General features: G+C 38.4%; 1 protein-coding gene across 1 annotated transcript; it reads right to left on the reverse strand.

Annotated features, from left to right (window-relative positions):
• Nucleotides 1-42842: 42842 nt before the first annotated feature.
• Nucleotides 42843-110133, reverse strand: GPATCH2L (G-patch domain containing 2 like). Its single transcript, XM_043987881.1, is given in 11 exon segments — nucleotides 42843-47243; nucleotides 58398-58492; nucleotides 80278-80363; nucleotides 81773-81866; nucleotides 81868-81921; nucleotides 83000-83067; nucleotides 85531-85610; nucleotides 93343-93519; nucleotides 96540-96604; nucleotides 106479-107150; nucleotides 110010-110133. Coding segments are annotated over 10 exon segments (1551 nt in total). The 5' UTR covers nucleotides 107141-107150; nucleotides 110010-110133; the 3' UTR covers nucleotides 42843-47073.
• Nucleotides 110134-144179: the final 34046 nt, after the last annotated feature.

The following is a 144179-nucleotide window of genomic DNA, read 5'->3' on the forward strand; positions in this document are numbered from 1 at the left end:
CATGGTGAAACATATAAGTCCAGCGGCGAGTTTAGTGTTTAAGCTAGTTATGTGAGTAACAACCTCTCCCATTTTTTCTTTTCTTTCTTTCTTTCTTTTTTTTTTTTTTTGGTGAGGCAACAGGGGTTAAGTGACTTGCCCAGGGTCACACAGCTAGAAAGTGTCTGAGGCCAGATTTGAACTCAGAAAAATGAGTCTTCCTGACACGAGGCCCAGCATTCTATCCACACTTCACCACCTAGCTGTGTGCATGACACGTAGTAGACATTTAATATATGTTAGCCTCAACTTGACTTATGGGTTAATGCCAGATACAGAGTCTATGTGTGGCCAAAGTAGAGTGAAGATGGGGGCAGCTAGGTGGCGCAGTGGATAAAGAACCAGCCTGGATTTTCAGGAGGACCTGAGTTGAAATCCAGCCTCAGACACTTGACACTTACTAGCTGTGTGACCTTGGGCAAGTCACTTAACCCTCATTGCCCTGCCCCAAAACAAAACAGAGTGAAGATGGAAGTAAGGAGTTTAGGAGGGTTGTGAAGTAGGAGGCTGAGATCCTCAAGAGGATATCACACTTTAAGTTGAAATTTCCAAACATGAAGGCAAGGCAAAAGTAGAGAAGACTATTAGTCAAGTACAAACTGCTTGAGAAAGAAGGGAATAAAAAGTCAGTAAGTAATGGGGGAAAAGTGATAAAGATAGATAGAGTAGGGCAGCTAGATGGAGCAGTGGATAGAGCACCGGCCCTGGAGTCAGGAGTACCTGAGTTCAAATCCAGCCTCAGACACTTAACACTTACTAGCTGTGTGACCCTGGGCAAGTCACTTAACCACAATTGCCTCACTAAAAAAAAAAAAAAAAAAAAAAAAGATAGATGGAGTAAACTTCAAAGGAAAAGAGATTGTAGTGGGATATTGGCAAAAGGAGAGTCAAAGTGGGCATGAGGAGCAAGGAGTATGCCTCCTCCTCCTCCTCCTCGACCTGTATCTCAAGGGCATGGAACACACAACCAATATTGAAGAAGGGACCAGATATGATGTCTTCTGGGAAGAACCGAATCCCCACTACCACAAGAAGATGAAGAGAGTATTCAAGGTCACCATCTCAAACTCAATAAATCAAAAACTAAACTCATCTTTCCCCAAAAAAACTTCTCTCTCCTCCTACTTTTCTTTTTTTTGTTTGTTTGTTTTGGTTTGGTTTTGGTTTTGGTTTTTTTTGCGGGGCAATGGGGGTTAAGTGACTTGCCCAGGGTCACACAGCTAGTAAGTGTCAAGTGTCTGAGGCTGGATTTGAACTCAGGTACTCCTGAATCCAGGGCCGGTGCTTTATCCACTGTGCCACCTAGCCGCCCCTCTCCTCCTACTTTTCATATTTTGGTTGATGGTCCCCACCATGTTTGACCTTTCCAATTAATTGCAGATTGCCATTGATACTATCTCAGTAAACTCTGACATGGGGGAGCTAGGGGTATAGGCCCTGTGTAGGAACACAGCATAGACATCCTTGCCATAATGTGGCAGCTAGAGGTTTATATCCCAAAGACATCCCCAAAAAGAGAAAAAGACCTATTTGTACAAAAATATTTCTAGCAGCTCTTTTTGTGGTGGCTAAGAATTGGAAATCAAAGGAATGACAATCAATTGGGGAATGGCTAAACAAACTGTGATATATGATGGTGATGGAATATTATCATGCTATAAGAAATGACAAGCAGGGTGACTTCAGAAAGGCTTGGAAAGACATGTATGGGGGCAGCTAGATGACGCAGTGAATAGAGCACCGGCCCTGGAGTCAGGAGGACCTGAGTTCAAATCCGGCCTCAGACACTTAACACTTACTGGCTATATGACGCTGGGCAAGTCACTTAACCCCAATTGCCTCACCAAAAAAAAAAAAAAAGGAAAGACATGTATGAAATGATACCAAGAGAACATTGTGCACAAAGGCAGTAATATTGTTTGATGAAAAACTAAATGACTTGACTATTTTCAACATTACAATGATTCAAGACAATCCTAAAGGACTACTGATGAAATATACTATCCACCTCCAAAGAAAGAACTGATATTGATGGAACAGACTGAAACATGTTATTTTTTACTTTCTTTTATTTTTTTCTTTGAATCAAGTTTTCTTGTACAAAATGACAAATATGGTAATGTTTTACATAATCATACATGTATAGCCCATATCTGATCGTTTGCTGCCTCAGGGAGGGAGAAGAGGAGGGAGGAAAAGAGGGATAAAATTGGAACCCCAAACTATAAATAAAAAATTTTATTACAAATTTTTAAAAATTAAATTAAATTTAAAAATTAAAAATAATAATATAGCAGCTAGAGTACCAGGACTGGAGTCAGGAAAACTGATCTTCCTGAGTTCAAATCCTTCCTCAGATACTTAGCAATTGTGTTATCCTGCACAAGTCATTTAACCCTGTTTGCCTCAGTTTTCTCATCTATATAATAACAAACCACTCCAGTATCTTTGCCAAGAAAACCCCAAAATGGGGTCTCAAAGAGTCAGACAGACTGAAAAATGACTGAACAGCAAGAAAACTCTGATATCCCCCTCTTCCTATTGCCATTAAAACCACATTTATCTATACCCACATCTTTTCTTACCTATTATAATAGTCTCCTAAGTAGTGATCTTAACACCTCTAGCCTATGCCTTTTCCAACTTATCTTCCACATCTATGCCAAACTTTTCTCTCTGATGCATTGATCCCATTATGCTACTCAAAGGAACTCAACAAATTGCTTACCAAATATACTATAATCTACTGATCCTGGCATTCAAAGCTCTCCACAATTGGATTCCAATCCACTTTTTCACATTATCTCATACTCCTTCCCTTTAGGTATTCTCACCCTTGCACTTATTTCATTGTTCCTCATGCCATAGTTATTTCTGTACATAACAACCACCCCCCCTCAACCCCCACCATGAGAATGCAAACTCCTTGAGAATAGTCGGATATGTCTATATTTTTTTGTTCCCAATGCTAACACAGTGTCTTGCCTGTAGGAGGTATTTGATGTTTTTCAAATTAAATAAAATTGAATGAGGAGACATATTTTATGTTCCACTATAGTTGGCATAATAGAGAGCACCAAATTTGGAGTTAGGAAGACCTGAGTTCAAATCTGACTTCAGACACTTACTAGATGTGTGATCCTAGGCAAGTTACTTAATCTTTGTCTGTCTCAGTTTCCTTATGATAATAATAACTCCTACATCCCAGCACTGTTGTGAGGATCCAGTGAGATGATATATGTAAAGCATCTTTCAAGCTACATAAATACCAGCTATTTATTATTATTATTTTTTAAGTGAGGCAATTGTGGTTAAGTGACTTGCCCAGGGTCACACAGCTAGTAAGTGTTAAGTGTCTGAGGCCGGATTTGAACTCAGGTACTCCTGACTCCAGGGCCAGTGCTCTATCCACTGTGCCACCTAGCTGCCCCCAGCTATTTATTATTAATTTGGAGAAAGTCAATCTTAATAGGTACAGAGGCAATTTGGTGGCTTTCTGTATTGACAACTCCTTTGGGAAGTAGAAAACCAGGTTGCAAATAGAGAATTATTGGTGAAGGGAAAATGGCAAGATCAGAGAAAGAGAATGTCAAGGTGGGGAAGAAGTAGCCAGGTATTAGGACCCTTATTATTGCTTCTTCTTCCTCCTTTGCTTTTTGAAGAGGACCAATGGCATCCCAGGGCGATGCCTTGACTTTCATGTGAATTGGATTTAAGTGAGGCAGAGCTGCACAAAGTTTTCAGCCTCACTCTTCCAGAGTCCTAGAAATCCAGTGGCAAGACAAAAGTCAGGAGGACTGGTGATGGCCCAGGATGCAGTAAATGACCTTGGCATTTTTGATGTCTGACCAAGCTCTAAGCACTCCATTTCACTTGCTTCAGCCACCTTCATGGCCTTTGGGACAAATTGTTCTCATCTACCCAGTCCCCCTGGAGTAAATCTTAACATGCTTGGGATTGACAACCCCCTATCTCAACAACAGATTTGAGGTCTAGAGGTTACCCTCAAGCCTGTTAAACCTGTCTGCCAAGAATGTTTTTTCAGGGTGTGGCCACTGCATGTGCTATATCTTCTTGGAGTCACAAGCGAGAGATGGGTAGCAGGTGGACACCAAAGGAGGATGAGCAACCCTGAAAAGGGCTCGGCAAGCCCTCAAACCAGAGGTGCCAGTCTTCCTTGAATACCCCATATACCCCAGGGTTTTTTAAAATAGTTGAGTGGTGTAGGATAGTGCCCAAAGTCTAGGTTGGAGATAGAACATGAAGGAATTTCAGTTCCAGGCTAAGGAGTTCATACTAAAGTCAGCAAACAGTGAGGAGACTCAAAGTGGTTTTGATCAAGGAAGGTAAGTGAGTAGAGGTTTGTTTTAGGGATTTTATCATGATGGAGAGATTAAAGGCAAGAGGGACAGCTGGGAGGCTATTGGGAGTCTGAGCAAGAAATAATAAAATCTAGGGGCAGCTAGGTGGCGCAGTGGATAAAGCACCACCCCTGGATTCAGGAGGACCTGAGTTCAAATTCAGCCTCAGACACTTGACACTTACTAGCTGTGTGACCCTGGGCAAGTCACTTAACCCTCATTGCCCCACCCGAAAATAATAATAAAATACTGAATTAGGAGGTGGTAGTGAGGATGGGAGAAGGAGGAGTAAAGTCTATTGATATTTCAGAAATAGAATTCACTAGAATTCAGTCACTGAATCTTGTGATGGGTAAGGAAGAGGGATGCATCCAGGGATATGCTATAGCTAGTTCAAGCTGGCTCTCGAGAGTCAATAAATTTCCAATGTGAGCATTAACACCTGGGAAATTGGCAAATGTTAAAATCTGGACTCAATTTATTATTTTGTTCATTGTCCAGACTTAAGAAAGTAATGGAGAAAATATTAATGATGCAGATTAAATTTTAAAATATGCCATGTTGGGAGCAGCTAGGTGGTGCGGTGGCTAAAGCACCTGCCCTGGATTCAGGAGGACCTGAGTTCAAATCTGTCTTCAGACACTGGACACTTACTAGCTGTGTGACCTTGGGCAAGTCATTTAACCCTCATTGTTCCACCCCCCAAAAAATATGCCATGTATACATTTTTTCCAGGACATCTTGTTGTTTCTAGAGCATCACTGAATGAATCAAAATGATACCAAAGTTTTGAGTGTGGCTACTTGATGCCATTAAAAGAAAATAGACAAGTTAAAAGGAAGGAAGAGCTATTCCTATTAGTTTAGTTGAAGACTGCTTAAGTTTGATGTCCCAAAAGGACATGGGGATAGAGATGTCTAGCTGGAAATTTCTGATTAGAACTTGGGAGAGAGATCATAGAAAGAGATGGAGAAATGTAAACTGTCCACATGGTGCCAATGGAGAAATATAGAAAGAGAAGAGCATATGTTCATTATATATACCCACATGAGATTTTCTCTGTGTGTGTGTGATTTTATACAAAAAAAACCCCACCATCCCAACATACATCCTAAATTTCTAGTTAGTTACTGTCATATTTGGCTATTATTACTTTCTTTGGGGGGGGGAGGATGAGGCAATTGGGGTTAAGTGACTTGCCCAGGGTCACACAGCTTGTAAGTGTCAAGTGTCTGAGGCAGGATTTGAACTCAGGTACTCCTGACTCCAGGGCCAATGCTCCATCCACTGCGCCACCTAGCTGCCCCTATTATTACTTTCTAAAATGTTTTTCCTTGAATCCAAATCTAGATTAATTTTGCCCCCTTTTCTCCAGCTTACCCCCCTCTGAAATGATCATTTTCTTTATGATTCCCCAGCCCAAACATAAGCTGAATCTGGCTGTAAGTATCAAGTTCCTTCATAGACTTCTTGGAGACCTTTGGGAGGAAAAAAGAGAAATATTCCAATGTGACAATGCCCATGTTAGGGGCACCCAAGTTGATAGCTGCCCTTCAAACCACTCTAGGCCCTGTCATAGTCATTCAGACTTTGGACCTGAAGGCATCTGGGTTAATGGTCCTGGAGTCAGGAAACCTGAAACCAATATGGCCTCAGACACTTATTAACTGTGTGACCCTGGGTAAGTCACTTAACCTCTGTCTGTCTCAGTTTCCTCAACTGTAAAAAGGTAAAATAATAGCACCTAGCTCCCAGGTTTGTTATGAGGTTTAATGAGATAATATTTGTAAAGCACAGTGCCCAGCACATAATAGGAGCTTAATAATTGGTTTTTTCCTTCCTTCCTCTTCATTTCATTCAGCTAACAAGCATTTATTTGAGAGGGAAATCATCACAGGATAATACATCAAACATTTTTATTGACACTCAAGTACTATTTGATTGGTTCATTTTGTACTACTCTGCTATTCATTGAAGAAATAAGCATTTTTCCAAATAGCAGAGGAAGTAATTATAACCACTGCAAAATCTGTGTAGGCTGGGGCAGCTAGGTGGCACAGTGGATAGAGCACCAGCCCTGGATTCAGGAGGACCTGGGTTCAAATCTAGCCTCAGACCCTTGACACTTACTAGCTGTGTGACCCTGGGCAAGTTACTTAACCCCAATTGCCTCACCAAAAAAAAAAATCTGTGTAGGCCAAACTAATTTTAGGGGGTTTTCCCCTTTAACAATTTAGGGGAGAAACTAACCTAGTTCATACAGCTTCAAGGTCTTTGATATAAGGTCTTTGAAACACCAACATTCTAAAGCATTTCCTATCCTCTAAAAATGAAAAGTGTCCAAGCATTAAAATAAGTGTGTGGAAAAGGTGACAACTTTAGAAACTTGGAGCTCATCAAGAACAAAGACATGAATGAAAGAAAACACATTTGACAGAATGACTGGAGAAATTAGGAAACCCAGGATAATACTGCAATGCTTACCCAAACTTTTAACCATCCAACACATTGTTTGCCAATAATCATCAAGGAGCATTCATGGGTTGATATATATGGAGCAAGAGAGACAAACAATCATTGAAGCCCTGGGGAGTGTATAGAATGAGCACCCTATACCAGGAAATAACTCAGTTTCTGTCCCCTGCTCTGGCTTCTCTTTAAAACTATATTATCCTCATTTAATAAAATATAATAAAAATAAAAGATAAATATATAAGAAATAAAATAACAAATAAATAAAAATGTAACAAGAATTTTTTTAAAAAAAGAATGGCTACAATGGGAAAATAAATCAGACTCCAGAGGTCAAGAACAGAAGTGCTCTCACCCAAGGGCCAGAATGTTCCTCTGGAGTTAGGTCCCTGACAGGTAAGGTGACAGACAACCCAAAATGAGATATCTGACACTCAGTCCAGACCAGGGCTCTTCTCCCTCAGGCAAGTTAGAGAACAAAAGAGAGCTTTCCATTGGCTGTTTTTCCTCCCCTCTCCCTCTGGCCTTATCTGTCCCCTGGGTTGGTGATAGAATTATGTCTACAGATTTCTTACTAAGAAGGAAGCAGCAAAAAAGAGCTCTCAACATCCAAAGGAACTAATTGACTTTGGTTACAATTGCCCAGTTTAAGCAGCACCAACAGATATATCTCCTGGAGAATTCTGAAGCAGCTGTACCAGTTCTTCAGGACTAAGGAGCCATTCTGAGATCTGAAGCAAAGAGAGGCCCGTTTGTCTCCACCTGAATTTAACCCAAGGGGAAGGGGGGCAGGTGAGTTATTTGCCAAACGGGAACTATGATACCTTGAAATAACAAATAAATTTAAAAGTTCTCTTCTTTTTCAACTTTGCGTTTTATACACATTTCATTAAAGGCAAAATAAAGAGAGAGGTGGTTAAGACATAGGAAGTATGCCCAGAAGTGATTTTTTTCTTTTGTATAGGACAACCAGGCTCAAATACTCCCAACAAAAGGAGAGGATAAAATGGGGTAGGGCCAAAGAGAAATTTTTTTAAAACCTCAATATCTTCCCAGAAACCCTAATTCAGAGAATAGGTTTTGGCAAGGTATCTCAGTATATTTTGGCTGAAAAACAGGAAAAAACCCCACCAGATTACCTTCCAGCTAACATGAAGTAATTAATTTCTTCTTCACCCCCAGAAGGTTATGTCATGATCCTCAGCAGGACAGAGAATATTACCATCATCCAGTGAGTGAGTCACAATTTGGGAGGCTTATATCATGTTGGTGTCTGAGTCCTGGAGGGAGAGCCTGTTTTTGACTCTATTAGGGCCTTCTTTTTCATGTGACTTTTATTGATGGAGATTACAAATGCCACAAATGTCTACTTAGACAAAGATTTCTCTGTTGGTTTCTCCTTAGTTGTTTTGTGGTGAAGAGGTGAGTAGAAATGGAAATGGGAGGTACTTTATCAAATGACAGGATTACTTTGCCTTCCTACATCCATGTTATATCCAGGCACCTTGGGGTGCTTTTCAGACTTCAGTTCAAAGATCCTACTCACTGAGGTGATTTCATAGCATTAGGGAAATGGAGGCACTGAAGAACAGTGTGATTTTTGCCTGGGATCACAAGAACTAAGTCTGTAAAGCAGCTAATTTTTTTTTAAGAGATGAAACTGATTCATTAACATAGCATCTCCCCATTGACACAATTAATGGTCAACTTTCAATCTTCCTTTGTGAATTCTCCACTTTGTAAAGATTTGGCTTCTTTCAAACTCAGGATGTGAAGTCCCACGGCATTCTGTGTGGGGATGGGAGGGAGTGGAAGGGGCTTTCATCCACTAGTACCTTGCTAGAGCCTTCCTTCCCAAATTACCTTATAGTTAACTATTTTCTATATAGTTGTATTCATTAAATTTATATTTAATATATATCGTATATGTATCTGTGTGTATATATTTGTATATATTTATTGTCTCCCTCATTAGAATATAAATTCTGTGTATGGGGATTGTTTCATTATTTGTGCTTGTATCCCAGCACCTGGAACAGGGGCTGTCACAGAGTAGGGGTTTGATAAGTACTTCATTAATTGGTTAAGTTGAGAGGAATGTGTTAGGAAAGAGACGGAAGTGACGGATTTGAAAATAGCTGTTTAGACAAGCATTTATCTGTGTACTTGGGGTTAAGTGAAAAATTAGAGTTTGTACATAAATAATTGGATGATATGCACTCAACTACTAGAAAACCAGAGGCAGCCATGGGGAAAATCAAGAGAAAAAGAAATGATCTTCCATATTTCTTTCACCATCTGCATGTCTCTATCTCTTTTAGTCCATTCTGTGTATTTTCACTGCCACCCAAAGTATGTGTTCATCAAGCTCTTCTCAATCCCTCTGTGATAACATAGCTATGTTCTCCTTAGGCCTGACGTGGCTTCCAAAGTACCCAGGTTGATAATTATCTAATAAAACAACTCCCTCACAAATATTTATAGAGCCTCCTAACAGGCATCCAGCTCCAGGCCTGGCGTCATGAAGAAATAAAATTAAACCAACCAAAGTATAAAACTTGGCCCTCCAGGTGCTTATAACGTAATGAGGAAGAAAAGGCCCATTGGAAGAATTAGGGAACAAGGAATAAAACGTATTGATTTTAAATGTTATAGGCATTCTGAGAAAGGAGAGATTAGTATAGGCCAGAGAAGTCAGAGAGGTTTCACAGAGTGGTGGTATTTAAACTGTACTTTTAGCAATGGATAGGATTTATATAGTGAAGGGAATTCTAAGTATATAGAATAGTGTGAACAAAGGCATCTATGTGAATGAGCGTGAGAGGTTTGCTATGTCACCCACAATGCCTCTCTAAAATAGCACAAGGGTTTTCGTTGGGGAGGATTAGAAATAAGGCTGATGGGGGCAGCTAGGTGGCACAGTGGATAAAACACTGGCCCTGGATTCAGGAGGACCTGAGTTCAAATCCGGCCTCAGATACTTGACACTAGCTGTGTGACCCTGGGCAAGTCACTTAACCGTCACTGCCCCCCCCCCCAAAAAAAAAAACAAAGAAATAAGGCTGATTAATAATATTTTATAGTATCGATTATTAATATTACATAACATTTCAATAGTGCTTTAAAGTTTGCAGAGTGGTTTATATATGTTATTTCATTTGATCCTCACAACTCTATGAAGTAGATGCTGTTATCTCCATGTTACAGATGAAGAAACTGAAACACAAAGAAGTTAAGTGACTTGTCCAGAGTCACACAAATAAGTAGATTACTTAGACAGGACTTGAACTCAAATCTTCCTGGCTACAAGTCCAGGAACCAACTTTTAGAGGACCAAAAAGGCCAGAGGAATTTGGATTTGATATCCACAATACAGATCCATCATGGGTTCTTGAATTAGGGAGTGATACATGATATATATTGAAGGAAGACAAATCTCACAGTGGTATTCAGTTAGAATGGAGTAAGAAGTAGAGTCAAGGAGACCAATTAGGCAGCCAAGAACTAAATTGATAAATAAATCTCAATTAATATTTTTTTTTGGTGAGGCAATTGGGGTTAAGTGACTTGCCTAGGGTCACACAGCTAGTAATTGTTAAGTGTCTGAGGTCGGATTTGAACTCAGGTACTCCTGAATCCAGGGCCAGTGCTCTATCCACTGTGCCACCTAGCTGCCCCTCAATTAATATTTTAATAGGGCAGCTGAGTGGTGCAATGAATAAAGTGCCAGGCCTAAAGTCAGGAAGACTCATCTTCCTGAGTTCAAATCTGGCCTCACACACTTACTAGCTGTGTGACCCTGGGAAAGTCACTTAACTCTGTTTGCCTCAGTTTCCTCATCTTTAAAATGAGTTGGAGAAGAAAATGGCAAACCACTCCAGTATCTTTGCCAAGAAAACCCCAAATAGGGTCACAAAGAGTCGGACACCACTGAAAAACAATAACAATATTTAATGGAAAATAATTAAGGAAGAAAAATTGCCCTACCCATCAGTCTCCTGAAAATAAGGTCCCTGCCTTCAGCCACACTGCCTCCTTCTTCCAACACCATTCTCTCAGTCAAGGAGGCTTTGATGAAAGCAGAGGGAGAAGGAATTATCAGTGCTATCATTATCTGCATTACTTTTTTTTTTTTTTTAGGTAAGGTAGCTGGGGTTAAGTGACTTGCCCAGGGTCACACAGCTAGTAAGTGTTAAGTGTCTGGGGCTGGATTTGAACTCAGGTCCTCCTGACTCCAGGGCCAGTGCTCTATCCACTGCGCCACCTAGCTGCCCCTTATCTGCATTCCTGTATTCCAGGAATTTAATCATTAATAACATTGCTTTAGGGTTTTGTTTTGTTTTTAATTTATAAACTGACACCAAATCCATGTGTCCTAACTGATAGAAAAAGAAATAAAGGTAAATAAATACTGTACTCTGGACTGTTACTATTTTCTTCACTGCCAGGGTGGCTTTTCTTACCCCTCGTCCTACTTGCCATCCAGCCCCAGTCTCTCTTCAGACCTCCCAAGAGGTCACTTCTTGATCTGCTGAGCCACCTACTGCTCAGATGACAATGTGATCAAGCAAACATTTATCTTTGTTACTGCCGCACGTGTCTGAGAAAAAAACAGCATCAAAGATCACGTCTGTTGGGATAACCTATTGATTTGTGTCACATTTCTCCCAATCTCCATTTTATTGTTGTTCAAGAAGGGGTCAGGCTAGGTCAAAAATAACTCTTTCCAATGGAAGCAACAGAATGAGGAATTCTAAAAGGAATTCTAAATTCTCTAAGGGGTGTTGGCAGGGGAAGTAATAGGAGATGAAAGAATCTCTACATCAAATGCAGACTGTAAGGATGGAAGGGCAGGGTGGAGTCTGTGAAATGACATCTTACAAAAAATCGTGAGGACACGCAGAATGCTGTTTGAAGTCAAATAACCCATAAAACAAGGATTAGAAATATTTCAGTTACCTATTTGTGGTAATTACTAATAATAACACTAGTAATAGGTAACATTTATATGGCAACTTAGTTTGTTAATAATAGAAGTATTATCTCATTTGATCCTTACAACAACCCTGGGAGGTAGGTGCTCATTTTTCTCATTTTAGAGATGAGGAGACCAAGACATACAGAGGTTAAGTGACTTGCCCACGGTCACACAGATAGTAAGTGTCTGAGGGTTGCATTTGAACTCAGATCTTCCTGACTCCATGCACAGTGTTCTAATTGGTCTCTCTGTTTCCAATCTCTGATCCAGCTTTGACCAAGCTGTCAAAAACATCTTAGGATTCAGGGCTGACCTATCTACTGGATTCCTGGATTGCAGGGACATCTTCCCCCAGAACCCACCCAGGACAACTGGGCAGGGAGAAGAGTGACTACCACCACCATGAGAGAGATGCTCCCAGCTGGTCTTTCCCCTTCATCAGGACTGCTTGACTGCTCACAGGGTTTGGAGTACCTGAGAGGCAACAACTCCAATCCTTCTGAAGAGATAGAAGACCTCCAGGCTTTACCATCTGCCCTCCTCCCACACTGCGATCCTAACTCCCTAGGTAACCTAAGGACCGCTGGAACCTGCCATGTTCCCCATGGTTGAACTAGCCTTTCCATATGCCCTGCTGCCCTGAGCTTTTTTTTTATGTTGTCTCCCCCAGTCAGAGTGTAGGCCCCATGAAAGCAGGAGATGTCTCTCTTATCCCCAGTACTTAGAACAGCACTTGGCACACAGTAAGCACTTACTAAATGTTTATTCATTCATTCATATCACTCCCCTCTTCAAAAACCTTCAGTAACTCCCTAATATCTATCATAAAATACACATTTTTCAGCCTTGCATTTAAAGCCCTCCACGATCTAGCTCCAACCTACCTTTCCAGCTATGTCTCACATTATTCCCCTTCATGCACTATATCCTCCAACCAAACTGGCTTGGTAATTAGTCCCTGAACTCAACATTCCATCTCCTGCTTCTATGAATTCACAATACCTGGAATGTATTTGTCTCCTCATAACCCCCTTGTCCAAAGCCTTGCTTCCCTCTAAGGTAGCTGGGGGGGCGGGGTGTAGTGGATAGAGTGCTGGGACTAGAGTCAGGAAAATTGGAGTTCAAATCCAGCTTACTCATGTATAAAAGGGGGATGGATCATAACAGCACCTATCTCAAACCTGTCAGTCAGTTTAGGGGATGTCTACTCCAAGGATGTCAATACTTCCCTTGGCAGAATAGGCAGATGAAAATCATTTGTTCCAATAGTCATGCTGGAAGCTGAAGCAGGCACTGCAGAGTGCTTAGAGATTTGATCAGACATTGAAGACCCCAAGGTCATCCCCTTCATCCTGGCTCATCACTAGTCATCTTGACTTTTGTCTTGCCACTAGACTTGGATAATTCTGGAAAAGAAAGTAAGGCTGACAACTGTGAGACTCTGCCTCGCTTTAATGCAATTCACATGCAAGACAAGACATTACCTGTCATGTCATTGGTCCTCCTGGAAAATGAAGGATGAACAACAACTTCCCAGAGTTGTTGGGAGGATCAAATGAAATGCTTTTTGTAAAGCACTTAGCACGGTACCTACTATACATACTAGGTCCTCTATAAATGCTAGATGCTATTATTGTTATTATTATTAATATTCAACTCAGGTGCTACCTCTTCTGTGAAGATATCTCTTACTCCTTGATTTGGTAATTGCCCTCAAATTAACTTGTGTTTACACATTTGAATGAAGAGACCCATTGCGGATTCTTGATGTGGGTTCTTGATGTAGGTTAGAATCCTCCCTAACTTCCAGTAGTACATAACCTCCTAGAAGGTGGGGCCTTATTTCATTAGGCTTAAAAGCCCCGGATTGAGAGTCAGAGGACCTTAATTTGAATGTCTGCTCCACCACTTACTATAACCTATGTGACTGGGGAAATCATTTAAACTATCTGGGCTTTGGGATCCTTGTCTGTAAAATTAAGGGGATTGGACTAAATGACCTGTAAGTTCCTTCCAAATTCTATAACTATAGTCCTATAATGTGATGACCACATGGCCATGTCATTTCCTAGCTCAAAAATGTTCAATGGCTCCCCTTTGACTATAGAGTACAAACTCCTTAGCGTGAAATTTTTAAGGCCTTCCACAGTCTGGCTTCCATCTACCCTTTCAGCTCTATTTCCTACTATTTCTCAGAAAGCTTATAATCTAGACAAAGTTAACTATTTGCCATTCCTTGAACTCTATATTACATCTCCCACCCACATACAATCACTTAAGTTACTTCCTAAATCTGGAATTCTCTTCCATGTCCCAAAGTCCTCCAGACAACCTTCCCTACCACCAGTTCTTAGTCTTCACTGTTACTTCAACTAAGGACTTTATAGTCTATAGGCAATGAATAACAATTAAAGTGATCATCAGATAACTTCATAGTACTTTCCTTGTACTTAGCTGTATACAGATTACATACCCTGATGAATTGTGATTCAGGATTAGTCCCAATTTATCCACCATTACTTTGGTCTTTCTCTTCCTTTGCTTTCCCTAGGTGTAAAATTATCCTCTAAATCATGAGACACCACTGATGCAATTCTCAAACCTAAGGAAAGCAAAGGAATGAGCAGACTGCAATGGTCTTCATAGAACCTCTGATAGATCTTATTAAAATACTCTAAAAATTCTCTGGAATAGAACAAAAAAATTGATTCTACAAGAATCAGATTTAGAGGGAATAGGGACTAAGCTTTTAAAAAGATCTATAGAATTTCCAATGACTATTTAGAATTTCTACTTAATAATGGCTAATATTAATATAGAACTTTAAAGGTTTTAACAGCTTTTCCCACAAATTGGCTAATTTGATCTTCATATCAAACTCTGAGAGGTAAAGGCTATTATTATTCCCATTTTACACATGAGGAAACTGAGGTAGACAGAGATTAAGTGACTTGGTCAGGGTCACACAGCTAAGTGTCTAAAGTAGGATCTGAACTCTTCTTCCAGACTCCAAGTCAAGCATTTTATCCCCTGGGAACCATCTACCCGCCTACTTAGTAATAATAATAAACATTGTGTGGAATGGAATGAAGCTGGTAAACATCAGATCTAGGAAGAACCTGACGGTAAGAAGCTCCATAAGAATCTTAGGTGATAAAGGGGAAATGGGCGAAAATTGTTAATTGAAAAGAATTTAATAAGGTAAGGAGCTTTTATCCCACTTTGCTCTGTGTAACCCTCTTCTCCCTGCCCCCATCCTTCATCCTGAGGTTGAGTCAAGCCCAAGAGAACAAATCAGGAGTGAAGCCTTCCTGAGGATGATCCATTCCAGAATGGTCCTGGGGAGCCACAACTGTCTCTTTCAGTTGGGTGTAAAATATGCCTAATCTCTCTAGGGCTTTTGGGGAACACTAAAGATTACGCAAGACTTTTTTTTTTTTGAGACAAGACTTCTTAAGGCTATTTTATACCATGGCAGAGTTCCTGGATCTTTTCTCCTTGTCCTGACTAGTGACTATGGGACTACATAGACTGGTCTCTAGAAACACAAGTGCAAGAGGGACATAGTTTGGTTTTGTTTGCATTCTATTTCCCATAAGATTGCAGGTGATTGAAGATTATTACCTGGTTAGACCTGCAGCCCCTAGAATGGCAATAACTTCAGAACAAGGGACAGCACCTCTCCGGTCCTCAGACAAAATAGTAAAAAGGAAGGAGGGAGGGAGGAGGAAAGGAGGGAGAAAGGAAGGAAAGAAGGGAGGGAGAGAAGAAGGGAAAGGGAAAGAAAGAAAAAGAAAGAAGAAAGGAAGGAAGGAAGGAAGGAAGGAAGGAAGGAAGGAAGGAAGGAAGGAAGGAAGGAAGGAAGGAAGGAAGGAAGGAAGGAAGGAAGGAAGGAAGGAAGGAAGGATCCAAATAAGGGGAAGCCTATGCAATTTCTAATATATAAACAAGAGGGAAGAATGCGAAACTGTGATGGTAATTGAGGCATCTCAATTTACTTTCCCTCTTACTCTTTATCTTACCTATTCACTTTCTAAAGGAAAAGGAGGATAAACAATCAAACTATAACAAAAATTGAAAATAATACCTATTATAAATGCTAATTCCAATCCTCACCCCTCTGTTGCATATAGAGCCCAACTCTTTCCTTGGGCAAACAGAAAACATTATCCTTTAGATCAGGGGTTCTTTGCCTTTTTGGTTTCAAGAATCTACTCTCAGAATAATACTTTTAAATACATAAAATACATAGGATTAAAAAGGAACCCAATATTTAAATAGTTATCAAAATATTTTTTAAAAAACAAATTCACAAATCCCTTGTAATTTATTTATAGACCACTCCCCCCCCCCTTTAAAAAATCCTTTGTTTAGATATTGTTGTGGTTATAAAGTCCAGGGAAAAGAAGGTACAAATTCTTTCAAGAGAGACTTCAAGGGTTAACCACGGCTATGGGTATTTATTTACAGGTTAAAGAGGCAAGATCTGATTGAAGGAAAAGTACGCCAACGAGTTGAACGGGAGCTAACAAGGAGCTCTCTCCAGCGACACTGCGGGCGATTACTCCCGAGCACCCAGCCATACCAAAATCAATAAACAATTTCAGTGAGGCCCAGGGAACTTTGCCACACTTAATAAAAGTCTCCAGTCACAGTTATGGCTTCATTTCACCTTAACATCTTCTTTAACTGTCCCTTCTTTTCAAGATCAATTAGAGGCTCATGCAAAGAGAATAAAGAAAAAAATATATACCCCCACACATACCCCTAAACAAACAAGGTCAAGACAAGTTTTGAACTCTCTCATATACACCTTCCTATTTAAAATGTCAAGTATGAGGTAACACAAGGGAATATGTAGGGACAGGAGGTGGGGACAGTGTGAAGTGGGGACAGTAAGTGACTTGCTCAAGCTTTCAAAAACAAATATGAGTTAACAAATATGTGGTCTGCTTATCCCATTTCTGGATTATCCGGGGCCTTTCTTGTCTATTAATTTCCATCCTGCTGTGTCCTTTGGACATTTCCCCACATATCAGCACCTCCACTTAAGGGTGGGGAGCAGAGAAGAATGGAAGTCAAACTGAAATCTGCCAATTTGTACTTCTTAGAAAATGGCTGGATACCATGGTCAAGGGGAGAGAAATACTTGATTTTATTGGTTAAGATGATTTTTTAAAATCTACATCTTTTATTTACCCTCATGTACATTGGAATCTTTATCTAATGATTGTGCTGGAGGGAAGTGGAGAATTGGTGCCTACTCTACTGTAAGACAGGTAGGTACTAACTATATGAGGATTTTTCAGCATATGTTATTCAGTAGAGATGAGATAACCCATGGTAAAATAAAATCTCTACAATATTTAGACATGTTTTTTTAAAAACAGTCCTATGATGTTCCATTTATCCTGGATAGCAAAGATAGAGATATATATGTGCATTTATATATGTATGTGTATATAGGTATGTGTGTATATGTATACATGTATCCACATACCCTTCCGTATTATGCCACCTCCTCTGCAAATTAGATGATTGGGAGTCTTTGTGAGATTAGTCAGAAAAGGGTTAACCTTTTTGGAGGTCTCCAACACTAATTAATTTATCGTTTTTCCTTAGATACAGAAAGACCTTAATTTAGAAAGGTCTAGGTCCTCCACTGCATCTTAGGCCATCTTCAGTTGTGTTGACTTTTGTCTTGTCACTGGATTTTGATGACTCTGGACAAGATCATGAGGCTCACAACTTTGTATAGTTCTGCTCACTTAAATCCAATTCACTCCCAAGTCAAGATATCACCCTCATGATGTCATCAGTTCTCTTCAAGAAAGAAGGGCAAACTGGGCAGCTAGGTGGTGCAGTAGATAAAGCACTGGCCCTGGATTCAGGAGGACCTGAGTTCAAATCCGGTTTCAGACACTTAACACTTACTGGGCACTTAACACTTACTAAGTGACCCTGGGCAAGTCACTTAACCCCAACTGCCTCACCAAAAAAAAAAAAAAAAAGAAAGAAGGGCAGACAGCAAGAACACCACCAGATTCCAAAGTATAAGTAAAAACAAGGAGAGCCTAATTGCATGAAATGTTAAAACAAATATTTCCTAACAAACAAATGCTTCAGGGACACATGATTTTATCCATGTAGGCACCCCACCCATGAAGAATACAACTGCTCCATGCTTTAGTAAATAGTTTAATGAGTTGTAATGCCTAATTAAATATGGTTTTATGTAAAAGGGTGTGGGGTGATGGCTCATCTGTCTAGAATAGGAGCTGGTGTTGTTTCTGAAGGTTGCTATAGAAGTTGGGGCCATCAAGTGGTGTAAAGGAAGGAATATATTAGGTGACATCTTTCTCTTTTTCCCTCAAAAGTATTCAATTCTGGAACAAGCTGTAGATGAAAAATCAACAGAAAACTCTTCTTCTCAACGTCTTACACAGTGGATGAGTAAACTTTGTTGACTCTCTATTTACTGGTTTCTTCTTTCAATCAATTGCACTGGCCACCTAGCTATTAGAATGATTTGTTAAGCAATTAAGAAAAAGGTGACATATTTTCCCAGGGACAACCGTTTTGGACCCTTTTTTGTCTCAAGGCTTGTTAGTACATCTAGGCATGACCTATTAGATTATAAACTCCTTATCGACAGAATTATACAGTGGGGAAAGTACTGGGTATAGTCCAAGAATCTGAGTTCAAATCCCTACTCTGACATTTACTATACCTATGTGACCTTGGATAAATTGCTTAAGCTCTCAGGGCCTCAGTAACCTTCTCTGTTAAATGAGGGAGCTGGACTAGATGATTTCCAAGTTCTTTTCAAGCTCTAAAGTTATCACATGAACATAGGAATTATGTCATTTTCTATTTATATTCCAAGTAATGGTATCTTATCAGCTACTCATTTTCATTCATTCCACATATTCAATTAATTGTCCATTCTTATCATTTCTACTTTCAAAGGTACCTTGTATAGGTACCCTTCTCTCCATTCATATAGTTCAGGTCCTCATAACCTTTCACTTGGGCAACTGCAATAGTCTTTTATTATTATTATTATTATTATTATTATTATTATTATTATTATTATTACTTATCTCCCAGCCTCAAGCCCTTTCACACTCTCCATTCTATCCTCCACTCAGCTGCCAAGGACATTTTTCTAAAGTACAAATAAAACCATGTTATCCTCCCCACCCCATTCCTGCTCAATGAGCTCCAGTAGCTTCCTTTTACCTCTATGATTAAATATAATGTTTAGTATTTAAACCTCTTCATAAAATGAACCCTTTCTCATACCCTTACTTCCCTACACACATGCTACAATCCAGCTACACTGGACTGTTTGTTGTTCCTCAAATCCAACACTCCATCTCCCATCTCTGTCTTTGGCTGTCCTGCATCCCTCCTTGTAGTTTCCATAGCTTTCTTCAAGACTCAATTCAAAACCCATCTTCTGGGGGCAGCTAGGTGGTGCAATGGATAAAGCATCAGCCCTGGATTCAGGAAGACCTGAGTTCAAATCCGATCTCAGACACTTGACACTTACTAGCTGTGTGACCTTGGGCAAGTCATTTAACCCTCATTGCCCTGTGCAAAAAAATTAAATAAATAAATACATCAAAACCCATCTTCTACAGGAGGCTTCTCCTAGTCCCCCAGATGCTAATGTCTTCCTCTTTTAGATTACAATCATCTACTCTGTTTATATTTCACCTGTACCTAGTCATGTATATGTTGTCTCCCCTTCCAGAATGTACACTTTTTGAGGGTAGGGTATATTTTTTGTTTCTTTGTATCCCCAGTGTTCTGCACAATGCCTGACTGTGGACTGATTAGCATGGTGTTATCATAGCTCAGTCATTTCAGTTGTGTCTGACTCTTTGTGACCCCATTTCAGGTTTTCTTGGCAAGGACACTGGAATGGTTTGCCATTTCCTTCTCCAACTCATTTTATAGATGAGGAAAGTGAGTCAAACAGGGTTAAGTGACTTACCCAGGGTCACACAGCTAGTAATTGTGTGAGGCCAGATTTGAACTCAGGAAGATGAGTCTTCCTGACTTCAGGCTCAACACTCTATCCACTGGCCACCTAGCTTCCCTAATAAATATTAGTTGGACTGAATTCAATGTATATTGAATTCTCACTTCCAAACAACTCATTTTTATGTCTAATCCTATCATTCCTTAACCATTCACCTTTTCCCACCATAGTTTAGCCTCTTATAAATAAGTTCATTTTGTTATTTTTTTTAGACAGTGCTTTCCTGAACACTATTTAGTTCTTCTGTGGGGGATTTATGGGGAGACATGGAAAAGCACATCACAAGATGAGAGGGCATGGAGGGGGGCCTATAATCTGCACTGCTGAAAGGGATGTCCCCATTAATGAAATCACCAAAGTCCCATAGCACTTTATTGAACAGAAAATGGCTTCTTTCTAAGATCTCCACTGGTAATACAGAATTTTGTTTTCTAGCTATGTATGTTTACTTCCTGCTCACTTGCCTTACAGTTGTTAAAAACATACATGTGAGCTATTTGTCAACTCCTGCTATTGCCCTAGCATTTCATAATACTAAAAATTAGAAACAGTCTGAAGATCCCCTAGGAGCCTACAGTGAAGTATCAGGATATGCTAACTACCCATATAAAGTCAATATCTTGGATTTGTAGACTTCTGTTCCAAAGATTAAGTCAGATATTGTGACAAGTCAATCAGAAAATCAGTCAAATATTTCCCTGGTTTTGGTGCCCTTCCATAGCTGTTGTGTATAATTATTTTATTTTATTTTTCCAAAAATCTGTGGTGACATGAGATCAAACCAACATATCAAATGATGTAATCTTTTTTTAATAACAAATGGGGGGGGGGAGAATGAGGGTTAAGTGACTCGTCCAGGGTCACACAGATAGTAAGTTTCAAGTGTCAGAGGCTGGATTTGAACTCAGGTCCTCCTGAATCCAGGGTCAGTACTTTATCCACTGCAACACCTAGCTGCCCTAAATGATGTAATCTTTACTGCAATGGTCACTGGGTAGAATTGGCTATGTATTTATTTTAAAATTTCTATTATATGATGAATAACTCCAATTTTTAAAAATTCACCAAATTAAGACTGTATCTTGCATGTCAACACAACTCAAACATGCTTATTCCCAAAAGGGCAAAGCCCATATCTAATTCTACATTACTGCTAGACTTTAAGTGGCATGCTATTTACAACTATAAGTAGTCATCAGAAGCAAAGAAACAAGAGGTAAAATAAATAAGAAGTCAAAAGAGGAAAATGATAATAGCAAAGCCTTGATACTGGCATAAGGCTTAGCTACTGAAGGTTAAGAAAAAAAAGAGTAGAGTCTGGAAGGTTAGCAAAGAGTATAGGCTAAAGAATAAGGATAGAGATAGGGTTAGGCAGTGGACCTGTAATTTAATTAATATAGGGAACTCCCAGGTGAGGAAACTTGTTCCACCAAGGCAGATCAGCCCCTTCTCTGCCACTCTCTATGAGAGTCAACTAGAGACCATAGCCTACACAGTTACACTGAGGTTAAGTGATTTGTCCATCATCACATAAACAGTGTATGTTAGAGGTAAGGCTTGAAGCCTAGTCTTCCTGCTTCCAAGGTCAGCTCCCTATCTATTTTTGTCATATTGTTTCTCAATCTGTGTGTGTGTGTGTGTGTGTGTGTGTGTGTGTATAGTGGTACATATATATATACACATATGTGTATATATATGTAATTTTTAATGAATATATTTATTAGAAAATAAATGGGGGGCAGCTAGGTGTCACAGTGGATAGAGCACCAGCCCTGGATTCAGAAGGACCTGAGTTCAAATCCAGCCTCAGACACTCGACACTTAGTAGCTGTGTGACCCTGGGCAAGTCACTTAAGCCCCATTGCCCCACAAAAAAGAATTAAAAATAAAAAATAAATGGGGGCAAACTGGCAATCAATGGATTTGAAGCCTTACTTTAGTTGTGGGAGATATGTGGACAGAGTGCTGGATTTGGATCCTGGAAGACCCAAGTTCAAATCTTGCTCCCCTTAGCTTTCTACCAGGTTTGGCTTCCTCATCTATAATTGGAGATAATAAATCCAGTTAACTCTCAGGGCACCTGTGAAGATCAAATGAGATAGCATGTATAAAGTTCACTGCAAATATTAAAGCACTATTAAATACTACCTATTATTGTTGTTATTATTATTAATATTATTAGTTAAGATGACAAGGACAACAATTTACCAAGGGATGAATAAAATACTCCAGTTCATTACAGAAATAACAAGAAGGTTTTGTGTAACACACAGGGCCTTAAAAATATTTAATTTGAACCATGCAATAAATAGATAAATTGACCTCCACTACAAATCAACCCCCGATTTTCTGAGGACCTTTTTATGAAATGACCTGTAAAGTAATTGCATGTACAAGCCATGGGGATGACTGCAGAACCTTTCTATAATAAAAGAGGATAAAAATATTCAAGAAAATGTGTCACATAAACATACATGCAAGTGGATCATCTCACCCTTGAGACTCAATTAAATATCCTCTTCCACAGCATCTTAAGCTGCTGCTTAGGTTTCCACATTGTTCCATTTGGTGCCTCAATCTCTTTGCCTACGAGCACCCTACCCTGGCTTTTCTCACCCAGCCCATATATTTGCAAACTCTGGAGAAAGGCATCTTGTAGTATTACCATCTTTTTAAGGTGCTAGAAAGCCCTGATTTAAATCTTATTCTGATGGTAGAGGGTCCTGCGGAGGAAAGGAAGGTTGAAACGATACCACTAGAGCCATAGTTTCAGTGGGAGATTTATTTAGAGCCACATCAATTTTTGTGTGTGTGTGCTGTATCTTTTTTTCCTGTGAGGTCAATCAAGGTTGAAGCAAGTTGCACCAGATATTTCAGAGATCCTCTGATAAAAATTCATTCTTTCATAATACTAGGGTACTTAGTTTTATGATAATTGTGGGACCTGCAGGCAGGTGGGGGGTAGAGAGATGGTATGTGGAAGAACTGGGTAAATGAAAATGAGATGATTTTTATAAAGCATCTCAAAATGGTGGAGGGCAGAATAAAAACAATTCAGACATTCAGGTTGATGGTAGCAAATGATTCTGAAAAAAACCAAATACTATGCCTTAATAATATCACCTAGTTCCTTTTTGTTGGGCTGTTTTAGTATCAAGAAGTCAGTTCTACTTTTTGAAGGTATGAATCCTTTAGTGATATTAAGGCCAACACTGTTGAAAGAGGAAAATGTCCCCTTTTCCATATTAACATTAAAAAATGTCAAAAAATAACTAGCACAGGAAATATAACCAATAGTATCTCCCAAACCAGACACCTTAAAAAGTTGTTAATGAGCCTACTAAATCATTTGATAGGCTATGTGTTATGACTTGTGACATGTGGTGATGGGTTGTGCTGAACTATTCTTTCATCTAATTCCCATGGGTGATCAATGACAAGTTTTGGCAAGAAAACTGGTCCATCTTGAGTATAGTCTTGACTATCATATCTGCGAACAGCTAATTGGCCTATGTGATGATTAAATCCATGACCTTGACATTGAGGGCATCATCAGCTATATGGGATCTAGGTCAAATTAGGAAGTAAAGGACATTCCACCACTGGTAACCATGTGCCACTGTGAAACCCTGTCCCAACTTCTTGCTCTTCTTTCACCCTATGGTCTGCCTATTACAGTGGCCAAAATGGGACCTTACATTAGGCAAAATACTCAAAACTATTGAACAAATTCACTAGTTTGATTTTAGAGGACAATATTAGGAAAAAGAAACTAAGCCTTAAGGTGCCAGTATTATCAACAAATTGTGAACAAGATCTGGTCTCTTGGACTTGCTGAATCTGCTATCTATTCACTCTAAGAGCTACCTAGTGGTACACACTTATAATCTCAGCTACTGGGAAATTTAGGCTGGGAAATCACTTGAGTTTGTGAGTTCTATACCGCAGTAGGCTAAGCAATATAGTATCCACATGAAGTTCAATATTAATATGGTGAGTACCCAGGCATGGGATGCCTCTAGGAGGGGCTGATTAGCCCAGGTCAGAAATAAAGCTCTCATGCAAACCAGTGGCTTATAAATAGCGCCTGCATTTCTAGGTCAAAATAGGAAGATCCAGTCTTTTAAAAAATGTTTAAATGTTTAAATGTTGCAAGATACATGGGCACCACCTCTCTCATAGTATGTCATCATTCAAGCCCTAAGAGTCATCATCTTTTAGACTCAAGCCCCACATTTTACATCATACGGGGTGATGTTCAAGTTAGATCATGATAAGCACAGAATATGCTCAGTATAGAATATGCAAAATTACTTACTTTAATAATTAAAGGATTCATCAATATGGACAGATACTCTCTTCTGACATGCTGGGCACAACTCCCTCCAGGTCTTTGTGGACAGTCTTCATGAGCTATTATAGCTGAAAACAAATTCATCACCTGGTGGCCAATTCTTTCTGATGAACCTCTCCAAGCTTAGCAAGACTGAGCCTGGGATGAGTAATCCATCACCAGGACTTTATGCTCATCTTTTCTGGCTCTGTAGAACCTGCCCCAGGTTGGGTTACATGAACATATCCTATGAGAATCCTGTGTTACCTTCAAACCAAGAGAAGGATTAGGACAGGCAGTGCTATAGGGAAACCACACAGCAAATTCTGAGAACTAATTAAATCAAAAGAAAGGAGACAAAGGAAGATAGAAATGTATCCAGCTGAGGACTCTTTTAGAGTTCATAAATAGAGCAAAAAGAATAAAGGGGGCAGGAGGTGCTGAGGGAAAACTACAATCTTAACCTACAAGGCCAGTCATATTCTTTTTGGTAACAAAATAGTATTTTTCAAGCGTTGTGATGTAATATAGATAGATAGATAGATAGATAGATAGATAGATAGATAGATAGATAGATTGATACATATATATATTATATCAATATATATACATATATATATTGATATAATATATATGTATATGCATATGACAGAACTACTGTAGGGAGCAGTAGTGTTTGAATTTTATGTCTAGAAAGTGAAGTAGCTTCTTGTGATAGAAAGCTCTGAAAAATCCTCATAGCTTTAGTGAGCTCAGGTCAAGGTTCTCTTTCACTTTGCATTAATGACTAAAATCTTATCCTGAATTGAGTTTAATTGAATCACTTTCAGTTCATTGTATTTTATCCCCAAAACTTAGTAAGTTGGGTCTTTTTTAAATAGGTGGAGAATTTGAGGCACAAAGCAGATTACCCAAGGTGCCAAAGGTATCTGGGTTGTGAGAGCCAAGAGCCAGGTAGCCCCACTCCTGTGGAATGAAATAAACTCAAGTTTCTCTGTCCACAAGGCCACGCAGTATATCTCATAGCATTATGTAATAAGCTGGCTAATTCATTAACACAAAAGTCAAGCACTACCTACTTCTACATCTGTCCCTGAAGGGGTTTGAAAAACCATTAGAAATATTAAATGATTTTTCACCAAGTTGAAAACCTAAACATTACGGAAAGATGTCCAGAGTTCAAAGTATCAGTGAGCAGACTACTGAGGAAATGACCTACCATTCTTAGGATCTCCCCTTGTTCCTCAGAGAGCAGCTGAGGCTGTGATGCTGCAAAACCTTCTTTTCTCTTCAACTCTGGTGGTGGCGTTGGGGTATGGGAAAACAGAGGAGGCAGGAGGTACAGTTATTTTAGTTGAGGGAAAAGAAACACTTCTCTAGGTGAAGTTCTAAGTAGAACAGCTAAAATAAATGAAATTAATGGGGGAGGAGAGAGGAAGAAAGTAATCTAGCTATTAACTCTTCTGATAAAACAGAAACCCTAAGAGTTGGAAGGGACCTTAGAGATTATCTGGTATAGCCACTTACCTCGTGGAGTCAGTCAGCCAATAAACATTTATTTATAGCCTATCAAATGGAAGCACTGTCCAAAGCACCAGGATACAAACAGAGGCAAAAGGCAGTCGCCTAACTTTAAGGAGTTCACAATCTAATGGGGATCTTCTTTACTTCTTACTAACTTAACAAACCACCCAGCCACAAAGGGTTGTGCTTGCCCACATGCTTTTCAGCATGATGGCTTTTTTTTTTTGGTAGGGCAATGAGGGTCAAGTGACTTGCCCAGGGTCCCAAAGCTAGTAGGTATCAAGTGTCTGAGGCTGGATTTGAACTCAGGTCCTCATGAATCCAGGGCCAGTGCTTTATGCACTGTGCCACCTAGCTGCTCCCCCTCAGCATGATGTTTTTAGCAGCATTATCAGATATCATCAAGAAGGACAAAAGTGGCATTAAGGTTATCTATGTCACTGACTAACTTACTTAACTTGAAAAGGCTGCAGACCAAAACTAAAGTGTTCAAAGATAATTGTGCACTAAATGCAGCCTCTAAGGCTGAGACGCAAGAGAGTATAGATTGATTCTCTGCCACTTGTGATCATTTTGGCCTGACAATCGACACCAAGAAAACAGGGCTTCTCTACCAACCACCATCCGCACCATCCATATTTACAAACATCTGTTACAGCAAATGGAGAAATTCTGGATGCTGGGAATAAGTTCAATTACCTTAGCAATATACTTTCCAAGGATATACACATAGATGGTCAAGTTGACACACCCACTGCCAGAGCCAGATCAGTGTTTGGGAGGCTCCAAAAGAAAGTGTGGGAGAGAAGAGATATTAGGCTGCCCACCAAACTGAAGGTCTTCAGAGCCATGGTGCTGACCTCACTGTTGTATGCCTGTAAAACCTGGATCATCTACCAGTGCTGTGTCAGGAAACTGGATAACTTCCATTTGAATTGTCTTAAGAAGATTCTGAAGATTACCTGGAAAGATAAGATATCAGACTCTGAAGCCCTTTTTCTAGCTGAACTGCCAAAAATTCAAACTCTACTCCAGAGAGTGCAACTCCAAAGGGCTGGCTATGTTGTTTGAGTGCCAGACATACATTTGTCTAAATGGTTATTTTACAGAGAACTCACAGAAGGCAAGTGTTTACATGGAGGTCAGAAGAAACAATACAAGATACTCTCAAGGTCTCTCTGAAGAACTTTGGAATCAGTTGTGAGACATGGAAGACTGGCAGAGGGCTGCCCAGCATGGCATGTCCACATCAAAGAAAGCTCTGTGCTGTGTGAACAAAGCAAAACTGCACTAACTCAAAAGAAATATGAGATACACAAATTTAGAGACATCGCCACTCCAAATGATATATATGGACTATTTGTGCCCGACCTGTAGTAGAGCCTTCCAAGCTCATTTTGGCCTGATCAATCACAGTTGGACATGCTGTAACTTAACCCTGACATAGTGATGTCATTTTGGTCCTCTATGAGAACAAAGGACAACAACCAACCAACCACTACCACTACTATTACTATTACCACCATCACTACTGTTGCTACTCTTACTACTCTTACTACTACCACCACTATTAGAACCACCACCACCACCACTACTACTACTACTACCTAGATAGCATTGACACAGCACTTTAAGCTTTGCAAAGCACTTTACATTATGTTAACTATATGTTAACTCATTTGATTAATTTATTTGCATTTGTTAATTCACTTTCTACTTGACAAGACAGCCAATTCTGGTGTTGGAAAACATCAACTTAGTTATAAAATTGAGGCAAAACCTATCTATTATTTCCACTCATTGGTCCTATTTCTGACCTCAGGAACTACCAGAAATGAGTTTAATCCTCCTTCTACATAATAGTTCTTGACCATTTTAAGACAGTTACTATGTCTGCCCTAATTATTCTTTTCACCAGGTTAAAGATACCCAGGTAACTTCAACCAATCCTTGTATGACATTTAAGTTTCCTCATGATCCTTTTTATTGCCTGTCTCTAGATGTCTAGATGTATTTCAATTTGCTTTTTTTTTTTTTTAAGGGGGAAGAGTAGGGAGGAGATACAAATGACTCCATGGATATAGGGAACTCCCAATGGGAATACTACATCCAACAATATAGATAAAAACTCTTCTACAATTTATAATCATAACAGAGTTGTTTGGGACACTGAAAGTTAAGTGACTTTCATACAGTCATATAGTTATTATGTATCAAACAGGACTTGAACCCAGGTCTTTCTGGCTCCAAGGCTGACCCTCTATCCATTACATAGTTTCACTCTAGTGTGTTATTGTCTCTCTTAAAACATGGTTGTCTACAACTGAATACATACACACACACACATATATATGCATATAAATATAGTCTGAATAATACTTTAGATTGATCTCTAATTTCAACCCAATGAAGGCTTTGAGAATCCTAATTCTGTCATTCTCAGATTTTTGTCCTCTGAAAATTTGGTAAACATTCCATCTTCATCCAAAAGATAAACTAGAAATGATACTAGGTATAGCCCTTTGGACCTTAGAGTTTTTCCTCTAAATTAACATTGTATCATTAATCATGCCCTTTTGGGTTATGGTCATTTAATCAGCTAAGAATATACTTAACTATATTATAATCCTCCTCACCTTTCCTCACATTGAACCCTATGATGAAATACTGTACCAAATAGCTTTCTGATATACAAATGTTTTGTCTTCAGCATTTTCCTGATCTATCAGTTTAACAACATATCCATAAAGAATGTGAGGTTGACTTGCCATAGTAAAATGTATACATTTATGCCAATTTGTAGAGATCACTGTTTTACTTATTAAGTGCTCATGAGCCATTTAAATATTTTAGAATTTTACAGGAGATAGATATCTGTTTCAACCAGTTGGTAATTCCTGGAACTCACTTTTTCCTTTTTTAAAATTGGAAATTTTCTCCACAATTTCTCAAAAATTTACTAACAGCAGTTATATAAATGTGTTTCTATATTTTTCTCATATTGTAGAATAGCATTTATCTAGATCAGGTAATTTGAACTCATAATTTAGAGAAGCCATGTTGTCTCTTCATATCTCCTCGTCTACCTTGGGTTTTAATTCCCTCTTAAACATATTGGTTATTCCTTTAATTTTGAAAATCATTTTCATAACTTTAGTGGACCTATTCTTTCTTATTTTTCTTGCTCTGTTTATGAGTGCTAAAAGAACCCTCACATGAAATTTCTTTGCATTCTTGTCTTCTGATTCTAATCAGTAATCAGTATGTATTGGGCTTGTCCAATCCAAACACCCCAACCCCCAAATAGCTTATCTGCTAGGGCACAGAGTATTAGCTACAGATGTCTTCCTTTTTTTTTTTTTTTTTTTTGGAGGATTTATGGGCAGAGTGGGACTATAGCTATAGCAAAAGAGACCTTGGTGACTCACATATATAGACATTCAACAAAATGTGTTGATTTGATTTTTCAAAAATTATCCAAGATGACGTACGCCATGGAATCAAGGCAAGGGAAGAAAGGTTCATTCCCTGAAGTCAGAATAGAATCCCTTAAATACTCTGCTTAAGGTTAGCTAACCTTGGAGAGACAAATTTTAGGCCTCAAGAAGAGCCCGTGGTGAAAGGGAGACCAAAGACAGAGAAAAGCTCCTGCTTGAAACATCTGTCCACTTCACCAACCAATAGTAGTATCAAAAAAAATTACCGTAAGCAGCTTCATCGTGACTGAAGCAACAACCTTGACCAGTCACTTCTGAGCCCACTTACATCCATAATGATACTGTCTCTCCACCTTTCCCTTCCCCCAACAAGCATGAAAGATGAGTGGCTTCATGGAACGAGTCCCCGAGCTGTGATGGGAATCCGTCTCGCTTCACTGCAAAAAATATATATATCCCAGTACAGCTGTGATGAATTCTTTCATTATTCATCTGCAATCTCACTGCTATTTCTTTCTCTTTCTCTCTCTTTTTTAAATGAAAATGAAAACAGATTAAATGACAAATGTTGAGAATAACTGGTTTTACATAGCTAGGCCAGGATACAGAAGACAGGAAGAAAGAAAGACACAGAGAAGAGACATTACAAGAGCTCAAAGGACCAAGGCAAAGATAAGAAAAAAATTCCGCATTGTAGGAAAGCTTGGAAGTTTTTTAATGTTGACATGATCTGCATGGTGATTGCATGGGGTCAGCTCAAGGCTGAGGAGTTTATTTCCTCCTTAAATGCTTCCATTTGGAACAATTTACAGCCCTCCAGATATTTGACTGAGAAAGCCTTTTGGATAGAAACTGTTCATCAACATTTCAGTAGCAGACATATTCATGAGGCCAAGGAGGAAAACATCAAGAATCACAGGATTGCATCTCTGAAGTCAAAGGGGGTTGGGTTTGGGTACTTAATAAAAAATGGGAAAGACTTACAGGGCAATTCTTAGTGAGAGGACAGATCTTATCTTTGAGAGTCTGAATAACATCCAACACATTATAGGCAAGCAAAGAAAGCATGATGATGTAGTACTGGGCAAAGCACTAGATTGGGAGGCAGGAGACAGGTTCTAGTCTTGGCTTTAGCTAAGTGACCTTGGGTAAGTCTCTTTGACTCCCTTAGGTCTTGGTTTGTACAAAGAATTCCCTTAATTATATTCATTTCATTGAATTGAATATATAAAAGAAGGGGTCTTCAGATGGTTTCTAAGGTTCTCTTCTAGTTCTGTGATTCTATTCTGTCATTCAGCTATAACTGTTTAAATAACACATTGATGAATAATCTGCTAAGACAGTAGTCATCCCTATGGTCTTTTTTCATGAAACTGAGCATCCCTGGGAAACAGATATTCACTTTATCTGATGTCCACTTAATCTGCAATCAACAAGTTTGAGGACTGAGAAAGCACAAAAATGTTTTTTCTCCAAAGTTACTAATTGTTATGGGGAAATTAGGTGGGGCTTGGGGTAGAGGTTCTTAGGAAATCCTCTTTAAAGAATTACATCCTCTTGCACAAAAATCCAATTAGAGTAAAATAATAGTTTATTTAGGTGCTAGAGAAAGGAAACCAAGAGTGAAGTCCTCAGACTTCTTCTCTTGGGGAGAAAGTATGGCCCGGAGGCATGGCTTTCTGAGATACCTTTCTCTTCAAGCAGGAGACCGGAAAATCCTTTTATAGAGGACTGATGGGAGTGATCATCTGACTGTGGAAAGTTACCTTATTGGGGGAGGACCATCTCCCACTGGTGGTGGCTGGGGGAAGTTGGGTGAGGGGCGGCTTAGATCTCTCAAGCCATCTCTGTCCTCCTCAAGCCACAAAGGCAGTAGTCACACCTAATCTTTTCTTCCCAAGGGGTAGGGGAGACTGGAATGAAGGATGGTGGTCCTGGAGCTAGCTCAATCACAATCCTGTGCCACTTATCTCTTTAGGTGTGTCTGTCCTTTGGTTTAGTTTCTCAAGGAGGTTCTTTTGATTTACCCCAGACTTCTGGGGTACCCCAGCCGATAACACTAATGTTCTCTTAGCTGCCAAACTAGAGAGAAACATTGACATATTTGAGAAAGTTCCTCCAAAAAGAGACAGAAGGTGCCCTGCACTCATGACACCCGTCCCCATCCATTCCACTATATGAAGGAACATGACAAGGCTTTTATTTCCAAGACAAATCTTCATTGATTATTCCCTGTTAATGCTTCCCTGTTGATGGAGGGAAGAGACTGGGGGGAAATGGCAGAATGTAATATCCGGACCCCTTGAGAAGAAAATCAATTTGATTTGGTTTTACATTTCAACTACGGATAACTTCTTCCCAGCTCCAACCAAGTCATAGCTTATCACTCCTACTTCCCCATCCCCCCAATCTCCAGTTTAGACACTTGCTCAGTCTTCTCTTCAAATCCATTTGGGTACAAGGGGTGAGGACAGAGTGTGGAGAGAGAGCAAAGGGACTTGGGCAAAAAAAGAGAATCTACATTTCATTCATGTTCTATTAGCAATTTAGAGCAACTAAACAGGCTAGAGGATACTTACCAGTTTAACATCATAAGGTAAGGATCTATCCAGTCAGCCAAAGAAATACTTATCTGACTTATTGCAAATGCATCCAGCAGACAGCTAATTTCAAAAGAATGACCTTGGAAAATTGACAACCTAGAAACCAAATAACTCCTGTCACAATCCAGAAGATACAAGCTCAAAGGAAGTGGCAAGGAACAGATCACATCATGCATAGTAAGAGTACATTGAATATATATATATATAGACCAGGTCAACAGATGTTTTGAAGGCACAATAAAAAACAAGTAAGCATAACCTTGAAACTCTCATTTCTGTTCTACTAGCTAAATTGGATTTTTAAAAAAGCAAACCAGTTTTGTGTTATAAGTAAACTAGTTTTTTTTTTTACTTCCATTTATAGGAAGCTACTTTAAGAAAGTAGCTTTTTCTAGTTAAGTTGTCCTTCAAAGTATTATCTAAATAACTAGAGGGGTGTTCAGGGAGGCTTTGCACCTCTGGTGTGAGGGCTTGCTGAGCCCTTTTCGGGGCTGCTCATGCACCTGGGATGTTTACTCAACCCTCATTGGTGGTTCCAAGAAGTTGTAGTATGCACAGTGGCCAAACCCTACCCAGTAGTAAAGTCATCTTGGCCAACAGCTAGAGCAGGTTGAGGGTAAAATCTGTGGGTGAGTGAGAGAGATGGCTACCCCAAGCATATGAAGACTCCCTCCCCGATTCCCAGCGGAATGGGCAGTTTGGAACAATTTGCTCCTACAACCATGAAGGCAGCTGAAGAAGGTCCTGTGGAGCTCTCCGAGCTTGGTAAGACCTTGAATACATCCCTGCATCCCAGGCCATTGCCAGTTGTCCTGACTTTTGTGTTGCTAGAAGACTTTGGTGAGTCTGAAAGAGAATGGATGATAACTTTGTGCAACTCTGCCTCACTTAAATCCAATTCAAGCATGAGTCAAGACATCACCCCATGATGTCATTAGTCCTCTTTGAAAATGAAGGACAGGCAGCTAGGTGGCGCAGTGGATAGAGCACCGGCCGTGGATTCAGGAGGACCTGAATTCAAATCCAGCCTCAGACACTTGATACTTAATGTGTGACCCTGGGAAAGCCACTTAACCCCAACTGCTTCACCAAAAAAAAAAAAAAGAACAATAATAAATACAGCAACTCATCTTGTGGCTCAAGCTTCTTTATTGGCCAGTAATCTTATGTGAGTGAGATGGCTGAGCCATACTTCCACTATCACAGGATTGGCAACATAATGCTAGTTAAATCATGGTTTCAAAACCCCACTTTTGTGACAAACTATTCTTTTCTCCCCATTTGTGTATCTCCCAAGGAAATAAATGCTCTAAGAATAATGAATAAAAATAACGAATTTTTTTTAGATTCTTGAAACTCACAGTAACAAAAAATTCCCATCATATATTCATTTTCCTGAAAAAAAAAACCCTTCCATTCTTCCATCCCTGCTAACTATAATCCTTCTGCCCTTTGTAGCTAAACTTCAAAAGGCTCCATTTTTTCCTCTCACTCTCTTCCTAACCCCTCCTAATCCAGTTTGAACTTATCATTACACCAAAACTACTCTTCCCCAAAGTTACAAATTATTTCAATTGCCAAGTCCAATGGACTTTGCTCAATCCTCATTCTCCTTGACCTCTCTGAAGCCTTTGACACTGTTGATCACTCTCTCCTCCATGATATTCTCTTCTCTCTAGGTTTTCAGAATACTACTCTCTCCTGGTTTTCCTTCCACCAATCTGACTACTATTCTGTCTCCTCCAGATCACACCCACTAGGATTCTGTCCTGAGTCCTCTTCTCTTCTTCCTCTATACTATTTTACTTCATGATCTCATCCATTCCCAGGGATTTAATTATCATCTGTAGGCTGATGATTTTCATATTTACTTTTCCTGCCCCAATCTCTCAGCTGATCTCCAATCTTGCATCCCCAACTGCTTTACATACATGTTGAACTGGATGTCCACTAGACATTTTAAACTGAATATGTCTAAAATTGAACTCATTTTATCTTTCCTCCAAAACCTCCTCCCACTCCTACTTTACCTATTGCTGTATAGGTTAACACCTTCCTCCAAGTTCTTCAGGCTCACAACCTGGGAGTCATACAACTCTTGGCTCAGGGCACTTCCCCTGGCTACTCCCCATGCCTAAAATTGTCGCTCCCATTCTATATGTCAGAATATGGATTATTCATGCCCAGCTTGTGGTAGAGTCTTCCAAGCTTGTATTGGTTCAATCACAGTACTCCTTGAGGGCAGGGACTGTCTTTTGCCTCTATTTGTATCCCCAGTCTTGAGCACAGTACCTGGCACATAGCAGGTGCTCAATAGATAGTTATTGATAGATTCATCTTGAATTTTCAACAAAATGAACAATCACAACCTTCAAACATCAAACTCCCTTAATCCAAAATAGATGTGCCATATTCCAACATCTGAATAATGTTTGAGTGAGATTAAAAAAAATTCTTTTGCCAATTGATTCACAGTATGATTCTGAAGGACACTTTTAATTCCTTGGGACTTTACTTTCTTTGGTTTAATAATGACACCTGTTAATATGTCACAGGAGATATTAGGTAAGATACCTATGGTGGGCTACTATGGCTCAGAAGACACAATGGATTCCTACAACACGGTTACCAGACATGAGGTTATAAAAGAGAAAAACAAGACTAAGACAGTTAAAGTGGATCTGGAGCATGAAATAGCAACAATAACAACAAAATGTTGTTGAAGTGATCCATAAAAAAGTTAGAAGCAATTTCCCTTACAGAAAAAAATGACCATGACACTAAAATGTAAATATATAAAATTTAAAATAACTTCATATTCTTTTTCATTCCCAAATAAGAATGTTAATGGTTGTATAACAACATGCTAAGCATGACACAGAATTTGAAGGGAAAATGGAAAACGGATTCTCCTTCCGTCCTTGGCCAAATCATACAGAATGCATCAATATCTTTTCATTGTTGTATCTCTGGTAAATTAGCACTGTACTGTAGCACATGGTGTTGAGTTGTTTCAGTCATGTCCAACTCTTAGTGAACCAAATTTGGGGTTTTCTTGGCAAAGCTACTGGAGTGGTTTACCATTTCCTTTTCCAGATTACTTTACAGATGATGAAACTGAGGCAAAAGGGTTAAGTGACTTGCCCAGGGTCACAAGGTGTCAGAGGCCAGATTTGAACTCAGGATGAATTTTCCTGATTCCAAGCCCAGTGTTCTACCCACCATATCACTGGCTGCCCTTAATACAAAGTAGACACAGTAAATGTTTGTTGAACTCAATTTATGTGATTTTAAGTCTGTTTTGCTTAAAGCTGTGATAAAAAGGCAAAAACCATACATAGATCCAAACCCCACATGGACCAGTTGGCATTATTCCGTTCAATAGTCATTGAATGCATTCATAACAGCAGCTTGACATCTTGGAAATATAAACTACAAAGCATATGTACTGAGTGGAAAAGTGGAAGGAACAAGACAAATTAATTTCCATTACTAAATGCAATTCGAAATGCATTCCTGACTAAAGGTAACATTTTTGTACCTGAAGGACAGCACAACATTGCACTTCACTGAGTATTACGTTCTTCACAAAAATAAGAAGGTGGAAATGCAGGAAACAATCTCGAAGTGATAAATTGCTAAAATTCTAAGAGTGACTACAGCTACAAATATTTCTATTTCCAGACTAATCCTCTTTCCTTCTATTTTAAATATGTATGAGTAGCATTTTTCACACAAGCTTAGTATCTTAGGAAAAGTGACCAAAAGATTATCTTTGAACTAGCTAAACAATTGCCGTGGAAAGCTAAACCAGAGATTCAGGAGACCTATGTTCTAGTTGTGATTCTCTTTCAAGTTGTGACTTTGGAAATATAACCTAAGTCTCTTTCTTCATATGTAAATTGTTCAACATTCAACATTCTTACCAATGACTTGAAGGCAGAGATGACATAATCCAGATCCCAACAAATCTCAAGTCTAGAATGATGGACCAAATCTAATCATATCATTTGTACAGGATGGGAGAAAAGTCAATATGGAAAAGGAATCAATAGCAAGACACCATAGGCACAGAGTAAATGTGATCCTAGGACTTAAGAAAAATAGAGGGCAGAAAAGGGAGATTATTTCCACTTTACCCTATCCCAATTAGAAAGCATTCAAATTACTGTGGTCAATGTAAAGTGTCTCATTTTAAATTGGACACTGACAGGGTCAATACTGTCAGGAGGATTGCACAGTAGATAGAACACTGACCGGACTTGGAATCAAGAAGACCTGAATTCAAATCTAGCCTCAGAAATCTACTAGCTCTGTGGCCCTGGGCAAGTCATTTAATTTTTCTTGGTCTTAAATTTCCTCATTTGCAAAATGAGGCAATTGGACTTAATGACCTATAAGGTCCCTTCTAGCTCTAAATCTAAATCTCTAAACTCTATGTCCAGAAAAAAAAAAAGATACTGAAGGAACTGCAACTATTTAGCATAGGAAAGACTTGGGGGTAACAGGATAGCTATCTTTGAGTATTTAACAAGCAACAAATGGAAGAACTTTTTTGCTTGGCTCCAGAAAGCAGGTGTAGAAAGGTAGATTTGAACATTTTTTAAAAAATTCTAATAATCCAAGCTATCCCAAAGTGGAATGAGGCTCTGACACAAGTTGTTCTCTATTACTGAGCATCTTCAAATAGAGGTCAGGCATCTACTCAGGGATGTAAGGGATTATTAGATGTTCCCCATTGACCTCAGAGGTTCCCTTCCAACTCAGATATGAAAATAAGGTGGTTAGGTTAAATTATCTCTAATGTTCCTTCCAGATCTGATACCCTGGGAGTCTATGGTCCTAAATTTGTTAAAGTTTCAGTCCTGGCTCCAAGAATCCCTCATCTAGTCCTAGCCAGAACAGGCTATATTCAGGGAGGGGACTTGTTTGGTAAAATGAAACAAAAAGACAGTAAAACAGTAACAAAAATCTCATCCTCCCTGCTAAAGACCAAACTGGCCTCTCATGTTGCAATAATATAAAGAAGTAAATTACTTCTAGTATCAGGGTTTCATGGATACTCAAATGAAATTGACAAGGCCTAAGGCACTCAAATCCTGGCTGGGTTTGACTCTAGAGCCTAATGAAACACTGACTAAAAATCTAATTGACCCTTGACTGATAATCTGCTATGGCTAAGCAAGACCATAATCATACTCAGGCAGGAAGGCATACTTGGTCAAGCAGGTATTTCTTCTTCCTCTACTGACAGTTACATATGAATTTGCAAGGAAGATACCTGGATAGCCAAAAGGTTCATGTAGCCCAGGATAAGATTTACTAGGTCTGGGGCTAAGCTGTGGAAAAAAGAGCTGCCTACCTTTGACATCATCAGGATATCTTTCATAATCACCTCTGATATTAAGTTCTTCCAAGGGAGCAGTTTACAGAGCAACAGAGACAAGGTATCAAACAGCCACAAAAACAAAAATCAGTGTAGAAAGTGCACAACGGACTGCAAGAACATTAACAAAATTGGACTTTCCAAAAGTGACAAATGAAATGAATAGGTTTATTATCTGCAGATGTTTTGTTTTTCTAAAAGACGTATGAGATTTTTTTTTCTAATGACCTATATGGAGAGTGTCAGAGTTTGTTTACAATCCAAATTTTGAAACTGATCAGCAGAAAAACAGTGCCTGTTTGGGGAATTCTGTGTCTGTTATTATCTGCAGAATTCTGGAAATTGAAATAATGTAAGGAATTGACTGCATAAGCAAAGGAAAAACATCTTCAGCCTATGGGGTGGTTTAGTTATATCACTCAGTTTTTAAGTTTATTTGGTTGTTGTTTTAAAAAAAAGCTCAAATATCTGAGGCAGCTTCATTAACTCTGAAGCATTTCTGGAAATTCACATCAGTATTTGTTAGAGGCATGGCATAATGGACAGAGGAAGTCTGAGGACCAGGAAGACCAAATACCCACTCTGACACATGCTGGCTGTGTGATCCTGGGCAAAGTTCCCTCTTACATGAAATTATAGGTCCAGTCCCCATTCTTACTTATGGGGATACAGCAGGAAAACTTTCACACTACACTGTTTTGAATTAGTTATCCAGTGTTCCTCAAGGTTGTTACTTTTTTTTTCAGGGCAATGAGGATTAAGTGACTTGCCCAGGGTCACCCAGCAAGTGTCTGAGGTTGGATTTGAACTCAGGTACTCCTGAATCAAGGGCCGGTGCTTTATCCACTGCAACACCTAGAGGTTGTTACATCTTATCACCGACTGGCCAAGCTTTCAATTATCATGAGGTCAGCTAGTAACAGTATAGCAACAAATTAAAATTGTCACTGTCTGGTGGTATAAAACTAACCATTCAGTTGGCCAGGTCACAATGGTATGAAGAACAGTAGTCAATTTTCCCTGTTTTATATGCCCCCAAATTATTTCCAAGGTGCTTTTAGTACAAATTCCTGCATTTGGTTTTAGAACTTAAATCCAAAGGGTCAAAGTACACATCCTGTACTAAACAATACATGGCTGTTCCATTATTGGAAAAAAATTTGAGATCGTGTTTTAAGATGGTAGATGGAGTCCAGGTGGAATCTGCCTCCCAAAGTATTTACTTGTCCACATATTGCTACTCTTAGTGCTCCATCTCTATTTAGGTCAATTAACTTCACATTGAAAAAAACATTATTCCTATCAATTCCTTGGATGAATGAAGTTATTTAATTTTAATTTAAAATGGAAGTAGTCTACAAAAAGGAAGACTACACTTTGCATGAGTTGTTTTGCTAAGATGTCTTCAATCACCAAGGAGATTGAGCAGGACCACTTTGGCCAAATATCCCAGCACAACCAATCACCACCATTAACAATTCATGTCATCAGATAATTTTGCAGCTAAGAGGAACTTTAGAGGTTACTTCAAGTCCCTCCTTTCACAGGAGGAAACTGAGGCTTGAAAAGGTTACATACCTTGGCATTAAGTGGCAAAGGTGAGACTTGAACTCTTTCTTGATTCTTGGTCTCTTGAGCCCCAGTCATGCTCTTTCTAATATACCATATTTACAACCTACAAAGTTTACTACATTTTGATTTCCTTGGCTTCAAAGGTACTACTATTGACTGTATGCTAGCCACTTTCAGACATGAAAAGGGCCCTTATATGAAGGTATTAATATGAAGAGATGTTTCCTTTCTTTTACAATGTTCACATGGGGAAAATATGAATGAATCCACTTTGGGGTATCAATGACAGAGAAATACACTTGAATCAAACAGCTGCCAAAAAACAACTTGGCAAGTGGGTTAAGGAATCCCAATCTGACACCTTGCTAGGAAAAATACCAGACCATATTTTATAATAGTGCTATCTTATATGGCCAATTTACCCATACTGAGTGAAAAGATAATGAAGAACTAATCTGAATGGCTTCACTTAAAAGTATGGAAACCACTGTTTCAACATTGTATGCGAAACAAAATAGAAACTCCAATAGTTCCAGTTTCTGCTATATTATTATTACTATTATATTATCAAAAAATAATAAATGTAGTCACAGTATTACCAATTATCAAGTATCAACACAAAACACATGGGCAGCAATGAAACACAGCATCTGTGGTGAAGCAGCTGATTGAAAGATGGAGATGCCATGATTAATTCTAGCATTGTTATTAAACTTAGTGCTGAAACATACAAAGAGAATTAATGCTGCCATTAACACAAATTATGATTTTTTTTAACCAAAAGAGCACTTACCTCATCTCAAAGTTTAAATAGTAATTTCATTAATTTTACCCAAGATTTGCTTAAACCTACTCTTTTGCCAGGAAACTCACATGAAGGAAAATCCAGTGACAATATTTCTCATATTCACTGAACTCCATACTCAGAAATCAGGTGCATATTCAGCAAAAGCTATCCCTCAGCTATCTCATCTCTCATGGGCCACATCTTCCCACCACAAAACAATTCTTGACATTTGAAATGTTAATATTTTGCTTCTTTGTATTTAGTTTTATAATTACTTATCTGTGTACATACTGTTCCCTTTCTCCCATGCCTCTACCATCCCACCCCAAAGTAGAATATAAGTTCTTTGTGGGCAGGAAGCTTGTCCTTTCCTGTATTAGACAATTCTAATGTCTAAAACAGTATCTGGCATAGAGAAGACATTAAATGTTTGATGAATTTAAAATGAGTATGTCTAGAAATACTGCTCCTGCTATCAACAATGGTAAAATCCAATGTTATCCCTTGCAGACTTCCCTAGGAATTACTTGGGTCAGTGAAGTATTTAATACAAAATGGAAGTCGTCTATAGAAATGCACAAAGAACTGAAACTCCTGCCAAAGGGGCTTAATGTTTGAGTGAGATTCGTTCAGGTAGATTCGGTCCCCCTCACCACATCCATTCCTCTTCCTTTCTTCTTGCATCAGATAAATGAACGTCAAGTTTTCCGTGCATTCTTTCACTTCCTTTCTCCATTTCAATAATTGAGACTTGTAGGTCACTCACGGTAAGTTAAGCCATATCTTTCATTATTTACTTCTCCTCTCCAACACTGTCCCTTCCCCCAATGCCCTTCCCTTCCCTCCTCCCCCACCAAAAGGCAAATACCAAACAAACACTGGGCTCCTAATTGACATGATTACATCACACATAGTTTTGCAAGGATAACACAGACCATTCTAAAGGACTCCTGAGTTCTGTCAATCCAAAGAGGTTTAAGAAAAGCCAAAGAGGGGCAGCTAGGTGGCACAGTGGATAGAGCACTGGCCCTGGAGTCAGGAAGACCTAAGTTCAAATCTGGCCTCAGACACTTGACACATACTAGCTGTGTGACCCTAGGCAAGTCACTTAACCCCAATTGCCTCACCCCCCCCAAAAAACAAACAAAACAAAACAAAAAGCCAAAGAAAATTTGAATATGGCTTTGGGATAGGCTTGGACATACTCCCTGAGAGAACTGGAATATTCATATTCTTGACCAGTTTCCTCAGTTCCAAGCCAATTCATACAAGTATATGAGAAGAACAATCAGAATTCTGCTCAAGACATGAAATTCAAAGCACCCTACTCTGGAATACTGAATGCATCAATGTGACTTGCAAAACATTAGCAAAATGATAGGGTATTTTAAGAACTTGGGGGTGGTTTAATATAGTCTTACTCCAAGTACTTGGGAAATAGGACTATTGGTCCCCCATCCATTATATAAACGTTGGCTAAATTTAAAAATGCTTAAAAGGGAAATATCTAAAAGTTGATCTTAATACTTAGTCTAAGCAACAGGTTATTACTAATTATTCATACATTTGTACACTGTCACATTTTGACACCCAAATAAACTTTTAACTCCCCTTTATTGAGGTGAGTCATACATATAGAACCACCTTTACTCCTCAGTCTGCTATTTAGGGCTACACAATCTGGCTATTAGACTTTGAGCTTTCACTCTATACCCCTTGATTCAGATAAATCATTCCCAGCTGCTCCCCAGTCTTGCCCATCCTCTCCAATCTCTGCATTCACACAGGTTATGGTCTACACTTGATCACCCTAGACAGATTTTCACCTGTTGTCATCTTTTTCTTAGGACCACCTCAGTTCTAATGCCTGCTATGAAGGCTTACTTATTCCCCCCAGCTGAAGTGATCTTTCCCTTATGTTTCTTACAGTAGTTGATCTGTTTGTCTTTCTGTTTGTATTGCTCTTATGTCACGGTTACCTGGGCATATCTTAATCCAGTAGACTGCAAAATTCTTTGAGGGCAGGGGCCACACCACTTTTCATTTCATTATATGCCCAACACTATTGTTATTGAATTGATAGCTCATTATCAAACCAGAAATACAAATAGTACTTCTAATTATGATTTGGTCTACACACACTTAAAAATTTTGAAATTATTCACCTAATTTGTCAGCAGAGATTGAGGTTTTTACTACTGTGAAAAAATTTCCATTTGAAACTGTTGGGAAAGGTGAAATTATCTACTTTGAAAAGTTTAATCTCTTAATCAAGACATAGTATGAATATAATTTTCTCCACATCCTTATTCTGTCTAGGAAGCACTTTACAGTGGATCACTCTAATCCTTAACGAGTGAGGAATAAAAGGAACAAAGAAAATCTGAAAAATTATCATAGCTTTTACCAAGACAAGTCCATGTAATTATTTACTCTCAGAAGAAAGTGTAGAGGTAGCACAGTGTTCTAGGTAACAGACACATCTAGAACAGATTAAATTTTAGCAAAGCTGGACCTCCATGCTTGAAGATAGAGCTTCCTCTTATGAAATATCTTCAGATTCTTATTCTTCACAACTGTTTTTAATCCTTTACTTCCAAAATAGTCATCTCATCAAGTGTCTACAAGATATTTCAGGGTTTTTTCTTTCTTTTTGGAACAAGATAATTCTTGTTTGATATTTCTCAGATTAGGCAATGACTCTGACAACCAGCTACCTTAGCAAGATAGTTCTAATTCTCGTCTTTGTTCGCTTTTCTTCTTTGATGCTTTCATTTGACTTTTATCTATTATGAACTCCTGGATGCAGACTACATCATCCCTATTTCATTAGGTCTTAGAGTTAACCCCCATTCATGTATCCCCTGATGTCCTCCCTTTCCACCATTGCTACTGAGTTTTCTAAAAGAATAAGGAATCAGGTAAGGGTTTTTGCTCCTACCACAAAGTACCTCTGGGTCAGGAACTACCAGAGTGGGGAAAGAGGACATGTTGATAGCAAAAAAACAGAAATAAAAACAAAATAAACAAAGCAAAAAACCTTTTTATAGTCCCCAAAAGCAGTGACTTGAGGTTAACTGATAACAACATTTAATTGATCCCTCTATGTTTCTCATGATTCCTGATAGAGTCATGGAACCTTAAGTTGGAAGGAACCTTTGAAGTCATCTTGAACAAAGCTTCTTAAACTGTGGGTCACAACCCCATATGGGGTCATATAACAATGTGGGGGTCATGAAAAATTTATCAACAGTAAAAGGTAATGTATACCTATTTTATATACCTATATACTTGGGCTTGCATAAAAATTTCTTGGGTGAAAAGGGGTCAAGAGTGGAAAAAGTTTAAGAAGCTCTGATCTAGTGCATAAAACCTTGCCCCTCCCCCCCCACACAAACACACATCCTCAAAGAGTCATAGAATTTGTTTGCTTGGTGTCTCCAGTGACAGAAAATGCATTACCTCATAAGGCAGTTCATTCCCTGAGGCAATGTCATCAAAACTGTATCCACCCTACCCTCATCATAGGTCTGCTAAGATGGACTAAATAAAAGAGCATGAAAATACTAAATCTATTTTTTTAAGATGCAGCTTTTACCCCCCAAAAGAACTTACTAGATATGTCTATAGCTCAGAACAAAGATTGGACAAACCAAAATGTAGAAACTATCTAAATAAAATCATTTTATGCCTAAAGCAATCTTCTGAAAAACAGGAAACAGCAAAATTTTGGCCACAACATCATCTGCCTGGTCTGTTGGTCTGTTTGGTTTTTGTTTTTTTTAACAACACTGGTTAGTTTATTTTTGTGATCATTGCAAATCCCTTTTTATCTTCATCCTGTAACTTTTAGAGACTCTTCTCTCATCTAGGAATTCCCACTTCTTAGTATGGATTCAGCTTTTATTCCCATAATGTAAAAACATAATTAGTTCATTGGGTTCAGCAACATCCAACATTGATAGTAAAATACTATATCCACTACTGGCATTTTAGTTCTAGTTAATGGTAAGGCTGGAATGTAAGGGATACCCCAAAGCAGCAGGCATTCATTTCAGACTAGGGTCATCTCTCCACTAGAATGGCTTAGGTGCAGTCTATTTTACCTTCCAAAAGAAAAATACTGACTATGACAATATTACATTTGATTTTCATATGCATTTAGATTTGCAACCAAATTCAAGGCTTAACACTTTTAAAAGATAACATAATTTTTTCTGCTTTTTCTTGGCATAATTGTGAGGAGAGTGACTGTCAATGTTACAACAAAGTTCTTTAAAATACTAGGATTAAAAAAACCTTATCAAAGTCTTCAGTTAGATGTAAACTTGAAAGTGAATGGTCCTATTAAAAGTGCAATGCTTAAGACTCTTGTCGATTTGGGAGCATATTATGAAAATATACCAAAAAGATAAGGTGTATGACAGGGCATGCAGCCAATTTGTATTTGCCAGATCTTTGAAATAAATATGAACTATGGGATTCAGCTTCAGTTATTACTTTTGTGCAAATCAAATATTTAGTAGGCTAAAGGTCTGGCTCAAGAGGCAGTGTCCCACACTATCCTAGGGCTTTCTGTTGATGACCTGATTTTAAAATATTGTGTTTTCCCAAAATTCTTTGTAGGATCTTGTGATTGATTTCTTTTATTTCTTTATATTTTTTTAGTGAGGCAATTGGGGTTAAGTGACTTGCCCAAGGTCACACAGCTAGTAAGTGTTAAGTGTCTGAGGCCAGATTTGAACTCAGGTCCTCCTGACTCCAGGGTTGGTGCTCTATCCACTGCGCCACCTAGCTGCCCCCGTGATTGATTTCTTAAAACTGTGACATAACAGGACAATGAATTTTTTAAAAACCAAAATATACTCAGGATCAATATCCTTTAGAAATCGATTTGTAGAGAATATGGAGAACAAAGCATCACAAAAAAAGACATTTGGTCAATATTCATAATTCCTTAAGCATGCAAATACAGCACCTAAGTCAAGGAGCACAATTTGCACCCCCATGTTGAAAAGCATTCATGTGCTTAATAGATAATCATTTTCCCAGGTACAAATTATTTTTCCAAATGGCATCTATTACAAGTACTCAAATGAACAGACAAGAGCACCCCCAAACCAAGCATTTTGGCATATCATTTCATTAATTTGGCTCTCAATCCGCAAATTGGGCTGGTCAATGGAAAGCTTCAGTATTATTAGCAGGGAATATAAGGCGTTGGAATGAAGAGAGGGAAACCCTACACACCATCCAAACAATACACTACAAAGTTGAGAGCAATCAGCATATAAGGCGCCTCTATATAACGGTAAGTACAAAGTAATCGGGGACGTGAGAAAGAAGAGACCACCCTCACTCAGCCTGTCTCTCAATTCCCTGTCCCCTGCATATACTGAAAAGTGGAGATTAATCAGAATATAATCAAGGACTAATTTGGTCTAGCGGCAATACATCTGGACCAAGAATTTAAAGACTTGAATTGAGTCTTAGGTTGGCTATGTGGCAAGTCACTTAAATGCACTGTGGTTCTTTGTGCCTCAGTGGGATGTTGTTAAAAGTAAATGAGATGATACATAGCCTTTAACTTCCAGCCAGAAAGGGGGCTATAATGATCAGTACAATTATTTACACCTCTATTACCTTGGCCAGTTGTTCTGCAGGTTAAAGCATAATGGCACTGATAATCAATGGGCATGGCTTAAACCTAATAATAGCTGGTAGACAGAGCACTTTGAAGTTTGGGAAGTGCTTCAATACATTATTATCTCATCTGATCCTCATAACAACTCTAGGAGGTATGGCAATTTTCACCACCATTTTACAGGCAAGGAAAGAGGCTTAGAAAGTTTCAGTGAGTTGCCAATAATCACACATTGCATAATCATCAGAGGCAGGATTCAAACCCAGGTGTTCCTAATTCTAAGTCCAGAACTCTATCAACTATACAAGGGAAAATAACATTCCATAGCCACAAACCCATCATTGACTAATGTATCATAGTTAACAAAAAGACCATAACCTATTAACAAACACAAAGTGTACACCCTATTGATAGTGAGTCAAGCGTGTCATCTACTTCATCTTCGTACCTGAACACAATGGACAACACATACTTCTATGGAGGAGAAAAGAAGCTGGGTCTTAAACCCTTCTCAAATATATAAAAGAATGTGATTTGAAAAGGGAGAGCAATAAGGGAGTTCCTTGATTACAATCTATTACTGGAAAAGCTTCTAGGCTTCAGGAAATGGGAGCACTTGTCTCCCTTCAACATCTACTTTAGTACAGAAAATAATTGGAGATATGAGAGGGAGTCCCTACAGAATGTACTGTGGGCAGTATGCATGTAAGAGATAGTCAGTTTACTGACTGTTTACTCTTTTACAATTTACTCTCACATGTTTTGCAGTATAAAGTACTCAAAAACTATTTAGTGAGTACCTTTAAGTTAATCAAGCCCCTTAAACAGGTGGCTCTAATGCTACTTTTGGAAATGGCAGCCTCCCTTCAGCACTTCCAATTACTTATCCTTCATAGTGACACAATTGCAACTAGCCTCAGGTATGTTTACAGGTTTTCACAATGCAGCTTCAAGTATGAAGGGAGACCACAGAGATTCTTACCAAAAAAGCAGATGGCCCAAAACAGTCGTTATGGCAACATATGAGCTTGAGGTTACTGGCTTGAGAGATCAATAACTCACATGATAAAAGGTCTGCTTAAGGAAGAGTTTGACTTGAGAAATGAATTTTTTAAAAAATATCTCACTAAATACCTTAGAGCTGATTTTTACCTCAGTTATCCTCATTTTGCCAATTTATACATGTTTGTGGGATTTCTTGCTTAAGAGAAGAACACAGGAGAGAGGGCAATGAATAGCATAATCATGAGCACTGTTAAGACATCTACCAGGACAGGACAAACTTTTTTTGAGGTCCAGGTTGCTGGCCCACATCTCTCCTAAGATCCAGAGTCAGTTGATGAGTCTTGGTGTTCTGAGACCAGCAAAAGACAAAATTTCAAAGTCCCAGCCTTGAAATCAGCCCCATGTTTTTGGTTTCCCACCTCCTGGACAAATATAATTTCATGCTAGCCTTAAACTCAGTTCTCACACTTGCCTGGAGCTAGTAGCAAAGTCAGCTCTTCTTTAAATGATATTGGCAGCCTTGCCACAAAACGAGATGCAAAAACAGTCACCAGTTTCACAACAACAAAGACAGACACCTGCAAAAAAGCAACAGCTCTGTAAAAGTAGCTGTAGATAGATGCTGGGACAGCAATGACAGATAAACATAATAAATACAGCATAGCTAGAATTTTTTTTAAAACTGCCCCAACATGTTAATACTTTTTAAAAAATGAATCATAGGCATGATTTTCCAATAAAGAGATCAAGCTGCTGTGGTTGAAGATAAGTGTGTTGAAGATGAAGAGATAGTACTTCCAAATGAGATAACAAGGACAGTACAATCCAAAGTCTAAAATGTTTTAACAAATCCAGCCAACACTTGGTGGTCAAAATGCCTCTCTAGCTGCATCCGGGGCTTTTTTCCTGCGGCGTTTTAAAAAAGGATGCTGGAGCTGACCCAGTGGTTTTCTCTGCAGCATAGGTCCGGACTGACCACTCAGAATGTGGGGATTTCTGGGCCTGAGATGATGGTGGCATTGCCTCTACTTCATCCATGTGAACAGGTAAAGCTGTTGGAATAAAAATAAGAAAGAAGCAAGGGGAAGGAGACAAGACAAAGAAAGGGAGATAGGAGAGGCAGGCAAAAGGAAAATAATACTCAAATTAAAATAATAAATAGTAAAACTTTCAAAGAAAAAACAAAATTCTACTAATCCCTAGAAACTCTAATATTTTGAATGGGCAGGCAATAGAAACCCATACTTGTATACTTTATTTACTTAGCATTAACAGAAAGGAAAGACTATAATGTTTAGTTAAGTATCCATATATCTGATTCTACCTATAATAAGTTAAAATGCACTTAAATGAATAAATTTAGTTGTGGGAATTCCTTTCTTTCTTTTTTTGGTGAGGCAATTGGGGTTAAGTGACTTGTCCAGGGTCACACAGCTAGTAAGTGTCAAGTATCTGAGGCCGGATTTGAACTCTGGTCCTCCTGACTCCAGGGCCAGTGCTCTATCCACTGCACCACCTAGCTGCCCCAGTTGTGGGAATTTCTCATATGAGTTTCTGACACAAAAGGAAAAAAGAAGTAAGAACATTAGCATCCAAACAGTAGTGCGGATCAAGTTGCCCATTACTATATAACAAGCAATATGCTCTACATCTCTAAAAATATAATAGATTCTGGGATGAAACCAAATTAACAATAGGGAAGAATGGAATTGTAAACAGTTTATACCTCATTGACATGTACTCCATTCCTTGAGAGGCACTGTGGCATATAGGGTAGAGTACCAGTTTTGGAGTCAGGAAGACCTTGGTTTAAAAATTACATACAATGTATGAACATGTCCAATTTACTCAACTTCTTGGTGCCCCCAGGCAACTCTCTAAAGTTAAGATGAGTTGCTGATCTCCATTAATACAGAGAGTCTATACCAGAAGTTCCCTACAGCTATGGAATAAGGATCACAGAATCATATATAGGTCTAGACCAAAAAAAAAAACCAAAACAAAAATTCTATGCATCAAAACTTGATAGATTATAACTGGTGGGAAGGAGAAGGAAAGTTAACATTCCAAATGGTATCTTAAGGATGAAGTATTTATTTCACATCCCAGAGATGTGAAAGTTTAAATCCATTTGGATTATCTCATAAGTGATACTCTCTAGAAACATTTGTTATCCCAATGCCCACTGAAGTTATTTGTTTGTTTTTCTGTTTATTTTTCTAATAATTTAGCCTGGAATCTACATTTCAGAATCAGTAGTCTACTATTTAAATGAAGATACCTGGACATCTATCTTTCAAACAGATAAAAGACTATTCTACCAACTTCTGAAATAAATTCAACTCAAGAAACCACCAATAATATCATGCTATAAGGTTTGCTATACATTTTACAAATATTACTCTCATTTGGCTCTCATAACAATCCTGTAAGGTAGGTAGTACAGTTATTATTATCTCCATTTTATGGACATGGCAAACAGACTTTGAGAAGATAAGTAACTTGCCAATCATCACATAGCTAGTAAGCATCCAAGGCAGGATTTCATCCCAGGTTGAGTACTCTATTTTCCATGCAATATGATAAACATTCATTTAGAACAGAGATTCTTAACCTTTTGGTGTCACAGATCCCTTCTCAGAATAATATTTTTAAATGCTTACTACAAAAATGTTTAAAATTACAACGGAAATCAAAGTATATTATAACATAGTTATTAAAATATTATTTTTAATAATGAGTTCTGGATCCCAGGTTAAAAACTCCTGACTGAAAAGTCAGCTCTGTACAAGGCCTTGCCCTCAGCTCTAGGAGTACAAGGATGAAAAACAACATGGTTCTTTCCCTCAACAAACTTACAAAGAAATAGGAGGGGATTAGGCATATACACAGGTAAGTATGATACAAAATAGAATGTGATGAAAGAAAAGAAAGATCTGGACAAAGTGCTTGAAGAAACCTAAAGAGGGAGACAGCTTTTGGTTGGAGATGGTGAGGATCAAGAATGGCTTCACAAAAATAATAGCTAAGCCAGTAATTGAAAGAAGGACTTCAGGGGGGCGGCTAGGTGGCACAGTGGATAAAGCACCGGCCCTGGATTCAGGAGTACCTGGGTTCAAATCCGGCCTCAGACACTTGACACTTACTAGCTGTGTGACCCTGGGCAAGTCACTTAACCCCCACTGCCCCCTCCCCCCCAAAAAAAGAAAGAAAGAAGGACTTCAGCAGTAAGTGGAGGTACTGGGTGCAGGCATGAGGATGGATGGGCCTGAATAAATGCACAGAAGCAGGAGAGAACAGGATGAGATTGCTTTAAACACAGATTTCAAAAATAGGATAGAGTAAAATAGCACTGCAAAGAAAGGTAGAAGGCAGATTGTGACAAACTTTAAATTGCCAAGTTCGGAAGTTTGTGTCTGAACCAAAAGGCAATAGGGAGTCATTGAAAGTTTCTGAATAAGGGAGTACAAGGATCAAGCTTATTTGGCAATTGCAAGAATGAGTGATGGGAAAAAGGAGACTGTGGTCTGAGAGATTACTTAATAAACAATTATAATATAGACTAGGCAAGAAGTGCGATAAAGAGCTTGAACCAGGCTTATAGTACTGAAAATAGAGGGGAAGGACAAATTTAAGAGATATTACATAGGCAGAATTTATAGGGTCTGGTAGCTCAGTAACTGTGGAGGATGAGGAAGAAGAAAGTAAATGAAGATGATGCTATGGTGTAGAACCTTGGTAACCCAGAATACAGTGGTGTCATTAACTGAAACAAGGAAGTTGGAAAGAGAATCAGCTTATAAAGTGGAAAAAAATTAATTCATTTTTGTATATGCTGATTTTGAGGTGCCAGTGGACAATACAGATAAAGATGTCTTAGCAATTAGGAGTATAGGACTGCAACTCAGGTGAGAAAAGCAATCTGGACACAGATTTAAGAAGCAGCTGCATTTAAAGAAATAATGCCTTTGGAGAAGATAGAAGTCCAAATTCCTGCTCCAATGCTTACTTACTCCAATCTTAACTTACTCTCTCCAAACCTCATTTCCTCATCTGTAAGATGGGGATAATAAATTTATTACTATTTCACAGGATTGTTGTGAGGATCAAATAAAAGGATTACATAAAGTGTTTTATAAACTTTAAACCACTATGTAAATGAATAGTATCTGTAGAAAGGTGATAAATGAAATAACAGGAGTGGATGAGTCTGATCAAAGAGAATAAGGGCAAGGGCAGAGGCTTGGGGTGGGGATAGGAATTAAAAGAAGAATTACCATCAAAGAAGACTGAGGAGAAACAAACAGGTAGGAAAGAAAACAAGGAGAGAGCAGTTAACTGAATAATTATGGGAGAAAGAACTCTTCAGGGAGGAATAGGTGGAGTGCCCTACAATGTCAAAATGCCACATAAGGGTCAAGGAAAATAACTAAGAAAATGCCACCATATCTGGCAAAGAAGTCACTGGAGAAAGGCTACTCCAATAATATGTTTAATGTGATTGTACATATATAACCTATATCGGATTGCTAGCTGTCTTGGGGAGGGGGGGAGGGAGGGAGAAAAAAATGAAACTAGAAATCTTATAAAAATAAATGTTGCAAACTATCTCTACATGTAACTGGAAAATAATAAAATATTTTCATGGGAAAAAAAGACTACTCCAATGCAGTAAAAGAAATGCAAATCAAAATAAGGTTGACTTTATAAGCAGTAAATTGGCAAAGATGATAAAAGATGGTGATAGTCAATGTTGACAGGATTGTAGAAACACAGGTACACTAATATGTTGTTAGTAGAGTCATGTCTGAATTGGCCCAAATATTCTGGACCATTCAAATGTCTATATCCTCTGATACAAAGATCTAATAGGTATATACCATAGGATCATCAATGACAAGAAAGAAAGGTTCCATATACACCAAAATATTCATAGTTGCACATTTTGTTGTAGCAAAGAACTGGAAACAAAGTAATGTCTATCAATTGGGTAATAGCTAAACAAGTTATGGCATATATGAATGTAATGAAATATTACTATGCATAAATAGAAAGAGCAAAAAAGGGGGGGGCTATGAAAAGAGCAAAAAATACATTTTAATTTTAGTGAGTATATTTGACCCTAGAAAGAAAACGAGAAAATGTCTCTCCCTCCTCTCTTCTTTGATAAAAGGGGATTCTGGGTGTGAAGCATGGAAGACGTGGTTGATGTGTTGGGTTAATTTTTCTAAACTGTTCTTCTCTTTTGCATTCTTTACGAGGGATGGCTTAACTGGGTAGGAAAAGGGAGAGAGATATATTCAGGAAATAAAAGGAGTGTAAAATAAAGATATTTATAATAATTAAAGATTCATTAAAAAAAGAAGTCATTGGTGATCTTTGTTGTTGGTGTTGTTATTGTTGTTGTTCTTCCATCATTTCAATCATGTCTGACTCTTTGTGACCTCTTTTGGGGTTTTCTCAGCAAAGATACTGGAGTGGTTTGCCATTTCCTTCTCCAGCTTATTTTACAGGTGAGGAAACTGAGGTCAGTAGGATTAAGTGACCCAGCCAGGGTCACACAGCTAGTGTCAGGCCAAATTTGAACCAAGGAAGATGAGTTCTTCCATCATTTCAATCATGTCTGACTCTTTGTGACCTCTTTTGGGGTTTTCTCAGCAAAGATACTGGAGTGGTTTGCCATTTCCTTCTCCAGCTTATTTTACAGGTGAGGAAACTGAGGTCAGTAGGATTAAGTGACCCAGCCAGGGTCACACAGCTAGTGTCAGGCCAAATTTGAACCAAGGAAGATGAGTCTTCCTGACTCCAGGCCCAGCAATCTATCCACTTAGCTACTTAGAATACCCTTGGGGACCTCGAAGATAGTAATATCAATAGAATGGTAGAGACAAAACCACACTGCAAGAATCTGAGGACAAAGTAAGTGATGATAAAGTAGTAGAGATATAAAGTACTCCTAGAAAGAAGTTCAATAATAGTTGGGATAAGGTAAGAAGATAGCTTGAGGGGTTAGCAGAGTCAAGAGAAGATTTTTCTTTAGTAAGACATTAACATCTTCCACAAATCGCTGAAAAAGCCAACAGTGAGAGATCAAAGATGAAGAACAGAAGACAAAATGATTGATGAAGCAAAGTCCAAGAGGAAGTGAACAGAGATGGTATCAAAGGCACGAATGGAGGGTTAGTCTTAGAATGGAAGAGAAACACCTCATCTTCTGATACTGGAGTGAAAGGAGGTGAAGATTGATGAATACATGGTAAGGTTTTCTGTTGTGAAAGAATGCAAATGAGGTCGCTCAAGATAATTACCTCAGTCTTTGTAGAAGAGGTGATCTGCTAAAAGTAGGGGGAAGAAGGTAGAAGGAAAGGGTAGGGCTGTGGAAAAATAAGATTTGGAACAGTTGCTATGGGAAGTGTAAGAAGACGTCGATAATAATAAAAATTGTTGTGCTATGGATAAGGACCAAGTTGAGATTAGACAAAAACAGTATCTGTAGTGAACCCAAATTAGCAATGGTTTCATGACTTTCTCTAGCAGTCAAAAATCACATCATCTCAAGGAAATAAGGTTGTATTTTCATCTGGGTTCCTTATTTGGCTTTTTGGCTAGCTGGTTTCAAATATACTTAGAAAATATTGCAATTTTTTTTATCCAGTAACAGCAGTTCTAACAGTTCATTCAACCAGAGACAGCAGATTTACTATACAATTCCAATTGTGACATATAAATTTGGAACATTCCCTAGGTGGCAAATCTAGGTGTGGTTCTATGCGCAGGTCACTTGAAATCACATGGGAAGTACAAAGTCTTTTCAAGTGAGATGATTTAAAGAGAAGAAAAAGAAGTTACTACCTTCTAAATGATTCTATGAACAGATCTTTTTCATGATCTCTCTTTCCTACCGCTAAAAATTGGTTAAGAAGGCTCACAACTCATTTCTGCTCTTTATTCACTACCCCTTTATTAACATCTTTAAATTCAGTCAATTTCAACTCAAAACTTTATACAGACAGGGGAGGGGAGGGGAAAACAGGGAAAGATTTGTGGCTGCATATTTAAGAAAGAAGCTGAATTCATCACAATGACAGGGGAGAGTGTTGGCAGAGATCTGAGCTATTTATTCTTTTAGGAAAATCCTATAAAGAATGACACGAGGAAGCCTCTATCTGCAGTCTTGTTCATCACACTGGTGAAGAGTCCGATAACAGATGTATGCAGTAGCGTGATTTAGTGCCGGGAGCTGGCCCCTGATGTGTATTAATACAGCGGCATAGCGGAACGCACCTCTCTTCATCACTCATTTCTATAAAAGAGGTGGAATCTGAGATGGCCCGATGTTAGGCAGAGCAAGCCCATTTGTTCTACTGACTGATGGTGCGGGCTTGGGCTGTGTCCTTCACCTCTATGGGGCACTCAGGTTGCAAAAAAACAAGAAAGAAAAGAAAAGAAAAAAAACTCGCTGAAGCAAGATCTGGTCAACAAGTAAGACAAGAGTAGCTAAGACTCAAAAAAGGAAAAGGTTTAAAATACATCTCATTTAATTCCTCTCTGTTTGGGTATTCTTCACCTTAGACAGGGACCTGAATTTTTAAAACTCTTCCTAACCATTCTTCTACAAAGGATAAAATGCTAAAAATAGAAAAGATGGATGGACGATTAAAAAAAAAGGGATGAAGTCGCAACAAAGATGAGAGAGGAGATGCTACAAGGCACTAGTTGCTAAAGGAATAGATCAATGTATGGGTGATCCTCCAGGGGAACTGGACAGATAGATACTAACTCTATTAGTCCTGTGATTAAGACTCTTCAATTGGCCAAGTATGGAACAATTTTACCAGTCAACTGAAATACAACAGAAGAATAGTAACAGAAGTAAATTTCTAAGTATGAAAAGCTTTAAAAAAGGGAAGTCATGTGAGAAAAGGAGGAGGGAGGGACAGAAGGAAGGAAGAAAGGAAAGAAGGAAGGAAAGTCCACATTTTTCTGAGGGCCACTCTCCTATCCACTATTTTTCTACTCTGTAACTTCATTTGTGAATCCCTTCTTCATGGTCTTCAGATAAACCTAGTAGCAAATGACATAATACGTTTAACATCACTAAGAAAGTGCTCCAGATAATTTTAATTTTGATAGATCCTGAAAGATTTGCCTCCTTTATTTTTCAAAAGCAATGCACACTTAATTGGAGTAAAATGACATTTAGGATTTTTTGGCTCTACATTTTTTTTCCAATTTTTTTCTCTTAATTCCAAGGAAACACAAAAATATGACAAATTTCCATTGTAAAATGCACATGACTGCACATTTTAAATCAGGGACTTTTTTGATGAGTAAGATATTACAGTTCTTCCATTAGGAAGTTTTCATTATAAATACTTGAAGGAACCATGATTTCACTGGAGAGGATACTTGTTTGACTAGAGTAGATCACATATACTTTTATGCCTTAGGAGAAGGTTTTTATGAGTTTCTCTGGCCAAAAAACAAAACAAAACAAAACAAAAAAAAACCCATGATCCTGAAAGCAAGTTTCTAGAGATAAGATCCCTTCCAAGTTAGGCTTATTATCTCTAATCTCATCACCATGCTGCTAACTCAAGCCTTGACTAACCAAGACTTCCCTCAGTCTCCTCTCCCCTCCAACTGGAGGATTCAGTACCAAATTCCTCAAAATGCCTACCTTTATAGCAGGAAGAAACTGGACTTTTGGGTCTGCATCTGTAGCTCGACCTGGTTTCAACTGCACAAAATAAAAGCCCCTTCCCCCCTTACTGGGTAGCCCCTGCTATCTCATCTCATCTCCCACCCTCTCCCTGAGCCTTCATCCACCTTACTGCCTTTTTTGTGTGTTTCTCTCTCCCCATCAGATTGTAAACTCTGATGGCAGGGACTGTCTTTTTATTCATGTATTCCCAGCACTTAGCACAGTGCCTGGTACATAGTAGATGCTTAACAAATGTTTACTGGATTGGACTGGATTGATTCACAGTCTAGATCTACCACTAACCACAAGTGTTCCATTTCCATGATTTTTAAAAATGACACTCCCTTATATCCAATCATAACCTATCATTCCATCTCCTCCTATGCCAAACCCCTCATAAACCTATCATCCATCCTCACAGAGACCTCCAATCCCCCTACCCCTCAGTATTTTCTCTGGCAATCACACTACTTTGGCTTCACTTTTCTCTATTACCAAGCTCAACCTTATAATTATTAACCAGTTCAACTCCACACTATCCTTTCAAATCCCTTGACCACTTCTCCCCTGTCATTTACTGTTCACACTTTACCAACCTCAACCCTGGATTATTCCCACTATCTACCTCCTCTACCCCTACACATGCACTGTGGAACAGAACTAGAGGAATTCTTGTAACCAAGTTGTAATTCTTGTAACCAAGTCCATTACAAATTTATGTTATCTAACATCAACTGGGTCATCACTGTTATAAAACAAAATTTACTCTTCCTAAATTGATTCTCTATGCCACTCCCAAAAAAGGCTATTTGAAACCTTCTCTCAAGTCTTCCACATACATCTTCACCTTCCCCTTCTCTCAACTGATGACCTTGTCTCATACTTCAAACAAAATTGAGGTCACTCACTCCCTCTTCTCCCCTCCTTTTCTCTTCATCCTGAAATCCCCTGACCATCTCCTACTGTCTCCTTTACTCTAGTCTCTGTTAAGGTGGTCCTTCTCATAAGATCAATCCCTTTATATGAACCCTTGATTACATCTACTTCCATCTTCTTTAGAAGACTGTGCCCTTAGTCATTCCTTCTCTCTAATCTTCAATCCCTTCCTATCTACTGATTTATTCTCTAATAGGCATTAGGGAAATGCCTTAGTCTCCCTATCCTCAAAACCTTTATTAGATCCTATTAATCAAGGCCCTTAATTTATTATTCTGTTTCTCTTGCCTTTCTAAGCTAAATTCCTAGAAAAAGCTGCCTACATGGATGGGATAGCTAAGTGGCACAGTGGAATAGACAAGGGCTTAGGACAGAGCCTTGAGATGCATCCATGGTTAAGGGCCGTGATGTGGATTATGCTCCATCAAAGGAGACTGAGAAGAAATCAAGACAAGCAGGAGGTGAGCCAAGAGAGAACAGTGTCACAAAAACCCAGAAGAGAAGGTATCCATGATAGGAGAGTAGTCAACATTGTTAAATGGTACCGTCAACAAGTATCTATAAAGCTCCTACTATGTGGTCAGCAATACGCAAAGCCCTGGGGGTACAAGGAAGGAGAGGAGGAAGGGAGGAAAGGAGGAAAGGATGGAGAAAAGTAGGGAGGGACAATCCTTCTTTTAAAGGATGAGGACTAAAGAATAATTACCAGGTTTGAAAGTCATCCTTTTAAACAAGGATTCTTTCTTTCTTTCTTCTTTGTCTGTATTCCCAGAGTGTAGTACATTGCTGGGTACATAGTAAGAGCTTTAATAGACACTTGTAGATTGAATGATTGACTGTAGCATTTTTTTGGGGGGTGAGGCAATTGGGGTTAAGTGACTTGCCCAGAGTCACACAGCTAGTAAGTGTGTCAAGTGTCTGAGGCCAGATTTGAACTCAGGTCCTCCTGAATCCAGGGCCGGTGCTCTATCCACTGTGCCACCTAGCTGCCCCCCCCCCTTTTTTTTTGGTGGACTGTAGCATTTTAAAATGTTGACCACCCTCCTCTCCTTGTGGATGCCTTCTCCTGGCTGGCTTTGTATGACACTGCTATCCCTTGGTTCCCCTCCTGCTTGTCTCGATTTTTCTCAGCCTCCTTTGATGGAGCAAAATCCAAATCACAGGCCTTAACTGTGGATGAAGCCCAAGGCTCTGTCCTTAGCCCTCTTCTAGTCTCCATCAATGCTCCCCTCACTTAGTGATGTCATCAGCTCCCATGAGTTCCCATGAAAAGATAACACCATTCATTTCTCTAGCCCCAGCCTCTCTCCTGGGCTTCAGTTCCACACTACCAACCAAGTTGTCTATTAGACAATCCAAACTAGACATCCCACACACATGCCAAACTCAACATGTGTAAAATGCTATCTTTCCCCCCCAAAAAACCCCTTAGCCCTCCTATATACATCCCTATTACTGTCCAGAGCACCAGCATTCTTCTTGTCTCTCAAATCCATAACCTCAGCATTATCCTGACTCCTATATCTTGACACCTTACATATCCGGTCAATTTATTTCCTCCTTCATGACATCTCTCACATATGACTTCTTTTCATTCCTCAGACAATCACAATATTATTAGTTCAAGCATTATTTGCTTGGGCAAGAATCGTCTCCTAACTGGTCTCTGTGACCCACAAGTCTTTCCCCAGTCCAATCTATCCTCCCCATAGTTACTAGTGTTTTTCTTTAAGTGTTGGCCTGACCACGTCACTCTCCTACTCAATAAACCCTAGGGACTCCCAATTGCTTTTAGGATTAAATATAAACTCCTCTGCTTGTCTTTCAAAGCCCTGTACAACCTGCTCCTAATGGACATTTCTGGCCTTATTAAATATGATTACCCTTCCTTCATTCTGTAGTTATTTTCAAATAAGCATTTTTGTTTTTCCTCACAAATGATACTGCATCTCCCACCCATGCCTGGGATGAACTTCCTTCCCCTCTGCCTCATAGAAACCTTTCATTACTTGAAGACTCAACTCAAGTTCCATATTCTAATCATAAAGTCTTTCCTGAATCTACCAGCGGCTAGTGTCCTCTCTCCCAAACCAGCCTGTACTCATTCTACATATACTTATATATGCACATGTTTTCTCCCCCAGTAAAATGTAAACTCCCTGTGGGCACAGATTATTCCACTATGGTCTCTGTATCCTCAACACTTAAAGTGCCTCAGAGTAGGCACTTAATAAGTGCTTGTTTATTGACTCATTCTTTAAATATGTATAAATGTAGGCTATTCCTAGAAGGTTGGTCCTCAGACTGCTGATATAAATCTATCAGCAGGCCCACAATGAAAACTTCCTGGGTAGGCAGGAACTGCAAAAGCTGATGTTCTACTGGCAAAATCTTTTGAGAAAGCCAGGTCATTTCCAGGCCTATGTAAAGCGTACTGCACATATTAAGCAAATAGTAAATGCACAGACCTTTAAGCTATCCCAATTGGTTAATCCCCCTACCCCAGCACAAATGTTTTGTCTATTACAGAACACAGTGGGAAGACTTTGGATCAGTTTCGATTTACCTGCAGTTGGGCTGGACAGAGATGCTGTGGTCATAGGTTTCCGTTTCCTCTTTATGTCCCTCGAACATGGTGGTCCCAAGTGTACATTTGCCTGTCTGCACATAAGAAAAAGAGATAAAGGCTCTACCAACTTAAAAATTAAAGCAGTTCGTATAATGCAAGATATTAAGTTCATTTACACTGGAAGCTTAACACTTGCTCCCATCATGTCACTCCCTGCTCAAAAATCTTCAGTGATTCCTTATTATCTCTAGGATAAATGCAAAGCCGTCAGCCTGGCATTTAAAGACCTCCTCAATTTGACTACCACCTTTCCCAATTTTTTTTTCATCTTATCCTCCTTTTACACAAAATTTAGCCAATCTAGTCTATTAACTGCTACCTAAATTCAGCACTCCATCTCCTACCCTGCAAGCCCTTGCACCGGTTGCCCTCCATGTCTAGAATGTGGTCCCTTGTCAACTTTGTCTCTTAGGGTTTTTAGCTTCCTTCAAGACTCAAGCTCAGGTACTCCTATGTGAATTCTTCCTTGATCTTCCCAAGCTGTTGCTGGGCTCTCTCTCCTTAAATTACTATGTATTTATTCATCCTCATTCATGCTATATCTCCTCAGTACCATATGTAAGCTTCTTTAGGGCAGCTACTATTTCATTTTCTTACCTTTACTACTGACCACCTATCACAAAATGTCTTGCCCACTGTTGGTGTTTAATAAATGCACGTTAATTATTTAAACTGAATCATGGAAAATAGAAAAATTTGAATAGTCCCTCTGCCAAATTTTTTTGGGGGGGTGAGACAATTGGGGTTAAGTGACTTGCTCAGGGTCACACAGCTAGTAAGTGTCAAGTGTCTGAGGCCAGATTTGAACTCAGGTCCTCCTGAATCCAGGGCCGGTGCTTTATCCACTGTGCCACCTAGCTGCCCCCCTCTGCCAATTTTAATCAAACTTTTGCCTAAGACCATCCAGAATTAATTAAAGGAAATCCATAATTTCACCAATAGTAGTAGATCCTTTACCACCTGACTTCAGAGCAGCAGGTATACAGTATTAATTTTGAAATATTGTTTGTGAATGATGATTTTAGGTATAAGAACTAAAGAGTCATGTTTTTAAATCATTGATGTTATCTATTCTCAAATGAATAAAACATTGAAAAGTTTAATGCCTATGTGAACATAGGCATTTGGATAATACTTTATTAGTAGTTAATTTTAACTCTCCTACCTCCAAATACACAGGTTTTTAATCCTATTATAGAACAGTAGTCAAATAATGTTATTTCTTTTTTTTTAAACTTTTAATTAAATTAAAAATATTAGTTGAGCCTGTGATTAATAGTGTCCAAATCAAGAGAGGTGATTTGGTAAGCCACATTTGGAATACTGTATTCAAATTCAAGTACTACACTTGATTAAGGACACTGACAACAAAAGGAGAGCAACCAGGATGATGGTGAGGTAACTAGAAAACATGACCCATTATGAAGGTAGAAGAAACTAGAGCTATTTAGCCTAAAGAGAGAAAGCCTCAGGATAGTGGGAAGAAGGGAAGGATAGAGGCAGATGATACTTGTCTTGAAGAATCCCAAAGACTGTCATATAGAAAAAGGTATAGACTTGTTCTGTTTGTCCCCAGAGAGCAACAGATAGAAAGGCAGATTTCAGTTCAATAAAAGGAAACATTTCTAGTTCAAAAATAGATTTCTTTTGAAGGAAGTAGGTTCCCCATAATTATAAGTCTTAAAGTGGAAACGGGATGAGCACTTGTGGATGGATACTGTAGAGATATGTATGGCTTAAACTAAGAGCCCTCTTCTGTGCCTTTAGCAGGTCTAATTAAGATAAAGAGTTCTGAGTCCAATCACAATGTCTCTGAACCCTCATTTAAGGAAATTGGTAATCTTTAGGCAGAGGTAGGGTGCTCTGCTTTAATTTACACTTACATATCTATATCTATCTCTAACTACTGGCTTCTCTGGAATTGAGGGGAAATTCATGTTACTGGACACATTTGAGTAACAAAACAGTAGATTATATTACACTGCCTATGCATAAACACTGGGAAGTTGGGGGGAAAACAGTCCCTTTCTTGGGACCTTCCTTTTCTTAGGTACACTGGTGGGAGTCTTCTGCAGTGAGATACCTGTAGGACTGATGGACTTCTCTTCTTACTATGCCCTCTCTCTATGATAGCTTGATCCTACCTTCCTTTTTACCACCAGCTGGTTGCTTCTGGGCTGCAAGTTGCTTCTGGGCTATAAGATCTCTGTATGACTCTACTCCTTTTTTTCTCTTTCAGACATTTGAAATCTCTATCTGGTTCGGAGAAAGTTCCAACCTTTTGTGCAAGTTCCTTATTCAAGGAATTGTACTGGCCCTGTTAACATTAGCTTTAATTGACCAATTCAAATAAGTGATCTTGCCAAATAAAGATTGAAATTGAATTTAATTTTTCATCTAAATTTGATAAAGCTACAGAGGTGGAAACCATATGGACCTTAGGAGACGTTATATTGTCTCGATTTAAAACAAGATTATTATAACAAAGTGTTACAGATGTAAATACAGAGATAATTTTGCTCAACACTGTGTGCTGACCAAAGGCATTTGCCATAACCCATACAAAGTCCAAATAGATGGATTTTCTACAGACAGTAAGGTCTTCCTTTGGCCAAAGGGGGGGAAATGGGAGGAAGGAGACCTAGGCCAAGGCCAGAATCAAGGTCTTTCCTTTCCCCCAAATAGTTCCTTCTCACACAGCAGTTGTCTAGAATGCTAAACTTGCTCCAAACTCAGGAATGATTCAGATTCTATAACTAGCTTGATAATTTATAAGATGATTTCTGGGGCCTGACTGAGCTTCCTGACACCTATCTACACACAAAACTCTAGTTTGAAAGAACTTTTGTAATTTAAAGTCTATTATTGAGAATGACTGGACATATTCTTTATTTTAAGTGGAGTAAGAGTGACTCGACCAAATTAATCAACTCTACTGTGATCAATTAGACAAAGAGGCTTTGATGATTATAGTTTGCATTCATGCTTGTTATTTGTACCTCAATAAAGGAACCTCAGAAAACAACTTCGTATAGTAAAATAATATTCCTCCAAAATCAGTGGATCTTGCCTATTTCCTTATTTCAATGCTAAAATTCTACTATGCAGAGTTTTAAGTATCTAAATGAAATATTTAAGAACTAAAAACAAGCTAATTTTTAAAAAGAGCATCAATATATTTATTAAACTAGACATAAAATACTTTATATAAATACATGGTTTCTGCCTTCCTAGAAGTTCTAAGTGCAAATTTATGTCTGTAAAGTAACTAGAAATAGAAATCATCTTCTTTACATGCATACAGAGTAATATCTAACTCCTATAGGGAATAAATAATATGGATTGGAGAATTTCCCATATAATAAAAGCTAATTTCTCTAAAAGGACAAAAAATTCTAAATCATATACATTCTGATGCAACTATTTCTAAACTATATTGTATACACCTTGCCTTGGTGAGTAAAGACAACAAATTTAACAAAATAGTAATGTAAAGAATTAATTGTTATTTAAGGTTTTTATGCCTTGGTGCACACTGGCCTGGGGATCCACAAACCACACGGTGCTCCATCCACTGGTTGTTGTCATTGCCATGGCGCTGGCACCTCACATCATCACCACTCGCCAACGCCTACATGGGCCTGGCAAAATTATAATAATTGGAAGCCTAGTGAGGGCAGTCATATGACTATCAGAGTGGCCATCCAAATGGCTGGGAGTTGTGTGGAGTGTGCGGGGAGGAAGGAAGTTTTTTTTTCTTTCCGGCATTCTGGCTGGAAGGCGACAGGAGCTCTGCTGTGTATTCTCAGCTGATTCCTGGGCGGTGTTATTTTTCAGGTTGTATAATTTCCCTTTCCCCAATTTATTTCCTTTCCCTTGATCCTACTGATCCTGTTTGTGGGGTTTTTTTTAAGTTCGTTCTTGTTAAAATAAATCCTGTTCAGGGCAGCTAGATGGTGCAGTGGATAGAGCACCAGCCCTAGAGTCAGGAGTACCTGAGTTCAAATCCAGCCTCAGACACTTAACACTTACTAGCTGTGTGACCCTGGGCAAGTCACTTAACCCCAACTGCCTCACTAAAAAATAAACAAACAAACAAACAAATAAATAAATCCTGTTCTGTTTTGAGGAAGGCTGCCGCTTAGCTCCCCAATTAAAACTTGGTCCCCACCTGGCATTGTATTAGCTTTTTGATGCATCACATTGCTGCTTCATACTGAACTTGCTGTCCACTAAACCCTTTTTCAGTTATCTTTTTCAAAGTAACTTATCTAAACATGCCATCTCATCTTACATTTGTGAAGCTGATTATTTTTTAATCAGCATATAAACATTTACATATCCCAATCCCCATATATTTTCATCTAAGATTTGGCCCAAAGTCCAATCTGCCAAGCTCTTTTTGGATTCTGAATCTGAAGAACAGAAGATTTACAGGCCACTGCCCCTCCCCCTGAATTATCCCTGAAAGAGCTGCACAAAAAAACTAAAGCAAGGGATAGTGGTGCCCCTCCACTCCAGAAGTAGAGCCACACTTTAGAGTTAAAAGTCAAGAAATAGGCTGGGAAAATAAGCAAAGAGCAGTAAAAGATCCTAACTACCAAAAGTTACTATGGTAACAGGGAAGATCAAAACACAAATTCAAAAGAAGATAACGAAGTCAAAAATGCCACATCAAAAGCTTCAAAGAAAAATATGAATTGGTCTCAGACCATGAAAAACTCAAAAAGAATTTGTAAAAATCAAGTAAGAGAAAAAACTAGAAGAAAAATTGAGAAGAGAAATGAGAGTGATGTTAGAAAATAATGAAAAAGGAGTCAACAGCTTAGTAAAGGAGGCATAAAAAAAATACTAAAGAAAATAACACCTTAAAAAACTGAATAGACCAGATGGTAAAAGAGGCGCAAAAATTCAATGAAGAGAAGAATGTCTTGAAAAGCAGAATTGGCCAAATGGAAAAAGATATAAAAAAATTACTGAAGACAAGAACTCTTTAAAAAGCAGAACTGGCCAAATGGAAAAGGAGGTACAAAAGTTTACTGAAGAAAATAATTCCTAAAGAATTAAAATTGAGGGGCAGGTAGGTGGTGCAGTGGATAGAGCACTGGCCCTGGAGTCAGGAGGACCTGAGTTCAAATCTGACCTCAGACACTTGACACTTACAAGTTGTGTGACCCTGGGCAAGTCACTTAACCCCAATTGCCTCACCAAAAAAAAAAAATTAATTTGAAAAAATTTTTAAAAAATAAAAATCAGGGGCGGCTAGGTGGCACAGTGGATAAAGCACCGGCCCTGGATTCAGGAGTACCTGAGTTCAAATCCGGCCTCGACACCCTTGACACTTACTAGCTGTGTGACACTGGGCAAGTCACTTAACCCAAAGAATCACATCTTGATCCCAAAATGAAAATTTCCAGGAATATTACAGCCAAATTCCAGAGCTCCCAGGTCAAAGAGAAAATATGCAAGCAGCCAAAAAGAAACAATTCAAATACTATGAAGCCACAGTCAGGATAACACAAGATTTAGCAGTTTCTAAATTAACGGACTGGAGGGATTGGAATATGATGTTCTGGAGGACAAAAGAACTAGGATTACAATAAAGTATAAAAAAGGTTGAATGTGAAAGAAACAAAGGATAAATCCTGACAAACTGTCATAAGAAAATGTGAGGAAGAAACTTTCAGAAGGGAAGAGGTAGAAAGGAGATTGGTGAAATTTGGGGAAACCTCCTACAGACCCTGACAACTGCTTGTTTCATAGGTGAATAAAGACATGAAGTTGGACCAGTGAATTCCCCAGGGAGGAGGCAAACCTCTCTGAAAGAAACTATTTGGACAATTAATTAGCAAAGTAAATTAGGCTACAAAAGCAATAAGTAAAATTCCTCATTTCAAATAACTGCTTTAGACAAACAGCTAAAATAAATCACAAGGTGAATGTTGCACATTATTAACAATTCGTTGAAAATGTAAACACACAGGTGAGCTATTAAAATTGCATTATTGTTTAGGAAAGTAGGCACCAGATGACTATGTCTCTGGGGCAGGTATGTACTTTTGGAAGAAAATATTTTGGACAAACCTGTTTATTTATAGTAACAATGCCAGCAAAGAATAACGGAAATAACTTTCTTTTTTAGATTAAGAATAAAAGATGTTTTAGTCACTTCTAATGATAAAAAGTACTATATATTTATTATGCCAAGTTACCTTGAGCATTGTTTTGCCACTGTTGTTTTTAAAGCCACTCATTTTGGAAAATTCATTAAAAGAATTCATATTTTATATCAGGATGAGGAGTTTAACATACCTTAGCTAAGAGATCTATAATTATAGTCACTATCATGAATAAACTTGTTGTTTCTGAGGACCACAATACACGGTCTTTACTGATTTATCTTCAACATCAATTAACATTTATTTCAGCACTAAGTAACAAACACTACAGATTTTTATTAACTCATACATAGAGAAAGATCTGGGTCTAAGACACTAGGAGCAAACAAGGAAGGATAGCTTTAACGATTAGAGAGGAACCACAATGGGCTGTAGAATAGAAAAATATCTTAACAGTATCAAGTTTCCACTAGTTTTACTCAAATTTGACTCACAAAGGTCTCTAACTAAAATCATGATAGTTCAATAAGCCTTTTCATGTTAGTGGACACCAAGTTCAGATCAGAGCATATGATGGACTTGATTCATGTTACCAACAGGATCTGAATGTTTTCAAATCTACAAAATATAGAACAATGGTACTTTTTTCAGTTATGTCGAACTCTTTATGACCCTTTTGGGGGTTTTCTTGGCAAAGATAATGGAATGGTTTGCCATTTCCTTCTCCAGCTCATTTTACAGTTGAGGAAACTGAGGCAAACAGGTTTAAGTGACTTGCCCAGGGTTCACACAGCTAATAAGTGTCTGAGGCTGGATTTGAACTCTGGTGCTCTATCCACTATACCACCTACATGCCCCCAGGTGTTTTTTTTTAAATAATGATATATCATCATCTCTCCAAGTAAGTAATGAGACTCTGACCAATTCAGAGCTGTTACCAGAGCTAACAGAAAACATGGAACCAAAGTGTCCCAGAAATAAATAGAAAGCTCAAACCCTTTTCAACTTTTTCACCTTTTGATCAAAGCCAATTAATAAATAAACAAGTTAAAGTCTGTTTAAGATCCTGAAATGTTGCCAACATATTACATATTTCTATTTCCTTGTTCAATACCTACCCTTTTATCATTTACTCCAATAAATAATTTAGTGAATGCACTACTTTTCATTTACATTCTTAGCTGAGTTTTTCAACAAATATTTCCTAAATGACCACTGTATAACTCTACACTCATGAACCTTACAGTTTAGTAGGAAATGAGGCATGTATATGACACATAAACTATTGTCTGTTATAAAATGATACATATTTAGCATTAAAAAGGTACAAACTATTTTGAGTTCAAAAGAGAGAAGGGTCAGTGGAAGCCAAGGAAATATTCTTAGAGGAAGTGTCATTTTAGTTGTGTTTTAAAGGATAAAGAGGAATTTAACAGGCAAAAATAGGGAAGACTATTTCAACTATAGAGCTGGTATTTATATGGCACTTTAAGATTTGTAAAGTGCTTTACATGTATAATCTCATTTGTTGACAGTGTAGAAGGAAGTCGGTTGTCAGGAAAGCAAAGGGCATGTTCAAGGCATGGTAAGTAGTCTAATTTAACTGAAGTCTAGCATACATGGACAGGAAGAGAATGAGATAAAGCTGTAACAAAAGTTTGATACTTACTAGGCTGGCAAAAAGGGGCTACAGGATACTTTTTTTTTTAAGCAGAGGAGGACTCAGACAGAAAGTGCAGTAGAAAAAAAGGCTAGACTTGGGTTTAATTATGAACTCTGTCACTGATTAGTGGTGACAATGAGGAGGTCCATTCCACTGCACTTCAATTCCTCATCTATAAATTGGGGATAATAGTACTTGTACTACTCTATGTCACATCAGCTGTTTAAAGAAATAATTTTGGAAGTTGTAAAGTTACATTTAATTGGAAGCTGTTTAGGGACATGACATGGTCTGTGTATAAGGAAGGTTATTTTAGTGACTGTACAGAGTACAGATGTAAGAAAGAAAACATAACCAGCAAGACCTGTGAGAAGGCTATTGCAGAAGAGAATCCCTAACAAGGAGAATGACTATATGACCTAACACAAGGAGAGTTTCATATTCAAGAGAGCTCACTCAGCATTCTTCTCCACCAGCCTTCACACATTACCCACCAGAACACATGTAAATAATGAACAGGGACCCCTGAAGCTGTGCCCCCAGGAGTTACCTAAGGCAAAGACACAGGCTGGCAACTTCCACATTCCCCAACTGGAGGAATCCTTCCCATCCTTGGAAAGTCTACTCATCAGCAAGAAAGGAGGGATCAGAAAGTGAAAAGTACAAAAAAAGATGAAACATCAAAAATTTCCAGAGAAAAAGTCTAAATAAAAGCCCAGCACACAAATAGACAAAACTGAGAAGATCCTAAAACCATCAGGAAAAATGAATAAAATCTCAAGGAGAATACAAAGATCTCTTAACAGATATTATTATATGAAGGAAGGTGATGCAACAGTGCCTGATAAAAGACTCCTGCAGCCTCCTCAGAGAAAATGGAACAAGAAGAAATTCAGAATGGTTCAAAAGGGTAATAGAATCTACAAAAGAAGAAATTAAAAACAAATATAGATGAGAATTTAGAGCTTTTTACTGGAGAATTTAAAAACACAACAGATTAGGAAAAAAGCATCCAGGATAGAGAACCTCTCTAAAGAAATGAAAGATTCTGATTTCTAATTCTGTCTTAAACATTTGCTTGTGTGACCCTGGGCAAGTCACTTAACCTGTTTTTGTTTCAGTTTCCTCATCTGCAAAATAAGACTAATAATAGTACCTAACTTCCAGACTTCTTGGGAAGATCAAATGAGACAGTAATTGTAATGTGCTTAGCACAGTGTTTTCAGTGTCCTTTTTTTTTTTTTTTGGGGGGGTGGTGGTAGTGAGGCAATTGGGGTTAAGTGACTTGCCTAGGGTCATACAGCTAATAAGTGTTAAGTGTCTGAGGTCAGATTTGAACTCAGGTCCTCCTGAACCCAGGGCCAGTTCTTTATCCACGGCACCACCTAGCTGCCCCGAGTAAGTGTTTAATAGATGCTAGCTCTTACTATTATAATTATTGTTATAATAAGTTATAAATAGCTATATGATCTAAATATAAAAGGCAACAGCCCAAAACACACAAAAAAATTAAGAGGTTTTTCTAACAAAAAACCAAAAAAAGAAATGAAAGATAAACAGATTTGGCATGCAAAAATATTAAAAGAAAATTTGAGAAAAGAAAATAGGCAATAATATTAAAAGAACATATGAATTCTATATAAGACTTTGAACACAGGATAAACAGAGCTAACTAAAGGATTATAGTTTTCCCAGAAGAACATGATAATACCAAAGAAAACTGTCTAGGACTTGTGAATACAGACAACAAATTGTTGATGGAAATATATAGCAGATAACCATGAGTAGAAGAAAAAAAGAAAAAGCCCTATCGTACAAATTCTAAGAAACACACTGGTTAAATTTAACAATGTCAGTAATAAACAAATTTTGCAAGCAACAAAGAGATTTTTAAATATGAAGGAAAGGAAGCTCAAATAACACAGGATTATTCCATAGCCACACGAAAAAAATCACATAATAAAATGGAATCATATATTCCAACAAGACATACCCTGCAAACCTGGGCTTAATCATCAATTTTAAAACAAAACAGAGGTCTTTATGGTACTCCTGCAAAAAGAAAAACAAAAGTAAGAAGAATATTCAGCTAGCAAAGACCTCAAGCAACTGGGATATAAGAAAGGTAAGTAAAGCTATAAAGAAAAAAGCAAGTAATGAAATCTCATATTTAGAGTTTTTTGGGGGAAAGGATTAAACAATATTAAACAATAGAATAAACAAAAGAATAAAGAGCGACCATCAAAGTATAAAAATGATACAATGAAGACTTAAGCAAAACTTAATATATCAGAAAAGAAGGGAAACAAACATCTGATGATTTTAATCCCATGACAGCTGCCCTTCTTCATAAGTTAATGAAGAAGTAGGGGATAGAGGGGAATGAGTGATATACCCTAAGTCCATAAGAAAATAGGGAAGAGATGGTGATTCCTCTTAGTCTCTCAGCAAGATGGAGTGCTGTGAATGAATAAGAGAAGCAGCAGAGGTATGAGACTGAGAATGGGAACTAGAAAGGAGCGTGGCACTGAGGAGCACTCCTCTCCCATGGGGATTAAGTATATGTCTGGAGTAAAAGATAGAGACTTCATTATGAGTTTAGTCTGGGGAAAGTGTGTGCATTAAGAAACAACTTTCGAGGCAGCAAGGTGGCACAGTGGATAAAGCACTGGCCCTGGATTCAGGAGGACCTGAGTTCAAATCCGGCCTCAGACACTTAACACTTACTAGCTGTGTGACCCTGGGCAAGTCACTTAACCCCAATTGCCTCACTAAAAAATTAAAAACAAACAAACAAAAAAAACAAAACCAAAAAAAAAAAAAACAACTTTCAAGGCAGCTAGGTGGCTCAGTGGATAAAGCACTGGCCCTAGATTCAGGAAGACCTGAATTCAAATCTGGCCTCAGACACTTGACACTTACTAGCTGTGTGACCCTGGGCAAGTCACTTAACCCCAACTGTCTCACTAAAAAAAAAAAAAGAAACAACTTTCTCAGAGACTACTGTGTCTTCATGGGTAGGTAGTACCCACCTCCAGGAGAAGGGATATGTAAGCTCCTAGGAAAATGGCACTCAGAATAGCCAGGGAAGGGGGGCAGGGTCTGAACTATAATTGATCGCACGGCCTTTGAGAAGAGACTGATCATGATGAGGGAAAGGAATGAGACTGACTCATATGATCTAAGACCTACACGATAATGATTCTATTCAAGAGTGATTCCCTTATGAACTCATACTGTTAAGAGTGAATCTTAGCAGATAAAAAGGGAGGCGAGATTTATATTTATATTCATAAAGGGAATAACACAGAAACAGGTTAGAAGAGGGAGCTCATTAACGACTGATCCTTTATAACATAGTAAGGTCTAGAAGTGCTATTCTCTCTTCATCCCTACTTCTTTTTATCATTTCCCTTGATAATCTAGGTCTTTTGTTTTTCCAAATGAATTTTGTTATTTTATCACGTTCTATACAGTAACCCCTTGGTAATTTGATTAGTATAGTATTAAAAGTGTAGATTAACTTTGTTATTACTGTCACTTTTATTATGATGGTACAGCCCAATCATAACACTGAATATTCGTACAGATATTTCTTAAAGGAATACTTTGATGGCAGCTGGGTGGCTTGGTGCCAGGCCTGGAATAAGGAAGACTCATCCTCCTGAGTTCAAATCTGGCCTCACACTTGCTGGCTGTGTGACCCTGGGCAAGTCACTTAACCCTGTGGCCTCAGTTTCCTCAGCTGCAAAATGAGCTGGAGAAGGAAATAGCAAACCTCTTCAGTATCTTTTCCAAGAAAACTCAAAAAGGAGTCAGGAAGAGTCAGGCACAACTGCAAAAAAACTAAACAAACTTAATAACTGAATCTATACAAGCCTTTTATGTGCATTAGTAGATTGGTTATCTGGAATGGGATTCCCCTTTCCATTATTGCTTCTTTTATTATTATTATTATTATTATTATTATTATTATTATTATTATTATTATTATTATATGGAAACACAGTTGATTTTTGAGGGTTTATATTGCAACCTGAAACTATGCTGTGGCTATTTTCTCAATTAGCATCTTTGCTGATTCCCAAGTCAAGTATATCATATCATCAACAAATAGGAATAACTTTATCTCCTCTTTACCTATCTTTATGCCTTTAATTTTTTCTCTCATCCTATTGCTCTTGTTAGCATTTCTAGAACTATATCAAATAACATGGAACAATGGGCATCCTTACTTTACTCTTTTATTTACCGGAAGAGTTTCTAATATGTCTTCATTGCATATGATGCTTTCTTTTGGTTTAGATAGGTGCTTTTTATGACATTAAAAAAAGGTTCCTTTGTAGGTTTTTTTTTTCCTGCATAAATGTGATATATTTCGTCAAAGGCTTTTTTTTGCATCTGTTGAAATAATCAAGTAGTTTTGAATGTTTTGGTTTTAAATATGATTAATTATGTTAATTATTTTCCTGATATAAATTCAACTTGGTTCTAATAAATGATTTCTTGGATAAACTACCACAGTTTTTTTTGACAGGATTTTGTTTAAAGTTTTTGAATCAATATTGGTTAATGATAGGTCTCCTTTTGTGTTTTATCCTTCCCTGGCTTAGGTATTAGGACTAAATTTGTCTCATAAAAGCATTCTGGTAAAATTCTTTATTTCTCAATTTTTGAGAAAAATGTATAAAGTACATAAAGTATAAAGTAATTGTTCTTTAAAAGTTTGATAGAATTTCTCCTATGATGATTTCTATCAGGACCAGGAGATTTTTTCCTTTTTATTGAACTATCAATTACATAGGAAAAACTCCTTATTTAATAAAAAAAATCTGAGAAAACTGGAAAGTAGTCTGGGAAAAATTAGGCTTAGATCAACACCTTAGACCATATTTGACAATATATTCTAAATGGATATAGAACTTTAACATTAAAGTTCATACTATTAAAAAAATTAGACAAAAAGCAAATCATATACCTCTCACAGCTATGGGTAGAAGATATAGTCTAAGCCAAACAGTTATTATATGAAATGAAAAGCTTTCTCACAGACAAAATTAAAGCACCTAGGATAAGAAGTGAAATATTTGAATGGGAAAATTTTTTTATTAAATGTGAAAGGTTTGGTGTCATATAATTCTCTCTCTCTCTCTCTCTCTCTCTCACACACACACACACACACACACACATACCACAACCGACTAATAACTATTGCCCAATACAAAAGTGGTCAAAGGATATGAACATTTCTCAAAAGAATTGCAAAGTACCCACAGCTACATGAAAAAATGCTCTAAATCACTAATGCAAATAATATAACCCTGAGGTTTTACCTTATAGCCTAAAAATTTACAAAAATATGGCAATATAGAGTGTTCTCACTTTAAATATGTTCTCATTACATAAATTAAACTTTGCATAATGAATTCTGAAAGAATTCTGTATTCCAAAAAATAAAAAAACCAACAAACTATATTAACTATACTGTACAGCACTGTGCTCCCTCTTCTCTCCATTCTTGTCCCTTGGCTCAACACTCTGTGGCCTTTTACCCTCACCCCCCAACAAAAGAAAAGTCCCTTTAAAAAACCACCTCCACATGAAAGCAGAAGAATGATACACAGAGAGTGCCACTGGTGGCAAGTCCATACTCAAGGACCACATATCTGTCCCTAGTCCCAACACATCTCCAGTTGTTTTCTATCTGTGTCTGTGACCATCCCCCTATGTCTGTCCCTGCATTCTCTTACTTTTAATTCTGGCAAGGCCCCCACATAGCTGGCCCTGTCTCCTGCATATTCCTTCTCCTGCTCTCACTTTTCTGTCTCTGACCCTGACATATCCTTGAACCATATGCCAGATCCCTCCCCTCTCCCAACTCCCCACATCCACAGGCAAATCTGCACATAAAAATGGCTTGACATACAGAGATCTATAGAATGATCCATTTACATAAAGCAAGAACTGTCTGTAGTCAATTTTGGAGGTGTTGTGGTGGAGCCATCAAATGGTATGACCATTTTGGAAAGCAAGTTAGAAGTATGCAAATGTCCATACCCTTTGAACTGGATGCATTTAGTAGGCTTAAAATCAAAAGAAGCCATCAATAAGAAGAAAGTCCCACTATCCACCAAAATACTTATAGCAGTACTTTTTTGAGATCCCAGCTACCAGGACAAGAACTCTAACAGAAATGAGGCACAGACCAACATCACACACTGTAAATCAAGTTAAGCTCAAAATGAGTAAATAATTTAGACATAAAGGATGACATCATAAGCAAATTAATAGAGCATGGAAGAAATTAACTATCAGATCTTTGGAGACGGGAAAAGTTCATGACCAAAAAAACCCAAAATGACTGTAACAAAATTATAATCTAGAAGAAAGACAAAAATGAAAAGACAGAACTGAACAAACTGTTCAAGAATTTGGAGGTGAAAGACTTAAAGAATCTTCCAATTGGGATCATGAAAAAATATACTTATTTCTCAGCACCACATAGTACCTTTACAAAAAGAGATCATTTACTGGGAAACAGAGGTTAAAATAAATGTAAAAATGCAAAAATACTAAATATCCTTTATATACCACAGCACAAATAAAGTAGTAATAAACACAGAGATCACAAGTAAAAGATACAGACCTAAATAAAAGCTTACTAATGATATCCTGAATAATAAACAGGTCCAAAAACAAATCACAAAAACTATTAGTAACCATGTAACAGAGAATGATAATGATGAGACAACCTGTCAAAATTTCTTGGATCAGCTAAAGCAATCCTCAGTGGAAAAATCATATTCCTGCAAACATAAAGTAATGAAAAAGGAAAAAAAATGAATGAATTGAATATGCAATTAAAAATAAGAAAATAAAGAAATTATGAATATTAGAGGAGAAATAAACTCAACTGGAAGAAATCATGCAACATGCTACTGAGCTAACTGGTACTTAACAAATTTATTTTATCTAACCTTAATTTCACCATGGTAATCCTTTAATTCTTCCTAATTAGTTCCTAATCCATTCACCACCATTCACCTAAACCTTCACTTACCCTCACACCAAATGGAACATTTAAACAATCCAAGAAACCTTGCCTCTTAATTTAATAAGAAAATTAAGACCCTTTGCCATGAGCTTCCTCTTCTCCATTTTCTCTTCACCACAAAACACTTTAATCATCACCCTTCATTCTCCTTCTTTACTACATTCTCTAATAACAAAGTGGCTTTCCTCCTTGCCAAGACTAACCCCTCCACATGTGCCCTTGATCCCATTTCTCCCTAGTCTTCTGCAGCAGATTGGTCCCTCAATGATCATCCCCACTTTTATATAATCTCCTTTTTTTTTTTTTTTGAGAGGCAATGGGGGTTAAATGACTTACCCAGGATCACACAGCTAGTAAGTGTTAAGTGTCTGAGGCTGGCTTTGAACTCAGGTCCTCCTAAATCCAGGGCTCTATCCACTGTGCCACCTGGCTGATGCTTTTTATCTAATCTTCAATCTCTTCCTATCTACAGATTTCTTCCCTTACCAATTCTCTCCCATTCTAAGGGGAAAAAAAACTCAATCTTTTACTGGATCCTACCATGCCCCTCAAGATAATATTTATGTATCTTTTCTCCCTTCCCTTCTCAATTCCCTAGAAAAAGTTTTTTGCACTGATTTCATTTTCTTTTACTCACTCTCCTCAATCCTTTACAATATGGATGAACTTGATCAAGTGAAACTTATCTCTACAAATTAAACTATCTCTTAAATGTCAAATATGACGTCTTTCTTCACTCCTCATCTTTCCTCATGTTTCTGCAGCATTTGATACTATTAACTACCCTCTTCCTCTGGGATTCTTCTCTCTTCCCTTGGTTTCTGTAATATTACTCTCTTCTGGTTCTCTTCCTATCCATGTGACTTCTCCTCAGTCTTTTTTGCTGACTCATCATCCATATCACACCCCTTAACTGTCTCTTACCCCAAAACACACCCGTGTGTGTACCTAAGGCTCTGCCATGGGCACTCTTCTAGTCCCCCTCTACACTCTGTCTCAGTAACCTCATTGGTTTCCATGTGTTTAGTTACCATCCCAAATCTTCATATCCAGATTCACATTCCAGGGCTATATCACCAGCTGCTCTTAGAAATTTCAAACTGATATTCTAAAGATTTTTCAAATTCAGTACACCCAAAATAGACCTCATTATCTTTCCATCAAAACCCACTGCTCTACTAAACTTCCCTATTTCTGAAGAGCACCTCCATCCTTCCCAGTATCCCAGATTCATAACCATGATGGTATTATCCTTGACTTTTCATTCTTCCTCACTCCATATACTTGATCAATTGCCAAATTTTATCCTTTCTATCTCCACAATGTCTCTCAAATCTGATCCTTTTTCCCTACTCATGCATCTAGCATCTTAATTCAAGCCTTCCTTGGGTCTTAACTACACTACTGAGACGGACTCCTAATTGATTGCACTGCCTTGAGATTCTCTAAATTCCAATCCATTCTTTACTTAGCTACCAAAGTGATTTTCCTTAAACACAAATCTGACCCATGTCACTCCACTACTCAATAAACAAGGGCTCCCCATTAACTCTAACTAAAATCAAGGATTAACTGTTGTTCAGTTTTTAAAGTCCTTCTCAACTTAGCTTCAACCAACTTTCTAACCTTTTCATACATTACTCCCCTGACTACAATCTATGATCCTGCCAAACTGGCCTTGTCTCTGTTCCTCACAAAGGGCACTACATCTACCATTTCCATGCCTCTGAATAGCTATCCCTAAAAGCTGGAATGTACTCCTTCTTTAACTCCACCTTAGAGAATACCTCATTTCCTTCAAGGTACAGTTCAAACAACCACCTTTTCCTGATCTTCCCAACAGTTAGTGCCCTACACCTCCCTAACTATCTTGTATTTGTATTATACATAGATAACATATGTACAGGTTGCCTCCCCCTATAAAATTTCTTTGAGAATACAAATTGTTTCGTTTTTGGCTTTATATTTCCTGTGCCTAACACACTGCCTGACATATTAAAGGGATAAAGTAGAATAAATGGTGCTGTGTGATTGAAAACAGAGAACTAAAAATTTAAATAATAAACAAAACTAAAAATTGGTTCTTGAAAAGTCTATGAAAGAACCCTTGTAGACAAGTATAACAAAACTGATAAACTTTTAGTTTAATTAAAAAGAGAGATGAAAATCAAATTAACAAACTTAAAAATAGGACAAAATCACAGCAAATAAAAAATTATGGGAGCCTACTATGTAAAGTTACATGACTAAAAAATGAAAAATTAGGGCAGCTAGGTGGCGCAATGGATAAAGTACTGGCCCTGGATTCAGGAGGACCTGAGTTCAAATTTGGCCTCAGATACTTGGCACTTACTAGCTGTGTGACCCTGGACAAGTCCCTTAACCCCAACTGCCCGCCAAATATATATATATATATATATATATATATATATATAAACTCAAAAAAGATACAGAACTTCAATAGTAATGGTCTTATTTTAAAAAGTGAAGATAACTAATTAGGTACCTTTCAGGCTAGGGGAGAATCCTTAACCAAATGCACAACAGAGGCAATCACAAAATATAAACAAGATAATTTCAATTATGAAAGTGAAAAGCTTTTGCATAAAAAAACTCACACCAAGAAGCATTTATTAAATGCTTACTATGTGTTCAGCACTGTTTTAAGTATTAGGTACAGAAAGAAAGGAAATGATAGACAATATTTCAAAGAGTTCACAGTCTAATGAGGGAGATAACAGGCAAACAACTATGTACAAACAAAATACATAGAGGATAAATGATATTGAAAAAAACAAACCGTAACTATAACAAACTGTTGTAATTCCAACAAGCTGAATCTATCAAACCCAACAAGTCTCACATGCAGGTGGGTCTCCTTTGTTTTAACCAACCAGTCATAATCTAGAGACTTTCTTTGTATCCCCAAGACCTAGCACATTACAAGTGTTTAAAAAATTGTAAAACTCATGTATTTATTAAGAACCTACAATGTGTTGGGCTCTATGCAAGGATAAGACAAAAATGAAAGAGTCCTAGCCCTCAATGATCTTACATTCCATCAAGAAGACTTCCTGAGGCATCGAGGTGGCACAGTGGATAAAGCACTGGCCCTGGATTCAGGAGGACCTGAGTTCAAATCTGAGCTCAGACACTTGGCACTTACTGTGTAACCCCGGGCAAGTCACTCATTGCTCCACAAAAAAAAAAAAAAAAGACTTCTAGAATCAGTCAGTCATCAGTTATGAAGAATATAAGAAATTAGTATTTGTGAGTGCAATTATGGTTTTGCTTTACTTCATACTCAATTTCCTGTAAGCTAGATATGTACAACTTAGTACATATCTCAAAAACACTTAAAAAGTAGAACCCTCATGGCATTATAACTGTTTTACTAACATGACCAAGCAAAATAATCTACAAAAAAAGGTTTAAAAATCATGTATCAGCATTTTTAGCACTGAAAAAATATGACCTTGCATGAACACAATAAGAAAAATATACCCAAGTTAAGACACAGCATTCATTATATTTCTTCTCACGTTTCACAAAGTTATTCTTAAAAAAAAAAAGTAATAGACATGTTCTAGGTCCTGCCAGCAGCCAATGGCCTAAAGTCAGTCAGTCAGTCATTGAAGATATAGAGCTCTTCACAAACCAATTAGGAAACAAGTTTCCAGGCACTGTGTGAGTTTACCAGGTCTGGCAGCTGGCTGTGAACAGAGGATTGAGGGAACTAAAGGAGGCAGCGTGGGGCAGCAGAAAGTGTACTGAACTTACACTGGAGGCCCTGAGCTGTAATTCCAACTCTGCTACTTCCTTCCCTGAACAAGTCACTTCACTTCCCTGGGCTTCAGGTACTTTATCTATGAACTGAAAGGACTAGATAAGATAATAATCTAAGGTCCTTTTCTGCTCTAGATGTATGATCCTGCAATTCAGCGAAAACTGGAAACATAAGGCTTCTTTGAGAGGAATACCAACCATGCCACCTTACAAAGGAGGAAGTTTGTCTACATAAGGTAAGAACTTTGTGATTTTGGGGCTAAGATGAATGGAAGAGTCAATAAAGGTTTGCTATACAATTTTCAGCAAACTTAAAAGGGCTACTGATCTGGATAAAACAATGGACCACTCACAAAGTAAGAAAAAAAATTAAGACTATCTCTTCTTCAACATAGAGAGATAGGTGGGTGATGGTCTTATTTTTTATTTTCCCAGGCAGGGTGGGACTATCCTTCTTTAATGCCATTATTCTTAAGCAAATACAGTCTAAGTATAATGATATTCTTTTCTCCAGTTTTCTTATTATACCCTTATGAAAAGGCTCTATTCAACATAAACCACCCAGAACTTCCATATTTAATAGAGATCTTCTAAACTCAAAATACCAATCATTGCATCTCCTACATGGATAATATCAAATACTTCCCCAATCCCTTTTTATTGGCACTGTAACCACTGTATAATGGTACAAGCAACTAAGAAGTTAAAGAGTCAACCAAAGACAGGCAACAAATTGAACTGAAAAAAAATATTCTCCTTTAGGCTTTAAATCAAATGTAAATTAATCTTTAATTCAAAGAACAAAAGGAAACAAGAATTCAAAATTACTATATGAAACATACCATCTCCTATAAGGAACTGTGATTACCTAAAAACACAAAGTATACTATACAGCTAACACCTGCTATAAAATGGACTTCCTTCATTGATCAAGACATGAAGCATATTTGTCACAGATAATGAAGCATCTATGGCACCAGGAGATAAGTGTACATCAAAGCACTTTCCCCATTTTTTTTTAAACCAAAATAAACTATAGATCTCTTAAAGAAAAAATCCACAGACCAAACCCTCTCCCAACCCATTTTCACCTGTTATTATTTTCAAGTGGTTTTACAATTATTTGACGTGATAAGGATATCAGTTTAAAATTTTTATTAATATGTTCATTAAGTCTTTCCTTTGAAACAAAATAGCAGACACTATCTTTTCAAAAATATTGACATTCCATTCCATGAACAACTTGAAGAATGCACAAAGATCATCAGTGATCCTTAAGCTACACTGTAGCTGTATAGCTACACGATGCTATCTGTTATGCAGATGTTGGAGAACCTTTACAGTTGTCAAATTTTTAGGAAATTGGAATTAAAGTTGTCCATGCAGGAACTGCCTCTGCTCAGCAGCCTGAAAGGAGGAAACCTTCATAGCCTAAGCATGATTATCAAATTCTTTGTGCTCTTAAAGGAGAGTAATTATAGGCATGTGAAAAAAGGGAAGCACTCCCTGAGGTACTCTTCCTTGCATTCCTCCCAAGAGGCACCAGGGCCATTAAAAATTCCAAGATGAAGAGGAAAACAGCCTGGGAACAGCCAGGAGGCAATACAGCAAATTAATACACCAACTGTCCTCAGGGAATGCTGTGATAAAACAGGAAACACTTCTCTCTTCGCAAAATAAAATTATACCACTAATGATAACACAGTCACCACACACACAAGAAAACCATTCTAATGATGGGTGTGAAATTCCCAATGCTGCCCAGATGCTTTGAATGAAATCTTTCCCCACTACATACAAAATGAGGCAGGGAAAAAAAGAGAAAGCTCTTTCCTAAGACCAGCTCTCCACAGTGCTAAGCATGTACCCAAAAAAATTCTCTTCCTCCTACACCTGAAGTCCACAGTCCCAATGACTGATACTGAATTCTGTCTCTCTGGCCACAAGAGCAGTTGGAAAAGTCCTTCAGTGGCTAGAAACCTCTTCCTTTAAAGACCCTATAGAGAAAAGGCATATACATTATTTCAGGAAAGTAAGAGATGGCCTGGAAGGTTCAATGTTTTATCAATAACATTTTCTAAAGGTTTCACAGAGGCCATGTGTGGTTATCAAATGATTAACAAAAAAGGAATGCTATTTAGGAGTGAGAGAAAAATAGAGATATCATCATCTATATTCACTCTCCTTAGCTTTCAGCCAATGCCAAATATATAAAGCAATATACAGTGTTTCTCTATAGTTTAATGTGCCCACGAGTACAGCCTAGACTTCTTCATGTTCCCAACTCCTAGCCACCAGTACTGACAGGCAAGAAACAGAAGATAATGATGTGACTAATGAGCTATACAGATAAAAAACACAAGCTGCTATGCAGCACAGCTTTTTTAAGAGAATAGGGAAGCCAAATAAAGGCACAGATACTAATTCAGCATTGTATAACCTTATTGGCAAAGCTAGGGTGACAACAAAACCATTCACTCCATTTTGCTTCTGTCATGGCATAGTACACTGGGTCTGTCTGAAGGATTTACTTAACATGTGATAAAAGCAATAGTCACCTAACTGAAAAAGCCCCAACCAAAAGTTCACATCGCCTTTTTAAACTGAGGATTTAAATCCAGAGTAAATGCTAAGAGAGAAGTGGTTTACACTAACTCAAGAGTTTTCATATTTTCTGTACAACTGTTTGTAATATTTTTCCTTTCAAAAAACTTTTCCCAACTCCCCCACTTGATTCTGCAGTATATCAGAGGCCTATGACTGGGGTCACAGCTTTATGGGGTAACAATGACTCTGCCCCTAAAGAGTTTATCTTTTCAAACACTGCCCAGCCAACCCTCTATCAAATTATTAAATGAGTAAATGCACAGACTTTTTGACATTAGATCAAACAGTATTTCACTAATTTTTAGCTATGCAAGGAATTGAATATATAATACATACACAATAAATATGTTTGAAATAAACAAGCAGTTTGACTAATAAGGTTCTCAGGTGTGTCAATTTGCATAGAATTAAGAGCTGACCTTAGACTGACTATCCAACTTCACCTTTATGGTGAAAAGAGAAGCATTCTCATCTAGTTCCTTAAGAGAACCTCTCTCTGGAGAGACAGTATTAATAATATTCTTTGCAGATGAGGCTTTTGACTGGAAGAAAATGAGAGGAGCCTCTCAACAAGAGTAGAAATATTACCTGGCAGAACAGTGTGCTGGTAAGCATCTTCGGTGGGAAGCATCAGCAAGAACATCCAAAGAATAGAGGGGACTAAGAGGATTGAACTGAAAGAACAAAAAGAAAATCATTTCAATAAGCCACACTTGAAAGACACAACCTGAACTTGAAAAGATAATCCCACCGTCAGAACACTTTTCTCTACTCTATGTCAACCATTTATGCCATTACAAAACTATTTAGTAAGGCTACATAATGCTCAACATTATGCTATAGTATTGTAGCATGACTAGCTCAATTCCCTCAGAGAATGAATATTTGTCTATTCTGTGAGTTCTCCAAAAATCTTTTAAAATATTGATGATATAGCATCTTCTGCAAAAGTACTATTAACTGGCAGTTTTGCCTATCAACATGGATTCCATTCAAATTCATTCTCAAGTAGACAAGTAAATTATTATTTCCTATCCTCCTAACTTAGAGAATCATTTTGATGATATTACATCTGCAATATAGTGTTCTGAAAATAGGACAGCCAGGGAATCAAAAAACCCAGCTTCTAGTCACAGCTGTGCTACTAACTTGGAGTGTGATTTTGGGCAAGCCTTGTTAACTTTTTGGCCCTTACAGTGGCCAAAAACTAACATGGAAATGCTGAAGAGTGCCAGATGTGAAGCTAAGAAGACCTCAGTTCAAATCCCTCTTCTGAAACTTATGAGTTCTAACAAGCAACAAAAACCAATACCTGTAGTACCTCCTTCACATGGTTGTTGTAAGGGTCAAAGGAGATAATGTATATAAAGTATTCTGTAATCTTGAAAGTTCTATATGCCAATTGCTATTATTATTACTATCCTAATTACTTCACAAGGTAAAAAGAGGGTGTTATACAAATGTCAAGTACTGTATGATACACTTACCATAAAGCAAGTTAATTACTACTTTTAACAATTCAAGAAAGCTGTATTGTTGCCTAGTTTCATCTTGGTTTTCAAAATCACTTTATCATCCTCCCCAAAAATACCCAGAACTAGAAGTATCTTTCAAAAAAAAAAAGTTACTTTCCATATTCTAAATATGAATACAATTCTATTATTAGTGCAACAATTTCACTAACATATCCAAATCCAATAGGGGCATTTGAAAATAAGGAAATCTTATTGATCAGCCTCCACAACTATATATTCTCTTCTGTAAGACTAATCACTAGAAGGAAAAAAACCCATAGAATTAAAAGCAGAAATGCTTCAGCCAGGAAAAATCTACATGCAGTTCATTCTATGATATCATTGTTGCCAGATCAAAACAAAGTAACTGATTACCATGTCACTTCTGATTTGAATCAGTGACTAAAAAATAAAGTAACTACCACAATATGAACACTGAAAAGAAAATTAGCCACAGCAACCTACAGCTGCCTTCTAAAACATAACATAATTCATTAAGAGTAAAATATCCATGCAACACAGAATGCTTAGAATAGCAAAGCAAAATGTATGGATAATGACTTCCTTACCTCATGCGAACAGGCAGGAATGTGGGGAAAATCAGAAGTCAACGTTTTGTTCTTTCTAAAGAAAAGGAAACCAAATGAGAAAATAAAGATGACAGAAGAGCCAACTTACCTGGTTGCGCTCTCTCTTCCCTGTTGATGGTAACCAGAAACTAAAGGGAGGGAAAGAACAAAAAGGGAAGAAAACAAAATACAAGAAGCAGGGAAAAGATAAAGAAAAAGAAAGCAAAAGATACAGGGAAAACAAATTAAGGAAATGAAAAGACGGAATTGGGGGAGAGAGGGAAAGAAATATTAAACATGTGCAAGCTTCACACTGGAAACAACTTTTCAAACGAAAAGCCTCCTAATGAAAAATCAAGTATGGGGCAACCTGCTAATGAACCCATTTGCTAAATTATGCAAATAAACTGCTGACCAACAACCTGATCCCCAAGTCAACAAGAGCTTAACCATAGATTATAAGCATCTTTGCCTACTATTATAGATTGAATAGCACCTATGTTGGATAAATAAATACATTCTATTGAAACTAGCTACCAAATAGCTTACCATGCTAAGAGGAAATACCAGAGACATTATATTGTGTGGAGCATAATTTACAGGATATGGATGTCATAAGATAGAAGAGAACATTCCTCCTACAACAAATAGTTTGCTCAAAACAGAGTTCCCTGGAGGACTTCACCACCAATAATTAGCACAAAAATTCTTTCTCTATAAATCTGTGTGCAATCTCTTCTGCTTAATATTAAACAAGATTCATTTTGGTAGCTTTCTCTCCTTTGCCATCTAGTATCTAGTTGGCTCTCAATATATATTTATCGAATATTTGCAAAGGTGAAGGTGATAGCTGAAGATAATTATCAGTTTTGTAGATTTATATTAAAGGAGAAAAACATTAAGGAGTTCAGAGTACAAAAAATTTAAGAGCAGCTGCCTTTTAATAGCAGATATGCCTAAAAAGCAAAACAAGGAAAAGTAGACTAGAAATGAAAAAACAGTTATACAGGATATAATGTCATATAGTTTAGTGTTCTAGATAGGACAAATGCTTTAAAGAACATTTCACTAAAATTCTAAAGTCTCTTTTATAATACTAAAATTCCAGTTTCTATGACAAATTTCTGGTGGCTATAAAAATTCCCCTTCCTTCCTCCCCCTACACAGAACAGGAAATTCTTGATCTTTTTCTTTCTCAGGGCTTAAATCAACCAACCAGGTACTTACTCTTTCTGACGTGGGTCACTAATTATGTGGCCTACTCTCTCAGTCCCTAAAGTGCTCATGCTGGTCTCCTAAAAAGACAGAAAAGTAAAATATGTCACCACTACAATAAACACTGACACACAGTGCAAAGCATAATTTTCTGTCAAACTTTTTGAAAAGCACCTCACTTTTTACGTCTATGGTTAGAATCAAAGTCAATGACATTAGTCAATAGTTGGGCCCAAAGGTTAACTTGTTTCCAATGGGCCTGATTTGCTTACTGATAAACTGTATGCTCCATAAGGTTAAGGGCTATCTTGTGAATCTTTGTATCCCTCCCAAATACGTAGAGCAGTGCTTAGAACATAGTGAGCATTCACGATATGAGCTGAATGAACTACTAAGGCCTCAGCTAAAATTAGTCACCACATATTGGTATCCTGCTAAACAAACCATTTTCTCCTCCCCCTCCTTCCCAAAAACCTGAAATGGGTCCTGTTTCTACAAACTGATCAGTCCTTAGCCTAAGCGTTTAACAACACAGGCCTCAGAGGCTAGTAATGTAAATGATCACAGAACCACCATCTTTGGAATATAGCGAAATGACAGGAAGAACTCACCCTTCACTCAACATGAACATCCATTACAGTATCTGTGAAGGCAAATGGACTAGGCTGTGTGCACATACTAATACATAACATGAATAAGAGTTGCACAAATATGTATAAATGTTAAGGCTGGGTAAGCACAAGTCAACTGTGCACAAAAGTCAAGAAATATATAAGCCTGTTGTGTGCACACAGTCTCTGGGCAAGTATTTTGTGTGTTCATCTATGTGGTGAATTAATCTAAGTATTAAGCTGCACATCTTAGCATAACAATTTGCTATAGAAAATTAATTTGAGGTCAGGTTCTGGGCGGGAATGGAGCTAAATGAAAAGGTTTTACACCCTGTATTCTTCATCTCTTATGGCCATGCCTCCTGGTCACAGACACACATGAGGTAGGGGGGCCAAGGGGAGGGATGGGTGAAAAATGGGCTATTTGTTACAGCAGAAAAATTATTAACTTAAAGTGCCGTAATGTTTAAATTTACAGTTTATTACTGTGTAAATTACAAGCCGTACTTTCAGTAATTAGCAGCTCGCTGGCAGGGAGCTGTGAATGAAACTCATTATTTATGATTACAATTTAGAAAAAGAGAAGAGAGGGACAGGGGATGGGGAAATAGGAGGAGGTGGGTAGACCAGTGACCTCTGCTGTAAATGACAAATACCCCTTTAAGGTGATGAAGGTGAATTTAACAAGTAAATATTATCCTATTCATCTGAAATTGTTAGAGATATTTCCAGTAGACTCTTGTTCCCTCCTAGCTAAAGAAAGCCTGATTTACTCCATTCCAGCTCAAAGCTCTTATCTTACAGTAACTAAAATGAACTTAGCTAGATGGAGAAGAGACTATTAGCTATCAAATATAGTAAACAGAGAAGTGAAAAGGGAAAGTGTGCCCCACCCCTTCACTACTACATATTCTTAACATACTACTTCTCTAACTATGTTTCCAACATAGCAAAAGGGATATGGGACATTTTAAAGACCACAAAATGAGTTTCAGAAGTAGACTTTCTTCTAACAAATTAATCCAGGCAATGTATTGTAGTAGAAAAAGTGCCAAACTGAGAGATATGACACTTCTCGAGTTCTCAGATTCCTCATATAAAATAAGGAAGCTGGACTAGATGGCCTTTCTATAAATGGGGACAAGAGTATGACTACAAAAAGTAAAATCCCCACCTCTACAGAAATTTTTTTTAAAAACTGATACTTTGTTCATTTAAACTTCAGAAAATAAACACACTCTCAATTATCTTCCTCATATTCCTGCTTCTAACTCTCCTTCTTAACTCTCTCTGGCCAACTAGGACTCCAATTCTTCTGGCCCTGAATACATATCTCACAAAGCTTTTAAAGAAAAAAAAGTAAGAGATTTAAGACTGTGTCCTAAATGTCTCTAAAGAGTCCTGAAGCCTCATTTGGTAGCAGTTATTATTCCTGATGGTCTTTGACAAATATCGGGATGAAAGGTCAAAACTACAATGTACAGAGAAATCTTCATAAATTTAGACAAAGAGTCATGATGAGGGATAGAAAAGATCTTTGTTACTTCAAGTAACAAAGTTAACACAATAGTAAGCTAAAGTACAGAACATAAGGAAAGTACAGGTCTGAACTGCAAAATGATTCACAATAAATCCTCTGCTGGCTAATATTTTCTCTACCTAAAGCAGAGAAGAGAATTAAGCTTAAACAAAAATTAGGGAGGTGAGGGGGCAGAGGAGGGAAGTGGGCCTGAAGCTCTGTGGCTTTCCATTCATTCCCAAATGAATTCGGCTCTGTTATATGATCTAATAGAAATAACACAAGCATGCTAAATTAGCTATAGGGAATACTTAATTTACAGCTAGACTTCTGATTATGATAGGTACACATACTAAAATAAGTAACATTATCATCACCCTACTTAGGCCAATAAATACATTGAGGGGAATCACCTTTCCAACAAGCCTTCTTCGTCCTTTTCTGAGGCATCGGGCAGCAGCTCCAGGGAGCCGATTCAAGCGTGCATGGAACCCTGGAAATAAAGTGGAAAGACCTCAGCATTCAATTTCAATTGAACAAGTATTTATTAATCAAGTACTATGTTCAAGGAACCATAGTACGTGCTGGGAACTTTAAAAATAATAAACCAAGGAAACCACCTCTATCCTCAAGGAACTTACAGTCTTAGTACTCAATAAAGCCAACTACTTATTGAAGATATTTGCTACCTTGAAGATTGTACCAGCAAAACTCTATAAAGTTTGCCATGGAAACTGGATCCATAAAGCTCATCCCCAAACCAGCTATTCCAAATCCTAAATCTTCAAAATATGCAGAAAGAATTGATGATGTCATCAGTGTGGGGAACTACCTTCACCAACAAAGAATACAACCCATGGATGTAAATAATTCCTGGCTTATTATTATTATATTTATATGACTTATCAAAGCATTTAGAGGTTAAGTGACTTGTCTAGGATCACACACCTAATATGTGTCAGAAGTGGGATCTGACCCCAAGATTCCTTGTTTCCAAACCCAACACTGTATCTTTTGTGCCATGTTTCTACTATAATAAAGTTATTTTTTTCTAAATAATTGGTCAATCAACAAAAATTTATTAAACACCTACTATGTGCCAAGTAGTATCCTAGAACTATAAGGGTACAAAAACAAAGAATGAAACAATCCCCACATTACAAAAGCTTGCATTCTTTTTTTTTTTTTGCAGGGCAGTGAGGGTTACATGACTTGCCCAGGGTCACACAGCTAGTAAATGTCAAGTGTCTGAGGCCAGATTTGAACTCAGGTCTTCCTGACTCCAGGGCCAGTGCTCTATCCACTGTGCCACCTAGCTGCCCCCTAAAAAGCTTACATTCTAATGGGATGATGATGGTGGTGGTAGTGAGGATGATGATGAGAGAATAAAAGGGGCAGCTAGGTGGCACAGCAGATAGAGTACTGGCCCTGGAGTTAGGAAGACCTGAGTTCAAATCCGACCTCAGACACTTGACATTTACTAGCTGTGTGACCCTGGGCAAGTCACTTAACCCCAACTACCTCACCCAAACCCCGCCACCCCCCAAAAAAGAGAGAGAGAATATATACAAAATATTTTGGGAGGGAGGACAAAAAAGGGGGAGAGGACTTGGGATAGAGTTTAGGAAAGGCTTCATGTAGAACATGATATATGATACATGATATATGATAGCTGTATCTTAAAAGAAAAAAGGAATTCTATGAGGCAGAGGTGAGGAAAAGTAAATTCTAGGCATGAAGGAGGCTGTGCATGAAAAAGAAACAAAGCAAGTTTGGCTAGATTATATTGTATGAGACAGGAGTACTATACAACAAAGCTGGAAAGATAATTTACAGCCAACTTATAAAGAGTTTTAAAAGCTAAACTGAGGAGTTTATATATTATTTGAGAGGCAATAAGAAGCCACTGAAGTTTGTTGAGCATAAGAGGGCCACAGTCAAATCTGCCTTTAAGGAATACTGAATTGGCAGTTATGTGGAAGATGGACTAATGTGGGAAGAGCTGTGAGGCTAGGAGCCCAATTAGGAAGCCACTGCAATAAATCTGGAAAGAAATGATGAAGGCCTGCACTAATATGGTAGCTGTGTGAATAGAAATGGGTTCAGATGCCACGGATGTTGCAGAGGTAGAAATACTGCTTTAGATATTGTTAGCGTGAGATGTTTCTATCCAGTTTAAAAAGTCCAATACAGAAAGAGATGTGGGACTAAAGTTCAGGGGTCTGTTAACTCAAAAATATAATAAAAAGTCAGCCCCAAATCAGGCTGCAATACTGATGCTAGCCTTTACCAAAACCTCAATTTCTATTACAACCAGAGAAATAGAAGGCTGCTCTATTAAAATTATTAGCAAATTTTTCCAAGGTAATGTGGCCTAAAAAAAGTAAATACATACGAAAACTTATAAATCCAAATGAATTATCCTCTTCAAAGTCATAACCTAAAGTCAAAATCTATTGATTCCAGAGGTGCTACAAATGCTCATAACAATTTTGGAACTGACTTCAGAGCCACAGAATGTTCTTTCAAATAGTCTCAATGGTGAAAAATCTTCAGAGTAAGTTGAAAATTAAAAATTGAGAGCTAAAAAGGCAATGTAACTATAAAATTACAACTGACTCCTTAACTGATTCTGAAAGCGATACCAAATTAGGAATTCTGAAACTATTTTGAGTAATGGCAGTTATCACCAGAATAAGTATATAGTGTTTCAAGGTGCTTATTCTAAAGAACATAATACATGAGTTCTGAAATATATACAGCTATTCTTTTACATGTAAAACTGAACTATGGATCTTTTACAGCTCCTGAAAGATTAGAGAGGGAAGGGAAAATAAGGGGAGAAGAGGGAATAAGCATTTATTAAGTGCCTACTATGTGCCAGGAACTGTGCTAAGAGCTTTACAAATATTATACTTCAAACTCACTATATCAAATCTCTGAGGTAAAACATTAAGACTGTACTGAACACAAATCAGGAGCTGCATAAAAACTAATAGATTTATTACTGAGAATCAGTTACAGTATTCTACAGCAGCAAGGGTACTCAACATCTATTCCAACCCCCTTACTTTGTAGATGAGAGGAAACCAAGGCTCAGAAATAACTGACCTACCTGAGACCACCTACCTCACCAGAAGCCAATAAAAAAGGGGGGGGGGGGAGGTGGCCCCTAGAAGCCAGGTCTCAAATCCCAGTTCAATGTTCATTTCACTAAGAAAAGCTGCTTCGTAAGTGATAAGAAAGTAGAATGGCATAAGGGAAAAAACCCTACACTACCAATTTAAAACCTAAATTCTAGTAAAAGTGGCAATTGCTAATTTATAGGACCTTAAACAAGAACCTCAACCTTTCTGAACCTGTTTCTTCGACTCAGGAAACATTGCTTAAATACCTATCCCATACACATGGTACCATACAAAAGGGCAAAGCCTGGAGCCTTAAAGCACTAGTCTAAGTCCTGTCTCCAACACACTAGCTGTATAACCACAAGCAAGTCTCTCAGTACCCCTCCCTATCAGCTCTCTGATGCTGTAAAATACAAATGAGTGGTCTGCATTGGTAAAAGCAGAGTAAGTTCCTCACACTGATGAACTCCTTGGTCTGGAAGAACAAAAAAGTACAAAGCTCAAGATTAACCACAGGCAGGGAGTATTCAAGTTTCATGTCTCCAGTTCCTCACACAGTCCCTGACACATAGCAGGCACTTAATAAATGTTTATTGAGCAAATAATTGGGAGGTAAAAAGACAAAACACAAAATGATGACTATATGTCTGTCCCTCCCTTTCTCTCTCTCTTCCTCCTCCTCCTCCTCCCCCCTCCCCCCCCAGTAGTCCAAAGAGTTCATCACTTTGAAAGTTCCAGTCACAACTGAGGGAGCAAAGACCCACGCTCTAGACAGACATGGACATAGAAAAGGCAGTCACTTGAGAAGGAAGTAGTTTCAAGGAATGGAACCCCTGACAGCAGAGAAAAGACTCAGTTATAGACTCCAGAGAAAGCTAGCCCCAGCAACTGAGAGTCAAGCTGCAAAAAAGAGCAAAAGCCGGGAACCCAGCTAAGCAATCTGCTAAGCAGAGATTTTCAATCTAAGAGGAGCTATTACAAGATGAGAAAGGGCTTCCAGGAACTGCACTACTACTACTTACTAGCTGTGGTAAGCTGCCTTTGCCACACATGTATACTATACATGTGCTACATGAACTATAAGGTTGATCACACTCTTTCCATTATGCTGCATGTATTTTTAGGAGAGTATGCTCCATATTGATAGGGGAAATGTTTTGTAGTAATTGTTCTTAACATTCCATTGTAGGCCTTTGCTGAGAGTTAATCTTGTCTAACAGGTGGTTACCAATGGGATGCTCAAGAGTTAAAGTGTTGAGAATGGATAACCAGACAATGTCAGCCACCCTTTAGGGACCCAATCCAGAGGTTCTAGAAAAAGTTCTGGGCATACTACACTGATACATGTATTTGTTGTACCCCCAAGAGGATAGTCTTATTCTTTGCATCTGTATCCCTAGTGCCTAGCACGGTGCTTGGAATATAAGCACATAAATGCTTGTCTACTGATTTATAGAGGCAGGGAGAATAATTACAAGGACTGTTGGCTAAAATAACTGCCTTTTAGAGGTAGGGAGACCCATTTCATTATCCCTAACTCAAGCAAAAAGCTAAAAAAATAGCACCAGATCAAATAATAATCAAGAAATCCATTGTGAAACTACAGTGACAGAAAAGAGTGATAGTAAAGAAGATAGGAGGGAGAAATATATTGAAGAATGAAGGTGATATAAAAACAAAAGGCAATAAAAATGTTAAAATAAAAAAGGCAACTTCAATAGTCCAAATAAGAAATGTAAAAGAATACTATTGTGCTATAAGAAATGATGAACAGGCAGATTTCAGAAAAACATGGAAAGACTTAAGTGGACTGATGCTGAGTGAAGTGAGCAGAACCAGGAGAACATTGTACACAGTAACAGCAACATTGTGTGATGATCAACTGTGATAGACTTAGCTCTTCTCTGCAATGCAATGATCCAAGACAATTCCAAAGAATTCACGATGGAAAATGTTCTCCACATCCAGAAAAAAGAACTGTGGATTCTGAATGCAGATTGACCCACACTGTTTTACTTTTTGGCTTTTTTTCCCCTTTTTTGAGGTTTTTCCCTTGTGTTCTGATTCTTCTTACATAATATGACTAATGAAAAAATATGTTTAATGTGATTGTACATATATAACCTATATCATATTGCTTTCTGTCTTGGGAAAGGAAGAAGGAACGGAGGAAAGGAGAAAAATTTGGAACTAAAAATCTTATGAAAACAAATATTGAAAACTATCTTTACATGTAACTGGAAAATAATAAAATACTTTTATGATTAAAAAAAACAATAATGAGAGGGGGCGCCTAGGTGGCGCAGTGTTTGATAAAGCACTGGCCCTGGATTCAGGAGTACCTGAGTTCAAATCCGGCCTCAGACACTTGACACTTACTAGCTGTGTGACCCTGGGTAAGTCACTTAACCCCCATTGCCCCGCAAAAAAAAAAAAAAAATGATGAGAGCCTAAATTATGGCTGTAGCATTGTGAGTGGAGAACATGGGTGAGATGAAAGAGATTTTATGGAAACATAATCAACAAAATTTGGCAAATGATTAGATATGAAGGGGTGTGGGAGAATAGAGTCGGGATGACTTCAAAGTGATTAGAAGAATGGTGATGCCCTTAGCAGAAATAGGGAAACTGTGATGGGGAGAGGTTTAGGGAAAAAGATAATTGAGTTTTGTTTTTAAAATGTTATATATGAGATAGTGACTGGATATCCTGGTGGAGCTCTCTGGCCAGCAGCTAGTATTAAGGAACTGGAGAGTTCAGGGAGAGAGAAGAGATTTTGGAATCATCTGCTTACAGGTAGTAATTAAGGCTGTGGAAGTAGATAATTATGGTCATTAAGAGAAACACTCATGCTGAGGGGGTAAATATATACTGATCCAGCAAAGCATGAAGAAATCAACAAATAAGAAGAGAATCAGGAAAGAAAAGCATCACAGAAGGCAAGAATGTAGGAGGACAGAGTGATCAATGTGATGAACACTACAAGAAAGATAAGTGGCTTGGGAACTGAAATAAGAAAACAAAAGGTCAATTAAACTTAGCAGTTAAAAAGCTGTTAGTCACCTCATCAAAGTTTTGTTTGAATGTTGAGGCTGGAAGGTCAAATTGTAAGAGATAAAAAAGTGAGTAGGAGGGGAGGAATTAGTCAGTGAGTGAATACAACAACTCTTATGACTTTCATTATGAAAGGAAGCAGAGAGCTACAAGTAGAGTTTGAAGGGGGGATGGCATAGTCAATATGCCAATATTTGAATGCATCTAAGTAAGAGTGTCAATTTCAATTCTTCAGATACTGAAGTATTCCATGCTTTTCAGTCATGCAACACCAATGGAAGGATACTGGGGTAAAAATGATGAGCTTTTGTTTTTTACACTATTAAATAAATATTGGGGGGCAGCTAGGTGGCATAGTGGATAAAGCACTGGCCTTGGATTCAGGAGTACCCGAGTTCAAATCCAGCCTCAGACACTTGACACTTAACTAGCTGTGTGACCCTGGGCAAGTCACTTAACCCTCATTGCCCTGCAAAAATTAAAAAAAACAAAAAAAACAAAAAAAATAAATATTGGCACTATTAAAATACCCCTGTAATTTCCCAATCTGGACTTCTTTCATGCTCCTGTTCAATTCTCAACCCAGTCTTGGCACAGAAAAAAGACCACCTTTTCCTCAGAGATGGGAGCAGAGAAAGAAAGAAAGAATGAAAAACAATGTAGAAGCATTCTGTGGTGTGAAATAGAACACAAGGAGTTGCTGATAAGTAGATGGCCTGTATTTTTTAAAATTAAAGTAGGATAACAGGTTCCTTTGCTTTTTTGGGGGGGTGAGGGGGAAGGATGGCATAAAGGGCATAAAGGGAAAATAAATAAAAATACTTCTGTTGGGCTACAAGGATCCAATTGAGATAGATAACATAAATTTGCAGAGGATACTATCTGCAGGGTTCTGTGGCATCAATTAGAATGTAAATATAAACAGACAAGATGGATTTGGAGGAGTCCAGGGGATGTGGAGGGAGAAGTTCAACCCAGGGTAAGAGTTTGGCAACTTGTGAATGGCAATAGTTCCAAATGAGTCAGAGGTTTCAAGGGTATAAGGCAGTATAGAGCTGAAGTATTCAACTATAAGACTGAGAATGTGAAGGAAAGAAAATAAGATCAGAGCAGGGGTGATGTACCAAATGAGCATGAAACGAAAGAGAGGGGCAGTGGGAATAAAAGTTTCAGTAAAAATAAAGAACCTAGGGAGGGCAGCTAGGTGGTGCAGTGGATAGAGCACTGGCCCTGGATTCAGGAGGACCCGAATTCAAATCCGGCCTCAGACATTTGACACTTACTAGCTGTGTGACCCTGGGCAAGTCACTTAACCCCAATTGCCTCACAAAAAAAAGAAAGAAAGAAAGAAAAAAGAACAAAAAAGAACCCAGGGAGGGAGGGAGAAAAATTTGAAATTGGAAATCTTATAAAAACAAATGTTGAAAACTATCTCTACATGTAACTGGAAAATAACAAAATACTTTTATTTTAAATAAAGAATCTATAAAATGAAAGTGTTGGACTAGATGGTCTTTAAGGTCTTTACCCACTTTTTTGATACCATACTATTTTATGATACCACAGAGAAACTAAAAATGGGAATAAAATTTATTTAAACCATTTGTTTCAATATGGCTCAGGCAGTAAGCAGTGAGACAAGGTTGCTGACCTGCAGCATTACTAACAGGAATGCTATTGGCAGTACAGACTGAAGAGACTCTTCTCAATTTACCAAATACTCCACCACACCCCACTTTATCTCAATCTTACAGATGAGGAAATGGAAGCCTAGAGAGATTGTGAGCCAGCTCTGAAGCGTCCAGTAACCCAGGTGGGTTTCAAGACCTCTAATTTTGGTCCCATCCCAGTCTAAACTCATACTCATATAGCCATCTGGAGGAATCCCAAGAATATTCTCAGATATTTAGGTCATTGTCTATGGACAGGTAGGAATTTACGGATCCTTCAGCTATAGGACAATCATCCAGCCTATAGCTAACCAGATGTGTGGCCAAATAATTAAATCAGTAATCATATTTCCCAAACACCTTGGGGACTCACCTCTTTGAGCTGGACGAGAGGGCAAAAGGAATGTGGAATCTGAAAGTTTGTCTAGTCCTGCATCCATTCTCTCTACTTCAGATCGATGATCAGGTGCCCACTTGGGGATGAGATTGGGGACAGTGAATCCTGAGACACATTCACCTTCATAGAACCAATCACTTTGTTCATCATCCCCTGAAACAGGTAAACCAAGTTATCAACATTTAACTCTTATAGGGAGGCCAAAATGAATAAAATTTCATAATACCACATTTTAGGTAACCCTTTTAAAATGACTTATATAAGAGCCAAATATCATAGTCTCCCTTCTCATCATTAAAAAGCACATTTAACTGCATGCCTACATACAGGTCAAAATGCATCACTATCCAAGGTAGACAGTACTGCCTACCTCATATTGTAAACAAGAAGCTTCATAAACCTTTCAGAGATAAGAAAGGGTCTGAACTATAATTATTGGATGGCTTTTAAATTAGTTATTCTGTACTATATCTAGTACAGGAGAAAGGCAACTTGAAGGCTCTGATTCATAATCTGTCTTGCAATCTAAATTTTGTTGTTCCTGGAATGCAATCTATACATTCAAACTTTGTTATAAAAATAACATTCACATCTTTCACCCCAATAGTTCATTAATGGGAAATAAGCAACTTGGCACTGGCTCAAGAGGGTACCATCAAGAAATTAAGAGGAAAAACAGAATTTTAGAACTGGAAGGGATCTTAGTGATCATGTAATCCAATCTGCTCATTTTATAGATGAGAAAACATGTTCTTTGTTCAAGATCATATATGTAATCAATTGGGCAGCTAGGTGGTACAGTGGATAGAGCGCTGGACCTGGAGTCAAGAGGACCTGAGGTCAAATCTCACCTCAGACACTAGCTGTATGACCCTGGGCAAGTCACTTAACCCCAATTGCCTTAAACTTCCAGGGCCATCTCCAGTCATCCTGATAGAGATAGAGACAGAGATAGAGACAGAGATAGACCCAGATGGCTTTGGAGAGAGAGAGAGAGAGACTAGTGACTTTGCACAGCCCTCCCTCACTTAAATCCAGTGCAGTGCAAGTCATATCACCCCAATGTTACGGTGCTCTTTGAGAACAAAGGACACACAAAAATAGGTAATTGATTATTAATGACCAGACCAGGGCTGAAATCTACATCTCCTAGGTCTCAGTTTAAAGGGGAAACAAAATGTTCTCTATTCTTGAGAAAACTTCTGCCTTCCAAAACAGAAATATGATCAATTGCCTTCTCAAAACCACAGAATTACGAAATGATGGGCAGGGCAACAAAGCACTACATCTGTTACCCCAGTAACAATGTAAAGGTTAATAGATACATTAACCCTGCTATGAATTGCATCCTAGGAGAGCTACTTTGAACCTGCCAGTCATCTGAATTTAAACAAAGGATTGTGACAAAAATTAAATCTTTTTGGAAGTCTCCAAAAACCAAAGTTAATGTAACTAACAAAATTGTATCTTGGTTGGTAAATGATCTGTACCCAATGATATTCTTATGAAAGCAGGTCTGTCCATTGACCCTTCAAGAAAGGCCACCAGTATAAATGCCAAGAAAACAGGAAAGTATTAGAAGTAAAGATGATTTAAAAAGATGTTCTAAAAAAAAAAGATGCTCTGTCTCATGTATGTTCTTTATACCTTCTCATTTAAAAAAAAATTCCTTAGACTTCACATAAAGAATATTCTATGCAAATATATGTTTTAAATGAAAAATGCCAAAAACTGTTCTGAAATGGGAAGTGGTGTTCCTAAGCATTTACACAATATTGCTTCACTAGGCTAAAAGAGATATTGAGAAGTCACCTAGATCATATCCCTAACTCTACTCAGGGCTATACCTATACCACTATTAAATTTTTTTAGAAAAGTGAGAAGGAAAGGGAGAAGGAGAGGGGAAAGGGGGGGGAGGGAGAGGAGGGAGGGAGAGACAGACAGACACAGAGAGAGAGAAGAGGAGAGGGAGAGAGAGGAAGGGGGGAAGGGAGAGGGTAGGGAGAAGAGAGAGGAAGAGAGGGAGGGAGGGAGAGGGAGGGAGGGAGAGGGAGAGAGAACAATTCACAATCTCTTTTGGCAACCCAATACTTTATCCTCATTTTCATAAAGGACTTCCTAAATTTAATCCTTTATACTGTAGTCATGTCCCTTTATAATAATAATGCTTCATAAACTTGAAAAAATTTAATAGGTCACTTCACTGTTTCTCTAATAAAGGATCAAATATTAGTAGTTCTGGGCAGTATATGCAAACAGCTTTCCGTGCATGTAAAAAGGATCACGGTAGAATTACTAGACTTCACCAGGATTAAGTCAAGTGCTGAGACCCAACAAGCCTGCCTGGAAATAAGGCCCCCAAACCCAACTAAGCCATCTATGACTAATTTACCATTCCTTATAATATTCAAAGTGGCACTCACAGTAACCTATATAACATTAAGTAGTCCTGGACTAATAGAAAGGTAAGAATGTCATCTCAAATTTTAATAGACCCTTGACAGCTCTGAGGTATGGACAGGATAGTCCTACACTTTCCAAGCATAGCAGGATCCTTTCAGCTGTTAGTGGGATCTGACAGAGTAAACTATGACCTGGAAATATGGTCACTATCATTGTGTCATTAACTCCCTAGAGAGAATCCTAGAATGTTAGAGCTAATTTAAAAAAAAAAATCTAATCCAACTTCATTATATAAAGAACTGCAACCCAGAAGGGAGAAACAATATTTCCACAATCATGTGGGGCAAGCCTATGAAACAAAAAATATATCTTTTTAGGCAGTAAAAATGAAAACTAGTATTATTATTAATATATTAAATGTGCTTGCAGTGTTCCATATTATGAATTACATATTTGTAGAACAGCATGAAGATGTTTTCTACAATAAGCCAAACTCAACAAAATTTTAATTTTTTCAGGAATAAAAATATAAGGGCAATTAAATTTTTTCTATACAAAAGTAAAAAAAGTTTTATATGTCACACAATTATAAAAATTATAAAATGCTATGGACATATTTGTTTACTCAGAAAAAATAATAGCCCAAAGACCCACACCTATTATTCAAACACACTATTTAAGTACCACATTCAAAAAGAGTCACTCACATAATTACTAGACTTCTCTCATAAATACTGAGTACAACCTCAGGACTCTGAGATCAAGATTACCTTGACGACCTTCATCATTGGTGAAGAGACCTGTGTCGCTGCTACTACATACACTGCTGGTTTCACTAGAAAAAGAATAAAACAAACAAAAACTACACATCAGTTCCAGACACAGTGCTTCATGATTTCTGGAAATTTTTCATGTCTCATTTTACATGGAATATGTGAATGTAACGAAATCTTTAGATTTAAAACACTCTTCTGAGGATGCAAAACTTAGGGCAACATGTGTGTGTGTGTGTGTGTTTAGATATTTGTACATATATATAGCTTCCCCATAAAAAGACATTTGCCACCACAAAAATACTTTGTTTAGAAAGTGGTATCAATACTTAGATTTAACTTTAATTTTTAACTTTTTGTCATAAACCTTGTTAAATGCTAATGAACTCAGTATATCTTACTTTTTGCTACTATATAAGAGTAAGCAAAAACTTAAGAAACAGAATTAACCATCACCACCAAAAAAAAAAACCCAAAGAAAGTTATGACATTTTCTGAATTTTGTGCCTCTAATGTCAAGAAAGTACTAAAAGCATTCATTTTCAGAAGGGAGAAGTAGGGGGAAAAAGATACTGCCACTACTTCCACCACTACCAAATTCACTTAATTTAATTTTTGACATTTCTAATCACACCCTCATTTTCTTCAACATCACGATCATTAGCAGTGTCTGCTGCTTCTGATGAGCTGGATTTTCTTTATATCTTCAGAGATTTCTGAAATGAAGGTTTTCCTAGATTGAGATCAATTTCTTTCATATGCTGTAAATGGAAGAACTTGATGGCAAGAAGCAAGAAGAGTCATTTTGTCAAATAAAGGCTTTGCAACCTCTTAGGAAAGAGATCTATTTGGTAAAATTGCATTCTAGATGCAATGCCTAAAGATCAGAGGCAGTTAGGTGGCACAGTGACTAATAATAATGATGATGATATGATGATGATGATAGTTAACACTTATGTAGTGCTTACTATATGCCAGGCACCGTGATAAGCACTTTACAATTGTGCTGGACTTGGAGTCAATAAGACCTTAAATCAAATCCTGCTTCAGAAACTTAACTGCATGTCCCTGTGCAAGTCACATATTCTATGCCTGTTTCCTCATCTGTAAAATGTCCACTAAGGTGGCTTCCAATTCTAAATCTGTGATCCTGTGATTATATTCTACAGCATTTAAATATACCTTATTTGCCCATGGGAAAGGACACTGGTTCTGCAATGCCTCCGTTTGGTTCCTGCCTTAGGATCTTCCTTCTTGTATGACTTCAGGCACACCAATCAACCTCTCTGAACCTTTTATTTCACTTATAAAAGAAAGAATCTGAACTTGGGAGTCTCTGAAGTTCCATATGCTTCTAGATCTATGATCCTCTGGCCCTAGATCTACTTTATTTTGTAATCCAATCAAATAGAGTAATATGGCTAATATCAAATTGACTTTGAATGTTAGAGATTAGAAGCAGCATGAATAGGTAAAGTCTTAATAAATTATTTCATTTTACTATATTCTCTACTTATAAATATAAACACTGGTTCCTTTCCCATTTTTTATATAAAACCACAAATCTCAATTATGTATTACTTGCTTTTTACTAAAGGATACAATACATTTTAGCACATTAGGTTCAAATTATTCTGCTCTTTGGTCTCCCTTGAGCTTCTTTCTGTTCTCAGCCATACATTTTTTTTAAAGTGAGGCAATTGGGGTTAAGTGACTTACCCAGGGTCACACAGCTAGTGAGTGTTAAGTGTCTGAGGCTGGATTTGAACTCAGGTCCTCCTGGCTCCAGGGCCAGTGCTCTATCCACTGCACCACCTAGCTGCCCCTCAGCCATACATTTTTAATGCTTCACTGAAACTTTTCTGTAGCTCTATCACTAGTCCCCTCTATACTACAATTTCCCCCATTCCCAAAAAAACTCTCCATTATAAATGATAATAAGCATAAACATGGTCAAACTAATCAAATCTACTTATTGGCCATGTCTGAAAATACACAATTCATTCTATACCTCAAGTCCATCACACTATGTCAGGAGGTAGGAAGCATGCTTTATCATCTTTTGGAGCCATAGTTAAGCACTGCATAGATCAATCAGAACATTTGTCTTTTAAAATTGTTTTTCTTTACAATATTCTATTTATTCTATTATTTGTTCTCCTGATTTGCTTTATTTTGCATCAATTCACTTAAGTCTTTGAAGGTTTCTCTTAATCCATTCACTTTGTCATTACTTATGGTACAATAATATTCCAGCACATTCATATACTATACCTCTACCTCTCTCCCTTAGTTTCTATAATAAAAACTACCTGTAAGAATATTATTATGTATATATGGATCCTTTTCCCTCCTTCTTTTATCTTTTTAAGGTTTATGCCTAATTAGTATTAGTGGGTCAAAGGATATGCAGGTTAGAGACTTTGGTGGTATAATTTATTTCCAGAATGGTTGGACCAATTCACAGCTCGACCAATAGTGCATTACTGGGCCTGTTCTCCCAAAAACCTTCGACAATCATCATTTTTCTTTGTCCTATTGCTAAACCTCACATTTCAAGAACTATTATCAAATATTTGTGATGATAGATATCCTTGCTTTACCCCTGACTTTACTGGAAAAGTCTCTATCATTTCTCCATTACACAGAACATATGCTGGGCAAGTAATATGGTTAAAATAATTTTACAATTTCCTGCCTATATATATTTTCCATTACTAGCAACATCATTGCCAGAGTATAAAATGATCTTGTGATGATTTGGCCTATTTTTTCTCTAAACATCTAGTGTCATTTTGCCTTTCCTCAGAGCTGCTGAAAATGTTTATATACAGTTAATTATGAAGAAACTTAAGAACATTAAATGGCACCTCCTTTCCCTTTGTACAATAGCTGAGGGGCTTCTGGATCAAAAATGAAAAGAGCTATTTTCTAAAGTGATCCACCTCACAATCATGAAAGACATTTTTGTTTTGTGTATATTATTTTTTCCTTCTTACACCTGGAAGATACATCTTATATGCAAGGATGTATTTAGTTAGCAGAAACATTTTGAAATTCACATTTGAAAAATTCATTATTTGAAAAAAAATCACATTTTCTTCCTCAGAAAAATTTCCAGTTATTATATAACTATAACTTGCAGATAAAGAGGTCAAGGGCAATGACCATGAACAAAGACCTCAACAGATGATTGGAAAACCATAAATGGCATTAAATAATACTTCAAAATCACTAATAGTAAGGGAAATTTTCAAATTAAAACAACTCTAAGATGACACCTCATTCCATGCAAATGGAAAAGATGAAAAAATTAAGAATCAAGTTAATGAAAAAGAGACTGTGGTAAGACAGGCAACAATGATACAATTATTTGGTGAAGCTATGTAGTATTTCTACCACTCTAGATGTCAATTTGGAATTATGCAAGGGGGTTTAAAAAGTCACTTTCCTTGCATAATTCCAAAGTGGGTTCTACTTTCATGGAGTCTGTGTTCTCTATTTACTTTTCTCTGGGTAGGGGCAGGATACCATCTTAGTAGACTACCAGGGTGGTTTTGCTGTTGCCCAGCAGCTTCTTTCTCCTGAGAGTTAAACTTCAGGTCAGAAGTTTCATGGTATCATAGATTTAGAACTTAAAGAGACTTTAAAGTCCATCTCATTCTATAGATGATAAAGTTGGTACAGAGAAGGTAAGTGACTGGCTTGGGATCTGAGGTAGGATTTGAACCTAAGTCTTCTTTAATCCAAGGTCTAATGCTTTGTCATACCATACTGCCTCATTCCTCACTGTATTCCTGGAATGGGAGATGAGACAAGTAAGCTACAGTAGGAGCTGGGTCTATTTTATTCTGATTTTAGCCATATACACCAAGAACCCTGTTTACTCTAATGTGTTTTCATTTCTTGCCTGCTTGGGAAGTACAGAAATTGAAATGTCATTCAATTGCACAGAAACATTTGATATTGATTATAGTGAATGGCTGACAGTTTACTATGTGTACTGGTTTTAAAGTTTTTCACTTAGGTTCTTTGCTGCTTATTTTTCCCTTTGAACTCATTCAAGAACAAAGTACCTTATGAGATGCTGCTGTAGGAAGCTAATTTTGTTGCGGTGTTTGCCCTTGGTGAATTATTGTGAGATTAACCTTTGGGGATATATAACAAGTCCTATAGTTGATAATCTGATATCAACAGGGATAAGACACCCCCACACCTCCCACACACAGAGATGCTTTTCAAAATTAAACGATCAACCTTTTATTCAGTTGAAAACTTTCTGTATATTTTTTGTCTTTTCTGTTATTGACTTCCTTGGGGTATAAAGGTAGTAGGATGATACTGAAGAAATATGGATAGCCAGTCACTTACCTTCTCTGTACCGACTTTATCATCTATAGAATGAGACGGACTTTAAAGTCTCTTTAAGTTCTAAATCTATGATACCATGAAACTTCTGACTTGAAGTTTAACTCTCAGGAGAAAGAAGCTGCTGGGCAACAGCAAAACCACCCTGGTAGTCTACTAAGATGGTATCCTGCCCCTACCCAGAGAAAAGTAAATAGAGAACACAGACTCCATGAAATTGAGTTCTACTTTGAAGCAACAAGCTCACTTTAGTTCTATATATATATGGAATTGTTTAAAGGTGGGGGTGGGGGGTTTAAAAAAATGGCCTTTTAATGCCATCCTCTAATACTAAATAATCCCAGTATTCTTTCCTAAAGACCACCTGAAATACACTCACAGTAATCTTTTACAGTTTGCCCCCAGGGTACCTAATGACTTTCCTTTGAACCCTATACAAAGAGTTGATTTTAATCCATTCTCAGGAGCATAGAGGGAAGACCTTCAAATCAGGCTTAAAAAAAAAAGAAAGAAAGAAAAACAAAAAAGAAAGAAAAAGTTTCAGAAACAGTAGATAGAACCAATTTGCCATTTCTTAGAGAAAATGCCTAACTTAAGGTCCCTAATTCTTACCTTCTAGTTAAAATTTCAAAGTTCCTCTAAATTCTTAAAACTAGAGTAAAGTGTAAGACATTCTCTCCAGAATAGCCTGCTCTTTTACCTAGAAAATCTGCCAATCCTATCACATCCCTTTTGTCCACTAATACCTATAAGATTGAAAAAGGAAAGGACCAGTTTAAGGCATCTATATCACCTTATAAGGATTCACATCTCATTATCTTCAAGAGGTGGTAGTGGTAGTAATAGTAATAGTAACAATAATTAGCAATAGAAGAAATTAGTATTCTGATTATTTACATATAAAAAATGCTGATAAACGAGTTATTAAAGTAAAATGAGTACACTTAGAAAAACAGCATTGGGGGCAGCTAGGTGGCGCAGTGGATAGAGCAATGGCCCTGGAGTCAGGAATACCTGAGTTCAAATCCGGCCTCAGACACTTAACACTTACTAGCTGTGTGACCCTGGGCAAGTCACTTAACCCCAATTGCCTCACTAAAAAAAAAAAAAGAAAGAAAGAAAGAAAAACAGCATTGCACATTTTAAAAAATAAAAATGGGATGGTTTTGTGAACATATTTTGATTCTATAAATGGGACCTTTTTATCTAATAGACCTAAAGTTTTCACTGCAAACAACTATATAACTTTATAAAATTTTTAAATAATCCGGTATTTCTATTCAAGATGCCCAAAATTCTGAGGTGCTACTATGCTTACAAAAGCAGAAAAATATATAGAAAAATATCATAGAACAGCATCCCCATTTATAGGATTGAAAAACAGTAGCTTCTAGCTGCTACATATGTCCCTTTTCCTAGCTCCAGTAAGCACTGATTAATGACCTCCACTTGCAAAGAAGGCTACTTACCTTAACCATGAAATAATGAATGCTATTGATTCAACAAGCTACTGCTATAGAGTGTTATTGATCACCCAATCTTTGGTTAAAATGGTCCTCATTTAGCAATTTCTGTGTCGCAAACACCTAGAGCAAAGCATGCTCATAATTAAAGAGTTTGGGGGAGTTTAAGTGAGAGGTGATGGACAGAGAGCTTAGCTTTCATCCATTTATTCCTGCTTCTGAACTATTGTTTGTGTCAGAAGGGATATTGATTTTCTATAAAAATAAGAAAACAAGAGGCAATGCAGGGCTGCAGAAGGTCAGCCTGGGCTACAAAAGGAGGGGTAGGCTTAGCACTCTGTCTCTGTCACTTGCCTTCTAGGAGAAGGGAATATTTTCTTTCCTGTGAAATTGGCCTTTAATACATCACTTCAGGAAGGCTCTTGGCTGCTACTTCAGGCCATCACCAAACCAATTCACTTAACCCAAGAGAAAAGAGCTAAACTACACATTCAGTGGGAACAACTAAGTTGGTATGTTAGCCCAGGACCCTCTGATTAAGCTGTGTGAATCAACTATTAGTTGTTGCTGAACACACTGAAACACAAACTGCAGGAAATTTGATAAAACACATCTTTTATCCCCTCCCCCCAAAAAACTTAGTCATAAAATCTACATACATATAAATATTATGTGCGTGTATATATATACACATGCAATGACAAATAACCAAATCTCTATCCTATATATGTGTGTACATATATGTGTATGTATAAATAACCTGCATAGACACACACAGACATGAATATACAATAAAAGATACATGATTGTTTTCAGTAGCTAAAAAAAAAGAACTGTTTGTCATAGGTAGGTAGGATGGTAGAGAAGGGAAAGAGAAAAAATAGAAAGAAATCAAAATGATCCCATATTTAGTCAATCCCAAAAATGCACTTAAAGAAGTTGGACAAAAAAAAGCCTTCAAATAACTGAGTTATGTCAGCATAAAAAAAAAAAAAAGCAGTGCCTATTTTTCTTTAAAAAGTTCATCTAAAAATTACTAAAAGTAACAAACAATTTATCATGAAGTTATCATGATTTGAACTATTTTTGCTAATTCAGTTCAACAATGTAGAAAATAAAGTTACTAATATTTGAAATCTAACAATGAGGCAAGATGGGCAGTTCTGGAAAGTCAAATGGTTAATACTTGGTTAATAGCTTAAAACTTCCATATTTTGAATCTAACTGATAAGGTAAGCAAAAGGGGGGGGGGGGAGCTAAGTGGCACAGTGGATAGAGCACCAGCCCTGGATTCAGGAGGACCTGAGTTCAAAGCCCACCTCAGACACTCGACACTTACTAGCTGTGTGACCCTGGGCAAGTCACTTAACCCTCACTGTCCCAGCCAAAAAAAAAAAACTGTAATGGGGGGCAACTAGGTGGCGCAGTGGATAAAGCACCGGCCCTGGATTCAGGAGGACCTGAGTTCAAATCCAGCTTCGAACACTTGACACTTAATAGCTGTGTGACCCTGGGCAAGTGACTTAACCCTCATTGCCCTACCAAAAAACAAAAACAAAAACAAAAAACAAAAAGTAATGGACACATTTATCATTAACAAAAAAAATTTTTTTACAAATTTTAACTACCAATATTTTGACAGAAGCCTCTTGAATAACTATAAAATTCCATCCTAGGGTTCCTTTCTAATAACCTAGGAGAGGATAGAGGACTGTAGGTAAGGGACATTAAATAAAATTCTGAGAAGTGTCAGGAACAGGAAGCTCTTGCTAGCCCTGGTTCTGTCTATATACCAGGGATAGCTAAAACTGGAAAAGAAGAGTTATTTCCAATATAAAAAAAAGAAATGTGTTCCTGACACATCCTCAAATCCCTGAGAATGATAACCATAAAACTGTTTTCAAGACAAACTTTGTATGCAACAGCTCTAAAATAAGTCACAGGTTTTGCAAGGTGGAACGTACAAACCTTTTCCCTTCAAATAATCCTGACTTTCAGATAACCAAGTATATGATCAAGACTAAAGCCCATCAGATGAAATAAATGTGCTTATGAGTCAAAATGGAAGGGAAGAGAGACTAATGGAGTTGACATATTAGAGGCTCCACATCTGGAAGCTAGATTGGAGGGGGAAAAAAAGTGGTTGATCTAGAACAAGGATCCTTAACCTCAGGTTTGTGAACTCTTAAAAAAAGTTTGAAAAGAATATCTCAACATAACGAGTTTCCTTTATAATTCTACATGTTTTATGTTATGTATTTAAAAATATTATTTTGAGCAAGTACCCATAGGTTTCACCAACCTGTCAAAAAGGGTCCATTACACATAAAAGGTTAAAAACTCCAGGTCTAGGGCCTAGATCCTAAGTAATAAAAAGAAAATAAAGCAGAAAAAGTTGAGTAGAAAAAAAATAATTGTATCTATATGTAAAATAGTCTAAGAAATAATCAATGTAAAAGAAAAAATGTCAAGGATAGTTTTTAGAAAAAAATAATAAGGAGCAACTAGGTGGCGCAGTGGATAAAGCAACAGCCGTGGAGTCAGGAGGACCTGAGTTCAAATCCGACCTCAGACACTTGATACTTACTAGCTATGTGACCCTGGGTAAGTCATTTAACCCGAACTGCCTCAAAAAAATAAATGAAAGAATGAATAAATAAATAAATAGCTAAGAATTTTTTTTAATGGTGCAGTGAGTAAAGCACTGGCCCTGGATTCAGGAGGACCTAAGTTCAAATCTGACCTCAGACACTTGACACTTACTAGCTATGTGACCCTGGGCAAGTCACTTAACCCCCACTGCCCCACAAAAAAAAAAAAAAAAAAGAAAAAATCATAAGCTATTATCCCAAAGTACAGTGATATTTTATCAGTAAAAATTAAAATTTTATGTTTGCTAAAAAGAGCTATAAAAATAACCAAGAAGGAAAAAAATTTGGATATGTCAAGAGAGTTTCAATAATGGGAAAGAGAAGAAAAACTTAACAAAGAAAACTGTTTCCTAAGGAAACTACAGAATTCAAACACATACACATGAAGATGGGTAAGTATTTAAATAATGCATTCATGGAAGGGAAGGAAAGTCAAACTGTGAACTCTCCTAGATATATTTCTGAAGACTACAGAATATAAGGTTTGGTGAATTAAGATGCTGGGATTAAAAACCAATCAATAAAAATAATAGACCAAGCACAAAGCAGCTTTTCTTGTTCCTGATACATCCTACCCTGAAATTCCCCATGATCTATGCCTACACTTCAGAGACAAGTTTTGGAAAAGCAAGGTCCTAGCAGAGGTCACAAGTCCTGCAATGTGAAAAAGTTTAGGCTGAGACAGAAAAAAGGCTTATGGAAGACATCAAGTTGAATCCCCTTCAATAGGAGTTGTACCTACTGCCCAGGCACTAGGCTCCTAGTTCTAGTAAAATGGTTAAGAAAAATTATGCTGACATGTTAGCCATTAAATTTAATATGAAAAAGCTAATAGGAGCCAATGTTGTTTTTATTTTTAATGCTTTCTATATATAGAAAGAATTTGATGGTTTATATTTGACATTGATACATATTTAGATAATCCACGTGTTTCAGCAACTTAAAACTCAGGCATTTCTTAATAATTCATACTATGTAAAAATTTTGACATAAAGAGTAGCAGTCTTGTTTTTGTTTTGGGGGGGGGGGTTTGCGTGGCAATGGGGGTTAAGTGACTTGCCCAGGGTCACACAGCTAGTACGTGTCAAGTGTCTGAGGCCAGATTTGAACTCGGGTACTCCTGACTCCAGGACCAGTGCTCTATCCACTGTACCACCTAGCTGCCCCAAGAGTAGCAGTCTTTAAAGCCAAATTCAAAGTTTCACATTATAGGCACAAAGCTTCTCACACCTACAAAAACATGCTCATAGGTACAATGCATAAGATGGATGGTTTATGAATATCAACTCTTGTCACTAAGAGCATTTAAGAAACCTGGAGATATCTAAACTGTTGGTTAACATAGGACTACAAAATCAAAACTGCAGAAGTAAATTTGTTATGAAAGACTTGCACAAGAGCATGGGTTTGCACTTTGGAAAAGGTTAGTTGGAAAAACCTTTGGTTTGCCTCACCATTCTGACATGTTCTCATCAGAGCCCTGCTTTTGTTCATCAGCTTCACACTCCATTCTTTCCTTCCTGACCGATTTGCTAAGGAAAGTCCTATTTTCTGTGGTCTCACACAACCCATGGCCTGACGAAGTCCAGGGAGCATTCTCCTTCCAACGAGACAGCCGCTGCTTCTTGGCAGATTTGAACCTGCAACCTCTCTCATAGCTCCAATCTGACACCTTGAGTTTTTGTTGGAGGCTAGCAGCCACTTCTGAGGTCACCCGCTTCACCTTCCTCCTCCGCCTCAGTGGTCTACAGGGTGCGTTCTCAGTAAATGAGTCTGATTCATGCCAGGAGTGTTGCTTACTCTTTAAGGTGGCATTGAGAGCTGGATGTCGTTTGGCCACCATTGTGTCATCGGAGTCACTGAAGTTGGTGACTGCAGCCACTTCCCGGCAGTCCTTCAGAGCCTCATCCAAGCTAGATTCCGAGGCCTCACTATAGCAGCAGGTATGTTCTGCTAAGTGGGTGAAGTCAGACCGCCGTTTCCGACCCCTCCGTTTTCGAAGTTGTCGTCTCTGCTGTCGAGGGCTCAAAGCCATCTCCTCCCACAGTTCATCTAGCTTATTTTGCTCTGATGTCTGCTCCAAGGCCGAGGCCAAGTCATGCACCAGCTCATCCATGAAGCCACGTCTGCCAAAAACAAGAATTTCAAAACAAAATAAAGAATTAAGTGAAGCAAATAGTGTTGTACATACCATACTACCATGATATATACTCACACACCAAAAATAACTTCAGGCACTGTAAATATACCCTTACCTAGAAGGGGAAGATGAGAGAAGTCACCTTTCATTCGAATGCACTCCAACTCCTTTTTTACAATCTTTCCTCTCCTCTCCCTAAAAATCCTTCTAAAAATATGTGGTTGGTACATGCTCTATGCCAGAAGGGTGCATGGTTTTAAAAAGAAGAGCCACAGAGTTTCACATAAAACAGGAAGAAGCACAATAAAATGGAAAGAGCACTAAACTTGGAGTCAGAAGACTTGCTGGGTCTTTTGTAAAATGGCATCTTTTGTGAGAATGACAATTAATATAAAGGTATTATCTAGCAACTCAGGAAGGAGAAAATTGCTTAATATTAGCACCCAAGAATACAGGACAATATAAAAAACTACTTAACACCACCCACTCTTTAAGAATGCTTAAAAGGAATTGAATAATTGCCAACATTTAATTTTCTCCTAAACGACATTAGCATCCTTGCCAATTACAAGTCTTATTGCTACCAAAAACAAACGATCAAAAAAAAAAAAGAAAGAAGAAAACCCTACATACCAACAAACAAAACCAGGCTAAATATAAAATTGAAATGACATTATTTGTATGGTACTAAACTTTTGGCTTAAGATTCCTGAATAATTTGCTTTTCTGGACTTTCTTTTTATTCACACTAACTCAAAATAATGAGACAATTCACACTGGCTTAAACCACGAATTGCAGTGGAAGACAACTTCGCATTCAAGATGTTCACGAGAGCAGTGGGTAGGATCTATTTTTAAAAATTCTAACAGCTTCTAACAACTTTTCGACAAAACAACAATACCATTTCTCCAGAGTGCAGGGGGAGGGGGCGGGGGAACTAAGTTCCAGCCCCCTTTCCAACGTATATCATTGGTAAGGGAGGCCTTGAATTAGGAAAGAGAGGGATATTATTTAATGTTTTATTATTCCTGATAAGCATTTTAAGCACAAGTTTACAAAAAAACTTAATGCTTACCATCATTCTTAGAGGTGGGGATTATTAGTATTTTTCACAGTACTCAAATGTATCTGTGATCACATCAATTTAGACATTTCCTCTAAGTCATCCGTGCCTGCCCAACCTCTGCAACTCTTGTTTATGTCCTCCCATTAAGATTTCCAAAGAAGAGAACCCTGTGTGCTAGAGGGCCTTCCTTGCTTTCTCCTGACCTCAGAAGAATACTCATGGGGCATTCCTGCTGTCTACCCCATTATCCCTTACCCTCACCACCTAACCAACCACCTTTTTCTATCATACATTTCCTTAATGACAACTCATGAAACAAAGTATTCTGCTACCAGTGTATGATTACAAGACTTTAAAATTACAAGACTTTAAAATCATTCCCTTTTCATTATGTGGTCAAGACAACAAATTCTATGTAGAATGCCATCTATTACAGCAACTGGCAGAAGATTCAAAGATGTAATTACCAAGAAGATTTTGTTTCTCTGACATTCAAATTATCAAAATGGGGGCAGCTAGATGGTGCAGTGGATAGAGCACCGGCCCTGGAATCAGGAGTACCTGAGTTCAAATCCGGCCTCAGACATTTAACACTTACTAGCTGTGTGACCCTGGGCAAGTCACTTAACCCCAATTGTCTCACTAAAAAAAAAAAACAAACAAACAAAACCGAACAAATTATCAAAATGTATGAAGAGCCAAACAAAAAATGACATTTTACCTAAAAATATTAAAGTAGCAGAAAGTCACTGGTGTCCTCAAATCCAAACAAGATAAAAGAAAAGAGGAAGGTATTCCTATAACCTCACTGACCCCAGAATGAGTTCATTGCTCTAAAATCTCAGGCTTATTGATTGTGCAAACTTCAATGCATATACTAAGTCAAACTAGAAAAGTTTAAAATATGTATTAAATGCGTAAATTTAAAACATATATTTAAAACATTAAATATGTATTTAAAATATATATATTTCCTAATGGAAGTGCCTTAGGAGTAAGTGCCCTTTCCTCCCTCAAATACAATGGCTCAAACAGGTGATGTCGGAACCTCCAGTCTCAAGTGTACTGAAATCCAAAGTAAACACACATACAAGACCAAGGGTAGCATCCCGTCAAAGTTAAGAACTGAAGGTGTTTGACGGGGGTGGGGAGGGGAATGGTGGGAGACCCTGGAGGAAAAGAAGATCCTGCTCCTCCCAAGGCAGACCCAGAGGTCTGGGGTTCAGTATTAAGGGGCCCGCCATGGACTCAGTAGTGAGCAAAGAGATACTGTTTCAGCTCAGGCTACTAGCATCGACAGGCAAGTCCATGGGCAATCAGTTTCACCACCCACCCTCCCCCAGAGTGCAGAAGGGTGAGGGTGGGTGGACTAAATATCAACCCCTTCCCATCCCATACCTTGGGGAAGGGAGGCCCCATGGCCCAGAACCTGGGGAAAACAGTGAAAGGAAAGGGGGAAGGCGGGGAGAGGAGAAGATAGGAGAGGGGGAGGAAGAAGAAGAGGGAGAGACAGAAGGGGAAGGAGGAAGAGGGGGAAAGGAGAATGATGGAGAGGGCAAGGAGGAAGAGGAAGGTGGTGACGGAAGGGAAGGAGGAAAGAAGACGAGGCAGAAGGCAAAAGGCGTTGCCTAGGAAACAGGGCCGGGGCCCCCTCTCGAAGCCTGGGACGTCCAGGGGAAGGCCCCAGGACACTGACAGCCCAGGCCCAACATACCAGCGGCCAACCCCGGATCCCCACCACCCCTCCTCGGGGTCCGCCCACCACCACCGCCGCACACCTAGGGGCTGCCTCGCAGGACTTTCGCCATGGTCCCCCAGGGGTCGACGTTCCGGATCCGAGAAAAAGACGCCTGGGACCCGGTGGGACCCGGGGCCCCAGGTTCCCGCCCACCTCCCACTCACCGGCTGCCGCAGCCCCCTTCAACGGCCACCGCAGTTTGGGCCCCGTCTCTCCGCGGGGGGTTCCCTCTGTGACCTCATTTCCGGTCCTGGTCAGCGGTGGGGAGGAGCAGGAAGAGGAGGGAAGGAGGAGCTGGGAAGAGCAGGCACGAAAAGTCCCTCCTCCTCCCCTCCCCTCCCCTCCCCCATGCTCCAGCCCCGCCCGAGCGCTTCCTCGAGACCGCCTGGCACAAGGGGAGACTAGCCGAGGCCTCTGAGGGGAAAAGGGTTCCGAGGGAGTCACGTGCGCTCCGCCCTAGGGGCGGGGCGACCCCTGCGCTCTGACCACGCCTCCTGGAGTTTCTGGGCCCCCCCAGTGAGTGTGGAGGTGCCCCAACCCTCTCAGTTCTGGGAGGCACCAGGAAGTTCCCAAATTGTTAAGATGTTTGATCCTTGCTCCCTTTTTAAAAGAAAGCACATTGGGCCGGACTGGGACACCCTGAGTTTAAGTAACTTGTCCAAGACATGTCCTGAGCCTAACTTAAGAGCTGTGTGACCCTGGGCAACTAAATCACTTAGCCTCTCTGCCTCAGTTTCTCTTGAGAAACTATTAAAGGGCCTTGTACAAGTCTCTTGGGCCTCCATGAAAAAAAAAATTACCTTCTCCCTTTGAGTCAGAATATGAAACTGTTTTACATGAGTAAAGTAACTTTGCAAACCTTAAGTATTACATAAATGCTATTATCAATGCCAAGGACCTCAGAGACTATTTATAACAAGACCCCATTTTACAGAGCAGGAAACAGAAGGTCCTAAAGTGGTTAAATGACTTGGACAGAATCCTGCTTCCTGAGCTTACTAAGCAGTGAGATCCAAGGGCAAGTCACTTTAACCTCTCTTCTACCTCAGCTTGATCATCTGTAATAATGATAACTTCTCCCTCAAATGAGATTTATGTGTGTTAAGCCCTATGGTGTGAAGAAGCCCTCTTCAGAGTGAATCCCCACTATATCCTCAGAGGAGGAAGAGGAAGAAGAGAGGAGAAGGAGGAGGAGGAGAAAAGAAGAATACTGTTCCCATTTTACAGATTTAAAAACTGAGGCTGAGAGGTTACGTTCAAGTCAATAACCTTTCAATAAGTGCCTACTGCGTACCAGGCACTATGCTAAGCATTAGTACTACAAAAAGAGAAAAGACAGTCCCTGCCCTCAAGAGGCTTCTCAGAGAGCCATGCCTCTGCACCATGCTCTCTTCTCATGAGATTAAAATTCAGGGACCTCTCTCCTGGCTCCCCCCCCCCCAAAACAAAACATTATTTCACTCCAATTGGATTTGTATGCAAGAGGGTGTAATTCTTCAAAGAAGAATTCCTAAGAACCCCTATACTAAACCCCAATAACATTTTGCTCTATCCTCACAATCCTGGGAGGTAAGCTTTCATTCATAAATTCACCCAATACCCCTGCAAAAGATGTATAGCAGTGACTCCCCACCATGAGCCTAACCAAAGCACTGGCTTTTCCTTTTCCTTTTCCTTTTCCTTTTCCTTTTCCTCAGTCACAGAGGCAGCCTTAGCCTCCTCTCTTTGAGTCCAACTTTTTCAAGTCTCCCCACTCTACTTTTTTACCTGGATTCATGCCCTCTATTCACCAACAAGATTTTTCTTTCCAAGATTCCTACTTTTTAACTACATTGCTCCATACACAAATCTCCTTTCCCCACAATTCTACAATCCATCTCACTACGGGTGTTTTTCCTGCCCTCTCTGTCCCTGTTCTGATAAATTTCCTTGGTGAGCATGCTCCACCCTGCGTTTGCAATGTCTCTGCTGAGTTCCTCAGGCTCAGGAGTCGGGGGGTGGCCCCACTCTGGGCTCCAACTATTGCTGGTGAAGAGTGCTGGGACTGTTGGAACACGGAGGGTCCCCACAGCTCCTTAAATTTTGGTGGGACCTCCAATTGTGAGGGAAAATCAATCCTCTTCTCAATAATTCTCAGGAACTCAGCAGCGATATGGATATGTCAAAAGCTCTTTATTTCCTTCTTGTGAGAAGCCAGTAGGTGCAAAGAAAGGGGGCTTGCAGGCCCTGTTTTATACCCTAGTCCCTAACGCTAATGGACCCTCCCCTTTTTCATCATTGGTCCTACTACTCAAGGGTTACAATCTACGGGCAAAAACCTAGCTAATCAGGACGCAGTATTCTCACCTCTCTTCCTTGTATGGGCATAACTCAGGAATGGACCTTATACTTCCTCATATGGACACAACTCTGGAGCTGACCTTATTGAGACCAGGGCTCCTTGAACCATGTGACCTTGCTAGTCTGAAGGGGAGGAGGGGATCTGAGACCTTTGTCCTACAAACAGGTCAGGAGGAGTTATGACTGACTGTCATATCCACATTGAGAGAAGACAACTACCCATTTTCTCACACCACTAACTTACAAAAGTCACTTCACATCTGTGCCTCATTTTCCTCATCTGTAAAATGAGATGGTGAATTAGATAATCACTAGGGCCCTTCTTAGAGCTAAAATTATGTTTCAGTTCTAATATTCTATGTTATTTCTCAGGAATCATAAATTCTCAGAAAGGGCCCTTCATAGGCTACATTTGACATTTTCAGCAAGTCATTCAGGCTTTTCTTAAAAACTCCAGTAGGAAGATGACAGAGAAAAGCCAGGAAGTCACCTTAGCTCTCCAAAAATTCCCTCAGAAACAAAGTTAAGACTCCAAATGGGTTCTGGAGCTACAGAACCTACAAAAAGATGGAGCGAAACAATCTTCTGGCTTAAGATAACCTAGAAGGACTTTAGGAAAGGTCTTTCTCACCTGGGTAAAAGGGGAGTGAAGCTCAGCACAGAGGGTATGGGGGGAAGCCAGTAGTAGGTTCTTAGGCTCTTAGATCAGCAGCTGAGGACCCTTGGTCCTAGCTCAGCAAGCTAGTGGCACAGTAGGCCAGTTGTGAGGACACCACAACACAGAAAGCAATCTGCCAACTAGGGTATCCACTCCCTACCAGGCACAATTAGACTGGACCAGCCTAGTATAGTGAGCAAGCTGCAATCCCCTGAGGCCCCAGAACAGAATATAAGTGATCAGGCCTCTGGCCTGCAAAAGAAGCTTGAGACAGTGCACCCTGTACCCCAGGAGCCGAACTCAACCTTAAAAGGCACAAAAGAGGCTAAAATATGAATAAGAAACAGAAAAGACCCCACCACCACCACCCTAGAAAAATACTATGGCAACAGGGAAGATCAAAATACAAACTCAGAAGATGACAACAATGTCAAAATGCCTACACATGAAGCCTCAAAGGGGAAGAGGAATTGGTTTCAAGACAAAATGCCCTCTTGGAAGAGCTCAAAAAGGATTTTATAAATCAGATAAGAGAGGTAGAAGAAAAACTGAGAAAAGAAATGAGGGCTATACAAGAGAGAGTAAATAGCTTAGAAAAAAATAACTTCTTAAAAATATAATTGGATAAATGGAAAAAGAGGTGCAAAAGCTGACTGAGGAAAATAATTCCTTAAGAATCAGAATGGGGGGGGGGGTGCAGCTAGGTGGTGTAGTGGATAAAGCACTGGCCTTGGATTCAGGAGGACCTAAGTTCAAATCCGGTCTCAGACACTTGACACTAGCTGTGTGACCCTGGGCAAGTCACTTAACCCTCATTGCCCCACAAAAAAAAAAAAAAGAATCAGAATTGGGCAGATGTAAGCTAATGACACAATGAGACATCAGGAAGCAGTAAAGCAGAATAAAAAGAATGTAAAAGTAGAAGAAAACATAAAATAACTCTTCAGAAAAACAACAGAACTGGAAAATAGATCCAGGGGATGGGGGGGACAATTTAAGAATTATTGGACTACCTGAGGGCCATGATAAAAAAAAAAAAAAAAAGATCTTAGACAGTATATTTCCTGGGATTATCAAGGAGAACTGCCCCAATGTCTTAGAACCAGAGGAAAAAGTAGTAATTGAAAGAATCCCCTGATCACCTCCTAAAAGAGACCTGCAAAAGGAAAACTCCAAGGAGTATTATGGCCAAATTCCAGAATTATCAAGTGAAGGAGAAAATACCTCAAGCAGTCAAAAAAGAAACAATTTAAATATCAAGGAGGAATAATCAGGATTATGCAGGACCTGGCAGCTTCAAAATTAAAGGATTAAATACGAGACTCAAGAATAAAAAGGTAAAACAGGAGAAAACAAAACAAAACATGCTATTCAATAAGGTTAAAATGTTTACATCACTACATGGGAAGAAAATACTTGTAACTCTTGAGAACTGTATCTTTATTAAGGCAGATAGAAGGAGTACAAATAGAGGGTGGGGTATAAGTTGATTTTGGTGTGATTTTTAAAATGTAATTAAATTTAAAATTATGTGATTTAAAAAATCTTAAGGGATGACAAAAAGGATTATACTGGGAGAAAAGGAAAGGGCAGAATGGGGTAAATCACATCACTTGAAGATCACAAAAGACCTATTACAATAGAGGAGAAGAAGGGAGGGGTGAGCATTGTTTTAACTTTACTCTCATCAGATTTGCCTCCAAGAGGGAATAACGTACATACTCAGGCAACTATAGAAATTTATCTTACCCTATAGGGAAGTAAGAGGGGGAAAGGGGAAAGAAAAGGGCAGGGTGCTGATAGAAGGGAGGGTAAAACTAGGAGGTAAAGGGGAAATGAAAGGGAGGTGGGGTGATAGAAGGGAGGGTGAAAAAAGAGAAAAGTATAAACAAGAGGAAAAATAGGATGGAGGAAAATACACAATTAGTAATCATAACTGTGAATGTGAATTGGATGAACTCTTCCATAAAACAGAAGCAAATAGCTGAGTGGATTAAAAAAACAGAATCTTATGCTCTCAGAGAAACCTGAAAATACTTACATGAGCTGATGCAAAGTGAAATGTACTGTATTCAAAATAACAGCAATATTGTAAGATGGTCAGCTATGAATGACTTAGCTATTCTATGATCCAAGACAACTCTGAAGGACTTATGAAAAATGCTATCCATCTCCAGAGAAAAAACTGATAGTGTCTGAATACAAACTGAAGCACAATTTTTTTAGTTTTTTTTCTTAAGTTTTTTTTTGTCAGTTTTATTTCACAACCTAATATGGAAATTTTTGCATGACTACATATGTATAACTTATATTGAATTGCTCGTGTTCTTAAGGGGAGGGGAGAAAGAGAATTTGGAATACAAAGTTTTTTAAATGAATGTTAAAAATTGTTTTCAAATGTAATTGGGGGAAAAAATAAAATTCTAAATAAATGAAAAAAAACCCAGAGACCTACAATATGTTGTTTACTAGAAACATATTTGAACAGAGAGATACACAAAGAGTAAAGGTAAAAGGCTATAGCACTATATATATAATTATAGTTATATAATATAGTGCTTCAGCTGAAGTTTAAAAAAAAAGCAGGGGTTACAATCCTTATCTTAGACAAAGCAAAAGCAGAAATAGACCTAATTAAAGGAAGGAAATGACATCTTGCTAAAAGACACTATAGACAATGAAGTAATACCAATACTAAATATGTATGTACCAAGTGGTATAGAATCCAAACTCTCAGAGAAGAAGTTAAGTGAGTTACAGGAAGAGATAGATAATGCTAATGGGGGACCTCAACCTCCCCCTCTTACAACTAGATAAATCTAACCACAAAACAACTAAGAAAGAAGTTAAGGAAGTTAATAGAATTTTAGAAAAAAATAGATTGGTAGACCTCTGGAGAAAACTGACTAGGGATAGAAAGAAATATACCATTTTCTCAGCAGTACATGGTACCCACACAAAAACTGACCAGGTACTAGAGCATAAAAACCTCACAGTCAAATACAGAAAGGCAGAAATAGTAAATGTATCATTTTCAGATGTAATGCAATAAAAATTATGTGTATTAAAGGACCATGGAAAGATAGACAAAAAATTAATCAGAAAGTAAATAATCTCATCCTAAAGAATGAGTGGGTCAAACAACAAATCATAGAAATAATAATTTCATCAAAGAGGATGACAATAATGAGACAACATACCAAAACTTATGGGATGCAGCCAAAGCAGTTCTTAGGGGAAATTTTATATCTCTAAATGAATAAATGAGCAAAATAGAGAAAGAGGTGATCAATGAATTAGAGATACAACTAAAAAAAACTAGGAAAAAATCCCCAATTAAATATCAAATTAAAAATTCTGAAAATAAAAAGAGAGATGACTAAAATTGAAAATAAGAAAACTACAGAATTAATAAATAAAACAAAAAGCTGATTTTATGAAAAAGCCAATAAAATAGACACACCTTTGGTTAATTTGATTTTTAAAAAGAAGAAAACCAAATTATCAGTATCAAAAATAAAAAGGGTGAATTCACCACCAATGAAGAGGACATTAAAGCAATAATTAGGAGCTATTTTGACCAACTACATGCCAATAAATTTAACAATCTAAATGAAATAGATGAATATTTACAAAAATATAAATGGCCCAGATTAACAGAAGAGGAAATAAAATCCTTAAATAGGCCCATTTTACGAAAAGAACCAGCCATCAATGAACTCCCTAAGAAAAATTCTCCAGGGTCAGATGGATTTACAAGTGAATTCTATCGAACATGTAAAGAATTAATTTCAATACTATACAAACTATTTGGAAAATAGGTGAAGAAGGAATCCTACCAAATTCCTTTTAGGAGACAAATATGGTGCTGATACCTAAACCAGGCAGAGCAAAAACAGAGAAAGAAAATTATAGACCAATTTCCCTAATGAATAGCGATGCAAAAATTCTAACTAGAATATAAGCAGGGATTACAGCAATTTATCACCAGGACAATACACTGTGACCCGGTGGGATTTATACCAGGAATGAAGGGCTGGTTCAATATTAGGAAAACTATCAACATAATCAACCACATCAATAACAAAACAAAGTAAAATTATATGATTATCTCAATAGATGCAGAGAAAGCTTTTGACTAAATACAATACCTATTCCTATTAAAAACACTTAGAAAGCATAGGAATAAACAGAGCTTTCCTTAAGATGATAAACAGTATCCATTTAAAACCATCAGTAAGCATTATATGTAATGGGGATAAGTTAAAAGCATTCCCAATAAGATCAGGGGTGAAACAAGGATGTCCATTATCACCACTATAATTTTGTACTAGTAGTGTTAATTTTAGCAATAAGAGAAGAAAAAGAAATTAAAGGAATTAGAATAGGTAAGGAGGAAATAAAACTATTACTTTGCAGATGATATGATGGTATACTTAGAGAATTCTAGAGAATCAACTAGAAAACTACTTGAAACAATTGACAACTTTAGCAAAGTTTTAGGATATAAAATAAACCCACATAAATCATCAACATTTCTATATATGACTAACAAAGCCCACCAGCAACAGATAGAAAGAGAAATTCCATTTAAAATAACTGTAGAAAATATAAAATATTTGGGAGTCTACCTGCCAAGGCAAACTCATATGAACACAATTACAAAACATTTTTCACACAAATAAAATCAAATCTAAACAAATGGGAAAATATCAATTGCTCATGGGTTGGCCATGCCAATATAATAAAATGACAATTCTACCTAAATTAATTTTTTTATTCAATGCCATACCAATCAAACTACCAAAAATTATTTCATAGAACTAGAAAAAATAATAACAAAATTAATCTGGAAGAACAAAAGATCAAGAATATCAAGGGAATTAATGAAAAAAAATGCAAAGGAAGGTGACCTAGCCATAACAGATCTAAAACTATATTATAAAGCGGCAATCATCAAAACTATTTTCTACTGGCTAAGAAATAGATTAGTGGATCAGTGGAATAGGTTAGGCACATAAAACACAGTAGTAAATTAATATAGCAATCTCTTGTTTGATAATACCAAAAACTCTAGCCTCCAGGATAAGAACTTACTATTTGAAAAAAGTTGCTGGGAAAACTGGAAAATAGTATGACCGAAACTAGGCATAGACCAACTTCTTACACCCTACACCAAAGTAAAGTCAAAATGGGTACATTACCTAGATATAAAGGGTAATACAATAGACAAATTAGAAAAGGAAAGAATAGTTTTCTTGTTAGATCAATGAAGAAGGGAAGAAATTATGACCAAACAAGAGACAGAGAATATTATAAAATACAAAATGGATCACTTTGATTGCATTTAATTGAAAATTTTTTGCACAAAGAAAACCAATGCAAGCAAGATTAGAAGGAAAGCAGAAAGCTGGGGAACTATTTTTACTGTCAGTGTCTCTGATAAAGCCCTTGTTTCTAAAATATGTAGAGAACTGAATCAAATATATAAGAATACAAGTCATTCCCCAATTGAGAAATGGTCAAAGGATATGAACAGGCAGTTTTCAGATGAAGAAATTAAAGCTATCTACAATCATATGAAAAAGTGCCCTTACTACTGATTAGAAAAATGCAAATTAAAACTACTCCAAGATATAACCTTACACCTATCCAATTGGCTAATAGATAAAAAAGAAGAATGATAAATGTTGGAGAAGATGTGGGAAAATTGGAACACTGATGCATTGTCAGTGGAGTTGTGAACTGATACAAACATTCTGGAGAGCAATTTGGAACCATGCCCAAAAGACTATAAAACTGTGCAAAACCCTTTGACAGAGCAATACCACTATTAGGTCTATATCCCTAAGAGATCATTAAAAAAAGGAAAAAGACCCACACATGTACAAAAAAAAATTATAGCAATTCTTTTTGTGGTGGACATCAAGGAGATTCCCATCAATTGTGAAATGTCTAAATAAGTTGTGGTTTATGAATGTAATGGATTACTATTGTGCTATAATAAATGAAAAGCAAGCTGATTTCAGAAAAACCTGGAAAGACTTACATGAACTGATATTGAGTGAAATGAGCAGAATCAAGAGAACATTGTACACAGTAACAACAACATTGCATGATGTTCAACTGTAGTAGACAGCCTCTCAGCAATACAATGATCCAAGACATTGTCAAAAGACTCATGATGGAAAATGCTTTCCACAACCAGAAAAATAATTATGGAGTCTGAATGCAGATTGAAGCATACTATTTTCACTTTTGTTTTTGCTGTTGTTGTTTTTCCTTTTTCTTCTTTCTTGTTATTTTTTCCCTTTTGTTCTGATTCTTCTCTCACAATATGACTAATATGCTAATATGTTTAACATGATTGCAATGTATAACCTATATCAGATTGCTTGCTGGCTTCAAGAGGGGTATGGGAAGGGGGTAGAAAAAAAGCAGAACTCAAAATCTTTCAAAAATGAATGTTGAAAACTATCTTTACATGTGATTTGGGGAAAAAATACTATTAAAAAAAACTCCAGTGGTAATTTACTATTTCCAGAAACAAAATATTCCCCCTTTAGAAATCCCTAATCATTAGTTAAGATTTTCCTTATGTGGAGCTAAAATATGCCTCTGTTATGTTCACTCATTCACTGCACCTAGTTCTATCTTCTAGGGCAAGTCAAACAAGTTAATCATTTTCCTCCATTTCAGTTCTTCAGATACTTAAATACAGTTATCATGTTGTACTCCCTAATTTTTCTCCTCCCCAGACTGGACTTCCCCAATTCCTTCAGCACATCCTTATATGACATAGTATCTAGTCTTTTTCCCAATCTGATGGCCATCTTAAATGTTTTTACAGTGATGCCATTCCACAGGTGAATTGATAATTTAGCACCCTGCCAGATCATAGAGCTAATTTAATGTAAAGATTTTGAAATATCATACTTCCCCTCCTCTTTCTAACTTGAGAATTTTTTTTCCAAAAAAAAATATGAATCATGATAGCAGTTTTGTCATACATACAAAAAAAATGCTACAGCCTCTTCATATCAGTAATCTATAAGGTGGAACCATGTTTTCTCAGATGTTGGATTTGGACTAATCAATCTATCTACACAATGAGCTGGAGAAGGAAATGGCAAACCACAGTATCTTTGCCAAGAAAACCCTAAATAGGGGGCAGCTAGGTGGCACAGTGAATAAAGCACCAGCCCTGGATTCAGGAGTACCTGAGTTCGAATCCGGCCTCAGACACTTGACACCTACTGGCTGTGTGACCCTGGGCAAGTCACTTAACCCCCACTGGCCCATAAAAAAAATCTTAAAAAAAGAAAAAAAGAAAACCCTAAATGAAGTCACAAAGAGTCAGACATGACTGAAATGAATGAGCAACAACCACCACCACAGACACATTCATTTGCTTAGTGTCCCTTACAACTAAATGCTAAGGTGAAGTCCATGGTCAAGAATCATAGAATTTGGAAACTAGAAAGGCAGTCATCTAATTCAAGCTATACCACAAGAGAATCCCCCATATCATCCTAAAAATGGTTATCCAGCCTCTTCTTGAAGACTTCTGTTGAGAAGAATTAGCTACAAACTGGGAGAGCAACTTCATTTTTTAGTAGTTCTAATCCTCAGGAAATTTTTCTGGCTATAAAGGCTGTTTGTTTCTTTTTACCTTGTGGTTGCTGTTGTTGTTCATCCTTCATTCTCAAAGAGGACCAATGACATTTGGAAGATGATGACTTGAGAGTGAATTGGATTTAATTTACAACTTCTATCATTTTTTCTCTGGTTCTCTCTAAGGTAAGGTATAACAAAGTCTAATCCCTCTCCTTGGCAACAATACTTCAAGAAAGCTAATGTATGGTACAGTGGATAGAATTCTGGACCTGGAGTCATAAAGACTCATCTTCCTGAGTTCAAATCTGGCCTGAGACAGTAACTGTGAGACACTGAGCAAGTCACTTAACCCTGTTTGCTGTCGTTTCCTCATCTGTAAAATGAGCTGGAGAAGGAAATGGCAAAGTACTCCATTATCCTTGCCAAGAAAATCCCAAATGGAGTCATCTGAAACCACTACACAACAACAATGCACCATCCTGCCACCCAGTTTTCTGTTAAATATCTCTAGTTCCAAATTAAATATTCTCAGTTCCTCTAACCAATTCTCCTATAGCAAAGACTTAAGATCCTTCACCATTTTCATTATCCTTTTCTGGACACTGCAGTTTAATCAATAAAGTTCCTAAACTAGGATACTTAGAACTCAACACAAAACCCTGGATGTGGTCTGACCAGGGTAAAGTACCGAGGAACTATCACCTCCTTGTTCCTGGAACTAGACCTTTTTATCTAATGCAGCCCCAAGACAGCATTTACTTTTAGGCTTCCATATCACATTGCTGATTCAGAGTAAATCTAATACTTGTTCCAGAAGAAGATCAAATTCATTCATGACTTTGGTTTTGATATCCAGACTCTAAACAATCAGAAACAAATAATTCCACCTTGTTATTCTTTAGTAGTTCAATGAACCAATAAACATTTATTAAGCATCTACTATATACCAAGTATTGTGTTAGGTCCTAGGTATACAAAGACAAAAATGAAAGAGTCTCTGCCATAAAGATATTGGTTTATATTCTGTCGAGGAAAACAACACATCTGCATATAAGTCATTTAAAGCTCTTTTTTTTGGTCTGGACCTCTATTTTCACCTGTTCTGGTATCTCCCAATGAAGAAACTCCCTCAGCCATTGTAGCCCATCAATTATACTATATGTAGCTAACAGTCTTAGAGAGTTGTCTGGGATACTAAAAGGTTAAGTGTCATCTCCAGGGTCACATAAACAATGTATCTGAAGCAGGATTTTAACCTGTGGTTTCATTGTGTAGCAATGTACAGATTTCTATCTCCTACATTATGCTGCCTCTCATACATAAAAAATATAAAAAGTCAATTTGGGAGAATTGGTGAGGACTAGAAGCTGCAGGAAATCAAAATCAAGAAGGATATTTTAGGGGGCAGCTAGGTGGCATGGTGGATAAAGCACCGGCCCTGGATTCAAGAGGACCTGAGTTCAAATCTGGCCTCAGACACTTGACACTTACTAACTGTGTGACCTTGGGCAAGTCGCTTAACCTTCATTGCCCCATGAAGAAGAAGAAGAAGAAGAAGAAGAAGAAGAAGAAGAAGAAGAAGAAGAAGAAGAAGATTTTATGTAGAAGGGACCCTTAAAGAAAACTGGAGAATCCCAGAGGCAAAGGTGAAGAGGGAGTGAATTCCTGACATGGAGAACACAGACTACAAATTCATAGAGATGGAAGATAGAATGGCACACGCAAGGAAATTAGACCAGTTTGGCTGGACAGTAGAGTTCATGAAAGAGAGCTGTGTGTATAGCAGGGGTTGGATCTGGTGACCTCTGATCAATTGAATCCCCTGCATCCCACTTATTGAAATTACAAGATGTAATGAGCAGATAACTGAGATGGTGAGTATTAAGGTTTTGCTCCTTTCAGATTTTGTGTGGTTACACATCTTATAAAAGACATGAAGCCTTGAGGAGTTCTTACCTTGAGCGACCTATTTGTAGATTCTAAGAGGTACAAACAAGGAATGGCCCATTTCACCTTGGCTACTCCTTTAGGAAGTGTGAAGAAATTACTTATTGAATTAGATAGAATTACAAGGCAGATAACCATTGGATCAGCATTGATCTAGAGGATCAGCCACAATTCTGGCAGCCCTAAAAAGCAGAATCAATTTCCAAGAAAGAAATCTTTGCATCAGTTAAGAAAAGAAACTTCTATGGAGGAAACAACCAAATCTCAAGAACAGTTGAAGATAAAGATCTTTTCCTTTGTAGCTTTTGAAAAATACGTGGGTTGGGGGACTGGGGTAGGATTTCTTTCTCCTCCCCTATCAGCAATGATACCATGCAATAGAATAAGGGAGGGGCAGCTAGATGGCGCAATGGATAGAGCGCCGGCCCTGGAGTCAGGAGTACCTGAGTTCAAATCCGGCCTCAGACACTTAACACTTACTAGCTGTGTGACCCTGGGCAAGTCACTTAACCCCAATTGCCTCACTAAAAAAAAAAACAAAACAAAACAAAACAAAAACAAAAATAGAATAAGGGAACAATAATGGGTTTAAGGAGCTCAGTTGATTAAAGGTCCCTTGATCAACCCCCTATGATATATGTTATAAGCCTGAAATGGTAGGCTTAGAGCCATCTTGTGAAGCGCTTTTAATTACCAGCCTCTATATTTTGTCTTCAAGGTAACTGGGAGATACTAGAGCATCTTAAGCAAGAGAATGATGTAGGCAGACATGTGCTTTAGCAATATCAATTTGGTAAGTATATGGAGGATAGAGTGTAGAGGAGACAGAAAGTAGCGGTAGACCAATTAGGATACTATTGAAATAGTTGAGGCAAGAGGTAATAAGGTCTGAAGAACTATATTTGTGAGAAATGAAAAATGTGAAAGAAGAGAACAAATATAAGCTATATTATGGAGATATAATCTATAAGACTTAGAAATTGATTGGATATAGGGAATGAGGAAAAGGGAAGAGTTCAAGGATGACTCCAAGTTGTAACCATGAGTAACTAGAAGGATGATATCACCTTTGACAGAAATGACAGAAATAGGGGAAGTTATGAAGAGTGGAAGATTTGAGGGAATGAATAATATGAATAATGAATTATATTTTGATCATGTCAAGTTGGATTATCTAATAGGTACTTGGTGATGCAAGACTAAAGTTCTGGTTAAAGATCAGCACTGGTTATACAGATGTAAGAGTCATCTTCACAGAGATGATTATTGACGGCCTTTGAGTTCACCCACCCATAGGGTGTAGGATATGGATAATGATTCAGCTAATGAGTTTGAGGAAGTACAGCCAGACAGGTTCAGGAGCAAAACTAGGAGAAAGCAGCCTCAAAAAAAATGAAGAAAAGAGACATCCCTAGGAGGAAATGCATGATCAATAATATCAAGTGCTATGAAGACTGAGTAAATATCTTTGGATCTCACAATTAAGAGATCATTTGGCAACCTTCTAACAATGGGTAGCCTTCTAGCTAACACCTGTTGAATTGTGAAGTTAAAAGCCAGAACTGGTGAGGGCTTGAAAAAAATGAGTGAGAGGAGAGGAAGAGAAGGCAATGAGTATAGAGAGGCTTCTAGGAATTTGGATTAGTACAGTTTAGTGATTTGGGGGATGGTACAGTCAAGTGGGTTTGGGGGCGGGGCAGGGGGAAAGAGCCAGTACAGAGGTATGAAAACTGAGGATCAAGGGGAATGAAGTGATTTATCCAAGATCTCATAGGTAGTAAGCAGAGAACAAACTTAAACCAATTTTCTTATTCTAAATTCACTACACCACATCTCCACGTACCAAATACAAATATTTGAATATAGAGATACCAACACATGCCCCAGTTAAGACTATCACAACCGTCCTTTAAGAATTAACACTGTCTTTCAATATGCTTAAATAATCAAATGGATCTGTGATCTCATTGATGTAGGTATTCCCTCCAATAATACAAAAAGCAACCAACCCCACCATGGTTATCCATCCTATATGATTCTTGTTGATGTACCAGAAGTTCAAAATAAGGATACCATTAAATGTAATGGTGGCCTTCCTCACTTTTTCATGACATCAGAAAGAAAACAAAGGATCACACTGGCTCTCTACTGGTGAGACCTTGCAACCCATTATTCCATTACACGTATGCATTTTTTGATGAAATCCTTTATTTGTTTTTTTCTTCAAAATTCCTTGTTTGTAATGTGTTACAGACTATGCCTACCTGCTATGTACTTGTGCTTTGCCCTCTGGGTAATAATTATTTGGAATAATTTGGAGGCTAGAGTGCTACATGACTCTCAGTCAAACAACATCATGAGAAGTATAGTGTTATTTTAAAAAAAATAGAGCTTTGTTTTAGAGAGAAATTCAAAGTCATTATAAGAACTTTGTAACTTCACAAGGGAGATCCAGCCCACTCTCCTCCTCCTGTTCAATATTATCCATTTGCAGTGTCCATTCTCTCTATAGATATATTAAAGAAACTCAGTAACTTTTCTCTTTTTTTACATTTTCTTTTTATTATAAACTTAATAAACACTAATAAACAAAAACATTCAGATACGCAAATAATATGTCATGCACAGTTTACAAGCCTAGTGAATCTCTAGAATGCTGGATTTGGAATTGAGATCTGGGTTCAAATCCTGCCTTTAGTAGATTATGTGTGGATGAGTTACTTAACATCTCTCAGCATCAGTTTCCTCATATGAAAAATAATAGCACCTACTTCACAGGGTTATTGTGAGGGTCAAATGAGATCATATGTAAGGTATTTTGCAAAATTTAAAGCACTAAACTAAAATATTTGAATATAATTAAGTAATTATTTAAATTAAATATAATAATTATTATTATTAAAACAATAAGTTTAATTTAATACAATAGCTAAATTGACTTCTTAGTTTCCCTCTTTTTGATCTTTTATTTTGTGTATTTTAAAAATATTTTGTTGATTTTTTTTACATGTCCTTCCTCATTGATTCCCTCGCCCAATACAACTCTACTTTGTGGATGGAAAAAAGTATAGTTAAGGAAAATAAATCAACACATTTGCTATCTGAAAAATACATTTCATTCTGCACCTCTATTCTGCCAAGAGTTGGGAATATTTCTTACCAATAGTTTTCCGAAGTCATAATTGATCAAAGTTCTGAAGTTTTTCAGTGTTGATTTCCTTTACATTATTGTGGTCAAGTTCTGAACACATAGAGACCAGTTTATGAGACATCAGCAGGAGAGATATATACCAAAGGTATGGGAAAACATCAACTTTATTGTTGCCAAAAAAAAAGGTGACTAGAAAAACAACTACTGACCTAGTTGTTCTACTAGGCAACTGACCTAGATAACTACTTTCCCTATATATAAACAGAGGGCACAGGTATGAGTTGAATATGAAGTGATGATATCTTGAAAAATTAAATTAAGGGATAATAGAGGGATGCACAGGGAGAAAGGGAAAGTGAAGGTGGAATGGGGTAAATTATCTTACATAAAAGAAGCAAGAAAAAGTTTATACAGTGGAAGGGAAGATGAGGAAGGAAGGGTAGGTGAGTGAACCTTACTCTCATCAGAATTAGCTCAAACAGGGAAAAACATACATACTCAACTGGGTATAGAAATCTATCTTACCCTGCAGGAAAGTAGGAGGGGAAGGGAATAAGAGGGTTGGGTGATAGAAGGGAGGACATATTGGGGCAGGGGGTAATCAGAAGCAAAACACTTTTGAGAAGATACAGGGTGAAAGGAGAGAAAGAATAGGATAAATAGGAGGGGAGGGAATAGGATGTTTTCACAGTTACTGTGAAAAACATTTTTGAAGCAATTTTCTCTAACAAAGGCCTCATTTCTCAAACATAAAGAACTAAGTCAAATTTATAAAAATAAGAGTGCTTTTCCAATTGTTAAATGATCAAAAGATATGAATAGTTTTCAGATGAAGTAATCAAAGTTATCTATAGCCATATGGGAAAAAACACTCCAACTCATTTTTTTTTTTTAAGTGAGGCAATTGGGGTTAAGTGACTTGCCCAGGGTCACACAGCTAGTAAGTGTGTGTTAAGTGTCTGAGGTCGGATTTGAACTCAGGTACTCCTGACTCCAGGGCCGGTGCTCTATCCACTGCGCCACCTAGCTGCCCCCAACTCATTATTAATTGGAGAGATGAAAATCAAAATAATTCTGTGGCACTACCTCATACCTATTAGATTGGCTAATAGACCAGGAGAGGAAAATGACAAATATTGGAGGGGATGTGGGAAAAATGAGACATAAGTGCACTTTTGGTGGAGTTGAGAATGGATTAAACCATTTTGTAGAGCAATTTGGAACTATGCCCAAAGGGCTATAAAACCATGATACCCTTTGACCTAGCAATACATACAATTCTGTATCCAAAAAGAAATTTTTAAAAAGGAAAAGGATTTATAGGTACAAAAATATTTATAGCAGCTCTTTTCTGGTGTTAAAAAATTAGAAATTGAGGGAATGGCCATCAATTGGGGAATGGCCAAACAAATTGTGGTGTGATAACTATTCTTCCACCTATACAGCACCTTTATGAAAATCACTTATATATCCATTAAGTGGATCCTCAATGGAGGGTGTTAGTAGGGAGAAAGCAGGCTTTCACAAATAGTATTCCAAAAAGAACCATATCTTTACTATCTTACCTTTGACTGAAAGGCATAGGAACTAGAAGAGACCGTTGTGTTTATTGTTTGTTGATTACTAAAAAAAAGCTCTCTACTCAGTAGAACAAAACACTGCCTTACAGGTTTGTTTTGGAGGGGGGGGGATTGTTTGTTTTTTACAATAAAATGTCTCCCATCCAAATATCAAGATGATTCAGGATTCCTTGGAATCTGTGACAACAGAAATAACACTGTTCAATGGTTCTCTGATAATAAATATCATGAAAACATAAAATAGGAAGATCTATGATCTACTAAAAGTATTCACTACTGTGATAGAGGAGATCGGGCACAGAGCCCACAGCAAGTAAGGAATCCTCTAAGGATTATCAGGTCCTCCAGATGTTCCTGTTTACAGATAACATTGCATGGATTACATCAAGCCCCAACACAGTGCAAAACCTCCTGGATGAGCTCTGTAATTTTCAAAGGAATTTGGCCTGTTTACTATACAGCAAAGACCCAATGGATGAAGGGTTATCTATCACTCAGATTTCCAAATGCATTTTAATGGACACCTTAAAGATTCTGTCCAATAGTATGTATAACTAGGGTAGAAATACAAATTTGTAGCGAGCTCACCCCCAGTTAGGTTAAATTTGTTTTTGAGAAGTTGTAAAACACTTTTACTGACCTCAAACTTCCTGTAATCTCAAAGACTCAATTTTTTGGTACAAACATTTTACCAGTCTTGCTGTATGGTATCAAGCCTTAGAACACCATTGCTTCTGCATAATCAGGCAATGGAAAAGCATATGGTAGGTATAAACAGGCTGTAACTTATAATCTTAGGGAAGCTAAGTAGCTCAATGGGTCCAGGGCTGGGCCTGAAATCATAAAGACCTTAGTTCAAATTCAGCCTCAAACACTTACATGACCCTAGGCAAGTCACTTAACTTCAGTTTGCCTTAATCCACTAGAGAAGGAAATGGTAAACCACTTCAGTATCTTTGCCAATAAAACCCCATGGAGAGTATTAGTGGGCTATGGTCTACAAGGTCACAGAGTCAGACATGCCTGAACAACAACAACTTATAACAAACAAGGAAAAGGAACAGAAATAAAGGATGTCATTGAGAACCCCTATAACAGAAAGAGAAGATGGTCTAGTGACACGTCAAGAAAGAAATAACAAGTAGATGGCTAAGGTACTGTATTGGTATCCTCCCAATGTCGGGAGAAAGTAAGAAAGGCTTCCAGCACTTTGGGTGGACTCCCAAAGAGAGGAGGTGGAAAATCTTCAGAAGAACATGGACAAGTAGAACAAGATGGGCAGCCATGGATAATTCCAGTCTGCATCATTGAAGGGAACTCCTAACTTGATGAGATCAAAGGTCCATTTGATATTGAATATTGTGGTTATAGTTTTTCTGTTACTGAGCCATCTGAGTATAAAGTCACCTAGCCGTGGTGAATAATTTCTTAAATATGTTGATGTAGACTCTTTGATAATATCTTATTTAATGTTTTTGCATCCATATGCATTAGCAATATTCTGATTTCTCTCCTGGCTTCTACTCCTGACTCTGGATTTTTTCTCCTCTTACTGTAAATTCCTCTACCCCTAGAGCCCATCTCCAACCTCCTCCTCCCTTTGGCAAGTTACAACCTGGAGTCTCTATTTGTAGAAGTGCCCAGGCCAGTAATGGCCTTCTTTGGCACTTCTTTCTCACCTCCTCTCCTTTTTGGAGAGTCTGATTCTCCAGACTTTTCCATCTCCACTCTGGAAATATCTCTACTCCTGCTCTGGGCCAGCCATGCCTCCTTTCTCTCTCATTTCCACTCCTGACTTTATGGACTTTATCACTTTTACCCCAACATAGATGCCTTTCCCTTCCTGCTTCCCTTCATGATTTTTCAGCTCCTTTTCTTGTGTCGTCTTCTCCAAATGGAATGTAAGCTTCTTGAGGGCAGGGACTATCTTTCTTCTTGTATTTATTTGCAACATTTAGCAAAGTTGTATGATGTTATATCATATCATATTGATTATATTATGTGCTATGCTATATTATATCATACCATCTCACATCATATAATGTGTTATTTTTTACTATACAATATGTTGAGTTATATTAATAATATGCTATACTGTACTATATTATATTGGGCAGGTAGGTGGTACAGTGCATAGAGTACTGGGCCTGGAGTCAAGATGATCTGAGTTAAAATCTAGCTTCAAACACTTACTAGCTATATGACCCTGTTTGCCTCAGCTTCCTTATCTGAAAAATGAGCTGGAGAAGGAAATGGCAGTATCTTTGCCAAGAAAATCCCAAATAGGGTGAAGAAGAGACAGATGTGACTGAAAACAACTGAATGACAACAAAACAAAACTCAGACTTAGACCCCAGCCTTCTAATTCCCACTGTAAAACCCCTTCTACTACATGGAGCTCCACAGATTATGATCTGAGGCCAAGCTTTAGACATGTAAAGAGCTGAACTTACTTTTCTTAATCTAGCCACAACCACCTCTGATTCCAAACCTGTTGGTTTTTCTGTATCACATTCCCTAGTCTCCAGGGTAGTGGGGGAATTAGGTTTGGGTGAATAATTAATTGAAACCTACAAGTGATCCAACTCCACATATACCAACCACAAAAATCCTTCTTTCTCCTCCAAACTTACAGCCAACTAAATATATTTACTCTGATCTCAAAGCCCCCTTCTAGTGAAGATGGCAATAAACAAAGCACATGGATGAAGGTCAACTAGGAAGAATTATTGGAAGGAGCAGTGAAGAGGAAGCAAGAATCTAATAAAATGTAAGTGCTCTAAGGGCAGGGACCACTATGTTTTTATCTTTTTTTATCAGCATGTAGTAAAGTGCTTAACAAATTCTTATTGAATTGAGTGATCCATAAACTGGTTAATACTGAAAAAAACATTAAAAATTGGTCATTCCATTCACATTTAATAAATTGTGTCCAATATTCCCTTCTAAATATCAGCTGGAAGTATAGGATACTGGGGGGGGGTTGGGGCTGAGGGGAATACCTTGGGTAGGCTTTTAAGAGGTTTCCCTGGGTTACTGCACAGTTGCCTCAAACAGCTGACTTAATAAGGTATGCAATTGCATAGGGCACATCAGGTACATAAAGGACACTGTAACATTGCTTTTGTAATCCATGGCCCAGGGCCTCCCAATGTCTGGATTCACAAATATTGTATCCTGTCTTTGGCACTCACCCAAAAAAGGTCAGGTTCTGTCACATATGCTCCCTCCCAGAATTTACTCAGAGATATCTCCAAATACAATCATGTCTCGATTTCTATAAATGTGGGTAACAAGACCTTCGGTTTCTCTGCAATTACTCTAGTATTATTAGGTAGAACACAGCATTTGATTTACCTTATAGAAGAATGCAAATGATTAACAGAAAGAAGCCTATGAATAGAAAGGGAAAGCACATAACACTTAGAATAATTTCCTTTAGAAGGGAATTGCAGGGGCAGCTAGGTGGCACAGTGGATAGAGCACTGGCCCTGGAGTCAGGAGTACCTGAGTTCAAATCCGGCCTCAGACACTTAACACTTACTAGCTGTGTGACCCTGGGCAAGTCACTTAACCCAAATTGCCTCACTAAAAGAAAAAAAAAAAAGAAGGGAATTGCACTTGGTGTTTCCAACAGGGCAACACTCTGACATTCTTCTGAAGCTTATTTTTTCTCCTACAGGGTCCTACATAATTCCCCTAAGTCCCAGTGTGCTTTCCTATTGTTGGAACTGTCCCCTCAGAGTTGTGCACATCCTAGAGCTTTTAGACAGATAACCCCTTTCTTGTTGGCACTAAATTGTCTAAATCATACACTATGAAAGTAAAGAACAAAATAATGGTCTTTGGTTCCCCACCTCCACTTCCATGCTGTGGGTTTAGGCCCTTATTATGGGTTATGTGGGCCACTCTTCTCTTTCCAAGAGGCACACTTCTCTGGATGTGCAGATCACTCAATCAACAAACATTTATTAAGCTGTTACTATGTGTCAAGAATTGTGCTGTGACACTTAAAAATTTTGAGAGATAAAGTTTCTGGGTAATTAATCACTCTATTAATAATACTAGCATTTTATTAATAAAAGGAATGATCATTTGTCTGTTTCTCCTGGACCAAAGACAATTCATGATGGTGGGCTCACAGTTTATATGCCCTTGGAAGAGTGGGTGCTCCTGAGGGTGGCAATGAACTCTGATTGGTTAACAATTAATGAGAGAATGAATATTATAATGAGAGGTGGGTTTATTCCAATGAAGGTCTTGGGGTACATTACACTGAGGTCAAAGAAATGTATCAATTTCCATATGACCCATCTTACTAAAGGGAGAATCCACATTTTCCTAGACCTGTCTGAATAAACACCATGAGCAGGAATTAACCAATTAACCTAAACTTAGTATTTCTTTACTGTTTTTGATTAGATCTTAGCTTTCCTGGCTGGGTAAGCCTTTTCCCATGATTTCCCACACTGGTTGATTTCTGGATGAGGAAGTGGAAAGGGGGAAAAACCTTGGTCCTAATTCAATAATTAGTTATTAATAACTAAAATAATCATTTCTCTCAGTGCTAAGTGCTAGGAATACAAAGAAAGGCAAAAATAGTCAAGGATCATATATTCCAATGGGGGAGAAAATGTATAAACAAATAGATACATAGGAGATTTATGCAGAGTTGGTGGATCGGTTTCATTTCTTCTTCTGAAAACTGTATCTTTTCACCACTTATCTGTATTCCAACATCTACATCTAATCCAGAGCTCAAGCTTCCTCCCACCCTGGCTGGGGATTCTGATTGGTGAGCATTTACATTATCTTGCCAAGACTCAGAGTCACCATACAACTTATTTTCCTTCTTCAAGTCAATATAACCATCTTCCTTTTCTGTCTTCTAAATCTAGCTCTGAGAACTGTAATCAGATCAATACAACTGTTCCTAGAAAGAACATGTCAATCCATTATCTTATGATTCCAATCATCATCCATCCCTCTGCCTTCCCTATCCAAAACATTCCTCTCTGGCTACCACTTCTCAATATGCATTGTCTCTGCTATTAAAATATAAGTTCCAGGGGCAGCTAGGTGGTGCAGTGGATAAAACACCTGCCCTGGATTCAGGAGGATCTGAGTTCAAGTGTGGCTTCAGACACTTCACACTTATTAGCTATGTGACCTTGGACAAGTCACTTAACCCTCATTGCCCTACCTAAGAAAAAATAAGTTCCTCAAGTTCAAAGACTATTCTCCTTATTTGCATTTGTTTATTCAGCATTTAGCCCAGTTTCTGGCATATAAGTGCTTTCAAAGTGCCCCCACCATTCATTATCTCATGGGATATAATAGCTCTTATGTCTTATGTGCTTATGAAAATTACCAAATATTTAGATATTTTCTTAGATATAAAAATTTTATTAGAGATATTTGGTTACACAGGTGTTTTAATTCTAGAAAATTAAGCTCTGCATAAAACAGAAGTATTTCTTTCATGGCATCAGGTCACATAAGTTACCAATGAAGACTCAAAGCCTTGATGAAAAGTAACATCCAATGGGCATCATTTTCTTTGTGTGTGGGGGGGGTTTTTTGTTTTGTTTTTTTGCAGGGCAATGGGGATTAAGTGACTTGCCCAGGGTCACACAGCTGTAAGTGTCAAGTGTTTGAGGTCGGATTTGAACTCAGGACCTCCTGAATCCAAGTCCGGTGCTTTAACCACTGCGCCACCTAGCTGCCCCCAATGGGCATCATTTTCAAACCTTTCCCAGGACACATAAATGCCTTCTTCAAACACTGCTTGGCAGAACCTTCCATCCCTCCGTTTACTCTTCCTGCATGTGGCTTCCCACCCAAGCTTCAGTTATCAGAGGGATTAAGGAGTAGGCACAGGTGGAAATAAAGCTGTCTGAGCTGTCAGGCTCAGAGTTTTAGCATCTTCCCCACCATGGGTTTTTGGATTTAATGTGTGAACCTTTACTTCCTGCTATTTCTGGAGTTGCTATTTATGGAATGATCATTGAGTTTACTTGAACTTTAGCCTTGGGGGGGGGGAATAAATGTAACACAGCATCACAAAATTTAGAGTTGGAACAGTAAAAGCCTGATATTCCTTTATGGATTTTCCAAAATGACATGCATGTCCAGTGATGTCCTTTCACTATATTCAGGGTCCATTTGTGCAGATAATTAGGGGTTAATTGTCATCATTCTAAATACATCTTAAGTACCCATCATCTTTGTCCAGTGTCTATGTAGTGTGTTTATTCTTACATTTGGCTGCCTGGATTTTATTTTGACTAAGTCAGGAAGATGCAGTGATCAGAGCACTGAACCAGAAACTATATTAAATTATACCCTTTTTAAGGCATGCAGGTGTGTGTGTGTGTGTGTGTGTGTGTGTGTGTGTGTGTGTGAATAGGACCAATGCAAATGTGATAAGATAAATAAATAGCTTTTTCCCCAGTGTGGCCTGATTTGAAGAATCTATTGGTTAGACTGACCTGACTAGCTCATTTAAGAATATGACCCCCCCACACCCCCCCCAACTTTTGACAATCTTCATTTGGTGGATGGGAGAGGAGGTACCATGCCATGGAAACTGAGTCAGCCATCATTGATGCCAACTCTTATTTGACAAGCCCTCTATTTAAAAATAGAGGGTTCTTTGAGTTGTTATTGTTTGAAGAATTCCTAGGGGCAGCTAGGTGGCACAGTGGATAGAGCACCGGCCCTGGAGTCAGTAGTACCTGAGTTCAAATCCGGCCTCAGACACTTAACACTTACTAGCCGTGTGACCCTGGGCAAGTCACTTAACCCCAACTGCCTCACTAAAAAAAAAAAAAAGAATTCCTAGGCATCAAAGGAGTATGGGGATTAACACTCCCAGATTGGAAAGATATAGTCTCTGCAGGTCCGGGTCCAGAGACTCACCATACCTGATGGGAACAAAGAAAGGAAATAGCAAGTTATATGGCAATGTGCTCAATGTGCTCAATCTAGGTAGGCCTTGGTGTCCTAGTGGATGGTGGGGTGCTATGTAAAGTGTGTCCTGGTACTGGCTACCTATAGTTAGTTAAGGTGGCTTTTCACTCACTGGACTCCTAATTGGGACGTCACAAGGGCATCATGAAGCAAAGGCACAATCCCCCAGGGTAGTACCAGGTAGTCATCTGATGCCAGTGTTGCAGTCCTCATCCACACCCACATTAATACCAACCTTATTGATGTTGCCACCCTAACAGTGCTTAGTGTTGTGGTGAAGAGAAGGAAAATTCACATTAGCACTAGGTAAGGTGGATGATAGAGCAGAAAAAAAGCTAAAGGCCTATAGTCAGAGGTATCAAAAATCATAAATTTACAGTTAGAAAAGGCTCTAGAAATCAAGGAATCTAATCCCCCTCATTTTAAAGATAAGAAAACTGAGACCCAGAAAGGTTAAGGACTTGTACAACCTTACCCAAGTGTTAAGTGATAAAGTCAGGATTTGGATTCAGGTCCACTACTGAATCCGAATCCTGATCCACTTTTTTTTCTTTTCTTTTCTTTCCTTTCCTTTTCTTTTTTTTTAGTGGGGCAATGAGAGTTAGACTTGCACAGGGTCACACAGCTGGTAAGTGTCAAGTGTCTGAGGCTGGATTTGAACTCAGATCCTCCTGAATCCAGGACTGGTGTTTTATCCACTGCATCATGTAGCTGCGCCCCCTATCCACCCCATAGGGGCTGCCTTACTCTGATCTAACATTTCTTGTTTAAAAATGGCTCCATGTTTTACTGAAGAGATTGAATGATAACATATCTCCCTTTCTTTGTTATTTTTGTACCTTCTCAGCAATCCATATATCTTCCAAGATAATCACCACTGGTTCAAGAAGTGGCTTCTTCAGTTAATTCTTCTAAAAACCCAGAAAATGCAGGATGGTGGGTTTAGATCCCAATCTGGAATCATAGAACCCAGGTTCAAATACTGGCTCTGCCATTATTCTAGACACATTACCTCTCTAGTTCTCCATTTACCGGATAGGCCCATAAGATTTAGAACTAGAAGGAAGAGAATCTAATTCCCTAATTTTATAGATGAGCAAGCAAGCTCAGATTGGTGACTCACCATGATCTCCTGGTCTGTAAAAGGAGGGGGTTGGACTGGATGACCTTGAAAGTTTCTTTCAAGTTCTAAATCTACACTGTTCTGTGGACCATTTTCAGGAGCTTTCTAGTGTGCGTAGTGGCACCCCTTCCACCACATAACTAACCCTGTCGTGCACCAACACCAGCTCCTTTACTTTTTTCACTTTAATTTTGTTTTTGTATTTTCCAGCGTCACCTTCATTTCTATATTCTTTCTCCTTCCCTCTCCAGAGAGCATTCCTTGTAACAAAGAATAAAAAAGGAAGGGAAAATGAAGTTCACACAAACTAACCAAAATATCAACCTACTCTGATAATAGCTATGATGAATAACAGGGTTTTTTTAAAAGGTCTTTTCCAAATGCCCAGAGTTCCTGATTTATCTTTTTTTGCTTGTTTTGGGTTTTTTTTGCAGGGCAATGAGGGTTAAGTGACTTGCCCAGGGTCACACAGCTAGTAAGTGTCGAGTGTCTGAGGCTGTATTTGAACTCAGGTCCTCCTGAATCCAGGGCCAGTGCTTTATCCACTGTGCCACCTAGCTGTCCCCGCCCCCTTCTTTTTTTTTTACTCTCCCAGGGTCATACAGCTACTAAGTGTCAAATGTCTGAGGCCAGATTTGAACTCAGGTCCTCCTGAATCCAGGGCTGGTGCTTTATCCGCTGTGCCACCTAGCTGCCCCTTGATTTACCTTTTTTTAAAGAAAAAGGTACTAATTCAGCTCCTTAATGCAGCCATTTTGAATCAGAAGATTAACTTTAATTTCTCTGTCCAGCATAAGGCCCTCTTTAAGGACATCTGTTGGGACTTTGTGTTCTTCAAAGTAATAGCTCACTCTTCTGTACATCACTTATAAGGTGATGAAAGTCATGTAAGCATTATCACCTCCCATTTTACAGACCAGGAAACTGAGGCTCAAGGAGGTTAAGAGACTTGCTCAAGGTCAGGCAGCTAGTAGAAACGTTAGAGCTGTGTTTATGAACCTAAGTCTTTTGATACCAAGACCAATACTTTCCATTACATTCAATTCATTCATTCAATTCCATCCAATTTGATTCCATCCAAATCAATTCAGTCAATTCAGCTATCATTGATTAAGCACTTACTAGGTGCCAGGAACTATTCTAGGCTCTGGGAAAACAAAAACAAGTCAGTAAGCTACAAGGAGTTTATATTTTTGGAGGAGGGGTGGGGAAGGAGACAAGAGCATATGCAACATGCACATAAATAAATAAATACAAAATATATTTAGATTAAATACAACATCACTGATGGGAAGTACCAACAATTGATGTAATCAGGAAAGGGGCCTTATAATAGGTGACACTGGAGTCTGCAATGGATCTCTGAATGGATAAGCATTTATTAAGCCCCTGCTATTTACCAGTTACTATGCTAGGTGTTGGGGAAACATGAAAAAGTGAGATTTACATCCCCAGGCAGTTAAGATTCTTATAGAGAAGTATAACACAGTAGAGGCCAGAGAAAGTGTTTCAGGTCTGGGGAATCATAGGGATTATGGGTACAGGCAGTTGATTTTCTGAAATAACAGTTGTAGTCGTGATCTGATTATTGTTATCCAAGTAAGAGCAAGAAGTGGAAAGGATAGGGGAAGAACATGATGAAGTGAGGGTAGAGGGTGAAGGTGATGGTTAGTGTATATTTGATAGGCGGACACAGTGGCAGGGGCAAGGAAAACATTATTAAGTTTGAGTCTGAATGTTTTTTGTTTGTATCTATCATTTTATCCTATTATTCAAAGGCCTAAAATATGTTGTTTCTTCTCTTTGTTATATTCCAAAAATTCAAATCCAGAGGAGTTTGCTACTACCTGCCTCTTTCTGTATAAAAACTGCTGAGCCTGATGGCTGTGTTCTATAATGTATTGCATTTTCCTCATGAGGTTAGAATATGCAAAAGCAAAGACCATTGGTCTAGGCAATTGAGTTGGCAAACCAGCTTTGTGTTCAGCCAGTATGGCCAGTTTCTAAATGAGCATCCTTGTCAATGATGACCCACTCTAGATGAGTAGATGAGCCACTGTAGTAGACAAACCACTAAGAACATGATGAATCCACAAAGGAATCTGTTGGGTAAGGGAGGGAGAAGATTTAGATATGGGGAGGAAGGCAAGAAGGGAGAAGAGAGGAAGAAAGTCCAGTGAGAATTTTCAAATTGGATCTTTTCCCAAGAAAGGTCAACACTGGGGGAAGTCAATGTTTTGTGATATTTGTAGTATTCATTGAATTTCTTTTTTGAAAAATTTCAACTGGCTTATTTTTTTAGTTTCCTTTTTTAAATTAATTTTTTTACATCTTGTAATATTAATTAACTTACAAAGCACCCACTTTTCTCCTAGCACCTTCTTATGGTTGAAGGTTATCGCACATCAGTTGGAGGGGGGCAGTCAGCAAGATGATACAGACCTTGGCTTAAGTCCCAGCTCTGCTACTAGCTCTCTGTTTGACCTTGGGCAAGTTATTCATTGCACCTCAGATTCCTCATTTGTAAGATGAGGGCCTCCAAGTTCCCTTCCAGGTCTGAGTTTATGATCATAAGTTCATACAATAGAGAAGAAAGAGGAAGAGAAAGAGGGGGAAGGGGAGGGGGGAAGGGGGAGAAGGAGGGGGAGGGGGAGGAGGAGAAGGAGAAGAAGAGGAAGAAGAAGAAGAAGAAGAAGAAGAAGAAGAAGAAGAAGAAGAAGAAGAAGAAGAAGAAGGAGGAGAAGAAGAAGGAGAAGAAGAAGGAGAAGGAGAAGGAGAAGGAGGAGGAGAAGGAGAAGGAGAAGGAGAAGGAGAAGGAGAAGGAGAAGGAGAAGGAGAAGGAGAAGGAGGAGGAGAAGGAGGAGGAGGAGGAGGAGGAGGAGGAGGAGAAGGAGAAGGAGGAGAAGAAGGAGAAGAAGGAGGAGGAGGAGGAGGAGGAGAAGAAGAAGTGATTTACAAGCATCTCGTTTGATCTTTACAACAATCCTTCCAGGTAGGTGCTATTATTATGCTCATTTTACAGATAGGGAAACTGAGACAGAGGGAGGTTAAATGATTTGTTCAGGTTTATATAGCTAGTGTCTGAGGTATGATTTAAACTAGGTATTCTTAATTCTAGGTTTAGCATTCTATTCACTGTACTACCTAGCTCTCTCTTTATTCCTCTCTCTTTCTCTCCCTCTCTATTTTTTCTCTCTTTCTTCCTCTATCCTTCTCCTTCCATCTCTCTCCCTCTCCTTCCATCTCTCTCTCCCTCCCTCTCCTTCTCTCTCCCTCCCCTCTCTCCTTCTTCTTCTTCACACACACAAACACACACACACACACACACACACACACACACACACACACACACACACACACACATGAATTTCCTGACTATAAACTATCTCAAATGGGATGGGCAGTCAAAATAAATAGTGAGCACCTCATCAGTGGAGGTGAACAGAGACTGGATAGTCGTGTGTCTCTGCTACAGCTAAGGCTTAAATCAAATTACCCTCTGAGATCTCTTCCGACTCTGAAAATTTCTGAATTTACACCATTCCGAAGCCTATGCATGAAGCAGAGCTTTGGGCATGCCATATCTGTAGTACTGTGTTCAGTTCATCACATTTTCAGAAAAGTATTGCTAATCTGGTGATTATCCAAAGGAATACAAGCAGAATAATGAAAGGACTTGGGTTCATGCTCTACAATGACCAGCTGAAGGAACTCAGGATGTCTAGCCTGGAGAAGAGATGTCCCCCTCAGGGAGGATATGATAGCTGTCTTGAAGTATTTAAAGGCCTAGATGGTGGAAGAAGTGTTTAACATATTTTGCTTGGGTCCAGAAGGAGCAACAGATAGAAGATTAAAAGAGGCAGGTTTAGCTTTAAAGAAAGAACTTTCTACCAACTAGAGCTATTCTGAAGTAGAATACTTCCAGATGACTGCTTCTCAGGTGGAAGAGATTCATTTTCAAGTCAGTCACAACTGCAGCCTCCTCTCATAGCAGCATAAATGGGGAGGTAAAGGGAAATTTCCTGGCCACTGACACCCCCCCACACACACACTCATAGGCCTGCTGAGGGTGGCACAGAGCCACCCCCCTTCTTCCTGGCCACTGATACCCCCCATAGGCCTGCTGAGGGTCACACAGATTCCCTCTGCACTTCCCCACAAAGGGCTGACAGGCAATGGCAAGAGACTGGAAACTCTCCTCCACTCCCAGTGTGCTCCATGTCTGTGGGCCCCATGGAGAAACCTTTCAGGGGTTAAAGGAAAGGGAGAGAGTAAGCAGGCAAGAAACAAAAGAAGGAATAAAGTCAAGAAATCTGCCATGAAGCTTCTTGCAGGGAAATGCAGAGAAAGTCATTTCCAACTTCTTTCATCTCATAGATGAAGCTCCGAAATAAAAGGGCAGAGCAGCGAACACAAGGGCTTTTAATCTGTCTCATCTCCTTCATAATAACTGCAAATTTTCCCTGGGCTCCTGGGAGTGAGCCTCTTTCCTCTGTCTCTGGCTTATCTCCCCCCTCCATATTTCACAGCCTGCTCAGCTCCCCTCACTCTCCTGCCCCCGGCCTGGTCTCTTCCAGGCCTATGGGAGCCAGTAGCTCCCAGGGCCTCATTGTTTCCGGCCGGGGAGGAGGCTCAGAGAGGGAATTGAAGGCCGGTCAAAGGGAAAAGGCAGCACCATCGCTGCTTCATTAACGGGAGCTTTTCAGCAGCAAACATATCAGAGTGAGGTCTTTTCAGAGGCAGTAATTAGCAATTTGGAGGTTTCACCCCTCAGGAGATGCAGCTGCAATCTAACAAGTGGGAGCAGCGCTGGGCTCCCTTTAAAAAAAATCCTTAATATTTATTGTTTTCCATTTTCTCCAATCTCCCCTTAACCCATCCTTCCCAGGCATTGTCCAGCCTTCCTCCACACCAGATAAGGGGGGCTTTATTAATCACTCTTTTAATTCCCTGCTAATGATAACTTTCTTTCTCACTGAGAGAAGTTAATCTTTCTTGGGCATTGAGAGAAAGAAGAGTCCTGGGAACCAGAGACAGTGAGCATGATGAGGATGAGATGACAGCCCACATCCCCTCCTCCCCATCCTTTTCCTTCCTACAATTTGTCCTCCTTGTCCCATAAACATGAGCTCAGCTACTTCCTCTCTCCAAAGGAAAAGTACCATCAACCTTGCCCTGAGCTGAAGACAGAGGGAAAATTGCTGCCCAATTATGGGCATGGCTTGAACCCATGCCACTCCCTTCTAGCAAGGACAGTAAACAGAGGCCCATAGTAGGTATAGAGGCTTTGGTGAAGGTGGCAGTTATTTTTGACAGCCCAGGCCCCTCTTGTGCCAACAAATCAGCCTAAAGCCCTTCAGGGATTGTAGCAATGCTACAAGGCCATAGCAATGTACTTTGGGCCTTCAGACTGGATACCAGATGCTTGATGTCATATGGTGGCTTTATGTCAGGGGTGGCCAGGCTACTCCAGACCAAAGAACTGGGCACCTTGCCTATGAATCAGCCACCACTGGGCAATGAGCCAAACCTTCTGGTTACCTCTGTTCCACCATGTCACCACCCACCACCACCACCCCACTCACCTCAATGAATGGAATTGGCCAGTGAAAGATTCCTGATGAGCTATGGACTCTATGCCATAGAGGAGTCAGCAGAGCGTAGCACTCAAGAGAAGGAGGGAGAACCCCTGAAAATCCCCTCCGAATTATAAACATATCCTCTTTAAGTACATTTCTAAGGATAACATTTGTATTACGCTGTCCTGTGCCTGCTGATAGGGGCCCCTCTTATCTCCTCTGTCTTTGCTCCTTTCTCTCAGCTCTGCTGGGAGAGGTCCCTATCTGAAGCAGGGCTGGCAATCCACTTCTTTGCAATTGTTTCAATCCAGGGGAAAAATTAATTTCTGCCTATCGTTAATTGAGAGAATTGTGTGGAGGGCGAGGGAAGGGGAGGGGGGAGGGAAGAAGGAAGGAGGTAGAGGGGAGCAATCGTGTTATTAACCGTGTCCCTTTCATAAGCAAATATCCTGATTTCCATCAGTGAGATGAGAGCCTCATTAAAGCAGGAAGCAGAGAGGTGATTAGAGAACTTTGAAGAGCTATTGAGCTAAGCGGGAGGGTCATAGGGACCAGGAGACCAAGGGAATTTGGGAGAGACTGTGCTGAGATGGAAAGCCACCTGCCTTCCTATTCTCTTTTAAACTGGCTTTCCCTCTCTCCCTCCCAATTGCCAATTGCCTTCTACCCAACATCCACCCCCAGACGATCCCCAAAGCCCTCAACTAGTGTTGGGAGGGCTGTAAGAAAGCTGGTGGGAACTTAGTAAAAGGAACAACATAAAAGACTCCATCCCCAGGCTATGGAGATGGAAGCCTGTGGCAGCTAGGAGGAAGGGGGGAGGGGCAGTGGTCTAGTTGCTCTGTGTGTGGATAGGTAGTAGGCAGTAGCTGCAGAGCTTTGGACTCAGGAAGAGGTGGCCAGCACTCCAGCAAGGTGTAGCTGAGTCTTGGTTCCATCATACTTAGCCATATTGGGTCATGAGCAGCAGATGATCTTGTTTGTGCAAGCTCAAGAGAGCTCAGGGAAGAGGCCAAGGGACCACTTAGTAACTGAAGGGTCAGAATAATGCAATAGTTCAAAGCCAGGGAGGGAGTCAGAAGAACAGAGGCAGACACCTGAGATGCAGAAAATTCTGCCTTGGACAGGAAGCCATCTATTTCATATGCTTGGGACAGCTGCTTTTCCAAGGTGAGGCCAACTAGGGCTGGGACTGACTGTTTCAGAACAGCAGCTCCATAGACCTTGGCACCACAGGGCCAGCTTCCCACCTCTCAGGTGTCAACCCTGGATGAGGCTAAAGGCAAAGCCGTTCACTGGGACATCCTAGAATTGTATCCAGATCTTCAGTACAGTCAGTTCTTTAGGATATGAGGGCAGACACCCTAATGTCTGTTTGAAAGATTCCCCATACAATTTGGGTCAAGGAATGAAAACGCATATTAATTGCTCCCACCAGAAGAGATAAGCCTATCTATCTCTGTGTCTGGGGGAGTTGGAGGCAAAGGAGGGGAAAGCTTTCTATGGAAAATGCCAAAGCAGGAGTCAGTCCAAGGGAGGGGAAGCCACAGTTGGTCTATTATTCTTGGAAATAACTCTGCTCTCTGCCTGCAATCAGAGTGATCCTTTCTGAAACAAAACAAAACAAAAGTAATAATAAGAAAGAAATACAGAGATAAAAACAACCATAGTAATAATAACTTGCATTTACATAGCACTTTAAGGTTTCCAGAGGGCTTTCTGATCCAAAATGAGGCTAAAGAAAGGAGAGGAAAAAGAGCAGAGAAAAGTGAGGGAGGCAAGAGGCACTTGGTAAGAGTTCAGAACATTCTCCATTCTCTACAGTGCTTTCTGTTTAAAAAAATAAAAAAGGAATGATGGAGAAGGGGAGAGAGTCAGACAAGTTTAATGATGTGTGTTCAAAGCTCAGATTGGAAAAATGACAGAGAAAAGCAGCCTGTTTCGGCACTAATAAATTGTTCTTTGCTGTAAGAGGCGCCTGTCGCAGCATTAATACAGGCCCCTAATACACGGGTCAGGGTTAAGTAATTTTCTCCGGCAACTTAAGCGAATAATGAAGCTGGCAGCGGCTGGTGGTGCGGTGGGAGAGATGGTCTATGCCGCCGGCACTTTGTCTTCATTTATTATGCCAGCACCGGCGGCACGGACGGGAAGCCTCCGCCGAGGAGATATCGCTTCATTTCGGCAAGGTAATGAAAGCCGGGTTGGGGGGAGGATAAACCAATTTGCTGGCTGACACAGGAAGGAGTGATTTGCGGACTCAAGAGAGGGAGAGGAGGGTCCGAGTGAGAGAAGGTACAAGGCTAAACCAAGGTGGGTCAAGGCCCTTCTTGAGACAGTGCCACGGACCAGAACCCACAGAGGGGTGATGAGTAGAGCTCAGTAGGACCAAAGCTTAGTAGGGGACAGGAAAATTCAAGTAAGAAGGAAAGTGAAGACCAGGGTTGAGAAAGAGGTGAGAGAAGGGAAGGTAGTCTAAGGAAAAGGAAGTACACAAACCAGGGGAACAATGGACTGACTCTACATGAGACCTGAGAATGGAGAGATACAGGAAAGAGTAGATTCAATGGTCCAAAAGATGGAAGACAAGAAAAGAGGTCAAGGTTTGATTGGAGGAGAAAATTAAACTATGGATAAGAGGGAAATGAATGTTAATCAAGACAAAACCTGGACCATCTGTAGCTAAAATATATCACTTGTGATAAAGATTCTGAAGCCCTAAGAGATGGCAACTTATGAAAATAATAGTAAGAGCTTGAAATTCTATAGCACTTTAAGAACCCTTGGCTTCCTTCAAGGTAAAATACTACCTTCTACAAAAAGCCTTTCCCCATTCCTCTTAATACTAACCCTTTACCCCTGAGATTACTTTCTTTTTTTCCTGTGCACATCTTGTTTGTGCATTGTTGCTTACATGTTATTTTCCTCAACAGACTGTGAGCTCCATGAGAGCAGAAACTGTTTTGTTTTTTGTTTGTTTGGTTTTACTTTTCTTTGCATTCTAACACCTAGCACATGTAAGTGCTCAATAAATGCTTATTGACTTGTTGACTTGAGGTTTACAAAGCATTTACTTCCATTACATAATATATCCACACAATGGCCCTTTGGAGTTGCTGTTATTATTCCTATTTTACAAATGATGAGTCCGTGGCTAAGAGAGGTGAAATAATTTGTTCCATGTCACAAAACCAATAAATATTAGAGAAGGAAAGGGTGAATTCGAACTCACTTCATTTCAAG

Source organism: Dromiciops gliroides, chromosome 2, assembly GCF_019393635.1.
Source record: "Dromiciops gliroides isolate mDroGli1 chromosome 2, mDroGli1.pri, whole genome shotgun sequence".
In the NCBI taxonomy this organism is placed as follows: domain Eukaryota; kingdom Metazoa; phylum Chordata; class Mammalia; order Microbiotheria; family Microbiotheriidae; genus Dromiciops; species Dromiciops gliroides.